Source organism: Taudactylus pleione, unplaced genomic scaffold (assembly GCF_031769625.1).
Source record: "Taudactylus pleione unplaced genomic scaffold, aTauple2 ptg000080l, whole genome shotgun sequence".
Classification (NCBI taxonomy): Eukaryota; Metazoa; Chordata; class Amphibia; order Anura; family Myobatrachidae; genus Taudactylus; species Taudactylus pleione.
The window spans coordinates 6,350,325-6,494,503 of record NW_028284482.1 but is presented as its reverse complement, the minus strand read 5'-3'; the positions used below and the strand labels follow the sequence as shown (position 1 = coordinate 6,494,503).

The 144,179-nt window shown below is 42.8% G+C and overlaps 1 protein-coding gene across 6 annotated transcripts; it reads left to right on the top strand.

Annotated features, from left to right (window-relative positions):
• Positions 1–65,686: 65,686 nt before the first annotated feature.
• On the top strand, positions 65,687–143,161 carry ATF7IP (activating transcription factor 7 interacting protein). Of its 6 annotated transcripts, none has more exons than XM_088468041.1 (16): positions 65,687–65,769; positions 107,022–108,421; positions 109,745–109,834; positions 109,948–110,093; positions 112,058–112,192; positions 112,312–112,377; positions 117,812–117,894; positions 121,190–121,275; positions 121,494–121,631; positions 121,800–122,399; positions 123,027–123,094; positions 124,910–124,979; positions 128,206–128,376; positions 129,092–129,283; positions 131,163–131,266; positions 141,250–143,161. In XM_088468041.1, exons 2-16 carry the CDS (start codon positions 107,029–107,031, stop codon positions 141,664–141,666), a joined length of 3,759 nt encoding a protein of 1,252 aa, XP_088324167.1. In that variant the 5' UTR covers positions 65,687–65,769; positions 107,022–107,028; the 3' UTR covers positions 141,667–143,161. The 6 variants fall into 6 exon arrangements, with proteins under 6 accessions (XP_088324167.1, XP_088324171.1, XP_088324169.1 ...); XM_088468045.1 differs by lacking the exon at positions 65,687–65,769 and adding an exon at positions 65,996–66,014; XM_088468043.1 differs by lacking the exon at positions 65,687–65,769 and adding an exon at positions 66,286–66,346.
• The last annotated feature ends 1,018 nt before the right edge of the window (positions 143,162–144,179 follow it).

Sequence of the window (144,179 nt, the reverse complement as noted above, 5' to 3'; positions counted from 1 at the left end):
CCCATTCTGCAGTTATATGTTATGTTGCAATTCCATGTTGCCAGCTGCATGTGTATCCAAGTTTACTGCTATACCATCTTGCAATATATCTACTGTTTGTGATTGCCACTATTTTATGTAGTTGTGTTTATATGCAATTGTATTCTGTTATTGTTGGCAGTGCACGCTGCTCTGTCATAAATATCCTGCAATATTATTACTTAGTATTGCTGATATTCATATTACTTGTTTATTAGTGTGCATTATTTCTTTCTTGTGTCCACAGCTGCAAGCTGCTCTGTGGTTAATAATACCTTTGTACTACTACTCAAGTATTACCTTTCTTAACTCCTGCTGTTTTTATAAGCCCCTACTATCTGGAGGTTAAAACCTGGTGGCATCCTAAGTACCGGTGAGTGTGTCATATCCTATGGTAACAATGGGCTGTTGTTACATGCAGAAGCACTCCCTAGAGTGACTCTAGGGGACATATACAAATACAGGAGAGAATAATTACATTATCTCCAGCCTACCCACTGGAGTAGATTTATTATGGATCCTGCCTCGCAAAATCCTGATCAGGTGTTATACAATCAGATCCAAGCTTTGTCTTAGGTAGTGCAGGATCCGCCTGTGCATTTCAAAACACAGAAGGATAATTTTAGATCAGCTCCACCACACCAGGTGACCTTAAATAAACCTAAGATGCATTTGCCTAATCGTTTTTCTGGTGATCGTAAATTTTTCTTAAATGTTAAAGAAATTTGCACACTATATTTTTGCTTGAGGCCTCACTCCTCCAGGTCTGAGACTCAAAGGGGTATATTTGCTAATGTGAGAGTTTTTAGAAATGGCGATGTTGCCCATAGCAACCAATCAGATTCAACTTAACATTTAATTAGCACCTTTTTAGAAAAGAAAAGCTATAATCTGATTGGTTGCTATGGGCAACATCTCCACTTCTAAAAACTCTCACTTTAGTAAAAACACCCCAATGAATAGGAGTGATTATTTCCTTGCTTCAAGGAGATGCACAGACCTGGGCTATTTTTGAGTCAGAATCATGTTGGCTTGCAGTCTGTGGATGCTTTGTTTGCTGCTTTGGGACTGCTGTATGATGATCCTGACAGGGCTGCATCAGCAGAGGCACACCTGCGCACCCTGAGGCAGGATGATAACACTGCAGAGACTTATTGTGCTGGATTTAGGCGCTGGTCCACTGATTGTTCCATCTGCAATCTAGTTTCCATTCCATCTGGAGTTATCTGAACAAATTAATGACTATTTGGTGCAATTTCCAATTCCTGAGACATTGGACAAGCTAATGTAGCTTGCCATTTAAATTGATAGACGGATCAATGAACGTAGGACGGAAAAATAATGGGCTTCGTTTTTTCCCCAGACTGCCTCTCCAGTAACAATGGAGGAACCCAAAGAGGCTATGCAGCTTGGAGCATTCAGAATTCCAGCAGGAGAAAAACATAGGAGAAGGACGTTAGGCCTATGTCTCTATTGTGGCGGCAAAGGCCAAATTGCTCGTGACTGTCCTAACAAGTCTGTAAATGACAGAGCCTACATGAAGGGATGAGATTCATTTGGGCATACATCTAGTCTCTTCTAAAAATTCTGTGTTAGTACATGCTCAGTTATCATTCGAGCAACCTGCAGTGGATATCTCCGCTTTTGTGGATAGCGGAGCAGCAGGAAATTTTCTGGACATTGCGCTTGCGCAGTCTCTACAAATACTATTTCTGGAATTAACTCCTGCAATTACCAGTAGATGGTAATCTAGATGGTAATCCTCTCCTGAACGGAAAGATCATGTTTGAGACGCCTCCTCTTCATGTAGCCATTGGCTCTCTGTACACTGAAAACTTGGTCTTCTACTTTTTACATTGTCCGATGGTCCTTCTCATTTTGGGACACCCTTGGCTGAAGGACAACAATCCAGTCATTAACTGGGAGACAGAAGAGATCGAAGAGGTACTAAGTGTTCTGCCAAATGTCTGTCCTTGGCGGTCTGGGTTGTGCAACAAATGTTTGAGGGCCTACTTCCTCAATACCAAGAATTTGCAGATGTGTTCTCAAAAAAACAAAGCAGATATTTTACCTCCTCACAGGGATTGTGCTACTGAATTGATGCCAGGTACTTATCTACCGAAAGGAAGACTGTATGCTTTGTCCATTCCAGAGACCAAAGCTATGGATGAGTACATAAAGGAGAATCTGAGCAAGGAGTTTATTAGAACCTCTACATCCCCAGTAGGCACATGGTTTATCTTTGCAGGTAAATACAGAATTATGGTATAACATACCTTTGATAAGTCATTTTCTTCTAGGTCCATAGGGTCCACAGGATCTACCTTGCGGTATATAGTTGGATCAAATCCAGAGCACCAAACAGCAAAGCTTTGGCGCTCCCAGGATGCACTGGTCCTCCTCCCTATATACCCCACCCCCAGCCACAGGCATTTAGTTTGTAACCAAGCCTAATGGCAAGAGATGGAGAGTGGAGAAGGAAGAAAAATTTCACAAGAAACTCTCAACATACGCTGAGGGAATCTGTGAAAAAAGGTTGAAGAACAGATCCCAACTGAGGCCAGGTGCATCAGGGTGGGTGCCATGTGGACCCTCTGGACCTCGAAGAAAAATAATTACCCAAGGTATGTTATACCATAATTCTGTATTTCTTCTTCAGGTTCCATAGGGTCCACAGGAACTACCTTGGGGACATCCTAAAGCAGTTCCCTTAAGGGTGGGGATGCTCCTGAGCAGAGAGGAGAATCCACCACCCAAAGGAAGCATCCTGGGAGGCAAACATATCAAAAGCATAGAATTTAATAAAAATATTAACAGAAGACCAAGTGGCTACCTTGCAAAGCTGTTCAGCAGAGGCACCATGTCTTACTGCCCACGATGGTCCAACAGAGCGAGTGGAATGTGCTGTCACCTTGTTAGGAACAGGGAGACCAGCCTGTGTATAGACATGAGAAATAGTTATGCAAAGCCAGCGAGCCAGAGTCTGTTTGTTTGATGGCCAACCTCCCTTGTGAAATCCATATAGTACAAAGAGAGAATCTAATTTCCTGATGGAACTGGTCCGATCTATGTAAATACGAAGTGCTCGAACCACATCCAAGGAAGCTTTACCTGTAGACAGGTCTGAAGACTTGAAGGCTGGGACTACAATTTCCTCATTTATATGGAAACGGGAAATAACCTGTGGGAGGCAGCCCGCCTTGGTACGGAGGACTGCTCTATTTGGATGAAAGATCAAATATGGAGAACAACATGACAATGCTGCCAATTCAGAAACTCTGTAGTGAGAAGAAAAAGTGTCTTTACGGTCAGCCATCTCAAGTCCATCGTATCCAAGGGTTCAAAGGGATGCAACTGCAGTGCCCTGAGAACCAAAGACAAATCCTATAAGAATGTTCTAACATCCAGCAAAGGAGCAATCTTGCACGGGAACCAAACTGTCAAAGCCGAAACTTGGACTCTCAAGGTAGCCAGGTGAAGACCTAAGTCTAATCCAGCCTGAAGAAAAACGGTGTTCTCAATAGTTTGAAAACTTTAGAGTCATATTTTGTGTAGGAACACCAAAGAAAAAATGACCAAATTCTGTGATAGATGCGAGCAGAAACAGGCTTCCTTGCTCTTAGCATCGTCTGAACCACAGAAGCTCAGAAACCCCTGGCCTTTAAAACGGACGACTCAAGAGCCATGCCATCAAAGCCAGCTGAGGTAAGTCTTGGTAAAGACAGGGACCCTGCATTAGCTAATCCTGTCTTAGAGGCAGTGGAAGTGGACTGTCTACAGATAGACGTGTCAGATCGGAGAACCAATGCCTCCTGGGCCAGACAAGGGCTATTAGTTTCATCCTGCCTCCCTCCTGCTTGAACTTTCTGACGACTCTTGAGAGGAGGGAGATTGGAGGAAACGGGTATGCCAACCTGAAGTTCCATCTCACCACCAGAGCATCCACAAAGCTGGCTGAGGGGTCCCTTGTTCTGGATCCATACCTGGGGACCTGGTGGTTGTGACGTGATGCCATTAGATCTACGTCTAGTAACCCCCACCTGTCCACCAGAAGTTGAAACACCTCTGGATGAAGAGCCCATTCTCCAGCGTGTATATCCTGGTGACTTAGGAAGTCCGCATCCCAGTTGAGAACACCTGAGATAAATATTGCCGAGATTGCTGGAAGATGGCCCTCTGCCCATAGAAGAATCTTTGCCACTTCCCTCATGGCTGCCAGACTTCGTGTGCCTCCTTAATGATTTATGTAGGCCACTGCTGTCGCATTGTTGGACTGAACCTGGACAGGCCTGCCCTGATGAAGGTCCTGCATCAGATTGAGTGCTTTGTGCACTGCTCAAAGCTCCAATATATTTATTGGTAGGTGACTTTCCTGGTCCATCCATCTTCCCTGAAAGGTGTGATGACCCATCACTACTCCCCATCCTCACAGACTTGCATTCTGGGATCCATAATGGACAACCCTTGTCCAAATGAGTCATCTCCAGCCACCAAGCAAGGGAGAGCCGGACCTCTGGTGAGATGCGAATCATCTGATGCTTTATCTGATGACACTGACCATCCCACTGGGCCAGGATCCACAGCTGTAGAGACCTGGAGTGGAACTGGGCATAAGCCACCATGTTGAATGTGACCACTGTGGAGCCCAGTATCTGCATAGCCAAGTGAACTGACACTGTTTGCTTATAAAGTAGATTGTGCACACGAGACTGTAGTGCTACAATCTTGTCCTCTGGAAGAAGAATCCTCTGTCCCAGAGAGCCCAGCAGCACCCCCAAGTGTACCATCTGCTGACTTGGAGAAAGAAAATACTTTTTCCAATTGATTACCCAGCCGTGCTTCTGTAGGAAGACAATGGTCATGCGTAGATGACATTGTTACATCTCCTGAGATTGTGCCAATATCAGAAGGTCATCTAGATATGGCAGTATCCTGACTCCTTGTTTTCTGAGACAAGCCATCATATCTGCCATTATCTTAGTAAATACCCAAGTGGCTGTGGCCAGACCAAAGGGTAGAGCCTGGAACTGGTAATGTTGCTGATCCACCGTGAACCTGAGAAAGGTCTGGTGGGATCTTGCAATCGGGACATGCAGATACAGTATGCATCTTGTATGTCCAGTGAGACCGTGAAGTCTCCAGGCTCCATCGCCAGCATAATTGACCATAGAGTTTCCATACGGAATTTGGACATATGGATGAATCTGTTGAGGGACTTCAAATTCAGGATAGGGTGGTGAGACCCATTGGGTTTTTGAGTCAAAATAAATTTAAGTATTAATCCCTTTCCTGTTGATTCACAGGAATGGGGACTATGACTCCTGACCTCAGGAGTGCCCCAATAGACTCCCGGTAGGAAGGTTTGTAGCAACAAACCTCTGAGGGGGATGTCTTAGGAATGTGATGGCATACCCCTGAGAGATCAGCTCTCTCACCCAGGCATCTGTAGTTGTCTGCTGCCAGGCCTGGGAGAACTGTAAATGTCGGCCTCCAGCCCTGACATCCTCCAGGGGGAGGCCCGCCCCATCAGCCAGTAGGCTTACGTCTGGCTTGGCAGCTGGGCATTTAGTAGACCAAGGTTTCTTGGGCTGCGGTTTACTGTGGGAGTCTGTCTGGCCAAGGACAGTTTCTTTTTCCTACCTTGTGTAAGAAAGGACCGAGATGACGACTGCCTCCTAGAAGTAGACATAGATGGCAAGTCAGCAGACTTCGGTGTTGCCAAAGAAGTCATTATGTCATCCAAACCTGGCTCAAACAGTACCTTCCCTGCAAAAGGCAAAGATTACAGAGTCTTCTTAGACCCTGCGTCTGCCTTCCAGGTCTTTAGCCAAAGGATTCTTCAGGCTGCAATCGAGTTAGCCGAGACCCTAGATTATGTAAGCATTTTTGTGTATACATTTTATATGTCAGATTGACAGAAAAATTTTATAATAAAAATATTTTATTGTTCAAACGATTCTAATGGTTGGCCTCTGTGCCATGTTTTTGGGTGTTCTCTGGTGAGCGGGTCTTTTTTAGACAAATTGTTTCGGACATATGGAATCTACCATCAACAATATTGGATTCAAAACAGTTGAATGCACTGTGAATTGGATTATCTGTTAAAAGAACCTCCATTTTGGTGACAATTTGAATTGACTTTTAATTCTTAAAAAAAGAACTTTTGTTCAGTATTTTAATTGATGTAACAGAAGATATTGGATACATTTGCGCCCTCCAAGTTTTTGTTTTGTATGTATATATATATATTATATTTTTTTTATTATTATTTATTTTATTTTTTTGAGTTTGTTGTTTGTGGGGATTGGTAATTTTCCCTTGATAGAGGCTGCAGATTATCAGGAAATACTGGTGTATAAGTGCAGCGCCTGCCGTATATATGTTTACAATATAAATAGAATGTGACTTTGTATCAATGAGACACTCCACACACCTTCAGAGGGATGAGGAGAAACACAGTGATAGTTGTACCTGACAGTTTTGTAAAAATAGGCAGTGTACACACAGCAGCTAGCATACAATCACATACATACGCATATTTGCTAAAGCAATATGGACTCTGGATCAACTGACTAGCCCCAAAGGGGTAATGGAAGGATATAGAGTGCACTATATGCCAAACTCAAGGGAGATGTATATACAGTAGAGAGACAGACCAAACCTCTGAGATCAACCGCTTCAGTGTACGGACCAACGCTAAACTGCGAGCGCCTCACACACGAGGTGGTCAATTATAGCAAGCCAGACGCGGGAATCCGCAACTGGAAGTTGCGTCTGGAGGGAGGAGTGACCGAGGGAGAGCCCATCTACCCTAGGCTGCGATTTTGACAGCTGGGTATGCTGATCTCACAGAAACAGACAAAATCTCAGGTGCACAACTCCAAATCATCAATAATATATATAAATGCAATAAAATTTTGCAATCAATAGAGGTTTTTAGCATAATCATGGCCAAGCTTATGGGCCTACCCACCATATCCAGGTAACCTCTTCCGGGTAGGTCCCTAACATACTAAGGTTCAAATCTCACTATGCTGATCTCACGGCAGCAAGACGTTGACTAGTGCGCTCTAGTTCATCTTGTCACCCATCCCCAGCGACAGATGATTGGAACTGGCCGCCTTAGTGAGGATACGTAACACGAGGCCTTCACCCGCAGCCGCCTCTGATGCGTCTCAACACCGGAGGCAGGGAACTGCTTTGCGCACGATTCCCTGAGAGGAATCACTTACCTGCCATCTCCGTCACCCGACTGCAGTCCAAGGACTCAGCGATAGACGCTAGCCAAGCCACGCTGAGGCCTGCCGAGAACCTCAGGGCATATAGCGATGCTGGTGTTTCAACGTCGGCGGAAGTAGGAGTCGTGGTGCAAGCGTCTTTCACGGTGCCTGGTACCGCTAAACTCTGAAGTTCAAAAAACTTAAGGTAAAACATAAAAGAAAAAAGTCTAGGACTGCCTAGCAATTCCGCTGTTATAACAGGTGCGCCTTGCCACGCACAAAACAAAAAAAATTAATGCCTGTGGCTGGGGTCGGGGTATATAGGGAGGAGGACCAGTGCATGCTGGGAGCTCCATAGCTTTGCTGTTTGGTGCATTGGATGCGATCCAACTACATTCCCCAAGGTAGATCCTGTGGACCCTATGGAACCCAAAGAAGAAAAAGGATGGCAGTCAAAGACCCTGCATTGATTTTAGGGGCCTTAACAAGATCACGGTCAAGAACACTTATCCACTACCTTTGATCTTAGTGTTAATCGACCATCTCAGAGAAGCCACCATCTTCTTTAAAACTGATCCACGAGGTGCCTACAGTCTCATCCGCTTTAAGAAGATGATGAGTGGAAAACAGCATTTAATACTCAATCCGGACATTATGAGTAACTGGACATGGTATTTGGCCTTTTCGAATGCACCAACAGTTTTTCAGGGCTTAATCAATGATATTCTACATGAATTTCTGGGAGTATTCATGGTAGTTTATCTGGATGATATTCTAATTTATTCTCAGAATTTGGAGAAACATAGAAGTCATGTCAAGCAAGTCCCGTTGAAAATTTGTGAACACCAGCTGTATGCCAAACTTGAAAAATGTGAATTTGAAGTATAAGAAGTCGCTTTCCGGGGTTATGTCATCACCACAAAGGAATTTTCTATGGATCCAAGTAAACTTCAATCCATTATTAACCTTGGTATAGCCCATGAATCTGAAAGCCATCCAAAGGTTTTTAGGCTTTTCAAATTACTCTAGGAGGTTCATCTGTTCTTTCTCGGTACTGGCTGCTCCAAAATGGGAGCCGATACTGCCAAGTGGTCCCTACAAGCTATACTGTACATGCCTTTGAAACTTTAAACCTTTGTCTCAGCCCCTATTTTTCTTCTTCCAAAACCTGAAATTTCTTTCGTGGTTGAGGTAGATGCCTCAGAAGTCGGTGTGGGAGCCATTCTCATCCAAAAGGATCTTGTGGATAATAAATTACCTCTGTGTGCATTTCTGTCAAGAAAATTTTCTTCTGCAGAGATGAATTATGATGTAGGCAATTGAGAGCTGTTGGCTGTCAAATGGGCCTTTGAAGATTAAAGACACTGGCTGGAGGGGGCTAAAAATACCATCACAGTCATCACTGACCGCTAGAATATTGAATCTGCTAAGAGATTGAACTCCAGACAGTCACGTTGGGCTCTATTCTTTACTTGATTCAATTTTACAATCACCTATAGACCCGGGTCTAAAGATGTCAAAGCAGACACCTTGTCACGCAGCTTTATTCGTGAACATGAGACAGTTATATACAAGATGACAATTATTCCTGCAATGTCTGTTCATGCTCGCTTAACCCAAAATCTTTCTACTCAACCTCAAGCTATGCAATCCAAGCTCCAGCAGATACTCCAGAAAGACGTTTGTATATACCTGAATGTTTGAGGGGTGCCATTTTGTCAGAATTCCATGTCAATAATATGTCCGGGCATCCTGGTAAATCTAGGACTTTGTAGCTGTTGTGCTGTTCAGACTGGTGGCCCTCCATTACTCAGGATGTCAAAGAATTTGTTCAAGTGAGTGAAATCTGCACAAATAACAACTTATGGCTTTGGCTATTTCCACCAAACCATGGGCGCATATTTCAATGGATTTTATTGTTGAATTGCCCAGATCCTCCGGTTGTGATACCATTTGGGTGGTAGTGGACCGTTTCAGCAAGATGGCTCATTTCGTCCCACTGACTAAGCTTCCTAATGCCAAAGAACTTGCTTCATTGTTTACCAAGCATATCTTTAAGTTGCATGGCTTGCCGGTGGACATCCTGTCTGATAGGGGTATCCAGTTCATCGCCCAGTTTTGGAAATACATTTTTTCAGCACTGGGAATTAGACTGAGTTTGTCATCTGGATACCACCCACAGTTGAATGGTCAGACAGAATGAGTAAATCAGTCATTAGAACAATATTTGTGATGTTACATTTCCAAGCTTCAAAATGACTGAGTGAAGCATTTACCGCTGTCGGAGTTTACTTAACTTGTAATTGATCCACTAAAGTTTTGCTGCTTTTTTGCATCTACGGATATCATCCTAGAGCAAATTCATTTTCCTCAGTAATGTCTGGTGCAGTATCTTCCAATGCAAACATAACTCCTCTCCCTAAAGTTATCTGGAATAAAGTACATTCTGCTCTCAACAAGGCTTCATTATGCTTAAAAGTCTTTGCAGAAAGACTTTGCAGGCCGTGTACTTTTAAAGTGGGTGATAAAGAATGGTTGTCCACCCGGAATTTTAAACGTCAACAACCATCACAGAAGTTTAGTCCCAGATACTTTGGACCATTCCATATCATCAAACAAGTGAAAGCAGTGGATTTCTGTCTCAAGCTACCCAAATCCCTTAAGATCTTTAACACCTTCCATTGTTCTCTGCTGAAACCAGCCCAAGAAATTCAAGTCTGACTGGCCTAATAACCATCTCCAGTATTGATCCAAGGCCATCAAGAGTACATTATGGAAAAAATCATGAATTCCAAATATGTTTGTGGACAAGTTAATTTCTTGGCACACTGGTAAGGATATGGATCAGAGGAGAGATCATGGGTTCCCAGAACACATCTGCATGCAGACACCTTAAAGGAAGCATTCTTCGGGGAGTTCCCAGATAATTGGGGTCTAGGGGTTCTTTATCCCCTCTTCGAGGGGGAGGGTACTGTTATGAGCCATTGTGACAGCTCATATCTGCTACAGGTTCCGGTCAGAGCTGAGAGGGTTAATAGGCAAAGACAGTGAGGTTTTTGTCTAGGAAGCCTCTGTGAACATGCAGCACTCAGCTGCTCATAGTGGTAATTACCAGAGGCTGGTCTCGTTTGCTCACACGGGATTGGCTTGTGAGTCATGGTATCCCTTCTGTTTGGCATTCCTGGTTTCTGTCCTGGCTCTGGCTTGCATTGCCTGTACCTAATGCAAATATACCTGGAACATTCATTGTGCTGCAAATCCACTCTGCAAGCCATTCGTGTTGTGTACTGTTGCTATTCCAACGTGCAATATATGTACATAGCTCTTGCTGCTATTATACTCTTCAAAACACATGGTGGCTAATATATTGCTATTCCATTCTGCATTATGTTATTCTGCAATTTCATACTGCCAGCTGCATGTGTATCTGAGTTTATTGCTATACCATCTTGCAATATATCTGTTGTTTGTGATTGCCACTATTTTATGTGATTGTGTTTATATGCAATTGTATCTTGTTATTTTCTGCAATGCACGCTACTCTGTAATAATTACCTTGCAACATCATTACTTAGAGGCATATCCAATTAGCAGCGGGATTTACCCTGCGGCTAATTGTCACGCTGGTGGGGATTCAATTTGCAGGGATTCCATGCGCGGGTGACCCCGAGACCCTGCGCGCAAGTCCCCGCTGTCAAACTTTACCTCACACCTCATGTAGGTGTGAGGTAAAATCTGCGTGAGGCCATCCTATTCGGCCTCACGCGAGCAGGTAAAACACACTGATTCCGCAGTTCTCGCGGAATCAGTGTGCTCTCGCGCAGGAGTTCCGGTCTAATGACAAGGGAAAATAGCTATTTAATTGAATAGCTAATCCCCACGTCGCGGGCCTTTTGCCTGACAATTAGCCGCTGGATATGCACCTTTGTATTGCTGATATTCACGCTACCTGTTTATTAGTGTGCATTCTATCTTGCTTTTGTCCATGGCTGCAAGCTGCTTCGTGGTTAATATTACCTTTGTACTACTACTCCAGTTTTACCTTGCTTAACTCCCGCTGTTTGTATAAGCCCCTACTGTCCGGAGTTGACAGCATCCTAAGTACCAGTGAGTGTGTCGTACTCTATGGGAACAACTGGCAGTTGTTATAGACAGAAGCACTCCCTAGAGTGACTCTAGGGGACTTATACAAATGGTGAAGCTTTACACTTGGCCTGGCTTAATTAAAAAAGCGCCTGGCCTGCTTTAATTTACAAAAAAACATAGCTTGGATTAATTAAATTAAAAAAACAATTTCCTGTCTTTATTAACAATAAAAAATCACCTAGCCTGGTTTAAATAATACAAAAAAATGCCCCTGGCCTGTGTTTATACATTTAAAAAAAAAAAAAAACTTGATTAAAAATAAAAGAAGCCCATAGCTTGGCTTAATTAATTTAAAAAGCCCCTGGTCTGACTTAATTATTTATTTATTTTAAAAGCCCCTAACCTGCCTTACTTAATTAAAAAAAAACCCTGGTCTGGTTTAATTAATAAAGAACTCTCCTTTCCTGACTTGATTAAATGAAAAAAAGCATCTGGCCTTGCCTAAATTAATGAAAAAAAAAAAAACACTGGCCTTGTTTGATGAAAAAAAGCACCTGGCCTACCTTAATTAATAAATGTTGTCATCACTGAACCACTACCTTTCACATATATTTTTTTATTAACTCTTTTTCTATGGAAAGTATCCCTTTACCTTTAATACCCCAGCAATTTTTTTATCAAGAAAGCTATTTACTCAGTTGTCATCCCAACATACATACAGAAGTGGACAAAATTATTGCTACCCTCCCACAAAAATAGAAGAATTCACATTTTTTGCTCAGATGTTCAATGTGTGATTGATGTGATCAATCATTCCTCTTTTGTACGTGAGCAGAGGATGTGAGATGTCGGAGACAGGTGTCTCTGTGTAGAAGACAGCAGTACATCTGAATCAGGCCCAATGAGACTTCTGCACCTGTCAACAGGTAGTTTGGCCTAATCTTCCTGAGCAAACTGTTCCAGCTGTCTCAGATTTGTTGGGTGCCTTCTCCAGACTGCATGTTTCAGCTGTTTCCATAAATGTTCAATAGGATTTAAATCAGGGCTCATAGAAGCCACTTTCTATATAGACCAATGATTTGTTCTTAACTATTCTTGGGCCCTTTTAGTTGAGTCTTTTGGTTCATTGTACTGTTGGAAGACCTATGATCTGTGACAGAGACAGCTTTCTGATACTGGGCTGTATGTGTCACTCGAGAATGCCTTGATAGTCTTAAGATTACACTATGACCTGTACAGATTCAAGGCACCCAGTGCCAAATGAAACGTAACTGAGCCTTCTCCTTGTTTTACAGTAGGTATGGTCTTTTCATTGAAAGTTTAATTTTTCCATATGTGAATATAGAGCTAATGTAACTTGCCAAAGCTCCAGTTTTGACTCAACTGTCCAAAGGACATTCTCCCTTAAGCATTGTGGCTTGTCAATATGCATCTTAGGATATTTCAGTCTGGCTTTTTTATGTTGGGTTTTCAAATGTAGAGTACTTTTTCTATGGAGCCCAATGTCACTCATAAAGTGTTGGATTATACTATCAGACACTGAGGTACCTTGACCTTGGAGTCTAGCTTGTATCTCTTTGGTAGTTTTCCTTGGTTCTTGTTCTACCATTCTCACTTTCCTTCTTTTAATCTATCTCGATTTTCCTCTTGCAGCCACATCCATGGAGGTTGTCTATAGTCCCATGGACTTTAAAAATCAAAATAATATTTGCTACTGTAGTCACAGGAACATCAAGCTGCTTGGAGATAGTTTTATAGGCTTTACATGCTTGTCTATAATCTTCTTTCTGATCTCCTCAGACAACTCTCTATTTTGCTCTCTCTGCTCCATGTTCAGTGTGTTGCAAATGATGCTACCAAACAGCAGTGACTACTTTTCTCCATTTAAATATGTTGAATGACTCATTAGAAGATGAAGACGTGTGATTCGAAAACAAAAAAGCAATTAGTTTCAAATATCACTATACACCAATCATTTATTATATTTTCTAAGGGGCACCAACAAATCTGCCCAGGCAATTTTAGAACATTTTTGGAGAATAAGCAATAATTTAGCTCTTTTCACAGTTTTTATTTTTATTGCATTAATCTATGACATACCAAAGGCATGCAGGTATACATGATACAATAGCTTTTTTAATTTCAGCAGTTTTCAGGTGTAATGAAGCATTGTTTCAATTAGCTGTAAGGGTTCAAACACATCTGTATATCAAGAGATTAAGGTATGTTCCTAGTGCCACAACAGTCAGGAACGTAACAAGTATGTTTTGGAAGGAGAGACATCTACCCAGTTTCAAATCCGTGTGATGTCTACAATATTCTTCAGACAACACAAGAACAGGTTGGGAGAGTTGATCTACTTATTTTGGTGACAAGTGTATTTTATGTTGCTGTTACTTAATGCAGAGATAATAAAAAAAAACTGTTCACCACAGCTTGAAAATATTGTTTTGATAACAAATTTCACTACTATTAAAACCTTAAAAGAAAAAAGGTCTCATACATAAAAATGTAGTGCTATATAATATACTTAAGAATATCAAGCAAAGATTAAATTTTATCTGGGGAATGGGGTGGGGGTGGCACAGCCCTATTAATTTCTGAATGCCATGCTGTTCTAAAATTATTTACGTCACCAATAACTTATTATTTTTTTTTACACTGGTCTCCTTTTGCTAATGCTAGCCTGAAACACTTGATAAAGAGGATTTAAAATACAAAGTTCAAAGTTTAATGTTGGTGTGGTTATTGCCTGAGACAATGTGGTTATTGCTGGGGGCAAGTAAGGAGTGAAGCTAGATTTTCTGCTACTGAGGGAAAAGAGTGGCTCAGCCCCCTCCTCCCTCCACCCAGCGGATAATAGCTTTCCTCGTCTTGCTTGGATATGTGGAAAACTCATTCTTAGTCCCATTACATTACAGTGTCCGTGTCTGCTGTGTTTATTTTGTGTTTCTTCACTTTTGAATGGAGCATTCAAGCTCCACTGTCTAAATACTCAATTACTAAGCATTATTACGTGTATTACACTACCTCACCCACCACAGAGCATCGCAATGACTACCACATAATACAAAGAGCATCGCAGTGATCACCATATAATGCAGAGAGAGCATCAGTGACTGCCATATAATGCAGAGAACATTACAGTAAGTAAATAAAGGTTTAACTGTGCTTAAGAATTACCTAATTACAATGATAATCAGCAAAATGTCAAAAGTAAATGCCAATTTGGTATAATAAAAAAATGATAAATAAAAAGCAAAAATATTTTAATAAAAAATGGTGTATATCGCATTAATTACATACAAATACAACACAATATCACATTTGACAGTAGAGAAATTTCTTGTTTAAAGCGCATGTGAACTCGTGAACAATAATAAAATAGCAAAAAGTTTCTTACTTTAATATAGTACAGCCGCGTCCGGCTGGTAAGAAACAACAAAACAATATTAATATAAAAAATGAGTTGTTATTATTTTCCCTCAATAAAGCTTCATTGCTGTAACAACAAAATAATAAACTGATAAATCCAACCATTCAAGATGTTGTTATATTGATTTGTATCCAGTGATGTAGTTAGTTTTGAATTAAAATGTAGCAAGTTTCCTTATAAGGAGATACCACTGGTAGTTATCGTATATAATCAGCAGCTTCTATTATAATGTCCGCCACCTATAAATGTCTCTGTATTAGAAACAGTCCATAGTCTATTGCGACAATGATATATATATATCTCAAGAAAAAGACATTTAAATATGTCTAGCACTGTGTAATAAGCAGTAGCTATTTCTCCCACTCAGCATGAGACCAAACCGTCAATACAACTCACTGTTTAGTTGTTAGTCCTTTTATCCATAAGCTTAGCCTTGCAAATAGCCTTGCAGGTGTAGGGGACACAGCAGTAATGGGGGACTCTGCAAAGTGTAGCTGTACGCCGTGTCTGGATGATCTTCTGCTTGGAGGTGTGATCTCCAATAAGGATAATAGCGGCTATTGCACCTGGACGTCCCGTCTCTCAAAGGTGCAGAAGCTGAGGGCTCTCCCGACTACTTTAGCTATTTTATTCACCCCATTTAGGCTCTAAATCCCGACCGCCGGCTTCCTGAATTTCTAATCCTGGCGTGGTACTAATGACAGGTGTCAAAATCCCAACATCATTAGACCTACGCCAGGAGCCCGACGCCCGGCAAACTGATCGAAGTTAAGCTGGGCGCCCGGCGCAGACAGCCGCAGAGGGGAGGGTTAGGTTATGGGGTTCCCGGGGAGGACTTAGGGTTACGCATCCCCCCGGGAGGTGAGGGTTAGGCTAGAGGAAGGGGGAGTTAGGGTTAGGCACCCCCGGGGGGAGGCTAGGGTTAGGCAACCCCCCTGGGAGACTTAGGTTTAGGCAGCGGGGAAGGGGGGGTTAGGTTTAGGCACTTAGAGGAGGGTTAGGGTTAGGCAATTGGGGGTGAGGTTAGGGTTAGGCACCCCTATGGGAGGGTTAGGGAGTAGAATAGGGTTAGTTAATACTTACCTATTGACATTCGGGATCTTCAACCCTGCCGGTCTTCTGTTGTCGGGATTTGCGGCTGGTGATAATACCTACTACACCCCTGCCAGATTATGCAGAGAACATCACAGTGATTGCCAAATAATGCAGAGACGATCAGTGTGACCAACATGAAACCAACTGCATCAGTGATCCCCATACAATGCAGAGAGCATCACAGTGATCACCACAGTAATCACCAGATAATGGAGAAAATATCTCAGTGATGGCTATTTAATGCACAGAGCATCAATGACTGCCATATATAATACAAAGAACATCAGTGAATATCAGTAATTGCCATATAAGATTATCAGTGACGCCATATAAAAACAGAGGGCTTCAGTTACTGCCATATTATATAGAAAACATCACAGTGACCACCCTACAATACAGAAACAGAAAGCATATAGACCAACAGTGACCTTCATATAATAGAACATCAGTAACCACCATGTAATACAGAGAGCATCAGTGACCGCAATATAACAGAGAAAATAATACACCCCCACACGTTAATACACCCCCCCATCCACAGTCAATATTAATACACCATTCCCATCCACAGACAAGAATACACACCATTGCCCAGACAAAACAACTACACCCCTCCTCATAACATAAATACAACACCACCCTAGATAACATAAAACATCCCCACACCTCCACTGACCTGGAAGGAGTATCTCTCTGGTATCTGTGAAGCTCAGGAGTACAGGAACAGATATAATAGAGCATGTGCCTCACCTTCCCTGGGGCAACCTCTTAAATATAGTGTAAAATAAAAGTAAGTTTTATCACCAGCAAAACATGTTATTTGTGCCAGACATAGAGCTTTTCACTTAAATAAAACAGACCCTAAAGCACATTGCAAAAATACTCATAAAATTAATCCCAAGAAATTATGAATAAATCTATGGATATTAATAGCAATGGCCACAAATTAGAGATGAGTGGATTTGGTTTTCTGAAAACCGAACTCACCTGAATTTTGCATAAGGGAGTAATTCCGAGCTTGGAGTGAGGTTTTCCCGCCAGCCTTGGAATACAAAACAATGAAGAATGCCATCTTCCCTGTGTCAGATCTTGATCACAGGAGTTTTTTCACACGGATGCCAGAGGTCAGTGTCAGAGAAGGGCTGTGGTGTACAATTAAGCACTGCTGTGGTAGATTGTGAAGGGCTGTGGGCTGCGGGCTGCCTGCAGCATTAAGAAGACTGTGTCAGTGAAGGGCTGTGAGGTGCAAGCATTACTGTGGCACTGCTGCTGTGACTGTGGCAGACTGTGAAGGGCTGTGGGGTGCAGCACTGAGAGACACTGAGTTCAGTGCAGGCGCTGTGTTAAAAAACAAAATAAAACTGTTAAATAATAACATTCATTAGGTACCAGTGTGCCACCATTACTATAAGCGCAGTGAGTCACAACACTGAGTAAATAAAAGATAAAAACTTGTGAGTGTTGTTCAGGATGTGTTGAGTATGGAAGACCGTCAGTCGGGATGCCAGCTGTCAAAATACCGACAGTGCATTCCCGATGCTCAGAATCTCGACAGGGGCTCGGTAAGTATCCTAACCCCCCCCTTCACCTCCTAACCCTCCCTTCTTGCATCTTAACCCTTCCTACCCCGCATCCTTAGCCTTCCCGGTTAGTGCCTAAACCTAACCCTCCCTCCTTAGTGCCTAACCCCTCCAGTGGTGCCTAACCATAACCCACCCCGGGGGTTCCTAACCCTAACCTCCCACCCCCTGCAGCCTAACCCTAACCCCCCCATGGTGCCTAAAGCAAACCTTCTCCCCTGTGGCTAACAGCTAACCTGGCCCCACTATACTTACAATTGGGATTCCAGCTCTTGGGATTCCAGCTTCAGCAATTCAACTGATGTTGGGATTCCAGCACCGGTGTTCTGGCCACGGGTCGGGATTCCAGTACCAGGATTTCAAGAGCCAGCATTCCGATCGTAGGTAAATTCACTGCATCCTGTTCTAATAATGTTCAGTAGGTGCCATGCCATCGTTAATATAAGCGATGTGAACCGCAGTGTGAACTTGTCATTCGTAAAAAAACAAAACTTTTTTGTTTTAAAACTTGTAGTTGTTCAGGCAATGCACTGTGTTATAAAATAATGTTCAGTAGGTGTTGTGTCACTGTTATTATAAGTGCTGTGAATTGCAGCAAGAACTTGTAATTTGTTAAAAAAAAATAGTTTTTTGTTTTAGTTGTGTGTTCTGGCAGTGCATGATCTTAAACAATAACATTCAGGGGAGCGCTACCATTACTAGAAGCGCTGTGAGCCAATATGGATCACGGTCAATCGATAAAAGAGCAGGAGCAGCAACAATCCACAGACAAGACTAGTGCTGCAGCTGCTGCCAGTCATGATACTAGTACTTCAATATCTACTAAAGCTGATGCTCAAGAGCATAGAGGGTTTAATACAGGGTACCTGAAATCAAAACCATATTTCACAATGTTAAAGAAAAAAAAAACATCACCTGAAATAATAAAGTGAAACATTACTGGCAAAAAACAAAACTGACAACATGCCATACACCATACACAGTGGCATAGAAAGGCTCAGGTCTTGACCTTGATTTGCGAGTGGTGGTTCTAGAACTGTTGTCATCTTCTTCTGTAACCTCACAAGATGATGCAACACCTTCTCACTCAGAGTCTAGGAGAGTTGTCAAATGTAAAACAGACAAATAAGTGCAGAAAAAAATACTAACGCTGAAGAACAAACTGTGTGTACAGAAATATCACAAATCCCTGAGGAGAGTCTAAGGGTGTCCACAAGTGCTATGTGTGCATCTGACATTTCTGATACTGTATTCGTAGAGAAGCCTCCTTCCACCATTCTGCACCTTCTGCAAATATGGGGATGAGCAGCAGAGTAAAGATGGTGACTTAATAGAAATTGTGGATGATAGTGTGGAAGTGCAACAGGAGGATGAGAGGGATATTTGTGTACTATCTGACACTAATGAGGATGTTGTTTATATAAGTCAGCCACCAGTGGCAACAGTTCTTTCTCATGATAAAATGAAAGCCAATGCCATGCCTGGCCATAAGACCAGAAAAGCCACCTCTTGGGCGTGGAATTATTTTTATCCAACACCTGACAACATTTGTGAAGGCATATGTACCATTTGTGAGGCCAAAGTTAGTAGAGGTAGGGACATAAACCATCTAGGCACTACCTCCCTATTACGCAATTTGCAGAAAATTCATGCAACTTATTTAACAAACTTATAATAATTTGTGAAATACTAATAACAAGCAGTCCAGTATCAGCTTCCAATTGTTTGGACCAGCACATGCAATCTCCACCACCAACACCCTCATCATCAACCTCCTCATTATTGATCAAAGCTAGTAAGTTTAAAACAAATGCCCTTGATTCACATTATTATACAAGTGAGCTTAAGACAGTAAGGAAACAACAACATTCTCCTATAACACTACACCATTTTCTAAGGTACTGACATCAGCAGCAGCAGCAGATCATTCATATAAAAGTAACTCCAGACATTATAGAGGCTGTACTTACATCAGCAGCAGTAGCAGATTGTTCATATAACAATAACTCAAGGAATTAGAGTGGAGGCTGATGTATAATTCTTGCGAACACATAGATCAGGATATATTTTGAGCCCATAACCCACAAAGTTTACTATAACAGCATAAGGGATTATATCCGGCAGTAGCCCTACCTGCTATTATATTTATTTATAACTGCAAGTAGGATCAAGAAAAACAAAACTCTTTGAAAGTATTCCTGATTGATCCAGATATTATTGTAACTCATGATCAACAACTGAAAGTGTACCACTGAGCATGGCCATGTGCACAGGCTAGTAGAGGTTATTGTAGAATAGTGGACACGTGGGCTAAACACTTTCAAACTTTAAAGTACATTTGTTGCGGGTTGTAAACATTGATAATGGTAGTGATTTTTGTTAAGTTAATAACAAATATAAGGAATCTTATAACTGTGAAAATTGTAATTTTATTGTTGCAAATGTTATTATATTGAAATGTGGTATGTTTGCACTGCAATAAAGATTGAATCTCCCATATCCAGATATTCCGAAATACAGATTTTATTTAGCATGACTGAGATAGTGAAACATTTTCTTGTTGATGGTTTAATGTACACAAACTTTGTTTAAAAGTACAAAATTACTAAAAATAAAGGCTTTGTTTATAAAGTGTATATTAAACATAAATTAATTTCATATATGTACACATACTTTGTTTGAGCCGCAAAATTATTGATAATATTGTATAAAATTGTCTGCAGGCTGTGTGTATACATGACATGGCAGTTAGGAGCTGATCGGCTGATACTTTATCTCCATACACTTAGTGTAGCTACTTTAGGTAATAGGATACCTGCTACACCAGTATGGGGGAGATAGGCATAATCAGGGGCATTTCAAGAGAGGAGAGGGCCCGTGTGCAGTCTCCATCCCGGGCCCCCTCCTCTCAATCCAGCGGCCGGCAGCGCACTGAGAGGAGCACCGTACTGATAGACTCTGGGCACTAGAGTGTGCCCAGAGTCTACAGCGCATGCGTAGGTCACCAGGAAAATGGCAGCGGCTGTCATTTTCCCTGTTCTCCATACTGTGCATGCGCAAAACGTCGAGAAAATGGCGGCGGCGGCCATTTTCCAGGGTTTTTTTTACAGCACTGACACCGGCGCCGACGTGGGACTCAGGAGTGGTAAGTATAATATAGGTGCAGGGTGTGCAGTGCGGGCACACCCTGCACCCATTATAAATACGCCCCTTTTTTGGTAGCATTGGGCGATATTGTTTGGTGATCACCAGACAATAGCTGCTTATGGGGCCACATAATTTGAAAGAGGGGACCCCTATTTTATATGTGAATGAATCCATATTTACAGGTGTAATTATGAGTGTGATAGGGCAGTGCATGTAACGCCCTCACAACCATATACGGAAATCATCTAATTTCTGTATTGCAGAGTAATATTGTCTGGTGATCACAGGTGTTCACTAGACAATAGCTACTAGTGGGCACTCAAATATGGGTGTCCACTGAGTTGCAGCTGTCACTACAGAGGTGCTCCCACCATAGATGGAAAACATATATTTTCCATAGCATATAGTAACATTGCCTGGTGGTCACAAGTAATCACTAGATAATAAGTACTAAGTGCCTGATTCAGACCCACTCGCGAGCGGCTGTCCGCTCGCAAGAGGGTCGATGTTCTGGACTGAGCATGCGCACGACGGAGGGAGCTCCGTCGTGCGCATGCGCCAGACGCGATGAGCGAAGGAAAGTCCTTCGCTCGTTGTGTCTGATCAAAGGGGGCGTGCTGTCGATGTTGATTGACAGCACGCCCCCTTTGGTAGGCATGCCGGGGGCGTGCCTCCCTGACGGGGCGTTCCCACGGGAACGCCTCCCGTCAGAAGCCGGCCCACTGACATCACTAGTGATGTCAGTGGGAGTGATTTTGGCTCTGATAGAGCCAAAATCACTCCGGAGCTTGCGGTTGAAAACCTCAACCGCAGGCTCCGGCTCACAATTTCGATGGTCGCGATGGTCAAGACCATCGCGGCCATCAAACTGCACGCTCGTATAGCCTGTGGGTGGTGACCCACAGCTATACGAGCGTCCAGGAGGACGCTCCATTTTCATGGAGGCCGGCCCTCATTCAGAGCGTGCGCTCTGCTCAGAGCGTACGGCTCTGAATGAGGGCCTAAGTGTCTTTAACATTTGAAATATGAAATCACTCTCTTTCTAAAGCGGGTGCCTTTTAATTATTTGTAGACAGGTTGAGGGAGATCTTTCACCATGGCTAAACATTATTATATTTCTGTAGTGCAGGGGATTAATGTCTGAAGTTATATAGTGTGGGAGCAGGGGAGGATTGGTAACTTAAAGTGGCCTCATGTAGGTGGGACCAAATAGAATGCAGCACTTAGTACTAGCCACAATACAATACAGAGAATATCCATGTGAAGACCATACAAAAAAAGAATCCACATGATCGTCACATAGTACAGGCAACATTCCAGTAACTGTCATATAGTACAGACAAGATCCCAGGCAACTTCAAAGCAAATGTCTTGTAGCTAAGGTCTAAAAGTAGGTTACTGGTTTAAACTAGCAAATATACAATATCACCACCTGCACATAAGCACCTTCAAAGAAAAATACCAATAGTACTTTGACTGTAACACTTTAAGGGTAGGGATACAAAAGGAAAGGCTGCCACAAGCATAGGGGAATTAATAGGAGAAACATTGAGAAGCTATCGCACAAGAAGGGGAGAAAGTGGGGAGGCTAAAACACCCATAAGGTAGCAAAGGAGAGAAAGGGGGAGACTACAACACACTGAGGAGATAGGGGAAGAACAGCTGTAGAGGTTGTCATGTGAAGAGGAGGGAGACAGAAGACTGCGAAGTGAAAGGATGGAAGAGTGCAAATTGTCACACACAGAAGGATGGGGGACAAAGAAAGAGGCTGCAACATGCTGAGGAGAGGGAGAGGATGTCACATGTGAAGGGGCAGGAGGCAGGGAATTAGGCTGTCACATGTTGAGGGTAGGGGGGATACAGAAGGGAGCTGTTTGGCAGAGGGACACAATTACTAAAGGGGTGTTAGGCAAGAGACCGGTGAGGCTGTTATATGCAGAGTAGAGGGTCTGGACAGATAGCTTTCAAACACAGAGGGGATTGGGGAGGGAGACAATTGTTACAAACAAAGGGAGGAAACAGTTCTGTCACATTAGGAGGAGACAGCAGCTGACATACTCGGGTAGCTGATGATACAATAAAGGGGAATAAGAGACAAACACTGTCACAACACAGAGGGAGGGTGTCACGAATTGTGGTCTTAGCCGCCCATGCAGGGTTACATATTAATTGATTGCTGTGTCTAAAATCTCCAACAGACTATGCCAGTAATTACCACTCACCTGGCTGCTCACCTGGTCAGGCTGACCAATTACCTGTTACCACTCCCTATATATTTAAAGGCCTAGGAAAGACTCATTGCCTGAACAACCTCTTTTCCTTCCTGAGTATCATTCCAGGCTGTGTCTCCTGTGTTTCCAGAGCTTTCTCCTGTGGATACTCTCCTTCCTGAAACTCAACCATTACCCACTTGTATCATCGCTGTGGCTTCCATACCGCATACAGATAACCACCGGGACTGTTTACCATCTCCGTTGTATACTATATCAGCGCCGCAGCTTCCACGCCGCACCAGACTGCTTGCTGTTGTCTGCATTCCATCTACCGCTATATATCATCTCAGCGACGCGGCTTCCATGCCGCACACAGACTGTTCATCGTTGTCTGCATTCCATCTACCGCTGTGTACCATCTATTAGCGCTGTGTGTGAATCTATTCATGGGATGTGTGTGTGAGACTGTGTGTGTGACTGTGTTTATGAGACTGTGTGTATGAGACTGTGTGGGAATCTATTCATGGTATGTGTGTGTGAGACTGTGTGTGTGTGACTGTGTGTATGAATCTATTCAAGGGATGTGTGTGTGAGACTGTGTGTGTGTGACTGTGTGTGTGAATCTATTCATGGGATGTGTGTGTGCGACTATGTGTGTGTGTGAGACTGTGTGTGTGACTGTGTATGAATTTATTCATGGGATGTGTGTGTGAGACTGTGTGTGTGAATCTATTCATGGGATGTGTGTGACTGTGTATGAATCTATTCATGGGATGTGTGTGTGAAACTGTGTGTGTGTGACTGTGTATGAATCTATTCATAAAGATGTGTGTGTGAGACTGTGTGTGTGTGTGACTGTGTGTATGAATCTATTCATGGGATGTGTGTGTGTGAATCTATTCATATAAATGTGTGTGTGTGTGTTGGGGGGGGGGAATCTATTAATGTCAATATGGCAGGGTAGAGATGTAATAATGTCAGTGGGGGAGTTAGGGCGTCTGCTTATAGGAATATATATACGCCCATAGATGGAGTTAGACACGCCCTTTGGGTGGAGCAGACCACACCCCCACAAGGGCACACCACGCGCGACGCATTCTGCAGCCATCTGCAATGTACTTCAAAGTCATTTTCAAAAGTAGGCAAGTATGAGTGTCATGCGCATGAAACCTGTAGCAGGCAGCGATAGGCTGTCAGCAATAGCGCAGAAGATGCCACTGAGGAGGGGGATCTTCGCTGGACCTCGCTGAAGAGCTGAGTAATTCTGAATACCAGTGGCATATTCGCTAGTATCACTGCAATACTAAACTAAATATACCACTGGTAATAAGGTATGTTCGTAAATGGAGCCCTAAATTTGGGAACCACCAGTGTAAACAATTCTTACTGCTGCATTCCTGTCTTTCTCCATGACATTTACCTGTACCAGACAATACTTATTGAAATCCTGTATTTGACCCCTCCCCAACTTCGGTCCCATGTAACCTTTCACCTAATTCTCTCACAAGATACAGCTGTATGACAGGCTGATATGCTAAATGTATTCTGAGACGTGGCAGGAAAAATGTGAGGAATTTTTAATTTTTTTTACTCTGCTATTTCTTTGCTATAAGAAGGGCCCTGGAAAGATGGATATTTGGTCAAATACAGATGTAATGGCCATAGTTGTGGGATATATATATATATATATATATATATATATATATATACAGTCAGGTGCATAAATATTGGGACATTGACAGAATTTTCATATTTTGGCCTCTATTCACCACCACAATGGCTTTGAAATGAAACAAACACGATGTGCTTTAACTGCAGACTTTCAGATTTAATTTGAGGGTAATTACATCCAAATCAGGTGAACGGTGTAGTAATTACAACGGTTTCTATATGTGCCTCCCACTTTTTAAGGGGCCAAAAGTAATGGGACAAACTAAACAATCCTAAATCTAACTTTCACTTTTTAATACTTTGTTGCAATTCCTTTGCAGGCAATTACAGCCTGAAGTCTGGAACGCATAGACATCACCAGACGCTGGGTTTCATCCCTGGTGATGCTCTGCCAGGCCTCTACTGCAAATGTCTTTAGTTCCTGCTTGTTCTTGGGGCATTTTCCCTTCAGTTTTGTCTTCATCAAGTGAAATGCATGCTCAATCGGATTCAGGTCAGGGGATTGACTTGGCCATTGCATAACATTCCAATTTTTAGCCTTAAAAAACTCTTTGGTTGCTTTTGCAGTATGCTTCAGGTCATTGTCCATCTGCACTGTGAAGCGCTGTTCAATGAGTTCTGAAGCATTTGACTGAATATGAGCATATAATATTGCCTGAAACACTTCAGAATTAATTCTGTTGCTTTTGTCAGCAGTCACATCATCAATAAATACAAGGGAACCAGTTCCACTGGCAGCCATACATTCCCACGCCATGACACTACCACCACCATGCTTCACTGATGAGGTGGTATGTTTTGGATCATGAGCAGTTCCTTTCCTTCTCCATACTCTTTTCTTCCCATCACTCTGGTACAAGTTGATCTTTGTCTCATCTGTCCATAGGATGTTGTTCCAGAACTGTAATGGCTTTTTTAGATGTTTGGCAAACTCTAATCTGGTCTTCCTGTTTTTGTGGATCACCAATGGTTTACATCTTGTGGTGAACCCTCTATATTCACTCTTGTGAAGTCTTCTCTTGATTGTTGACTTTGACACATATACACCTACCTCCTGGAGAGTGTTCTTGATTTGGCCAACTGTTGTGAAGGGGTTTTCTTCACCAGGGAAATAATTCTTCTGTTATCCACCACAGTTGTTTTCCATGGTCTTCCGGGTCTTTTGGTGTTGCTGAGCTCTCCGGTGCGTTCTATCTTTTTAAGAATGTTCCAAACAGTTGATTTGGCCACACCTAATGTCTTTGCTATCTCTCTGATGGGTTTGTTTTGATTTTTTAGCCTAATGATGGCTTGCTTCACTGATAGTGACAGCTCTTTGGATCTCATATTGAGAGTCGACAGCAACTGATTCCAAATGCAAATGTCACACCTAGAATCAACTCCAGACCTTTTACCTGCTTAATTGATAATGAAATAATGAGGGAATAGCCCACACCTGTTGATGAAATAGCTTTTGAGTTGATAGTCCCATTACTTTTGGCCCCTTAAAAAGTGGGAGGCACATATAGAAACCGTTGTAATTCCTACACCGTTCACCTGATTTGGATGTAATTACCCTCAAATTAAATCTGAAAGTCTGCAGTTAAAGCACATCTTGTTTGTTTCATTTCAAAGCCATTGTGGTGGTGAATAGAGGCCAAAATATGAAAATTCTGTCAATGTCCCAATATTTATGCACCTGACTGTATGTATATATATATATATATATATGTATATATATATATATATATATATATATATATATATCTTGCCACATCGGGCTGCACACAGAGCGAATAGAATGAGCAGATACTGTAGCCGGCATAGAAAGGCCCGCCTGCATGCAAAAGGAAAGGGGGGAATTGACTGCGAGCGACAATTCTGCTTGGTAAGTGCAAAATTACAATATTGTGCAAATAATTGCATGTAAAGTGCTAATCAGTTAAAGTGCATAGCTGTGCTAAATAAAGACTTGTGTAAATGAATACAATTGTCAAATAAATAATATTGGGCCTATCTGCAACTTATATTGAAATTGGTATTTCTTATTTCACAATTTAGCTTGATACTGGCGTCTAATCCACAATAATTTTTTGTATTACCGTCTGCATATAAGCCTGTGAGATAGTCATGTGAAGCAATCTGGCCAGATTTTGTTTGATAGCTGGCCATCCCTTCTTGTGGAATCCATATAGGACAAAGAAGGATACCAATTTCCTGATGGAACTAGTATGGTCCATGTAGATCTTAAAAGCACGGACCACATTCAGAGGCCCACCTGCAGAGAGGCCTGGTGATTGAAAAGCTGGAATCACAATTTCCTCATTAAGGTGGAAACGGGAGACCACCTTGGGAAGGAAGCCAGGACGTGTTCGGAGAACAGTCCTGTCCGGATGAAAGATTAGGAATGTGAAGCGTCAGGAGAGCACCCCTAAATCCGAAGATGCTATAGCCAGTAGAAACAGAGGACTACGCCACCGATGTTCACTATACTGCGCATGCGTAAAGTTCGCAATGCGCGTGCGCAAACTAGCAGCTACGATCAGAAGTTTCTCTCTCCTTGAACACAGCCAGGTCGGTAGTTTGAGTGACAGATTGAGGCATTTGTGGGTGGTAACAGGGGAAGGTGCTTGAAAACGGGGAAGTGGAGATCTGAACGCAGGCGTGCCTAATTATGCGAACAACGGTTTATGGGAGTGCATACGGTTTATGGGAGTGCATAATTAACAAAGTAGCGTCATGGCACATGTGACATGGGAGGTTTTTACACTGACATGATCGTAGAGCTAAAGAGAGGGTATGGTCAACCTTAAGCTCTACGACCAGTTCCGATGGTCTCGATTAATCCTTATATGCCCGGAGATGACATGCAATGCGTACGAGAAGGGGGCGTATTTTTTTAGAATTCTGGCTGCTTCCTCCCCTTGGTCGGCCAGCTACCGATCCGAACTTAGGGACGCAACTTGCGAGGGAATCATTTGAATATCCGGCCGCTTTTCCCGTACGACCGTGCGGCCGCTTCGACCGACTCTGAATGAGGTCCAGAGTCTTCCCAGTGAGCCATTTGACATCTACTGATTCCAGGGGTTCGAATAGAGATTCCTGAAGTGCGTGGAGAACCACTGACAAATCCCATGGAGCCACAGGAGGGACAAAGGGAAGTTGTATATGTAGAACACCTTTGCAGGAAGGTGTGGACATCCAGTAGAGCAGCAATCCAGATGGACAGAGCAGAGACATGCACTTTTAAGGAGGTTAGGTGGAGTCCAAGACCCAATCCAGCTTAAAGAAAGGCAAGGACTCCAGAAACCCTAAAAACCTGAGGGTCATAGTTTCTAGTAGCACACCTCTGGAAATATGTATGCCACACTCGGTGATAAATCCTGTCAGAGGCCGGTTTACGTGCTCTGAGCATGGTCTGGACCATAGAGTTAGAGAACCCTTTAAACCTTAGGAGGGATGTCTCGAGCCAAGCCATTAAAGACAGATGGGCCAGGTCCGGATGTAGACAGGGACCCTGAGACAACAGGTCTGGTTGCAGAGGATGTTGGAGGAACATCTACGGAGAGACTTTGAAGGTTGGAGTACCAATGGTATCTGGGCCAAGCCGGAGCCACCAAGAGGACCATTCCCACTTCCTGTTTGAACTTCCAAAGAAACCGGGGCAGAAGGAAGACTGGAGGAAAGAGATATGCCAAATGGAAGGTCCACCTAATAGATAATGCGTCCAAGAAGACCGCTTCGGGTCTCTCGTCCTGGCCCCATATACCGGGAGCTTGTGGTTGTGATGTGAGGCCATGAGGTCTATGTCCGGTAGACCCTATTTGTCCACCAGGAGCTGAAAGACTTCTGGATGTAGAGACCACTCCCCTGCATGCATGTCATGACGGCTGAGGAAATCTGCTTCCCAATTGAGAATCCCCTGGATGAACACTATGGAGATGGCGTTTGGCCCATGTGAGAGTGCGGGACACTTCTGCCATTGCTAACCGACTTCAAATGCCTCCTTGATGATTGAGGTAGGCCACTGTCGTGGCATTGTCAGATTGTACTTGTACCAGTCTGCCCTGAAGATCTTGAGTGAGAGCTTTGTAAATGACTCAGAGCCTCGGTTGGAGTCCAGCCTCCCAGGAAGGAGTGCTGGCCGGTCACTGTGCCCCACCTGTGGAGGCTTGCGTCCATCTCAAAGAGAGCCCAGTCCAGGATCCAAAAGGGATGACCCCTGTTTAAGTGGGACCACCAGGAGAGGGATAGACAAATCTCCAGAGGCCCATTGTCTGGGATCTGAGCTGATGGGGCAGCCCGTTCCACCTGGATAGGATCAGGTGTTATAGGGACCTGGAGTGAAACTGAGCGAACTCCACAATGTCAAAGGTGGATACCATGGATTCCGAGGACTGCATTGCAGAGTGAATTGACACTCGGAGACAGTGGAGTAGCCTGCACACTGGGTGTTGTAGTGCAGAGATTTTGTCTGCTGTCAGTAAGATTCTCTGAGCATGAGAGTCCAGGAGGGCTCTCAGATGTACAATACTTTGAGAAGGAATAAGGGAAGACATTTTCCAGTTGATCAGCCAACCATGCGTTTGTAGAAAGGCAATGGTTACCTGTAGATAGCGGTGAAGAATTTCTGGAGAGCTTGCTAAGAGAAAGAGATTGTCCAAGTATAGGAAGCAGTCTGATCCCTTGACGACGAAGATAGGCCGCCATAACTGCCATGGTAAAGACCCGAGGAGCTGTGGAAAGCCCAAAAGGCAGAGCTTGAAATTGGTAATGTTGCCATAGTATAGCAAACCGGAGATACCGCTAATGAAAAGGCGCTATAGGTACAGGAAAGTAAGCATCTTAAATGTCCAGAGACACCATAAAGTCCACAGGCTCCATAGCCAGGACAATAGATTGTTGGGTTTCCATATGAAACCTGGGCACCCTGATAAACTTGTTCAGAGACTTGAAGTGTAGGATGGGCCGATGAGACCCATTGGGCTTCTGAACCAAGAAAAGGGTAAAATAATAGCCCTTCCCTTGCTGTGAGGAGGGAACCAGAATTATTACCCCAGAGAGCAGTAAGGACTGAATGGCCTTATGGAGCGGCAGGCTTTGCTTGGATCCGATGGAGGTCCTGTGCAAAAGAACTGCTGGGGTGGCCGCCTCAGGAATGAGGGCATTTCCATGGGAGACCACTTCTTTTACCCAGGCGTCTGAGGTAGTCTGACGTCAGAACTGGGCAAACTGAAGAAGTTGGCCTCCCACCCTGGGAGCCCCAGGTAGAGGCCCACCCTGTCAGGCTGAAGGCTTGTCCTCAGATTTGGTAGGGGGAAGTCTAGTAGCCCAGGTCTGTTTGGTCCTAGGCTTGGAGGCCTTAGTTGATGCCGACTGCCTTGGAAAGGACTGACCTTTAGCTTTTCATTGAGGATGAAAGGACCGAATGGATGACATCCGAGGCTTTGCAATAGGTGCAGAAGGCAAGAACACCGTCTTGGAAGCTGCCAATGTAGTCACAATCTTGTCCAATTCTGGGCTAAACAGGATCTCCCAAGAATAAGGTACACTCCAATGCCTTTTTGGAGTCCGTTTCTGCTTTCCATGAGCGAAGCCAAACAATACTGCGGGCTACCACGGAAGTAGATACCTTAGAAGCGGGGCCAGTATCCAAAGCTGCTTCACCTAAATAGGACGCTGCATCTATAATGTGAGATATATAGGACAGCTGTTCCCTTGACGCATCAGAGGGAATGTATCTTCTAGGGCCTCTGCCCAACTCTCAATGGCTTTTGCCACCCAAGCGATAGCCCTGGCAGAATGAGTAATAACTCATGTAAGAGAGTATATTGATTTCAGGCAAGCTTCAATCCTTCTATGGAGGTTGCAGTATGGATAGGTAAGGTAGCGTTCTTAAGTAGGCGTGTTACATGGGAATCCACTGCAAAAGGATCTTCCCATTTAGTGCAATGAGTAGCTGTAAAGGGATAAAAGGAAATTAAGTGATTAGGCAGCTGAAACCCTTTACATGGCGTATTCCATGCCTCACTCATATGATCAGATAGCTGATCAGAGTTAGGAAACTCTGGCAAAACTACCTTTTGTTGTTTAAATAGTGACTCTTTTGCCTTAGGAGTGGGTTCTGCCTCTTCTATTTGAAGAATAGATTTTACAGCTCTCACAAGAGCAGATATATTCAATTTAGATGGGGCGACTTCGTCTCCTGAGGGGGAGTCAGTGTGAGAGAGGTCTGAGTCTTCTGCCTCCCAAGATGATAAATCAGAATCTGATAGTTGGGTGACCAGGGAAGATAACACAGCATGCTTAGGGGTAAATTTACTAAAGTGAGAGTTTTAGAAGTGAGTTTTAAGAGTGATGTTGCCCATTGCAACCAATCAGATTCTACTTAACATTTAACTAGTACCTTCTAGAAGATAAGAGCTAGAATCTGATTGGTTGCTATTGGCAACATCACTTTTAAAATTCACTTCTAAAAACTCACTTTAGTAAATTTACCCCTTAGTAGGTTTACTAGGTAAGGGTCTCTCCTTTTGCAGCATTTGTTAAAAGGCTGTAGAGGTATTTATGCCTGGACAATCCACAGCAGTGAACATTAGACGTCTTTATACCCATATTCAGGCCTCCCATGGAGCAGAGTCCTCCTCAGCTATTGTGTCTTTAGACGCAGCTAAAGCTTTTGACTCCGTGGAGTGGCCTTTTCTGTGGGAGGTCATGAAAAGTTTTGGAATAGGTCCGGTGTTCATAAAATGGGTGAAGTTACTGTATTTTGCTCCTCATGCCAGAATATCTATTAATGGATATATCTCTCCTTCTTTTGCCCTAGCCAGAGGCACGAGACAGGGATGCCCTTTGTCTCCAGCCTTATTCGCCCTCACTATAGAACCTCTGGCGTATTACGCACCCATCCAGGCATTAGTGGACATAAGCTTGGGGGTAGAGAAGATAAAGTGGCTTTATATGCTGACGACCTGTTGCTTTTTTTGTCTGATTATTCTACATCTATGCCAGTTGTCCTTCAGCTGATGTCCACATTTGCTAGTTTTTTTGGCCTCACCACAAAGTGGGAGAAATGAAATATCCTTTCCCTTCGAGGGTCCTGCCCAGATAGTATTTTAATAACTCTGCCTCTACGTTGGATGGATAAATTTAAGTAATAGGAGTTTGGATTAGCAACTCCTCATCGGATTATATTGCCCTAAATGTCCAGCCACAGTTGACATACCTATAGGCCAAAGCCCGATCTTGGAGAAAATTACCACTTACACTAACTGGTAGAGTCAACCTGGTTAAGGTGGTGATCCAGCCTAAGCTTCTATATATTTTCCTCCAATATCATTATTCCGCAAAGTGGAGGGCTTGAATTCCTCTCCGGTCTGGGTGGATAAACGAGCTCGAATTAGTTACAATACCCTTACTAGAGCTAAATCTGATGGAGGTCTAGCATTGCCGCATTTTCAGTTTTACTACTATCACAGCACAACTATCACACTTGAGGCTTTGGCTGCAAGATACCTCAGTACAGTAAATGCCCTTCACACTTTGCTGGTAGCTCAGGAAACACTGAGACATACACCCTTGCAGGCCCTATAAGGAATATAGGCTTGGCCCCAAGCTACTTTTACAAGCTGTTAAAATATGGGTGTTGGTTAATAAACTCCTGAGTTTCACAGAAATTGACCTTGACAACTACTTATGGAATGCTAAAGCGTTGCCAGAACTATCATCCTTAGAGGCAGAAGCAGTATGAGGTAGCAGAGGAATAACTGTGTTGAGACAGGTCTATTGCGATAATGTTCTAAAATCATTTACCCAATTACATAGTGAATTCAATCTTCCCCATACACTATTCTTCATATATTTACTACTTAGACACGCTTTAAATACACAATTTACGGGTGCACCTCTGATGTTAAAGGATTCTGTGCTCAAGTTGTTCCTATTGTACCTAAACGTCATAAAGTTCTCTCATATCTTTACTCCTTAATTATGAATGCTCACCATTCATCTAACCTTCCAAGTCTTAAACAAAAGTGAAGTGGAAGTAGGCCCAATGTGTGATGAATACTGGTCTCTGGCCCTTGGTAGTCCAAGAGAATACACGGCAGCTATTAGATTCCAGCAAATTCAATTATTTATACTACACAAGACTTACCTCACCCCTGTACGTCTCCTTCAATTTGGGGGGCGTGCTGAAGATATTTGTCCTAAATGTGGGTGTTCCCAAGGGACCTTTTGGCATCTCCTTTGGTCCTGCCCAAAGGTGCACAGTTCCTGGGGCAAGGTAATTGGAGTGATTGCATCATCAAATATACCACAATCTGCTTTGACTCCGGCAGTTTGTACTCTTGGTACTTTGGCCGAGGATGTTTTTGATAGGTACACTAGACAATACATTCTTAATTTATGTACCTTGGCCAAAGTTTGTATAGCGAGAGCGTGGATGGCTACTACGGGTCCTGAGTGTCACGCATGGGTTGCTCTAGTTAATATCACAATATCTCATGAGCGGTATTTATATTCTACTCGTAAAGCTGAATCCAAGTTTGACCAATTTTGGCAGAGATGGTTACAATCTACATATGCTAAGTTGCTGCCGGATCAGCATACTTTACCTAGATTCTAAATTTTATGTTATGTTTATTGATTGGGAGTCAGACTATTGTTGGCTCTTGTTTGATGCTGCGTATATATGATTATTTAATGCAGATTGGGAATTGAGGTTTCTACATTATGTGCCCTATCATTTAAGTGTTAGTGCTCTAGCGTAATATATATTGTATATTCTGTACTAGATGATGTTGATACTATTATACACTGAGTCTATTATTCTCTTTTTCATATACTTATATAATATGTTTATATATGCAGTAATTTTTTTTTTCTTTATGCTCTGCAGTTTGCGAATGTGATATTTCTATTAGGTGTTCTATATATTTGCAATTAATATGTTTTACACTTTTGATTTGTGATAATTATTGTTTTTTTTTGTTTGCTGTTTATTTTTATATTCTATTGTTTAATTGGAAAACATTTTCAATAAAAAATACTTAATTTAAAAAAAAAAAAAAAAGGCTGTAGAGGTATCCGCCAAACTCTGCACTGAGGTAGAAAGTACGTCTACCCATGGGGGAGGCAAAGGATTTGCAGGGAGTACCTGCTGTGGCCAATCCATAGGGGGAGCTACCACAGGGACCACTAGGTGGTCCACAATTTTTGCCAACACCTGTGAAAAAGAAGCCATGGGGGGTCCTGAGGAGAGGAAACAGGGGCTGATGGACCAGGTGCCATATAACAAGATGCACAAAGGCCATCTTGAATGAGACCCTCAGCCTGCTAAGCAGGATATACAAGACACCAGAGTAAGAGCAGCAGGTTGCTTGTTATTCTTGCCTTTGCCAGACATAGCTGCAAGAATACTGTAGCACATGATGTGGCACAGTGCAGTGAGCAACCCAGATATATGTCTTATGTGGCACAGTGTAGTGCGCAACACTGATATATAGTCTGTGATAGCCCTCACAAATATAAGGAGATGTGAGGTACAATAAACCCCCTATACTACAGTATTCCAGGGTTATAATGAAAGCAAGGGAAAGGTATAAGCTGACAGTTGTGAAAAATTAAGGTATAACATACCTTTGTTAACTCTTTTTCTTCGAGGCTCATAGGGTCCACAGAAGTTACCTTGGGGTATGTGGTTGGAGTGAACCAGGTACAAACAGTTAAAAGCTTTAGCTCCCAGGATGCACTGGGTTCCCTTAAGGGTGGGGATGCTCCTGTTTAGTAGAAAGGAGAATCCGATGCCCAAAGGAATCATCCTGAGAGGCAAATGTATCAAATGCGTAAAATTTGACAAAAGTGTGGACGGAAGACCATGTGGCTGCCTTGCACAATTGTTCAGCAGAGGCACCACGACGAAACACCCACGATGGTCCTATGAATCGAGTAGAATGTGCTGTAACTGTGTTTGGAACAGGGAGATCAGCTTGTGCGTAAGCTTGAGAAATTGTTATACAAAGCCATCTAGCCAGTCTGTTAGCTGGCCAACCTCACTTATGACAGCCATACAACATCCAGAGAAGCTTCACCTACAGAGAGGCCTGAAGACTGTAAGGCTGGAACCACAATTTCTTCATTTACATGAAAGCGGGATACAACCTTAGGAAGGTAACCCGCCCTGGTACGAAGAACAGCTCAAAAAAATCAAAAAGGGCTGCCAAATCAGAGACACTGCAGGCAGAGGAGATAGCAAGAAGAAACATTGTCTTTGCTGTCAACCACTTAAGGTCTACTGATTTCATTTGTTCGAAAGGGGGAGCCTGTAGAGTCATGAGCAGTGTCGGACTGGGGCATCAAGGGCCCACCGGGAAAATGTAGTGGTAGGCTGCCCATGCGTAAGGATTGTGGCCATCCATCAGAGAGGTAGTTTCTATAGAAGTGAACCAAGCCCCCATGTTGATCAGTGGTTCTTCTCCTCTAAGTATTTGAACGTCTAATAGAGTGACAATCTATAATTTGAGATCTGGAACCTGACACATAGAAGAGGAGGGTGGGCCCACAGGCAGTGGGGCCCACCGGGGATTTCCCCTGTACCCCTGTGGGCCAGTCCAACCCTGGTCCTGAGAACCAAAGACAAATCACCCGGAGCTACCGGAGGGACAAAGGGAGGCTGAACCCTCAGAACACCCTGAAAAAATGTTCTAACATCAGGCAGCGGGGCGATCCTTCGCTGAAACCAAACTGCAGAAACCTGAACGCTCAGGGTGGCCAGGCAGAGACGCCGGTCTAAACCAGCCTGGAGAATAGCAAGCACTCGGGAGACCCTAAAAACGTCCGGATCATATTTTCTATGCTTACACCGTTGAAAATACGAGTGCCAAATCCTGTAATAGATGCGGGCAGAGGAAGGCTTCCGTGCCTTAACCATTGTCTGAATTACAGAATTAGTAAAACCCTAGGCTTCTAAGATGGAAGATTGAAGAGCCACGTCGTCAAAGACAGACGAGTAAGGTCCGGATGCAGGCAGGGACCCTGTGTTAACAGGTCCGGCCTTAGAGAAAGAGGCCATGGAGTGTCTATGGAGAGACTCTGATAGTCGGTAAACCAATGACATCTTCAGCAAGCAGGGGCTATCAGTATTACTGTGCTGTCCTCCTGCTTGAATTTCCTGATGATCCTTGGGAGGAGGGAGATCAGAGGAAAGAGATACGCTAGCTCGAAATCCTACTTCACTGCTAGAGCATCCCCACAATTGGATGAGGGATCCACCTAAAAGGTGTAACGACCCATCACTGCGCCCCATACGCGGAGCCTGGCATTGGTAGTGAGGAGCACCCAATCTGGAATCCAGAAGGGGCGACCCCTGTTCTGATGGTCTGTCTGCAGTCACCATGAGAGGGAAAGCAGAACTTCTGGCGAGATGAGGATCCTTCGAGACCTAACCAGGTGATACTGACCATCCCACCGAGACAGATTATATCGCAGGGGCCTGAAATTAAACTGGACATATACCACCATATTCAAAGGTGGATACCATGGACCTCAAGATCTGAATTGCTGAGTGAGCTGACACTCTTGATTGGGGAGTAATTTGCGCACCCGCAATTGTAATGCAGCAATCTTGTCCCCCGGTAGAAAGATCCTTTGTACCAGGGAATCCTAGTAGTGCCCCAGGATGTACCATCTGTTGCAATTGAGAAAGAAAAGACCTTTTCCAATTGACTATACAGCCGTGCTCCTGTAGGCAGACAATGGTCAGCTGGAGATGACGTTGTAAAATCTCCGGAGACTGCGCCAATATCCGGAGGTCACCAGGTATGGAAATATCCTGACTCCTTCTGAGAATAGCCATGACTGCCATTATCTTGGCAAACCCCCAAGGGGCTTGTGGATAGACCAAAGGGCAATGGTAATGTTGCTGACGAACAGCAAAACTCAGAAACCCCTGGCAATAGGTACATGCAGATATGCATCCTGTATGCCCAGGGCCATGAAATCCCCAGGTTCCATTGCCCAGGGGCGTCGAGAGGGGGGGAAGCAGGTACAAATTTGGGTCCAGCACCACTCCCCCTCCCTCTTAAGTCACAGCAGCCTAGCACATGCTGCTGTGTGCTGGGCTGCACTGGGAGACTGCTTGTAGCTGCTAAAGCAGCTGCTGGAGTAGTCTCCTATGCCTATGGGGGGAGCAAGCATGCTGGTCTTGCCCCGCATTGGCTGTGCGCTGAGCTGAGGGGCACACAGCGCCCCCCCTCCCCAGCACGCAGCGCCGCTTATATCAATTTTTTACTTTATTTTCTAAGGGGGCATGGCCACACTTCCTAGGATTAGGCCACACCCCCTGTCACCTGGGCCCGCTGTGGCTCTTGTCAACCCTGCCATTGCCAGCATAATTGACCATAGGGTGTACAAACAGAACTTGGGCACTTGGACCAAGCTGTTGAGAGATTTCCGATTCAGAATAGAGCGATGAGACTCCTCTAGCTTCTGAATCAAACATTTATCTGAGTAATATACTTCCTTGTTAACTAAAGGAACCGGGATTATCACCCCTGAATTTAGAAGCCTAAATGGTCTACTAGAGAGCAAGGGCCTAGATAGAATCTGATGGGGGAGTTGTGTAAACAACCTTCTGGGAAGTAACCAAGGTGTCACATAAAAATGCCCAGTAGGTAGGGGGATTTCCCATCTAATGCACTCTCCATGCGGGAGAGGGTAAACAGACACTAATCTCCTTGGAATCTGGAACAGTTTATCTAGAATGTTCCACCATAAACTCAGTGAGCTGTATAGATTGTGGTAATCCAGCCTAAATCACCTTCTGGTGACTAATTTGAGCACTTCCCTTAGTCATATAAAGGCAACATGTAATGTGACCACCTTCACAAATATCTAGTAAATGTTATAACTGACAGTTTTTCAGAAAAATAAAGGCAGTATAACACACAGCAAAACTTAATGCATTTTAGCAATATATTTGCAATAGGCTCTTAATCAACTACAAAAAGCACAAACAGCGTAGTAGGATATTGAGCTCTGTATAACCTGGCCACCAAAGGAGAGGTATACAGGGCCATGATCTGGGAAAAGGAAGTCCAAGGGGGTTCCTGCCCAGGAGCTGGTAGATTTGACTGATGTGGTGACTCCTTGAAACAGTGACAGTTTATTCTATATGAAATCCTGAGGGGACAAGCCTGACAGGCCATACATGAAACCATCACAGGGGCTTTTGCCTCCTGCTTTTCACTCTCTTTGGACATAACAATATCCCTAATGTTATGCAAAGTAATATAATACAACGTGACAGTGTTTCACACCCAAAATAACCCACACACCTGTAGCAGAGGGCTTATGAGGAGAAAAAGCAGTGATAGTTATAACTGACTGTTATTCAGGAATACAAAAGGCAGTATAACACAAAGCAGATTTAAACAAGTCACATGTAATGTGTCGAAGCCGGATAATTGGCTGAGAGAATCTGTTGAGATTAAAATCTGCACGACGCCATTTTGCGAATGGCAACAAGAAGCCATTTTACGAATGGCTGCCCAACGCCATTTTAGCGAATCTCACACAATATCAGTACATACGGCGATGCTATTATTTAGCGTTGTGCGATTCCCACGCAATAGAACAATGTTAAAAGTCCTCATTATATAAATACATACATTTACTAAAACATATAATATGAACAACCCTGCAAAACACATACCACGGTGTACTCCACAAACACATAGTCGCACAACGCTAACTAGCGTCTTTTCTTAATATCCTTCACTTACACATTGCACACTTACATAGGAAGGTTCCCTAGCATTTAAGGTTAATATCCAAGGTTTTATTCATTATTAATTATGTAATAAAGTGACTGTATTTAAGATCTCAGGTTAAGTACATGATAAGCAGACTGTGTTTGGTGCCATTCTGAACCACTGTTTATTTGCAGATTTCCGGATCCATCAGCGAGGAGGAAATCGCAACATGCATCTGCAAATTATGGATCATAGAGAGATAGGCATTGAAATGTACTCTGTAAATGAAATTAGCCAGTTTAGACTTGTTCTTCAGCGGAAAACGGACACAAAGAAGCTGTTGGAGGCTGAACTATTACAATATAAACTGACCTATGAACTGCATCGTAACAGAAGAACCAGGAAGAAGAACCAATGCGATTATGCCAACTTGATCTATTGTATTGCCTATCTCTGTAAGAGTACATAAGCAGGCTCTCTGAATCTGTTAGCTAGTCATAATTTTCTTGCTATTGACGGAGGCTTCACTTTTGATGCCGGAAATCTGGATCCAGAGCACATGCGTATGTATTCGACTGTACCTAGTGATTGTATAAGCTGTTTGCTCTAATTGTATTTAGATCACCGAATGTAAATATCTTTTTGTGCTTTGGAACCACAATCAAAGTCTGGAAAGCAATTATTTCTTGTGCGACTTATAACGCTAAATAGCGACATTTAGGGTGTATAGATAGGTAGGAATCCACAGTTGGGGGCTCGTAGAGTGAAATCATGCTACCACTCACACGGTAACACATGGTTATTGATCTCTCAGCAAAGGGTGGAGGCGCCATACGCAGGAAAGAACGCATTGTGTCTTTGAATACCTGCTACCACTTTGTTGCTGAGAGACCGCTATCCGTTATTGTGTGAGTTCGAGGAGCGCTGATTAGAATCCAGGGACAAGGAAGGAAAAAGTTTGTTTTCCTTCGTTGATAAAATTTCATGTTAAAAGGGGAGTCGCACAATAGCATTTCCTGTATTACTGCCACGTGTTTAAACAAAGCCGTTGAGATTGCATTGTGATATTGATAGCGCGATAGCATTGTTTTAAATATCTTAGTCGGTGCTGGCATATCAGGGAAAATTTTTATTTTTCTGCACAGAAAGAGGTCTGTAACAGTGAACGTGTTCCCTAGCTAGGGGTATCGTAGGAGCCTTAGGGGCTAGGTGCCTGGTGTCGGCCTAGTTTTTCGGGTAGTAGATACTGGAGTCTATACACACAGTAGGTTTAGTTGTTGTTGTTTGTGTTAGGTATCGGCTTTCAGTGTGATCGCAGCATCCACTGATCAGTTAGGGTTATAGGGCATTATGATTGAACCGCACGGTTGTGGCATATTGTGATTGTGAACTGAGTTGTGGTGGACGAAATCACTGAAAAGGGTAAGTGTTATTGGAATGCTTAAATTCTAGCAGTGCAAAGTACTCAAAAAGGGCTTAGGTGCGTGGATGCAACCTGGTTATTCTTCCATGTGTGTGTGGGCGCGACAGGTAAGTGAAACTACACAGCCCTGACAAAGCCCACATTCGATTGGACGGGCGAAATGCGTTGGCCACGCCCCCTGTATGGAACGCTACCCGGAAGAAGGGATCCGGCGGTGACACAGGCTTGCACGCTCACTGCCGGCTACCCCTCACTCCTAACAGCCGAAGAGAGTGACGATCCAACTGCCAGCACGGGACTCACCTAGGACGGGTCTCCTATTTTACCACCAAGACCCAGGAAGCAGCCTGACGGAGGCAATAACATACCCAGCAGATGGCAACACTGAACACGGAGGTAGGACGTACGCACACCAACTCACGTTTTCTACAGACTTTTCTGCAAGTTCACATTGCATCTATGCAGAGGGAGAACGAGATAAAGACTCAAGCCACATATCACCACACTTTCCTCTATTTACAACTTATCATTCAAACTTTCATTTATTCCAAGACTTGACCACCTGTTATGCTGTACAGCAACTTTTTCACTGCAATTTTAACAACATAAGTTTACATTCTGCATAACAATTGTTTTTTAATGTTTGTCTACATCATTTGAATGCATTTATGAAATTGAATATTATTGTCATGTATGAAGGCACCTGTTTATGACAGCAGTCTATTTTATTCCAATTAGTTTATTCAGTGTTGCATTATTTTATTGCTGAACATATATTACCTTATACTTTTACTATTTTTATTTATTAATAAATATTTATTCCTATTTGCGCCTCACACGCATAATATTTATCAGTTGAGTCTATAGTGGCAAAGGGAAGCCACAAGCATTTGAGACGGCATTAGGACGTTTAAATGTATTTTTATATTTTTATTAACATGACTTTTATACTCTGAATAGCTTCCTGTTAAAGACCGCGCCGAACCAAAATCTTTATACTACATCTAAGTGAAAGTAGCCTTGACATTCTTTCACCAATTTAAATCTCTATTGAAAAGTTTAGTGTTTTTTTTCCCCAGGATGGGAGCCAAACAAACGGTAGAGATGTTAGATGATGTGCTGCTCTTGGAAGTGCCGATCGTTTCGGCACGGCATATAATGCATACTAAGTATGGTGCGTATGCAACTATGTACTGTGATGTATGGGTTAAGATGACAAGAATGAGTGTTAAATCTTTCCCAGAGTTGGCAGCTTTGATAAGGAGGTATTGAACAATGTCCGAGATAGCATCTGTATGGTGAACTCTCAAAAGAAAAGGATAAAGTATAATGATTGTTTAAAGTTGTGGCAGCATGAGGGGGATACGTGGCTTAGGGGTGTGCACGCGACGCAAACCAACGTCGCGCACACGAAGCAGGGGAATGTGCACGCAGCGCTAAACAGTGTTGCGTGCGCACCATGTAGTAGCGCGCACACACAGCAAGGTAGCGCACCACCACCGCCCTATGCGGATGGGGGTGAAGGTACAGTCAATGTAAAAACTCATAAAAATGTAACATGTAACATGTAACCTGTACCCTCTCTTGAGTAATTATAAGGAATGTGTTGATGATGTAGATGATGAACCTGTCCGCTCTCTCCCATGTTGCACAAATGTTAAATGTACCACCACAGATAGCACAGGTAGCTGCCTCACTAGTACCAGAAATGGAGGTAGCCCCACCCGTACAGGAAATATTAACCCCTGCTTTAACAGTAGCGGAGATTACTAATACCATACGTAGTAGCAGTAGGCTGAACCCTCAACTAGGTAATTTGGCCAAAGGTAGCATTATGGCAGGCATCCATACCGTCCGGACAATAACTGTTCCCAATGGGAATCCGAATGCAAATGGTGTGGTGCCCACAAGGAATGTAGTGATGCATTGTCCTTGGACAAGAGCTGAGCTAAATTCCATAATGACAGACTTCCCTGACCCTAAGAAGGAATTATCAAAATGCCAAAGATTTGTGAAAAACTTGGGTAATGCTCACGAGCCAACCAATAAAGATTGGCGAGTGGTGTTAAGGGCGTGTCTTCCACACAATACCGACATGAAAAAGTTTATCACAGATTGGAGATGATCCCTTAACAGACGAGGATAACCAAATTAACATTACCCGTATAATAACTCAATTGGGTGTATATTTCCCAGTAGTAGTTAACTGGAGTAAAATTTTCACCATAAAACAAAAAGAGAGTGAATCTGCAGAAGATTACTGTACCCGAGCTCTGCAGGCTATCACCCAGTACACTGGGATAGAAGATATTAAAAATAGTACTCATCACAGAGAAATGGTTATCACGGTACTTATGGATGGTCTTAAAGACAATCTAAAAACCCAAGTCCAGACCTCTCTGCCTGGCTGGAGGGGAGTCACTGTAAATGCACTCAGGGAGTCCGCTATTAAGCATGATAAAAACATCCTCAAGAAGAGAGAAACCTAGAGCGAGAAGCTAATGGCTGTTAGCATTCAAGCTCTAGAAGGAATGAATATACCATCACAGCCACCAGACACATGTGCACCTGCACAGCTACATGCCCTCACCAATCCTGCACAGCCACAAATACAGTCCTACCCCATTTATCACACACAGCCACAAAACCCATTTTACCCGCAGCCACCATATTACCCTCAAAATTCATACCCACACTCACAAACTTTCTCTACCACCCAACCCACATATGGGATATATGCAGAATGCAGGGAATTTTTCGCAGTCACCTGTTCCAGTTGTGGCCTTAAATGCTGTATTGGAGAGTGAGAGTCAATGCTAGGGGGCAGGTCATACCTGTAGTCTACAGCCAGTCAGGTTTACTGGGGATGTTAGAGAAGAACCTGTAATGTTAATTGATGTAGCTGGTACTAAACATTCTTTTCTTGTAGACATGGGGGCGACCAGAAAAGTGATAAAATCTCCATCTAATTTACAGGTGACCAGGAAAACAGTACCAGCAATGGCTGTAATGGGTAAAGTGCAACATTATCCTTTAACTAAATCCGCAGAGGTTACTATCGGTCCATTGCATACCAGGCACGCCTTTCTCCTGGCAGCAGCGGCCCCTACTAACTTACTGGGAAGGGATTTGTTATGTAAGATGGGATGTGTCATATATTGTACCCCTGATGGTATATTCTTAGATATCCCAGAGAGAGTTGCGCGCGAGGTGAGGGATATATTGGACACTCCCCAAAGGTTAATGTTTCACTCTACTGTTTCAGGTAAAAATCCATCTCAAGTAGACCAAATGTTATCTCAGATACTGGGGTCCCTCTGGACCAAAGATGGACAGGACACTGGATTGATGGCAAACGTAGCTCCCAGTACCCGTTAAAACAGGAGGTAGAGATAGGGGTTTGTCCCATAATTGAGCGGTTATTACAACAGAGAATTTTAGTCCGAACAGCAAGTGTAGCCAACAGTCCCACCTTTCCTTTAAAGAAGAGTAGTGGGAGGGGTTATAAGCTGGTACAGGACCTTAGAGGGATATATATAATAAGGTAGTAGAAAGCCAATTCCCCATAGTGCCAAATCCAGCTGTCATTCTTATGCAGATCCCACCCAATGCAACCCATTTCACTGTCATTGACCTCTGTTCTGCTTTCTTCTCTGTACCTCTTCATCCTGACTGTCAGTACCTACTCGCCTTTACATACAGGGGGGTACAATACACATGGACACGATTGCCCAAGAGCTTCATAGACAGCTCCAGTATCTTCTCCCAGGCCTTACATGACTGTTTACAATCTTTTCAACCTGCAAATGGATCTGTTCAAATACAATATGTGGACGATTAATTGTTGTGTTCTGATTAATTTATGTCATGTTTAAATGATACTAAACTTTTATTGCTTCATCTCTCGCAAACAGAACACAAGGTTGCTAAGGACAAACTACAGCCATGCCAGTCCAGGGTTAAATACTTGGGACATTGCCTAACCCAGGGGTTAAGACATCGGACCACTGACAGAATCCAGGCCATACAGACCATGACACTGCCACGTAACCAACAGCAAATCCGTACCTTCTTGGGAATGTGTGGATACTGCAGAATGTGGATCCCAGGTTTTTCTATTTTGGCCTTGCCATTACAGGACTTAGGCCCTCATTCAGAGCCACTCGCAAACAGCAGTACGCTCGTTGCGTTCCGATGTTGAATAACCGCGCATGCGTCGGTGTAACACTGCGCATGTGCGTACGGCAGATTGCGAGTTTTTTGGGTCTCGTTCGTCAAATACCGTACAGGAAGTGACATGTCAAATGTGATTGACAGAACAGGGCGTTTTTGGGTGTTGACGGGGGTGGAGATGGAAAAACGCAGGCGTGGCGAGGCGTTTTTGGGGCGTACATACATTAGCAAATGCGAGCGTAAAATGTGTTCGGACCGACTCATACGTCACTGGATGATCCTCTTTCCCTTCAAAATGCTCGCACAGCTTAGGGTCTGGATTACTCGACCACATTGGCGATGGCCTTCTCCTCCGTCCCGGGACTCCACGATGTTGTTGCGATTAATCGCGGGAGGGCTGAAAAGCAATTAGTGTTGGATTGAAAACCGGCTTGGTATGTGTTTTGAAATCAGTTTTTTGGGATAGCACAAAACCGTACGCAGGTGGAACTCAGAGCTGCTAATGTCAGGATGACACAATCAATTTGCGTACATTTGTGGGGGTTTATTTTGCCCTCAATTTGGTGGTTAGGGCCTATTGTAACAATAATGTCATCATGTTTTAATTTTCGCACCATTTTATTTTTACCTCTTGAATTTGCCTCGTTATATGATTTTTTAAACGTTCCTTAAAGAGCCCATTTCTTTTTTTTTAATTTTTCTTGTTTTTTGCCAGTTTTTGCCTTTTGGTCCAGGATTAAATGTAACCCATTTGTACAATAATTTCACAATCCAATGTCAGATTTTTTGTTTCAATTTATTGCTCAAACAAAAAAATAAAAAATTAAGCTAATTGATATATTGATTGGCATGATACGATTGAGGGAGGTAGGCCGAAAAAACGAGCAGGTAATCGGAATCTGACAGTCCCACTTCCGGTTTGTACTTGAGCGTGCGTTCCCTTCAAGCCATTTCGGGGATGTACGCTCGCTATTTGGCACGCTCGTTAGTCAGAGGAGGGGTCGCCTGAGTTTGGGGCGGATTTTTAGCTGCGTAAGAAAAAATGAGCGAGTGCTTGAATTTAAATATTTTTTTACGTACGGCGAACGTGCGTACGCCCACTTGCGAGTGGATCTGAATCAGGGCCTTAGTCTCTTCCTCAAAGCCCGATCGTGTCATACACACAGAGGAAACAAAGCAGGATTTCCTTAATCTTAAGGATAGTCAGACAAGAGCACCTGCATTGGGAATACCTGATTATGAAAAACCTTTTGATTTGTATTGTACAGAAGCTGACGGTTGCGCAGCAGGTGTCCTCACACAAAAACATGGTGATGCCAGTAGGCCTGTAGCATATAACGATACTGCCTTAGAACCTCCATACACTCCTTCCTATACCTTCTAATATCCTGCCTATACCTTCTAAGGATGATGCTAATTTGCATACGCAGTCACACAGTAAATAAAGACTTCAGACCTGGAATCTGTGATTCCAAAGCACAAAGTATTATTCAAGTAAAAGTAAAGTCAGTTACACGCTACTGATCCAGACACATTTCGGCGCAAAGGAATTATACAGACCCAAGTACAGTATACATACGCAGCGCTTCCAGACCAGATGTTAGGCATCAGCAAGAAACCCCTCATCAATCAGCATTCAGCACGAAGACTAAGACCCAGTGTTGGAGCACATATTTATACCCCCAGGAATAGACAAAACAATAGAGAAGTTTGTTGCTGATGCCATTGGTTCCCAAGGGGGATGCATCTGTTACAGAGCATTTAACAGGCTGATTCAAATAGACCCAATCCAGCCTCCAACAACTGGGGGTCTCTGGTTTCCCGCCTCATGCAACATCCTAACAGTTGTTCATATCATATACATTTTGTTGCTTGAAGTCTCTACGGTCCATAAGTTGAGAATGCATGATGCGATCTTCACACCGTTGATACCGGGAAGCTGTGGATAAAGTGCGGATCAGTATATCAAACACAGCTTACTTATCATGTATTAAACCTTAGATACAAAAATAGTCTTTATTTCACAGAATTTGTAATAAATGAATAAAACTTTAATCTTTTACTTTATAGCTATGGAACCTTTTGTGTAAGTGTGCATTATGTAAGTATCTGATTTGGGGCAGATGTGCATGCATGCAGCTAATAAACAGCGTTCGCATGCAGGATATTGTGCATTCACTACTGAGCGTCATGTTAGCAGCTCAACTGTACATAATGTGCGGTGTTCATGTATGAGATTCCATATATATATATTTATATATATATACACAACAGGCTCAATCCACGGCACTCGACCATCTGGGGTGCCCTTGGTATGTGACCACACCATCTACATAAAAAATATCATACAAACTCGGCACTCACATGCTTTTCAAACTGCAACTCCTTTGAACATAGGGAATGTTGGTTCCAAAATATTGCAATAATTTGTTAAGCTGGCCACCGCTTCACGGTCATTCCCATCTAGCCAGTCCCTACACTGATTCTCAGATAAATGAACTTGATCTGCCATCTTGGCCTCAAGCTTGCATACATTTTAAACATAAAACTGGGTCCTGCCTTAAAGAGACAGGACCACACCCAGGGCTATCAGTTAATAAGCACCTGGAAAAAGAAAAAAGTTTGTCTTACATTTGAAAAACAGGGTGCCCTAGCAAGTGTGACCATAAAATTTAAATAAACGACAGGCTCAATCCACGGCACTCGACCATCTGGGGTGCCCTTGGTATGTGACCACACCATCTACATAAAAAATATCATACAAACTCGGCACTCACATGCTTTTCAAACTGCAACTCCTTTGAACATAGGGAATGTTGGTTCCAAAATATTGCAATAATTTGTTAAGCTGGCCACCGCTTCACGGTCATTCCCATCTAGCCAGTCCCTACACTGATTCTCAGATAAATGAACTTGATCTGCCATCTTGGCCTCAAGCTTGCATACATTTTAAACATAAAACTGGGTCCTGCCTTAAAGAGACAGGACCACACCCAGTTTTAAAATACTGTTTGGTAGACAACCTCATTTGATTATAAGTCCGCAGGAAGATTTGAAAAGTAACAACGAGGTTTCTGTAAGGTATCTTATAACAATGAATAAACAGTGAAAGCAGCAACAGCAGAAACTGAAATTGTTGTCACATGATATGCCTGAAACAAACTGTCATGATGTTGAACCTGGAGAATTTGTTATGATCAGAAATTTCTTGTGTTCAGGTTGTTTGACAGATCAATGGGAAGGTCCGTATCAGGTGTTGCTGACGAGTACAACCTCATTGAAAGTGGCAGAGAGAGACACCTGGGTCCATTCCACTCACTGTAAGAGGGTCAACCAACCGGTGGAGAGACAAGGCGGAATCGAGGCAGATAACGTAGACCTGTCAATTGTGAGACTGTTCGGGAAGGTTAAAGGTTACAGTGAGATAACTGAGCTAAAGAAATTTGTAGATCATTGTTTTCACCAATGGATTGGTCTGCTGTGGTTATCTTTATGTTTTCTCGCAGAGTTTTCATTATCCTGGGTTGTTTCGGGATCTCTGGTTTCTGTGACGGAGGACAGAGGACGGAGAGGGGAGCTGATGGTGATATCGATGAAGTGGAGTTGGGAGAAGGAGCAATACAGTTACAGGGGCGGTATCTGACCAAACCCAGTACAGTAATTGTTAAGAGATCTGCTATGTTGGAAACTCGGAGACAGTGTGAAGGTCTATCGTCTGAGGATTATTGTATTTGTGAGTTTTGTGGGTCCTTAGTTGATGAGAATTGCATCCAGCAGTGCCAACCTAGTATAACCAGTATTGGGGTGGGTATCCTTTAGAGGATTATCATACTATGGTGGGCAAAGTTTTAAACCAGAGTGACTGTTGGGTGTGTTCTCATGTGCCTCAGGGACAGCATAATGTAGGGTTAGTGTCGTTTCCATTAAATGTCTTTGGGGGTCTTAGAACTACAACAAGGGAAGACGCTGGATGGAAAATTTCTTAACACCAAACAACGTCATTTTAAACACCACCAGTACCAAGTAGATAAATCACTTTTAACATCACCAACTCCAATAAACCAGGAAGTTGGGAGGTGACTGGGAATAACCAGACGATGACCTTCTCACTAAGAGCTAATTATGAGCCTATAAATTTTGAACTGCTACGCACAATTAAGTTAAATGGGAGACACTTCTGGTATCGGTATACATTAAGTGACATCAAAGAAATGGTTGGCAGAGTACCAGAAGGGTACTGTGCCAGGGTTATACAACCAGAAACGTGTATTAGCCAGATGGAAGAACCTGAGATAGGATCATTTGTTAGGGAAATGTGTTGGATGATTATGATGCATTCTATTCTTATGTTCTCCCCGATGATGTATATTTTATATGTGGAAGGAAAGCGTAGAAATAGCTCTCTCCGAGTTCCAAAGGTTTGTGTTATCTGGGAAGAGTACTCCCAGAGGTTATGACCCTTACACATGGTGAAATGCTGGGTATTCATAAAAACACACCATCACCATATCTTCACACACAGTATGAACACAGAGACAAAAGAAATATGATACCTGGTGATCACCGAGATGTATGATGACACATTTAGGTACACAGGTAAGGAGTTACAGGCCTACAAGAAAGAACTGGTGCAACATAGGCTAGTGTTAAATTATTAACAGCTGTCACTGGAGGGTACTGTGTGATCTTAACCACCCAATTTGGTGTAAAGTGTTGCACATACATTACAAATAATACTAGTGACCCCAAGGCGGTGATAGACTGGAAGATGGACGAAATTCTGCAGTTAAAATGGGAATTTCGGAAGAACCATAATGCTTCAGTGGCTGAAGTAGAGGAGAAGGTAGAGGAATGGGTTTATTGGTTGAACCCAGTGAAATGGTTCTCCGATCAAGGAGAGTGGGTCCAGGAAATAGTTGCTAGCATAGGTAAACGCCTGATCCTCCTGTTGGTTGTCATCATAGTAATTGGCTTATGTGTCAAATGTGTTCCTACTGTGTTGAAGTGTGTAAAATGTAAAGATAAGGTAAATCGAAGGAATGAAATTATGATGGTGGTCAGTAGTAGCAATATGAATACTGAGGTAAATGAAGGACTGCATTACAACCCTGAACTAGAATGTACCATCAGATGATGTATAGATGTAGACATGCATAAAATGTATTATGAAATGTTATTTTAAACATCCTAAATAATGTAAGTCCATATCCAAGTCAAGATTCCCTTTATGTTAGATGCATCCCCACATCTCTCCCATGATCTTCCAAGATCTGCGGTGTGCGTATAAGGGTAGTTTTATGTCCCTCCCAGAGACTCATTATTGATGGTTTAAGAACCACCTAGTGCCATCCCATAATATAACATTAAATAATATTACATAGTTATGGATTCCTACCTATCTATACCTTCTAACAATTGATTCCTGCCTATACCTTCTAAACAATAAAATTGTCGCTATTCAGCGTAATGAGTCGCACAAGAAATAAATGCTTTCAGACTTTGAATGTGGTTCCAAAGCACAAAAAGATATTATTCAATAAAAACAGATGGTTACACGCTGTGATGTAAATACAATTAGCGCAAATAAATCATACAGACCCAAGGTACAGTTGTTACATACGCACGCGCTCTGGGCCCAGATACCGGCATCAGCATTAGAAACCTCCATCAACAGCACAGCAAGAAGACTCAAGACTAGGGTCAGAGAGCGCACATATATACTCTTGCAGGGATAAGCAATACAATAGACAAGTTTGACATGATTCCATTGGTTCTTCTTAAAGGTGCTTTTGTTACAGGATAGTTCCTAGGTCAATTCAAATAGACACAAACAGCCTCCAACCGCCCTTTGTGTCCTTTTTCCCGCTGCATGCTATTCTAAGCTGCTAACATTACAGAGTACATTTTAATGTTTTAACTCTCTATAGTCCATAGTTTGCAGATGCATGTTCCGATCTCCTCACCGATGATACCGGAAATCTGTTGAGACACGGCGGATCAGTACAACACCAAACACGGTCTGCTTACCATGTACTAAACCTTAGATATCAAATAATCTTTATTTCACAACATTAATAATTACTGAATAAACCTTGAATATTACACTTCAATACTAGTGAACCTTTTATGTAAGTGTGCAGTGTGTGATTATTGGGGAATTGGGAAAAGACACTAGTTAGCGCTGTGCGACTGTGTTTTGTGGAGTCCATGGAACGTGTTTTGCAGGGTTAATCACTTTATATGTTTTAATGACTGTATTTACATAGTGAGGACTTTTAATTTCTTTCTATTGAGTGGGAATTGCACAATGCTAAATAATAGCATCGCCCTATGTACTTATAATGGAGTGATTCTCTAAAATGGCGTTGGGCAGCCAGTCGCAAAATGGCATCTCGTTGCCATTCGCAAAATGACGTCGCCCAGATCTATTTTTAAACCGATCCTGTCTCAGCCAATTATCCGGCTTAGACAGTCCACCCTTTGATAGCAAACAACATGCTATCATACTCTGATTTTAAAATTAATTTAGGCTTACATTATGACATATTATTTAATGTTATATTATGGGATGGCACAAGGTGTTTTCTTAATCCATCAGTAATGTGTCTCTAGGAGGGGACATAAAACTACCCCTATACGCACAATGCAGATCTTGGGAGATCATGGGAAAGATGTGGGGATGCATCAGTCCTATAAAGAAAGTATTGAGGGGGAATAGGGACTTACATTATTTAAAATAACATTTTAATAACACATTTTATGCATGTCTAAATATAATACATTATACGATGGTGTTTCCTAGCTCAGGGTTGTAATGCAGTCCTACATTTACCTCAGTATTCATATTGTTACCACTGACCACCATCATGATTTCATTCCTTTGATTCACCTTATTTTTTAATTTTCCACACTTCAACACAGTAGGAACACACCTGACACAGAAGCCAATTACTATGATGACAACCAGTATGAGGATCAGGAGTTTACCTATACTCGCAATCATTTCCTGGACCCACTCTCCTAGACCTGAGAACCATTTCACTGGGTTCAACCATGAAACCCATTCCTCTACCTTCTCCTCTTCAGCCACTGAAGCTTTATGGTTCTTTCGAAATTTCCATTTTAACTGCAGAATTTCATCCATCTTCTGGTCTATCACCTCCTTGGGGTTGCTAGTATCATTTGTAATGTAAGTGCAACACTTTACTCCAAATTGGGTGGCCAAAGTTATGCAATACCCTCCAGTGACAGCTGTTAAATAATTTAAGACTAGTCTGTGTTGCACCAATTCTTTCTTGTATGCTTGCAATTCCCTACCTGTATACCTGAATGTGTCATCATACATCTCGGTGATATTATCTATTAATTTAGCAAGGTCTTGGATATATTTAAAATTTAGTGTACCCCGAGCGATCCTGGTGGGATTCAATACAACCAAAACTTGAAAGCCAGTTGTCTCACTAATTAACTGAGTGGCTTTATGCACGTCACCAGGTATAATATTTCTTTTGTCACTGTGTTCATACTGGGTGTGAAGATATGGTGATGGTGTCTCTTTATGAATACCAAGCATTTCAACATGTGTGAGGGTCATAACTTCAAGAACTACTCTTCCTAAATAACACAAACCTTCGGAACTCGGAGAGAGCCACTTATACGCTTTCCTTCCACATATAAAATATACATCATCGGGGAGAACATAAGGAATAGAATGCATCATAATCATCCAACACATTTCCCTAACAAATGATCCTATCTCAAGTTCTCCCATCTGGCTACTACACGTTTCTGGTTGTATAACCCTGGCACAGCACCCTTCTGATACTCAGCCAACCATTTCTTTGGTGTTACTCAGTGTATATTTATACCGGAAATGTCTTCCACCTGACCTAATTGTGCATAAGAGTTCATAATTCATATGCTCACGGTCAGCTCTTTGTGAGAAGTTCATCGTCTGGTTATTCCCAGTCACCTCCCAACTTCCTGGGTCATTGGAGTTGGTGATGTTTAAACATAAAAGTTTTTTATCTGCCTGGTACTGGTGGAGCTAAAATGGGGTGGTTTGGTATTAAGAAATTTTCCGTCCAGTGTCTTCCCTTTTTGCAATTCTAAAGTTTCAGAGATATTTAATGGGAATGGCACTAATCCTACATTATGCTGTCCTTGGGGTATGTGAGAACACACCCAACAATCGGTTTGGTTTAAAATTTTGCCCACCATGGTGTGATAGTCCTCTAAAGGATACCTACCCCAACATTGATTATACTTAGGTTGACACCGTTGGATGCAATTCTCATCATTACGGACCCACAGATCTCACACATACAATAATCCTCAGATGATAGACCTTCACACTGTCTCAGAGTATCCAAAATAGCAGATCTCTTAACAATTACAGTACTAAGATTGGTCAGACACTCCCCTGATTGGCATAGCATTCCTCCTCTCGACTCCACTCCATCAATACTGCCATTAGCTCCCATCTCCTCTATCGGTCCCCCATCACAGAAACCAGGGATCCCCGAACAAACAAGGATGATGGAAACTCTGGAAGAGAATACAAAAATTAACACAGCAGACCAGTCCATTGCCATAGCAAGGACCTGCAAATTTCTTTAGTTCAGATATCTCACTGCAACCTTTTAACCCTCCCGGAACAAGCTCGCGATCGACAGGTCTACGTTATCTGCCTCGTCACCACCTTGTTTCTCCACCAGTTGGTTGACTTTCTTGCAGTGAGTGGAATGGACCCAGGTATCTCTCTCGGCCACCTTCAAAAATGTGGTACTCATCAGCAACACCTGATACGGACGTTCCCAACGATCAGTCAAACAACCTGAACGCAACAAATTTCTGATCATAACATATTCTCCAGGTTCAACATCATGACAGTTTGTTTCAGGCATATCATGGGACAATTTCAGTTTCTGCTGTTGCTGTTTTAATTGTTTACTCATTGATTTAAGATACCTTACAGTTACCTCATTGTTACCTTTCAAGTCTTCCTGTGGACTTATAATCAAATGAGGTTGTCTACCAAACAGTATTTCAAAGGGGGAAAGATTTAGAGGGGGTCTAGGAGTGGTCATTATGCTATGTAGGACCAACAGTAATGCTTCTACCCATCCTAGTCCAGTTTCTGCCATGATCTTACATAATTTATTTTTAATAGTACCGTTCATCCTCTCCACCTTGGCACTGGCTTGCTTACCCATCAGTTTACACATATTTTGAAAAACATCACCTGTGAAATGAGTACCCCTATCACTCTCGATAATTTTAGGGATACCGTATCTGCACACAAACTCCTGAGCAATTTTCTTGGCAGTAAACGCAGCAGTATTAGTGCCAGCTGGGTATGCCTCAACCCAATTAGAAAATACATCAGTGCACACTAATACAGTCGTGAGATTCCTGCAGGGTGGTAATTGGATTAAATCAATTTTGTATTACCTGGAAAGGTCCATCAGTCGGAGGAATGTGGGATGGTTCGGTAGGGATTGTTTTCCCAATGTTTTTTCTCAAGCAGGTCAGACAGGACATTGCTCTCTTTTCCGCTTGAGAAGAAAAACAAGGTGCGCACCAGTATGCCCTCACCAATTTGCACATACCTTTTTTCCCAATTGAGTCAGACTGTGCACTGCCTCAGCAAGGCTTGGGTACTATGCCTTGAGAGCCACTGGCTTACCTTGTCCATCTCTCCAGAGTCCAGAGGACTCCTGCCCACATCCCTTGGACCTCCAGACTGACTTTTCCTGGATAGAACACAAATTTTGCATCTCAATTAATTTCAGCATATCAATTGTTTGAAAAGTCATGATTTGTTCAGCTGGTACATTCATTTTTAACCCTGCTGCCCATTTTGCAGCTTCATCTGCCCTGTTGTTGCCCAGTGACACCGGATCATCCTCACATGTATGGGCTTTACACTTAATTACTGCCACTGCCTTTGGTAATTGGATTGCTGTTAGTAGTCCTTTTATATGTTTGGAATGTGCAATTGGTGTGCCTGCTGCTGTCATAAATTTTCTCAAACACCATAAGGAACCGAAATCGTGTACTACCCCAAAGGCGTACCTAGAGTCAGTGTAGATATTAGCAGATTTACCTTCTGCTAATTCACACGCTCTTTAGTGCCACCAGTTCCGCCACTTTCGCCGAGTGTGGTGGTCCTAAAGGTTCAGCTTCTATAACGTCCTTGTCATTTACCACAGCATAACCTGTACATAAATCTCCAGTGTCAGTTTGTCTATGACAACTCCCATCCGTCTAAAATGTCACATCTACATTTTCTAAAGGTGTATCCCGTATGTCAGGTGTTGCAGTAAAGGTTTGATTCAGATATTCCATACAATCATGTACATCAATATACCTGCAGAACTCACCTGTTGCCAGCGGCTCACCTCTCTCCACCCTTTGTGCATCATGTTGCACATATGGTAAATACGTAGCTGGATTTAACATACTGCACCTTTTGATGGTGATGTTTGCAGGTGCTATCAAGGCTAGTTACCATTTTGTGAAGCTAGCTGAGGAGACATGTCTGGTTTGGGCAGAGTTTAGCAAAGCAGATACAGCATGGGGAGTATAGACAATCATATCATGGCCTAGTACCACATCCTCACTCTTACTGACCAATAGAGCAATTGCTGCTACACATCTTAAACACGTTGGGAGTGATCTTGCCACAGTGTCCAATTGTGCAATGTAGTATGCTACGGGCCTACTGGCATCACCATGTTCTTGTGGGAGGATACCTGCTGCACAACCATCGGCTTCCGTACAATACAAATCAAAAGGTTTTTCATAATCCGGTATTGCCAATGCAGGTGCTCTTGTCAGACTATCCTTAAGATTAAGGAAAGCTTGCTCTGATTCCTCTGTGTGTACAACACGATCGGGCTTTGAGGAAGAGACTAAGGGCTTCATTCAGAGGCGGCCGTGTTGGCTCGTGAGCACTACCCAAATTTTTCAAAAATCTTTGGCATTTGGCTAATTCCTTTTTAGGGTCAGGGAAATCATTCATTATGGAGTTTAGCTCCGCTCTTGTCCAAGGACAGTGCATTGCTACCTCCCTTGAGGCACTACACCGTTTGCATCTGCATTCCCATTCGGAACAGTTATTGTTCAGATGGGATGCAGACCGGCCGCACTGCTACTTTTGACCTTGTTACCTGGCTGGGGATTTAGTCTACTACTGCTACGTATGTGGTTAACAACTTCCTCTACGGGTGCAGTGGATGTTAACACTTCCTGTACTATCACTGATGAAGACGGCGGCACCACTTGTGCTTGTTGTGGTGGAGCATCTAACATGTGCATAGCATGGGAAATGGCAGACATAACAATAGGCTCATCATCCGCATCATAAACATTTTCCTTATGATTACTTAAGAGAGGGTACAGGTTACTTGTTACATTTTTATGGGTTTTTTCAACAACTGTACCTGCACCCCCATCCGCATAGGGCGGCAGTGGTGCGCGTGAACCACTGGCAATACCTTCCACAACACTACCTTGCAGCACGTGCATGCCATTTCGCAAGCCATGTGCGTCACTTGCACACCTTTAAGCCACGCATCCCCCTCACGCTGCCATAATTTAGAAAATTTGTTATATTTTACCTTTTTCATTCGAGAACGCACCATACAGATGCTATCTCGGACATTGTTCAATACCTCCTTATCAAAGCTGCCAATTCTGGGAAACGGTCTAACACTCTTCATCGTCATTTTAAACCATACATCACAGTACCTAATTTCATAAGCACCGTACTTAGTATGCATAATATGGCATGCCTACCCAAGCGGCGCTTCCAACAGCAGCACATCATCTAAAATCTCTATCGTTTGCTTGGCCCCCATCTGGGAGGGAATCTATATGAAATACCACCGGCCACATGGTTCGATTCCCGGCAGCACCTGGCCAACAAAAGCAGAGTTCCCAGCAGCGGAAGCCCGACAGCGCTGGAAATCCCGATCGTCGCTAAGGTAAGTATAAACTATCCTAACTCCCTAACCCTAATCCCCCCTCTAAGTGCCTAACCCTAACCCCCTGTCAGGGTTCAGCCTAGGATCGGCCTCTCTCACCTCCTTGCCGGCTTCCCCTGACTTCCTTGCGGTCAGACGTCTGGTGTAGTGATGGATGTGGGGCTGAGTATTCTGCCTTAGGTGCTTTTTGCGAGCTTCCATGGTCGGCTGTGTGTGCTGGGGATCGGAGTTCCCATCATGGGTGCCGCCATAACAGTTCCTCTCATGTGACAGTACTCCTAACCTATGGTAGCATGATTCAGTCAGCTGATGCTGTGCTCCAGTAATCTGCTACCCCTCGGTATAAATCTGCCTCCAGAACTCCAGGAAGTTGCTGTTCAACTTCTTCTCTGTTCCAGTGATCCCAGCGTTGCTCTGTGCTAATCTTTCAGAGAGTTACTTCAGCCTATTCACAGTTCTCCAGTTTCCAGTATTAGCTTCCAAGCTATTCTTAGTCTGAGAGTAATTCTCTCCTAGTATCCAGACTGTTTTGTTTTCTATGTCTGTGTGTCTTTGTATATGTGCTGCTAGTATTGCAGCTTCCTTGTGTCACTGAGGTGTCAGATTACCTGCTGGTATTAATTAGCTCACAGCTGGACTTCCCAGCACATATCTGTGTCAATCTGCCCTGTGTTTTGTCAGTGCAAATCTGCACTTGCATTTAGCATTATCCTAGTGTATGGCTGACTTCTCTTTGTGTCTTGTCTCTGCCAATCATTTCCAGCATTCCCATATATTCCCTGAGTCCACACTGCTCTTGTCTGTGCAATCTCCAGTATATGTCTATGTTCTTTGCTCAGTGTCTTGTCTCTGGTAATCAGCTTCAATCATTTCTAGCATTCCCATATATTCTCTGAGTCCACTCTGCTCTTGCCTTAGTAATCCCCAGTATATGTCTGTGTTTTTCTGCATACTTAACTGTTTCCAGTCCATGCCTGTGTTATAGCATTCAGTTCTATTTCCAGAGTTCATTCATTCCATTCACCTCCAGTGCTATTGCATTCTTTATAGTTTCCATTCTTCTGCCATTCCCAGGTACCTGTCCAGAGGGCCGCGACCTGCTCACTTGGTGCAGCTGAAAACCAAATCCCAATTGGAGGGGTCACTGGAGAAAACCACCAAGTGAGTTAGACTCAGCGCCTCTGGGCAGGTCTAGCCAAACCTGGGTTTGGCCGCAACTAGGAGACCTAGTCTAGTCACTCCCCTAGTCACCCGAATCCCTCGGCTCACCGTCCTCCACAGAGGAATTCTTGCACTGGATCATGACACCCCCCCTTCCCCGTTGCCTAAACCTAAGTCCCCCGGGGGGGTGCCTAACCCTAAGTCCCCCCTGGGGTGCCTAGCCCTAACCCTCCCTCCCCCTAGCCTAACCCTCCTGGAGGCTGCCTAACCCTAAGTCCCCCCGGGTGCCCTAAACCTAATGCTCCCCCCGCGGCTGTCCATTCACGGTGCCCGGCATCCCTTCGATTGGGATGCTGGGCGTCTGTCTCCCGGTATCTGGGAATTGACAGGCATCTAGATATAGACACCCGGCATTTCACCCTTGCCGGGATATGACAGTCGGGAAGCCGGCTGTCGGGATACCAGCAGCCGGCTTCCCGATTGTATAACTCTGGGAGAACCCAAAGCTTTTCAATAGAGATTTAAACTGGTGAAAGACAGTCAAGATACTTTCAGTTACCTGCGTACTATATTAACAGGATGCGCCAACACACACCTATGGAATATCCAGGCTGCTTCCATGCACCTAATCCCTTTTTGACTACCTTTCAACTGCTAGCATGTAGGCATTCCAATAACACCTACCCTTTTCAGTGATTTCGTCCACCCTCTACCCAGTTCACAATCACAATTTAGCCAAAACTGTGTGGTTCAATTACAATGCTCAAATAACCCTAACTGATCACTGAATCCTGTAATCACAGTGGGAGCCGAACCTACAACAAAGACAACAACTACACCTTTTTCCTCCCTCGTCCCTGGATTCTCAATCAGCACTCCTAAAGCCACAATAACAGGTAGCGGACTCTCAGCAACAAAGTGATAGCAGATTTCGAAGGCACAATGCGTTCTCCTGCTAGGCACCTCCACCCTTTTGCTGAGAGATCGCTACCGAGTGTTGCCTAGTGACTGGTAGCGTGATTTCACACTGCGAGCCCCCAACTATCGATTCCTACCTATCTATACCTTCTAACAATCGATTCCTGCCTATACCTTCTAACCAATAAAATTGTCACTATTCAGCGTAATGAGTCGCACAAGAAATAAATGCCTTCAGACTTTGAATGTGGTTCCAAAGCACAAAAAGATGTTATTCAATAAAAACAGATGGTTACATGCTGTGATCTAAATACAATTAGCGCAAATAAATAATACAGACCCAATGTACACTTGTTACATACGCACGCGCTCTGGGCCCAGATACCAGCATCAGCATTAGAAACCTCCGTCAACAGCACAGCAAGAAGACTCAAGACTGGGGTCAGAGAGCGCACATATATACTCTTGCAGGGATAGGAAATACAATAGACAAGTTTGACATGATTCCATTGGTTCTTCTTAAAGGTGCTTTTGTTACAGGATAGTTCCTAGGTCAATTCAAATAGACACAAACAGCCTCTAACCGCCCTTTGTATCCTTTTTCCCGCTGCATGCTAATCTAAGCTGCTAACATTACAGAGTACATTTTAATGTTTTAACTCTCTATAGTCCATAGTTTGCAGATGCATATTCCGATCTTCTCACCGATGATACCGGAAATCTGTTGAGAAACAGTGGATCAGTACACCAAACATGGGCCCTGATTCAGACCCACTCGCGAGCGGCTGTCCGCTCGCAAGTGGGTCGATGGTCTGCAATGCGCATGCACACGACGGAGGGAGCTCCGTCGTGCGCATGCGCGAGACGCGACGAGCGAAGGACTTTCCTTCGCTCGTAGTGTCTGATCAAAGGGGGCGTGCTGTCGATGTTGATTGACAGCACGCCCCCTTTGGTGGGCGTGCCGGGGGCGTGCCTGCCAGACGGAGGCGTTCCCAAGGGAACGCCTACCATCAGAAGCCGGCCCCATTGACATCACTAGTGATGTCAGTGGGAGTGATTTTGGCTCTGATAGAGCCAAAATCACTCCTGGCCTTGCGGTTGAGAAACTCAACCGCAGGCTTCTGCTCGCAGTGGCGATGGTCAAGACCATCGCGACCATCATCCTGCACGCTCGTATATGCTGTGGGTGGTGACCCACAGCTATACGAGCGTCCAGGAGGACGCTCCATTTTAATGAAGGTGGGCCCTGATTCAGAGCGAGCGCTCTGGTCAGAGCGTCCGGCTCTGAATCAGGGCCACGGTCTGCTTACCATGTACTAAACCTTAGATATCAAATAATCTTTATTTTACAACATTAATAATTACTGAATAAACCTTGAATATTACACTTTGATACTAGGGAACCTTTTATGTAAGTGTGCAGTGTGTGAATATTGGGGAATTGGGAAAAGATGCTAGTTACGCTGTGCGACTATGTGTTTTGTGGAGTACACCGTAGAACGTGTTTTGCAGGATTAATCATTTTATGTTTTAATGGCTGTCTATATTTACATGGTGAGGACTTTTAATTTCTTTCTATTGCGTGGGAAGTGTACGACGCTAAATAATAGCATCGCCGTATGTACTTATAATGGCGTGATTCTCTAAAATGGCACTGGGTGGCCAGTAGCAAAATGGTGTCGCCCCGATCTAATTTTAAATCGATCCGTCTCAGCCAATTATCCGGCTTCGACATAGTGTAAGCCTAAATTAAATTTTTAAAATCAGAGTGTAATAGCATGTTGTTGGCTATGAAAGGGTGGACTGTCGAAGCCAGATAATTGGCTGAGACAGAATCTGTTAAAATTAAAATCTGCACGACGCCATTTTGCGAATGGCAACAAGATGCCATTTTAGCGAATCTCACACAATATCAGTACATACAGCGATGCTATTATTTAGCGTCATGCGATTCCCACGCAATAGAACAATGTTAAAAGTCCTCATTATATAAATACATACATTTACTAAAGCATATAATATGAACCCTGCAAAACACGTACCACGGTGTACTCCACAAACACGTAGTCGCACAACGCTAACTAGTTTATTTTCTTAATATCTTTACGCTTACACATTGCACACTTACATAGGAAGGTTCCCTAGCATTTAAGGTTAATATCCAAGGTTTTATTCATTATTATGTAATAAAGCAACTGTATTTAAGATCTCAGGTTTAGTACATGATAAGCAGACCGTGTTTGGTGCCATTCTGAACCACTGTTTATTTGCAGATTTCCGGTTCCATCGGCGAGGAGGATATCGCAACACGCGTCTGCAAATTATGGATCATAGAGAGATAGGCATTGAAATATACTCTGTAAATGTAATGTAATTAGCCAGTTTAGACTTGTTCTTCGGCGGGAAAACGGACACAAAGAAGCTGTACTATTACAATATAAACTGACCTATGAACTGCATCGTAACAGAAGAACCAGGAAGAACCACCAATGGGATTATGCCAACTTGATCTATTGTATTGCCTACCTCTGTAAGAGTACATAAGCAGGCTCTCTGAATCTGTTAGCTAGTCATCATTTTCTTGCTATTGACAGAGGCTTCACCTTTGATGCCGGAAATCTGGATCCAGAGCGCATGCGTATGTATTCAACTGTACCTAGTGATTGTATAATCTGTTTGCGCTAATTGTATTTAGATCACAGCGTGTAACTATCTGCTTTTTGGTGAATAATATCTTTTTGTGCTTTGGAACCACAATCAAAGTCTGGAAAGAAATTATTTTTTGTGCGACTTATAACACTAAATAGCGACATTTAGGGTGTATAGATAGGTAGGAATCCATAAATGCAAAAATATAATATATACATGCAATAAGCTCTTAGTCAACTATGAACAGCACACAAGGCTGAGTAGGATATTGATCTCTGTATAACCTGGCCATCCAAGGAGAGGTATACAGGGAGACTGACCAAACCTCCTGAGATTGCAGCCACCGAGAGCACCTGAGTGGTTTCTGGACGTCTCATATACAGGGAGGCAGGTAGAAGCAACCCAGACGCGGGAAACCTCGCCTCTGGACCAGCGTCTGGGTTGGGGGAGGGGCTGCCGGGGAGAACGTACCTTCGCTGTGCTGAATGGATCCTCCGGGCACTTAGATATCATGGCCACCGCTGTTATCACCCCCGGCTGTCAGGATCCCTCATGTCCCGGTGGTCTGGTGGGGAAGGCAGTTCACCTGGCTCCTTACTACAGCGTCCTCCGGCAGGTTCTCCACCGCCGGGAGGTGCGGACTGCCACATGGTTCCCCATCATCAGCGGCCGTGGAGAACCACCTTACCTGCATCCCCGATGTTTCCAGTTGCAGTCACAAGATCAGTGTCACTCTGCTGACCCCTGTCGAAATCACCAGTTCCCGCACTGGTGTTGCAACACCGACAGGGGTAGACGGAGCAGCAGCACGGGCGTCCATCCGGATGCCTAGTGCTGCTTACTCATAATGGAAAAAAATCTAAAAACTTGCTTGGGACTGCTGAGGTAGTCCCCTGTTCAGTACGGTGCAGTCCTGCACACCAAACAAAAAAACAAAATGCCTGTAGCCAGGGGCTTTATATGGAGGAGGACCCAGTGTATCCTGGGAGCTAAAGTTTTTCACTGTTTGGTGCCTGGATCACTCCAACCACATATCCCAAGGTAACTTCTGTGGACCCTATGGACCTTGAAGAAGAAAGAAAATAAACAGACAGCAGCACTAGCACAAGTCACATACAATGCAGATAAAATATAAAAAATACTCTCTGCGCTAAAGTACAGGTGCAGCTAAATCCCACAGGATATCACAATTTCCACAAGGAACATAAGAAAGTAGGCGAGTCAGCGCTCCCACTATTGGGGTGAAAAGTCTAAAAGACACTACACAAATCCTTTTATCTTGTTTCAAGATAGTCTTCAATCCTCTCGGGGAATCTCTCTGATTCCTCTGATTTAAGGTTCCAGCGTTGTTTAAACCTCAAAGAAAATCAAAGAGATGCTTCCCATAGTGTAAAACTATTATTTATTTATAGCACATATAAAACATTTAAAAGCTTATAAGTTCCACCAATAGAAATGACTGCGTCCCAGAAAGAGCCTTAAGTAAAGGCATATGAAAAGCGTGAAGGGTGAAATCCCGGGTACAGCACCTCCAGGCTCCAGATGGAAAAACAGCCTTCCAGGGTCCCCTTAAGGTAGCAGTTGACCTGTCCCATCAACGCGTTTCAACTGTGGTTAGTCTGTTACGCAGTCATTTCTATTGGTGGAACTTTTTTAAGCTTTTAAAAAAAAGCAAGAAGCACTACATTTGAGATGTATGAACATCTTATCTGCGGGAGTGTTTTTTTATTTGTGTATTTTTTTACACATTTCATGAAGTTCTTGTGTAATTACAACCCCATAATTTTAAGAGGAAGATTGATACATTATCTATTTTCTGAACAAAAATAACCACAATAAATTATTATTTTTGAAAAACTACCTGTGACATTTAGTTTCATTTGGTGAGTGCGGAGTACAGGTAAGGGACTGAGGGCCTGATTCAGACTCGGTCGCAAGCGCTGAGCGGTCGCAAGCGCTGAGCGCTCGCAACCAGGTCGATGTTTGCCCACTGGGCATGCGCACGATGGAGCCGGCTCCACCGTTCGCATGCGCGAGACCTAGCTAGCGATGGGTGCTCCGTCGCTCCGGGTCTCGCACCAAAGGGGGCGAGCTGTCGATGGTGAATGACAACTCTCCCCATTTGTGAGGCAGGCAGAGGGGTTGGCTGGCCAAACGGAGGCGTTCCCGAAGGAACGCCTGCCATTTGGGGGCGGCCCCACTGACATCACCAGTGATGTCAGTGGGAGAGCTTCCAGCTCTATTAAAGCCAGAAGCTCTCTGGGGCTTGCGGCCACGAAACCCTACCACAAGGGTCTCGTCGCAATGGCCTTGACAATCGCGACCATCAACCTGGCCGCTCGCAATAGCTGTGGGTGGTCACCGACAGCTATGCGAGCGGCCAGGATGCCAAACAAAAAAAAAATAATATGCCCTGATTCAGAGCGTCCGTCTCTGAATCTGGCCCTGACTGCTCAGCACAGATCTGCAGCTGCCTGCATCACATAATTTAAAAAAAATGTTTTTCCCCCGAAATAAAATCCTGCATTTACTCCTGACATACATCTTGGGCAAGCACATTATACCAATTTAATTATTGTCTGGAGGACTACTGCTCTCAGCAGAATCCACTTGCACATTATAGTGACAGTCTACTCTGCTAGGTCATACCCAGTCTGCTGTCACCCCGATACCCTGCCTGTAACACTTGCCTGCAGAGTGTTCCCTTTCCAAATTCCTCTAAACATGGGCTCTGTGGCTGTGGATCTGCATTTGGGAATGCAGCCGTGTTAACTGACACGCCCATGAGACAGCCTTTTTTTGCAAACACTTCGGGCCACCTCCCAGTCACTGCTCAGCAACACCCATGGTTGTATGCCGCAAGCTCTATTGCAGGCCTGGGCAACCTGTGGCTCTCTAGCTGTTGTGAAATTACAAGCAGAGGTGCAGAGATGGGGGGAACGGGTACTAATTACCTGGATCCAGGCTTGCTGGAGGGGCCCGGCAGGGGGCCTGGGTCCAGCGCCGGCCCCCCCTTACATCAAAGCAGCACAGCACACGCTGCTGTGCTGGGCTGCACTGGGAGACTGCTGTGGCTGCTACTTAGCAGCAGCGAGCAGTCTCCTATGCCTGTGGGGAGAGCGATCACACTGATCGCGCCCCCCACTGGCTATGAGCCAGGGTAAGGGTCTCAGAGCTCCCCCCTCCCCAGCTAGCAGCACCGCGAAAACAATGTTGTTTTTTTCCCTTTGAAGGGGGCGTGGCCATGCCTTCCTCGATTAGGCCACGTCCCTTCTGCCCCCGGGCCCAGTGCAGCTGTCGGCGCCCCTGATTACAAGTCCCAGCATACCCTCCCACAGATCAGCTGGTAAAGCATGCTGGGACATGTAGTTTCACAACAGCCGGAGAGCCACAGATTGGCCAGGTCTCCTCTTCATGTGTTCACTTACAACTTTATTTACTGTCTAGAATTATATTTCCCAAATAGCATATCCCATTAAAATATGGAAATTGATTGTCTGTAGTTCATGCAAAGCAATTATATTGCATGCCTGACGGAGATCATCGCACCAGAAAAGGATTAAATAGCTTGCATTATAGAGCACATGAAAAAGCGATCAGTTATGAGATTATTCTGTTACTATAGATTGCCCATTTAGCCTGGCACTTACGGTTCATACACACCAGACGATGTGCTGTATGAATGATATTGGTGAAAGATTTCCCTTGAACTTTCTGTAGTGCAGGACAAACGATATTGGGTGTACACACTGATATCTATGATAGATTGGGCAGCACAGATGGTGTAATGGTTAGCATTACTGCCTCACAGCACTGAGGTCATGGGTTTGATTCCCACCACGGCCCTACCTGTGCAGAGTTTGGGTTTCCTCCCACACTCCAAAAATATACTGGTAGGTTAATTGGCTCCCATTACAAATTAATACATGTGATAGGGAATATAGATTGTAAACTCCACTGGGGTAGGGACTGTTGTGAATGGCCAAATATTCTCTGTAAAGCGCTGCGGAATATGTGTGTGCTATATAAATAACTGGCAATAATAATATATATCTTTCAGTGAAGTCATCCTGCCACATCTCTGAACAGGCAGTTCTTGACGATATCATCAGATTGGCCTGCATCAGAGCCAGCCCTAGCCAAACTAATGCCCTAGGCAAGATATTGGGAGGTGTCCCCTTAAAAAAGGGGTGTGCCCTCACAGAAGGGGCATGGTCTCACTTGCTGTGGCCCTTCCACCATTGTGCTAAGCTCCTAGCACACGTCACCCAGCACAGCACACATCAATCAGCACACTACCCCTCTCCCTTCACAGTACCCCTCACCCAGCACCCCTGTCCCATCACAGCACCCCTCTCCCAACACAGCAACCCACTAGCCGCTGTCCAGGTGCCCTGCCCTCGCAAATCACCACCGGCTGTTCCGCCGCTGCCAGGCTTAATCAGAACTGTCACTTAAACTTAGATTGTGAACGCTGCACAGCAGCAGTAACAGCTATCAGTGTCTTTGCCCAGCCGGCAACAGCTGCCCCAAACCTCTGCCGGCCCTAGGTGGGCTTGGGTGCTCCTAGGCATTTGCTGAATTTGCCTATGCCTGGCTCTGGCCTGCATGTACAGACATCGTTAAAGATACGCTGGGCCGTGCATCGTTGGTTGTTCACTGCATACACACTGAATGATATTAACGATGAGCGATATCGTCCATAAAAATCGTCTAGTGTGCACGCAGCTTCACACTTTGTTAAGGAATAACCTCCACTAATACATAGGTCTCCATAGTCTTGTCTAACATGTAACAAAAAAAAAAAAAGTTAAGCAAATTGCATTATTGCCATTTGAGGAGCATTTAAACAGACGACCAGTTATTTTGAAACTAGTAGTGAAAATGTCATAAGCATAACTTTTAGATTCCCCCAGTGAGATGAAAGGGAGTGACTCACAGGCTATATATGCACGTTGTGATTACTGTTTGCTATTCAAACTTAACTGTGTTGGAACTTGCAAGTGTTGCAAAAAGATACAGTGTGCCTACAGTAACATTTCTACCAACTGTCTGCCGATTGCCGAATAACTTTCTAGAGTACTACTGCAGGCAAGAACTACTGCAGACCCCCGCCCTCTTTTCCTGGGGGAGGCGGGGCTTAGCGGCCCGCGATCGGCGTGGTGAATGCCCAGCAAGCATGTTCTGACTCAGGAAGAAAGAACAGGACGGCGCCACACTCGCTAACACATATGAGAGGCAGTCTCACTCTCACAGCAGGTGAGCGGGCGTCCGGGCGGCTTATAACCATGCGTTCACCTCACTGCCCACGACCAGTCTGCTTTCAGCCAATGTGTGCACGCACTGTACCGTGGGGCATGCTGGTAGTGTCCCTAGTGACGGTTGCTAATGAGCTGACGGTTAGGTCTAGAAAGAGGTGCTGTAACGGTGCACTGCCGGGAACGTGGTGATAACAGACCACCCGGAGCTACGTCTGGGTGGAACTCAGTAGGAGGCAGGCTGGGGTGAGAGCACGAGGGTTATAATGGGCGGCATAGGTGAAAGTACTGGCGGAATAACACAGGGGTGCGAACAATGGCTGATTGGTCCACCGCAGCACGGGACAGTTCCCGCGCTCTCCTCAGTCCTCCTCCCACCGGGCCGATTCATTACTGCAGCGATCGGAGCCCAGCTCAGCTCCGATCGGGCAGCGTTTGGAGCTTCTGCGCATGCTCATTGAAAATGAATGAAATGGCGGGGAGGGGCCACTGCGCATGCCTAGCCGCTGCAGCTCCTCCCATGGTTCTTTGCGGAGCTCTGTGAGTCATTCTTTTCACGGCTCCCGACAACACGGGAGGTAAGGGACTGGGGCTACTGGTTGTATCTAGCAGGCGTGGTCTGTGCTGGGGGGTTGTTACGTTGCTTTCCTTGTGTAATGTATGTTCTGCTGCACGTTTATAGTGAAAACTATTAGAAGCTGTCCTGTATGTGATTTGTAACCGAGAGCTATAGCATAGTGTAGATATTTGTTACAATGTTGCTATAATACTGTGCTCTGCACATGCAGGGCTGTGTTCAACATAATGTGGAAAGTTAATGAATGTGATACTATGTAGCCAGATGAGCTTCCCAAAATGCCTCAGTTGTAGATATAGGAGATTTTCAGATAAGGCTGTTATCCTTTTAAAGGGCATGGACTAAAGGTGCGCATGCACTAAGCGAGATTTGCAGGCAATTGTACGATAACTATGTAGTTTTTGTTCAATCGCGTGCAAATCGTGCATGCATTGGGCACATTTATGTCGGAAACACCAGCGATGCGCACAATTGCTGGTCGTTTCCGACATCGATCATCACCCGTACATGCTGGTCAACCTGACGATCACGGCAGGTTCAGCATGTACGGTGATGGTGGATGTGCCTACACTGAACGTTCAGTGTAGGCACATCACAGACTTAAGCTGGCCACACATCTAAAGATTATCTGTTCAACCAGCCAACTAGTTGATTGGTTGGACTGAAAACCTGGTAAGGAATAGGAGTAAATGACAATCAGCAATTTGTCCCTAAATGCCAGAAAACAGATGAAAAGGGTAGTCAGACAAGTTTGTTAAATGTTTGATCTAACCAATTTGTTCAAACAAGTTTATGTCCATTTTCCGGCGTTTGGGAGCAAATTGCTGATTGTCATTTGCTTTCATACCTTACCAGGTTTTCATTCCAACCAATCAACTAGTTGGCTGGTTGGACAGATAATCTTTAGATGTGTGGCCAGCTTTAGAAACGGCAACACGATTACAATGTCTTAATCGTGCTCTCGTTTCTATGTCTGTTAGTGGATACACGCCTTAAGAAGCTCTTTAACTTTGCACATGTGCTTTTCAGAATAAATATACCTTGTTACCTTGTATTTGCACCAATTCCAACCATTTCCACTCTCACTCTGAACAGCAGCGCAGGCATGGGGCTCTTCTGTCAGGGTTCAGCCTAGTTCCCCTTCAGCTAAAGGACCCAGATGTGACGTCGTGTGAGGGCGGAAGTGTGGTTCCATGCCCTGACAGCGCTATTATTTTGTCTCAACTGTGGTATTTGGCCAACAATTGTAGAAATTTGTACCCTCGCAGGCTTGCCACGCTTCGGGTACGGTGGCTTGCTATAGGTTACTATTCCTGCTCTATGTCCACATGGGTAGTAACTGATGACATCAGGGTCCCATAGCTGAAGGGGATCTAGCTGCTACTCTATCAGTGCTCCAGATAGAGCTATCAACTGTGTCTGGTCATTAGGTGATACTGGTGGCTACTTCCCTGCTTCCAGTGGCTTAGACCAGGAGTCCTAACTGACTTCTAGAAGAGCGCTGGAGCTGCAATCTAGGCTGTATAACAGTATGTTGTGTCCGGGTCACTTGGAGACTATATACCGTTATTCACCACATTGACCACACCATATATTGAGCACATGCTTATGTACTCTGTTGGGGCAGGGAGGGACGACAAGTGGCTAGAGTGCTAAACTATTTTACTATATACTATAGCACAGGTTCCCAAACAGTGCATGTTTTCCAGGTCTCATCATAGAGTCACAAGTGAAATAATTATCTCCACCTGTGGATCTTTTAAAGTGTCAGCGAGTAATGAGTGCACCTGTTGGGTGACCTGGACAACGTGACCTGTGTGGGGTCCTGAGGACAGAGTTTGAGAACCACTGCACTATAGGAAAGGCTATTGATAACCATCCCCTAAGCCAGTGCTTCTCAAACTCTGTCATCAACACACTAAGCAATCCTGGTTTTAAGGATGAAATTAGTATCTCAGTCATTTTGATTTAACCATCTGTGCTCAATTATGGATATCTTTAAACCTAGATTGTTGGTGTCTCTTAAAGACTGTTTTCAAAGCAGTGCTCGAAGCGACTTTCTACTTATGTGCAGGTGAAAAACAGAGCCAATTAATTTGTATGTGTGTGTGTACATATACGGTAGTTACACCTTTCCTCCGGTTCTTACCAGGGCATTATTATAATTTTTGTGTGTATGCTTTTGCTTTATACTGTGACTTTATAATCGAACATAGTTATTGTGTTCTTTTAATGTGCACTTTTGTTTATGATACTTTACATTTCACAAATTCTAAACCGTTCATAATACTGTGGTTCACCTGGGTAAGACTGTTGAGGGGTTCATAATGGGGTACGCAAGGTTTGGGATACCGGAGGCATAATACTGGGGTACACATGGGTGAGCATACATTGGGAATAATACTGGGTTGGCACATAGTGCTGTTGTGATTATGGTATTTATTAGATATATTGATGTTTGGGACTTGACCTCTTTCATTTAAAACTTCAGCTATTTTGCTGTACTCCATACATGACCCAATTTATAATTTTCTTTTTAATTGAAATTAGAATGAACAATTTGTGTGGTTATGCTTTATTCAACCTAACATTTAATTTTGCTTATGGAATTTACACATCTCTAATCTGACCACCAGCCTGGACATGCTGAAAATATCCCCACTATGTACAAAGGGGAACTTACAGGGACAGCGGTTGCAGTAACCACTGTCCCTGCGAGTTATATCCTCGGCATACTGTAGAAGTCTTTCACAGAAGTGAAAGACTTCTCTCCTGTGGAAGCTTCCACTGCGCATGCACATGGTGACAGCTTCTACTGCCGGCCCGAGGTTGCATGGAGAGAGATCGAAAGCTCTATCTCCTGCTCGCAAGCCTCCATAGGCTTAAAGCATCAGAATATGTTGTAAACTACAGGGGAGTTTAGTACATAGGAGTTAGATCGTAGTCCACATTGATAATAATGGGGAATTCGATCTGCAGTGCTAATTAGCACTTTGTTTGAGACTTCTGTGAAATATCCTGCATTGTGCCATTACTACATAACAACAGTTCATTAAATGATGCAGAAACTGCAGTTTGTACATAATTTTATGTTAAATAAAAAAAAAACCTCTATACATAGGAGAGAGCTGGGACATCCAGAAGGAAATGGTAGAGACACAGTTGAAGATATAAGTGAGGACAGAAGGAAAAAGGTCGGGACAATAGGTAGATCAGAGTGTCATCCGCATAGATATGATATTGGAGGTCAAAAGAGCTGATGAGCATCCCTAAGGAAGATGTATAAAGGGAGAATGAGAGGTCCAAGAACAGAATCTTGCGGGACACTTACTGGGAAGTGGGGGAGAAATGGAATCATGAGAGGAGATGGAGATAGCTGTCAGGGAGGTAGGAGGACAGACTGGACAAAGCAGTATCGCACAAACCAAGGGAGTGAAGGATTTGCAGGAGGGTGGTCTACAGTGTGAAAAGCAGGAGACAGGTTAATGAAAATGAGGGGAGAATAGTGGCCCTTGCATTTGGTAGTAATGAGGTAATTGCTGACTTTATTGAGGGTAGTTTCTGTGCAGTGGACAGGATGAAAGCCAGACTAAAATGGGTCAAGCAGGAAGTGGGAGGAAAGAAAAGTGGTAAGGCGGTTGTAGACAATGCGCTCAAGGAGTTTGGAGGCAAAGGGGAGGATAGCGATGGGGTGTTAGAGTGACAGGATCAAGGGTGGCTTTTTTAAGAATGGGTGAGATAAGGGCATGCTTGAATGCAGAGGGGACAGATCCTGATGACAGGGAGAGATTTAAGAGATGGAAACGGGCAACAGGAGAGAGGGAGTGGAGAAGTCTGGAAGAGATAGGGTCATGGAAGGGAGGAAGGGCCATGACCTAATCTCCAGATACTGGGGAGAATGAAGTCAGAGTTGGTAAAATGGATATAAGGAGGATGGGAGAAGGCAGGCTGGAAAAGATGGGGATGGGGTGAAGAAGGGCATAGGGTTAATACTCAGTCCCAGTTATTACATATTTTCAGTAGTTAAAGTTAAAAGCTGGATTGGCATTTCTATAAACACATTATTTTTATTTTGTGGGTTATTTATGTATCAATCAGGACAACCCTTTTCTCTGGCTTTTTTATGCTGTCTACTGCTAGTAAACTTTCTTCATCTTTTTTGGGTGAAGCCAGACTCTCGATTAAGCAGGCAGATGTTCAGATTATCTCTGCAGACTCGGCAGTCATTTCAGTGGTGGCTACAGGATGCAAATCTAAACTGGGGTTGCCAATTGTCAGTGATAAATTTGACCATTGTCACCACAGATGCCAGCCTAACAGGCTGGGTGCCGGTGGTTCTAGACAGGTAACTACAGGGTCATTGGTCTGTCCAAGAAGCCTCTCCTTCCATCAATATACTGGAATTAGGGTCAATTCGATATGCATTGGTTCAAACTCTGTGCCATCTAAGGAGCCTACCTGTGCGAATCAAATCAGACAATGCCACAGCAGTTGTTTATATAAACAAGCAGGGTGGCACACGCAGCTGGCAAGCAATGAGGGAGGTTTCGCATATCCTTCATTGGGTATAAAATTGGGTTCCAGGTATTTTGCCAATTTTAAATTCCAGGGGTGGACAACTAGGAGGTGGATGTATCACACTTGCAAACAAGAAAAATAATCCCCTAACGAGTGCACAATGTTTCACCGTAATCAACATAAAATAAAACTTTTTATTATTAGCTTGAGTGGCACCCCTGTATATAATGCACTATAGAGACATTCAATTACTATAAGCAGGGTAGTTTCGCAGTTATTAGTCGGTGTGAGCCATTACTCAACTCCCTGTTCCCTGATCTACAAGTAGGAGGTGGACGTCTTAAGTCGTCACAGTGTGCATCCAGGGGAATGGGAATTACACCTGGAGGTGTTTACGGAAATTCTTGCCAGATGGGGATCTCCAGAAATAGATCTAATGGCTTCTCATCTCAACGAGAAGCTTCCAAGGTGCAGATCTTGGTCCCGGGATCCTCCGGCATCTCTGGTGGATGCCATGACAGCACCTTGGGTGTTCCACCTCCTCCTGGTAATGTTACCAAAGGTAAATCAGCGGATTCGATCAGTGGCACGGCCGGTCATTCTGTGGCTCCAGATTGGCCATGTTTATTATTATCCTTTATTTATATGGCACCACAAGTGTCACACAGTGCCTTACAGAGTACATAAACTAATAAGTGAACAAGAAACGGGTGACTTACAGTACAGGACAAGGACATGGTTTATATACATTGCTGCTATAGCGATTAAAACACTCACAATAAGCAGCAGGGAGTCAGCAGTAAAGTGTTAGGTGCCCTTGTGGGGAGTAAGGAGAAGCATGAGGGAAGAGGTCCCTGCTCATGAGAGCTTATATTCTAAAGGGGAGGAGTAGACAGGTGTGACACAGAAGGGGTAGATAGGGAGGAAAGAGCATGAAGTGGGTTAGGATGAGAGCTGGAAGGCCTTGATGAACTAGTAGGTCTTGAGAGCCCGTTAGAAGACTTGTAAAGAGGGAGAGCGTTCCAAAGGAAGGGAGCAGCACAGGCAAAATCTTGGAGACTGGAGTGGGAGGAAGTAATCAGTTGTCGAGAGAGACTGAATGCATTTGTTGAGTGAAGTGGATGGGTGGGAGTGTGAAGGGAGATGAGGTAAGAGATGTAAGTGGGAGAGGATTGGCTGAGGGCATTGTAGGCGAGTGTAGGAACCTGGAATGGCATCTGAAGGGAAAGGGTGGCCAGTTTAGGGCTTGAAGGAGAAAGTAGAAGATCCGGAGAGGAAGATGAGCCGAGCAGCAGCATCGAGGACCAATTGTAGTGGAAAGAGGTGTGGATACTGGGAGACCAGCTAGGAGGTTACAGTAGTCCAATCTTGAGATGACCAGCGAGTGGATAAGGGTTTTAGTAGCATCCAGGGTGAGGAAGGGTCTAATCCTGGATATATTTCTGAGATGGAAACGGCAGGACTGCGTGAGGTGTTGAATTAGTGGTTTAAAGGAGAGGGAGGAGTATAGGATAACTCCAAGACAGCGCACTTTGGGGCTAGAGGAGATGGTTGTGCCATCAATAGATAATGTAATTGTGGGAAGTGAGGTAATGGAAGAGGGTGGGAAGATGATCAGCTCAGTCTTAGACATGTTATGTTTAAGAAAGCGCTGGGACATCCAGGAAGAGATGGCAGAGAGACAGTTGGAGATACGGGTGAGGAGCGAGGGGGAGAGGTCAGGGGTGGAAAGGTAGATTTGAATATCATCAGCATAGAGATGATATTGGAGGTCAAAAGAGTTGACAAGTTTACCTAAAGAGGACGTTTATAGGGAAAATAGGATTTGTCCAAGAACAGAACCTTGGGGAACTCCTACTGTTGGTGGAAGAGGGGGGGGGGGAGGTGTCATGAGAGGAGACAGAGAAGGAACGGTCAGAGAGGTAGGAGGACAGCAAGGAGAGGGCAGTATCATGCAGATGATTGGGAGAGATAGGAGGTGAGCAAGATGGGAACAGGCAGGAGACGGGTAACAGAGGAGATGGGAAGGGATAGGGTCAAGAAGGAGGGGAGGACCGGATGTGAGTCATGACTTCCTCTCCAGAAACGGTGGAGAAGGATGTCAGAGTTGATAAAACAGATGGGGAGGGGTGGTCAGGGAAAGGAGGGGCAGGAGTGTTGAGAGTTTGATGGGATATGATGTCATCACGTATGGAGTAAATTTTAGATGTAAAGTAGGTGGCAAAGTCAAGGGCAGAGAGGAGGGGAAGCGCAGAGGAGGGAGTTGAAAGAGGCAAAGAGACGCCGGGGGTATGAGGACTGGGAGGAGATGGTGTTCTTGAAATATGATTGGAGAGTGACAGGGCACTGCGGGATGAGAGAATAAATTTGAAATGGAGGAAGTCTGCCCTAGAGCGTGATTTTCTCCACTGATGCTCGGCAATTCATGAACACTATTGCAGGTATCTGGTGTATTGAATGCCAGGGTTGTGGTGTGGATTTGCGAGGGTGAGTACTTATAGCCTAAGTAAGGGAGGCATTGTACAGGGAAGTGGCATGTTCAGGACAGGAGAGAGAAAGGATCAGGGAAAGAAGCGTATCCAGCAGGGAGGAAAAAGCAATAGTGTCAATAGCCTCAATGTTATACTTAGTAATGGTAGCCTTAGGAGGTAGAGGAGGGGAAGGAGAGAGGGAAAAGTTAAACAAGAGAAGGTGATGGTCAGAGAGGGGGGGGAATAGGGAATTGGAAATATCACAATGGTGAATAAAGACCAGGTCAAGTGAGTGCCCACTCATGTGGGAAGGTGGGGAGGTCCTTTGGGAGAAACCAAATGAAGAGGTGAGGGTAAGGAGTTTAGAGGCAGAGGATTCTGTGGGAATGTAAATTGGAATAGTAAAATCACCTAGGATAATGGAGGGAAGATCTGAGGAGAGAAAGTGAGGGAGCCAGGAAGCGAAGTTGTCAAGGAATTTGGAGGGAGGGTCAGGGGGATGGTAAATGACAGCTACTCTGAGGTGTACTGGTTGGAAGAGGCGTATACCATGAACCTCAAATGTGGGGAATGTAAGGGATGGTTTAGAGGGTATTAACTGGTAAGAATAACTAGCGGATAGAAGGACCCCAACACCACCACCATGGCGACCCCCAGGCCGGGGTGTGTGGGAGAAGGTGAGGCCCCCAGAGGAGAGAGCAGCAGGAGAAGTGGTGTCAAAGGGTGAAATCCAGGTTTCAGTAATGGCTAGGAGATGTAGGGAGTTGGAGATGAAAAGGTCATGGGTGGGGAAGATGTTTATTACAGACTAACCTAGCATCCATTGGGCACAGGATAGAGGGATGGCGTTTGTGGGGGATATGTGAAAATTATCAGGGTTGCTGTAGCGTGGAGGTGAGATTCATTTGGGGGACCGATATGAATAGAGTGCAGCGATGGTGCAGGCACCTGAGCTAGAAAGTGAACCTGCAGGAGGTTCCGTATTGTCTGCCCCTGCGTCCAGATCTGTTACTTCAGGGTCCATGCCGTCACCCCGATTGGCCTCGCTTGGCTTTGACAGCATGGTTCTTGAATCCAATATCCAAAGGGTTTTCAGAATCTGTGGTGAAAACCATGATACAGGCTCGCAAATCGGTTACTTACCAGATTTATCTTCAGATATGGAAGATATATATTTCTTGGTGTGAACAACACAAGTTCAATCTTGAAAGGTTCCCAGTATCTTGTCTCCTGTCTTTTCTGCAAGAGGGGTTTATTAAGTGTCTTAGATTGTCCTTTCTTAAGGGACAAATTTCGGCCCTATCGATCCTGTTTAAGAGGAAATTGGCCTCCATTCCTGCAGTTCACACCTTTTTTCAGGGGGTTCTCCGTATACAGCCTCCTTATGTCCTGCCGGTTTCTTCTTGGGACTTGAATTTAGTTTTGGAGGCACTTTAAAAGGCACCGTTTGAACCTTTGGAATCTGTAGAATTGTGATATCTCACTTTGAAGGTTGTTTTCCTTTTGCCCATTGCCTCGGCCAGAAAGGTATGTGAGTTTGCGTCTCTTTCTTGTAAATCTCCACTTCTCCATTTTTTCATGAGTATAGGGTAGTGTTGCGCACTAAACCTTCCTTTCTTCCGAAGCGGGTATGTTTTCCACATTAACCAGGATCAGTGATTGCAAAATATGCGCTATAGCGTGTTTTTAAGTGATACAGGAGTCCCACAGGACGCGCTGTTTGCGCTCACACAGCGGCCGCAGCAGCCAGTCACTGCCGGAGGCGTCTTGTCCAATCAATGCCAGCAGCATTCACCAACCAATTACCACCGGCGGCTGTGCGTTCCAATATCCAGACTAGGCTGTGACTTCCACGCAATTAGATCTGCGCCAGGCAGTTAGTGGATCTCTGTGTCTTGAGTGAGGGGTGTTCCAGGGGCCCATTCCCCACTGTACTCTGAATCCTCAGCAGGAGAGACGGGTGCGGAGGGGACTTGCCAGTAAATTGTAGATGGGGTCTCTCGTACACAGCACTTGCCTGGAACAGTATTACCCTCACTTCCTATCTGTGAGACTCCAGAATCTGACAGGGCACCACCTGCTGTTCACCACCATGGTCAGATGTTCCCCACAGCGCAAGGAGAGGAGAGTTGAGCTGAAGGGTCCTGCCTAGAAGCACTGAGGGGCACAGCGCCAGGCTTTAGAGACACTAAGGCACCTATTATTCACAGAGTGATGCACGTTTCAGGGTATAACTATGGAGTGCCGGCAGATACACTTACGGTACTAAAACAATTTGGAGTGACCTGTTTACTGTTTCTCATTGATAAACCCATTGGTCTGTACTGTTTTATACATAGATTATGACCCTTATTAAATCCTACTCTGCCCTCCTGCTCCTATTCCCCGTTAGCCATGTCTGTACCCCTTCTGCTCTGCTGGGTACTCCTGCCCTCCCACCTCTGTACCCCGTTCCCCTCTCCCCATCTATGTACCGCTTCTGCTCTCCTGTGTACTCTGCCCTCCCACCTGTGCTCCCTGTTCTTCTCTCTCCCAAGTACCCCTAATGCTCTCCCGTGTACTCTGCCCTCACACATTTGTGCCCCCTGTTCCCCTCTCCCCAAGTTTGTACCACTTCTGCTTTCTTGTGCCCCCTCTTGCCCTCTCTCCATCTCTTTACCCCTTCTGCTCTACTGTGCCCTTCTCGGCATGTAATTCTCAGTGCAAAATATGCGCTATAGTGTGTTTACATGCTACAGGCAGTGGGGCATAAATTGTGATGGGACCCAAAAACTGTGTAGTAGGACCCCTATTTTTTTAAAGCGAGGAGTCCCTGGGATTCAATGACTAATGAAGCTTTTTCCTTAGCACTGTTGGATGTGTTACGTGCAATAAGCATTTACTTGGACCGTACTGTGGGCCTGATTCAGAGCTGAACGCTCTGACCAGAGCGCTAGCTCTGAATCAGGGCCCTCCTCCCTGAAAATGGAGCGGCCTCCTGGCCGCTCGTATAGCTGTGGGTGACCACCCACAGCATATGCGAGCGGCCAAAAAGATGGTCGCGATGGTCTTGACCATCGCGACCATCGGACTTGCGACGGAGACCCTGCGGTAGGGTCTCCCTGCCACAAGCCCTGGAGTGATTTTGGCTCTATCAGAGCCAAAATCACTCCCACTGACATCACTAGTGATGTCAGTGGGGCCGGCATCAGACGGTAGGCGTTCCCATGTCAATCAACATCGAGAGCACGCCCCCTTTGGTGCGAGACCTGGAGCAATGGAAAGCCCGTTGCTCCCCGGGTCTCGCGCATGCGCACGACGGAGCTCCCTCCGTCGTGCGCATGCGCAGTGGGGAACATCGACCCGCTTGTGAGCGTCTTGACGCTCACGAGCGGGTCTGAATGACCCCCTGTGTCTTTGATGCGTACTGATTCCCTGTTTGTGTTGATACACCAAAAAGAGGCTGGCCAGCCTCGAAAGGATCTGTCGCTAGATGGGTCACTTCTGCCACTTGGCAGGCATATTTGTCCTCAAATGTGACGGTTCCGGCTTCAATTTGGGCTTACTCGACTCGTGCTGTTGGGGCTACTGTATGGCTTGGTGCCTTGGTTGAGCAGCTGTGACACCTGGTAATCCTTACACACTTTTACAAAATTTTACTGCTTCCATACATTTTGGTGCTAGGGATGCCAGTGTTGGGTGGAACATTACCCCCCCCACCCCTTAGTTGGCTTGCTTTGGTATATCACAGCAATAATGTCATCCCCCAGATTGATGAAAAAGGAAATTAGATTTTTACTTACCGGAAAGTCTCTTCCTTGGGTCCATCTTGGGGAAGACGGGATCCCTCCCTTGTTTGATTTCATACTAGATACCTGTTGGTCTCTGGTTTCTCAGTTCTTACATGGGTCTTTCTTAAACCATAGACTGAGCTTATGGTGGAAGGGGAGGGGTTATATAGACGGTGAGAGCCAGTTTCAATTAGTTAGTGTCCAACAACACACCTCACTACGCATAACCCAGAAATAATGGCATCCCCCAGATGGACTCTAAGGAAGAGATGAGTAAAAATCTAATTTTTTTTGTGGAAAACAGGCCAGTGGGACAGAAGTTCACATAATATTCAAGTGGGCTACATTGAAACCATAGTGCAGGTGTCACTAATGAATGCCAGGGTAAAATCATACAAATAGGAAGAAAACAAACCTCTAATTTTTTAGATTGTGATCCATGTTTCAAAAAATACAATTTCATTGAATTGTTGCCATATCAGTACAACTTTAAGCTGATAAGGTGCCCCAGTAAGTCTATGCACTGTAGTGCATAAATTAAAAATAAAGTTTTTCCTCTCACTGTTAATAAAAATTGCCAGTTTTGAACAAAGGACTGAAGTGCACAACTTGTATTTAATTTTGCTTGACTAAATGTATTTATTGAGTCGAAGGAGTAGAGAAGGGGGTGCTTTGTGTGGAATGGAAAAAGTAATTGTCTTCCCAAAAACAAATATGAATTTTCTGGTGCCAGCAATATCCGGGAGACAGTGCATTTCAAACTTTAAACATTAACTTTCCCTAAATGGACACCTGTGATAAAGACTACCAATGTCCCTTCATTCTCAATTAATGTAAATCCTTAATGTGACTAAACCAATAGGTACTAAAGAATAAAAAGTTGAAACATTTTAAACGAGTAGAGAGGAAGGGTTCCTAAAGTGGTGGTAGGTTTGACTCACTCCCACAACTACTTTGCCAAATGTAATTTAGCAGGTGTAGGATGCATCAACTCTGGCATAGAACTGTGTAAATCACATGTTTAGTCAAATGAAACCAGTATGTTTTATTAACACAATATTTAAGATTCATTAAATTAAGCAAAGTTTGTTCATTAGCTTAAGTACTGTATTGAGTCTCAGATGCAATTTATTAAATACTATATTTAATATGAGGTAATGTCACAGTTATTGTATATGTAAAAAATTCAATATTTCCAAGACTGAAATGAAATAAAATGGGATTAAAATTGAAAACACTAGTCAACCTACCGATAGGCTTAATTAAAGTTTGGAGAATTAAATCTGGTATCTTAAAACAAAGAATGTTGTCTTGTTTACAAATTAAAATTCCCTTTAAAAAATATAGTGGTTTGGGGCACCAGTGCTGAATTGTATTTGTAGCCTGCAGTTACTGGTTGTTTCTGTTGATGTGGTTTTTTTTGGTTTTTTTTTTTGTTTGTTTTTCATATTCTTACAAATCTTTTTGAGTTTATCTCTTCAGTAGGATGATTTAATTGGGCCATTAACCTTATTAGGATAAATGTTTTTAAACAGGCCAAGAATAAAATGAACACACCTTTTCCCATTTTAGTGTTTTGTGCACATTATTTCAAAGTATCAATATATGAAGATTTGAGGAACCCCCAAGACTCTGATTCCTCCAGTTATTTTATAGCTGGGCATCTGTAAGGATGCAGAAAAAAAATCAAATGTTTGTTATAGGAGGTGCAGCATTGCATACAGCATAGGTTCTCATCTTGATCCTCAGGACCCCAAACAGTTCATGTTTTCTAGGTCTCCTCACAGAATGACAAGTGAAAGAATTGGCTCCACCAGCGGATCTTTTAAAAAGTGCCAGTGAATAATGAATACACCTGCTAGGTGACCTCAAAAACGTGAACTGTTTGGAGTTCTGAGGGCTGAGTTTGAGAACCACTGGCATACAGTGCTTTTAGGACCACTATCCAAACAGGTGCTACCTGTACTGATGCTACTGCAAACACCTGCTGAATTTAAAGCAGCTCATGGAAGGTCTTCCCTATCCTATGTTGTGCAGAGAATTAATAAGAAACCATGTAACACCATAGATACAGGGAACCCATATTTGTCTGGTTACCAGAGTGCTTCTACTCTCAATGACTTAAAATATCCAATTCTCTTCAGGTTTTTAAATCGGAAATGTGTCAGTAAGGAAGTATGGTGCTGCAGGATTTCTTTGAGTCTTTCAGTGATGCATCCTCCATGTGGTAATCACTAGACATTCATATGACCCTATGTAATAGCACTGGCATCATCCATTTTGGTGAGTGTGTGGAATACACTTAATATCGTTATGATGCATTTTGAGTGTCTGAGTAGCCCATTCTCTGTAACATTTATCTTTAGCTTGTTTTGGATATACTAGTTTTGAAGTCGGTCGGCATATGTGAGGTACTGAGGTAATGTTTAACTCTCTACAACCTACCAACCAAAAGGTCGGCATATAGATGAGCTTTATGCAGTGACTCTGACCTTCCTGGTACCTCAATGTAGGTTAAATGACCTTGGCAAATAGTGGTTGAAAGAGTGGTTTTATTGTACAAGCTTCACAAGAAAACTTTCAAAATAATACCAAGCGGATTTATTCCTATACCTCATCAGCAACTAGACCTATTTTGGGCCAGACTGTATGTTGTTCTATTCTATGTGTTAAGTACAGATGTCTTTTTGATATAAAATTGTGGAGTTATTATCTTTTAGTGGCAAACTATTAAAAGCTAAGTTTTAATTGAGTAGGTTGAGTGCCCCATAAAAAGAGAGTACTTTTTCTTTGCTTTCGTACTCTATACCTCACCAACATTTTTGTACAAGTCACTTTAATGTGCAATCCCGACTGCTTTAGCATGTACATACAATTTATACCTTATCTACTTGCTGCCAAACCTTCAGTGCACAGGGACTGGTACAATCGGAGCCATAACCCTATATCTTCACTGCACAGAAGAGCGACATCCTGGATCTTTTTAAACCCCACTCACATTGCCACTTAATGCTGCCTGTGGATGTCCCTCGTTCCTCAGCTTATTTGGACTTTGAAGGGTGTGAGTCCAGTATGCCTGCTAAAGCAGGATGTGACAATCCCCAACAGATGCAGATACATATATAGTGATTCAACCACTGTTGAGAGGGTTTGTTGATCAGCTGAACAGACAGAGGACATGGCAGGACATGGGTCCTGACATGCCGCCAATACATCGCACCTAGTTGTCTCTATTGTGTGAAAAAATGCTGGAGTTGGCCAACTCATGATGCTGCTTCCCATGTGGCTAGCCAGGGCAAGTGCGGAAGGATTGCCCCAGGAATTTGAAAGCACCTCTGACATTCCCAGACAGAACCACTGACTGTGGCCTGTTTTCCACATGGACCATTTACGTGATAGATGGAGGAATGCAGCACAGATTCGCCAGAGGCTGAGGTGTGTTTGGTCATGGGTGGGGAAAATGGTAGGTCCACAAATTTGTGGCCATATATGCAGCTGATGAAAAGGGGAAATTGAGATGTGTGCTTAAGGCTGTGTGTTTCCCTGCTGTGCCCTAGTTCTCGGCCATTGAGTCAATGAACAAATAAGTTTCTAGGCTGGACAGCAATGACAAATGCTAGTGGTGAGGGTGCCCTTCAACAGTGACTGAGATGGCGGAAGTGGGAGTGCCAAATGGACGTTCGAGGATGAATGTTTTGTTGAGGATTGAATTGGTGCATGTACTGTTCAGTTTTGTGCAGGTGAATTTCTGCAGATCATAGACTAGATGCAGCGTACTTTGGCATTTCCACCTGGCCTGTTTTGCGTGAGCTAGAAGGCCGGAAGTAACTTGCACCTATAGGTTGCAGCTTGGTCTTACTCCTAGGGACACCACACCTAAAATCTAATAATAAAAACGTATGGCGTTATCCCAGAGTACAATCCTTTCTAATATGATGGGGAATAATGTTCAATCAATGTTCACAGATTTCCTCTTTTTGCAAGAAGACAGCTTGAGCTTTATCTTCCTACTGGGTAGTTGGTTCCTTCATACACATGGTGAGTGTATGCATTTAGGGCCTGATTCAGACCCGCTCGCAAGCGGGTCCATGTTGCCCAAGTGCGCATGCGCACGACGGACCCGGGTCCGTCGTGCGCATGCGCGAGACCCGAATAACGACGGCCAAGCCGTCGTTAAGGGTCTTGCACCAAAGGGGGTGTGCTGTCGATGGTAATTGAGAGCACGCCCCCTTTGGTGGGCATGCCAGGGGCGTGGCTGCCCAGATGGAGGCGTTCCCATGGGAATGCCTACCATCTGGGGCCGGTCCCACGGACATCACTAGTGATGTCAGTGGGAGTGCTTTTGGCTCTGATAGTCTTGACCATCGCGACCTTCATTTTGGCCGCTCGCTATAGCTGTGGGTGGTCACCCACAGCTTTGCGAGCGGCCAGGAGGCCGCTCCAAAAAGGAGGAGGGACGGCCCTGATTGAGAGCGAGCGCTCTGTCAGAGCGTCCGGCTCTGAATCAGGGCCTTAGTCCCATGCACGCAATGCTGGTGCAATTACAGCTAACTTGTGTTCAACAATGTATCAGCCCCAGGTTATCTTTCTGAGCATGCACATTTTACTTCTGGAGCTTTGTTCACTGCCGTTTTAACAGGGACCATTCTTCCCTATGCGCACACAGTAGTATATTCAAGCATTCATGGTATGCTGGGTAACCCATGAATGCTGCATGTCCTGTTTTGTGTCAATGATCCAGCCAGTGTTCGCTGAGAATACACATTTTGGGTGTGTGCATGAGGACATTTCCAAATATCTGCATGTACGTGCACAATATGATTAATGGACCCAAGTGTAACATGCCACGTGTCCTAAAAATAAGCGAGTAGTTAAGCACACAACTCTGCTCTAGCTGCATATAGTATGAACAAGCTTTTACAGTTTGTTCATGCGGAAGTGTATGTTTCTGTTGATTTGGCAAAGCTCCCAGATTCGAGTTGAAGTTTTACTATGGGAGATAAGCCGAACCAAATGAAAGCTGCACACAATGAAAGCATTGAATACACAGGGCCGTAGCTAGGGTAGTGCGGCCGGCGCCATCGCGCAGGGCACCACAGGTTAGAGGGCGCTGTTTGGGCCTGTCAAATTTCTGTTTATTATCATTCTTGCTTGTAGCTTCCTCTTATTTCATCCCCATCATCTCCTGGCCTCTCCTATCTCTTCCCTGGCTCTTCCTCATGAAGCCATGGCCCTTTTTTGGGTGCATTATGTCCCTTTGAAAAATGAGGGGGGCGCCAATGCTCTTTCTGGCACAGGGCACCAAAAAGTCTAGTTACGGCTCTGTGAATACAAACTACGAAATGGACGGATTGGCTAGAGAACGTCTCTTGGTACCATGCATGATCAGCGTTAAGATTCTACACTACAGATATGATGACCAAACACTCACTGATTTATTATTTATTTATTTTTTAAACTTCTGGTATTGCTTTTTGAGTAGTGATCAACCATTTTGTAGCTCTACAGAGCTAAAAGATGTGCGAAGCTCAGTCTGTAGCAAAAGTTTAAATTGGCAATTAATAAAACAAAGCTTGTGTATATAGGCTGATAATCGCCTCATGTCAATGTGGTATCTAAAATATGCCTGGACTTTTAGGAATTATTGCTAATAACCTTTCTGTGAGTTATTTAGTCCCATGGGGCATATTCAGTTCTTTTGCACTGCCCCTGTCTAAAGTGACTGGGCGCTATTTAGTCGTTTGTGTTGCTGGGCGCCCCTTATTTCTGCTCGCACCCTCCTGAGATGTTGAGCAGAAATCCATCCAAAGACTGGTTGGGCAGCGTGCCCAGTAGTTTGCATGGGTTCGCAGCTAATCCCAGTGCATTTGGGCGCAATGTGTGATAAGTAATGGGCAAGAGAAAACAATTGAATTCCCTCTATAAATTTCTTAAAGAACGGCAATGTCGTGTATAGCCAGCTCATCTGTAAAGAAAATGGGCATTATGGAGTGACTGAGATGAGCTACATGGGAACCAAATGTGTGCTCTGACGATGCTTGATGATGTGTGTGGCAAAAATACAACTGTGGTGCCAGATATTAACCTGAATATTATTGCACGTATAATTGTGGTTTACAGGTAACTGCGGATGACCACTATTTGATTGTGAGCTGCAGCATCTACAGTATTCTAATCTGTCCATATACCTGCGTGGCCAAAATGTCAACTGATTCTGGCGTTTAGCTCTCTAGGCCTTTATGTTCAGCTTTATTTTTATGTGTTTGTTGAATTCATTAGGCAAAATAAGAATTTATTTGTGCAAAAAAGTCTTAAACTTAAATTTTGAACATGTGTATAATTTATTTCCCCCCTTAATATTGTCTTTCTGAATTTGAATCATGTATTTCCTACAGAATTGAACATATTAAAATCAACCTCACTTATAAATAGGTGTTTTATACATGTTCAGACTAGTCTACCTAAGCAATATATTTATAAACAACAATATTTATTGGAAACCTTGTTTAAATATTGTTTTGTGGATAATCCATACTTTGTGCTGTCAGACTAAGCTGTATTACATCTCCAGTCATTCGCCTTCAAGTATATATTTCAAATAGAAATGTACTATCACTTATAACTTCCTGTCTTTGCTGTGACCTTGATATAAACCTTGTTAGTTTGAAGCTGCAGATATGCATCCCTGTGCATGCAGTTAGAGCTGATGCAGGAACAGCACTGCAAGGGTGTTTTTACATCCTGATCTCTGCGCACACAAAAAAAGCTTGTGCTAATGAAAAACATTGGGGGAAGGGTGGATGGAATGCAGGAGGTGGAGCTGTATTTTTCCAATGAGTCATCTCCTAAGGCACAAAAGAGCTGCTGTTAGCAAGCAGCAGATCTTCAGTCATAACGAGTAGAGCTCTGCTGCTATAGATTGGCTTAGAATGTTTGTTATTTCCCCTGTGGTGCAAATTGCCAAGGTTATAGTGCATACACGTTGCTTACTTTGTGCCAAGACTCACTTGTGACAAGATCTTTTTTATTTTTTAGTCCATACTGCATGCATTAATGAATATTATCCTTTCTCCTAACTTATCTTCGTTTTTCATTAAAGTGTGTACTGTGAACAGAACATATCTGCAGTCAAATCCCGAAGGAACAGTTACAACATACAGATGACAACTATTTAGCACCCTCTATCTATTATTTTTCAACTAGTTGTCATAGACATGGAAAAGGTCTCACTGAATGTGCTGCCCAAAGAACTTTATTATGGCTGACATCAGGATTTTAACTTTAATACCACATGTCCTCTACTATTGGTTTGACTTCATCAATGGCAACATTCATTTCTCTACTACTTGCTTTAAAATAAGATAGGTACTGATGCATTTGGTTTTATGCATATCTCCTCCCCAGTATGAAGTTGTCATTGTTTTTTCTGTTAAACTTTTATTTGGTTGTCAGAATTGGTTACAAAGGCACAGGGCATACAGACGGTCTCTTATTGTGTGGACCTGATCCATGATCATCTGCATGTTTTAGTGCAATGGGTTAGTTGGTCTTTCTACAAACCTAGCATAGCTAACTACACACTATATTAGATTATTTGTGTAATCTGGCTGTTTGGAACGAAAATCTGCTAATGTATGGGAGGAAATAACTACTTATTGCTCCCAAATGCCAGAAAATGAACAAAAACTGTCATTTGGACAAACACCTGGATTTAATCAATTTGTTAGAACTACCATTTTTGTCTTTTTTACAGTGTTTGGGAACAAATGGTTGATTATTTGCCCCATACATTACCAGATCTTCGTTCCAGCCATTTTGGACAGATAATCTTATAGTGCGTACATAGCTTTAGACAAGTTACCTAAATAATTGCCTCTTCCACATTATCTACCCATGTAACTATGCCTTCTACTACAGCAGACATGTATCATGAATGGAAAAATGTGTACTGCAAGCAGAGCATGCATTCCAGGAAACCGTCACCAGTCCGTGTTTGTCCAAGCATCCCAACCTATTTGTCTGTGCCATTATGCTTCATCATGAAAATAATAGCTATTTTGAGAAGTGATTTTTGGTTTCTGTTTGTTATGATCCTCTGTCATTTAGTTAGTAATCCTAAAATGCACTTTTTGCTTATTAAAACCATTACTAGTTTTGTCACTGTATAATGAGCAAAAAATGACCCCCCTCACTACAGTATTCTTGATTGTAGTTAGTGGTTTTAATCTAGGGTAGGGCTAATATTAAAGGAGTGCCAAAGGAAGCAAAATAAGTCTTCTAAAAAGCAATATTATGCTGCAGTTTACTTCCAGAAGTCATGCCTGCTTCCATGCATTGTTTACTGGTGCTAGATTCATTTAACTTCAGCTTTATCTTGCCATCATGTAACGCAGGTCTTGGATTCTTCTTCTGCCTGGAACACTGAATGTTCTTTTTTAATTGATTTTTGCAGCTGAAAGGTCATGCTTCACATCCTTTTTAGTCTGCATTGGGGCCCATAAAGGAGCAATGCTGCCTGCTGTTATTATCAACTCAAGTCCTGTTTTTTATCTGTGAAGGATTAGTTTTGTCTGTTGGTGCTGCTATGTGATGGGGGAGGTGCCTCACTGCACACATTTGCTGCAGTACTCTTAGTTGGCAAGCACAGAAAGCAGTACAAAGAGTTCAGACCATAGTAACTACACGATCAGTCGAACTGTACAGCTTTTACTTGATTTCTTTTTGCTATTTGTTATCGCAGTTTATGTAGCAAAAAATTAGTGTGCCAATGTGTTTTGAATTTTCTTTTTGCTAGTATTCCCTAATAGCACATGTTGGCTTTTTTTTTTTTTTTTAAGTAATTTATAATATAGTAATTATATTTAATACATGTTGTTTTTGGTGCTGGCGGTGTGTCCAAAAGGGGAAGATTGCCACGTGGGCACTGTTTTGCGAGGTAAGAGACAATTGTTTTGCCCTTACGTTATGCATTTATCTATCAGTATGTATTGTGAGCTGCTAATGCTAAAACTTATGACACTGTTTCTTAAAGCTGTTTGGTTGGTGTTCAGTGAGGTTGTGAAGATAATTAATATAGCTGGGGGAGTGGCAAACAGTATCACTGAGCAGTGAGTCTGCCAAAGGCACCACATACAGGGGACTTTTTGCAACTGTAATTTTTTTATATTTGTTTTTATAAATGCTAGAAAACTGTGTATTTAGTATTCAACCCTTTAACATATAAATGCTTTTAAAGACCTTTTATAGGATTGTAATCTTCAAATTATACTGCTGCTTACTTGGTTGCACATTGTGGGGGTGTTTCAAAGCTGGCGCAGTTGCAGTAGCTTCTGCGTCATTTCTCTCAGCCGTACTGCGTTATGGTATTGCTGTGGTCGATGGGCATCCTATTGCGACACCCAAAGACTGGCGTGAATCTGCCAAAGTGCATTTTTCTACGCAAATTCAGCCACACTATGTGGACATTGGACTTGCCTATGGCAGGCGCACAATGGCCGACTTAACCATGGCCACCGGTGGCAGTGCAACTGTGTCTAGACACAATTGCTGACACGCCCACGACTGGTAGCCACCCCTCTAGTTACCACCCAGAAACGCCCATCAAAATTACATGGATCTCCATGCAATTTCGATCTTCATCTGTGCGGTAACAATCGCAACCAATGCGCAGTGCGGTTTGGATGCATGCGCAGAGGGAAAACCTCGGCCACTTGCGCTAGATGCTTTCCCTGTGTCCACCTCTAAATCAACCCCAGTGTGTTTCTGGGGGTTTAGATTGTGTGTTTTTCTTTCCATTTTATTTTCTGTTTTTTTTTTTGTTGGATGATCCATTTGTATAGTTAATTTCAGTACCATTTATTAATAATCAACGTTTTTTGTTTTTTTTTCAAAGGAATATTGAAGCCTTTATGATTTAGTTGGCAACCTAACTGTGTGGAGTTTGTATATTCTCCCTGTGTTTGCAAAGGTTTCTTCCCACAATCCAAAAAGATACTGGTAGGTTAATTGGTTCCTGACAGAAATTAACCCTAGTGTTAGTAGGTAGGGAATATAGATTGTAAGCTCCACTGGAGCAGAGATTGAATGACCAAATATTCTCTGTAAAGTGCTGCAGAACATGTATGCGCTAAATAAGTAACTGGTAATGATAATAAATAAGGATGTTTCTGTTTGATACTAAATTGTCTAAAGATTGGATAGGTTTAAAGCACATATTTTAATTCTATGTACAGTGCTATAACTACAGGCAGCGAGAATTTACAGAACCGTACATTTTGTTTGTTGTTTATTCATAATGTTTCATTACTTTTTGTCAGCTGTTACAGCACACTCTGCTGTTTAGACTGTATATTGGCAAGTCAATTGAAAGGGTTCTTTTTTTTTTTTTTCGTTCTATAGTTTTCGTGAAGTAGTAATTGTAGTGTGGTCTATATTTGACACTATTTGATGATTTGAGAAACTATTTTTGGTAGATTCCATAAAATAGCAGCCACTCTACATTTGCATCTATTGTAAATTGTTGATATATGTACATTTTTATTTATACATACACAAGACTGAATCTCTTCTTATTGGAAGGCAGATATGCATTTTAGAATCATACAATTTCTGTCCTGAATTGTGCAGGGTAGTAATCTCTAATAATGTGCTAATTTGTAAAATAACTTTAAATGTTTACATCAGCGCTTGCAAATTTTATAAAAGATAACTTATCCTTTACCATAGTATACATTGTAAGGGGGAATTCAATTGTTTCTCATGCCCGTAGCTCCCGTCTAAAGTGACTGTGAGCTATTAATTTGTTTGGGGCGCATCACTTATTGCAGATTTCTGATTTGCACCCTCCTGTTGTGCGAGCAGAAATCCAATGAAAGTCTGGCTTTTGGGCTGTAGCACGCCCAGAACTTAGCACCAGCAAAGCTGCTTTATGCGCCTGATTCCTTTGCTCTTGGGCGCAAGAATGAGGCCATCTGACCAGCGCTGGCTTGGTTGCCCAAGCAATTGAATATCTCTCGCTCACTTTAGACTGGTCCTACGGTTGCGAGAAGCAATTAAATTTCCCCTAAGACTGCTTATGTAGATACATTTCCCTGGTGACTTCCAAAGCGTGAGGTAATATACAGCAAGGGGGTGACTGTTAGCACTCAGGTCCTCATTCAGAGTCAATCGCAAGTCTGCTAATGGAGAAAGATTTAGTGGAAGGGAATTGTGCTTAGGCATTTATCAAAAGTAACAAAAAAACTACATTGTGGTGGCCGGTTATTGGTGATGTCACCGATGTGTCAGGTATTCCTTAAAATGTTACTAATAACTGGTATGCCCCATATATGCTGACTTATTTAGGGCGTGTTGTTGAATAGCCCCTGGGAAGGCGTTCTCGGAGCTATTCAATTGACCGCAAGTCCGACTAGAACCAGTTAAGTCGGAGAATGCCAGTTACCACGCCTCCCGACGTGACCAAAGTGCTGGTCGGGAGGCTGTTAGCAGCTAGCAGCATGAAACCTGCATCGCGGCTGGCACTTAAGTTTGATTTCTGCTCGCACCTTAGGAGGGTGTGAGCAGAAATCCTGTAGTTGGACTTAGCAGCGCGATCAATTAATTTGTCCCCATAGTGCAAAATGTAGAAAAAATATTTCTGGAGACCATATGAAAGCCAAACAGAGATGGTAACCTTTTGAGGGGGAAAATTATACAAATTTCCCTTGACGCATCCTCAATTTCTCAAAGTATGTAAATAATAATAAATAATTTAATAATAATAATAATAATAGTAAATAATCCCATCCCCTCTGGGTAAAGGCCATAAAATAAAAGCATGCTTCACTAGATTACCATAAGAAAACTCTCTCTACCACATGCAAATCTATATACAGGTTGAGTCTCCCATATTCAAAATGCTTGGGACCAGGGGTATTTTGGATATCGCAATATTCCCTATTTTGGAATATTTGCATACCATAATGAAATATCTTGGAGATGGGACCCAAATATAAACACAGAATGCATTTATGTTTTATATACGCCTTATACACAAAGCCTGCAAGTAATTTTATACAATATTTTTAATAATTTTGTGCATCAAAAAAAGTTTGTATACATACATGAAATTCATTTGTTTCATACACACAGCCTGAAGGTAATTTTATATTATATTTTTAATAATTTTGTGCCTTCAGAAAGCAAAGGTTTCACTATCTCAGTCATGCTAAAAATATTCCATATTTCTGAATATTTGGATATGGGAGACTCAACCTGTATTGCTCTTCCTTGTGTAGATTAAAATGTTAAATAGTAATTCCAAAAGAGTGAAAATTAGGGCCTGATTTAATAACGAGTGATATGCTTGTTATCACTTGTAACTAAACTTTTCAAAACAGTCTGTAAAATGACAGGAGCTGATTGGTTGGAGCACCATTTAAGATTAGTAACGAGTGATAACAAGCATATCACTCGAAATTAAATCGGCCCCTTATGCTGCGTACACACGGGACAACTTGCTCGATCATCGATTATCGTTGAATGATTTTTCCTATTTTAAAATTTAACGATTTCATCATTGAACGATTTTATGAACGATGAACGATTTCTGACAGAAAATAAATTATGAAGAATTCATAGATCTCTAGCAAGTTGGCCAGTCTGGATGGTCTACCTCAGATATCGTTATCGTCCATACGGCCTCGTTGGTAGTTCAAATCAAAAGAAAGTCAAGGATCTAACTATAAACTATATCGTTATCGTTCATACCGTTGACAAGTCAGACTGCGTGTACGCACCTTCAGTGTGATCATAGAGGTGTAAGCCACTTTCAGCCTTTCAACTCCTTAAACCAGGGGAGGCCAGACTTTTGGAGTCTGATCTACTCTATAGACCGAAAAGCCTTTGCGATCTACTAAATAGGGACATTTGCGCATGTCTTCATTGAGTCCGAAAAAGGGGCGTGGTACGGTACGTCTCAAGAAGGGGCATGACCTCACAGCAAGGGGAGTGGGGACTGTCCTGCCAAAATCGGGATGGTTGGGTATGCAGGGAATGGGTTCCAGCCACATAGCCAGGGAAAGCATGAGAGGGAAAGGGTGCCAGCCACCCAGCTAGGGAATGGTTGCTAGCCGCCCTGCCAGTGCAGTCAGGGAATATGTTTTTTTTACCACCCAGTCAGGGCAGAAAGAGAAGAAGCCAGACATGAACAGTTACATTAAGATGCACTATAAGAGGCATCCAGAATGACGTGGCAGTGGGCACACACCACCGGGACCAACACTGAGCTGTGGGGCAGGAAGGTAACAGGGAGCCGGGAACAGTTGTAAACATACATGCACTCACTCTCACCTGGAACTCTGTGTACTGATGTCTCTTCTGCCCAGACCAGTCTCTGTAATGCAACATATACAAGATGCGGCTTCACTGCATAGCAAACCATGAAGAATCAGGCTGATTCTTGTTGACTGAGGATGTCACAAATAACAGCCGACTGAGACATGATGGCTGCGCCTCTGGCACACCTAGCCAATTAGAATTGACCTCTTTCTTATTTCTGCTGCTGGATGTCCACTGCGATCAAGTGTCCATGGTCGACCGCAATCGACACTTTGGCCACCCCTGCCTATTTTGGCAGGGCAGTCCTGATTCACTAACCTTGTAAGGGATGGAGGTTTGGCCAACAGTAGGGTTTATCAGGGAGGTTTGGGTGGGTTGAGGGAAGGTTTTTTTTTTTTTTTTTTCCTCCAGAATTCACATGTGAAAATGGTGGAAGGTATATTAAAGGGTGATGAATTAGGTGTTTCATTAGAGCATGTTACTTTAAAAACCGATCACTGAGCATCTCCATGAATTCTAATATCACAACTAAGGTTGTAGGGCCATGGGGAAGCCTGGATACTAATGCATTCGTGTTATTGAGACAGATCAGGATGAGTGAGTTTGCTTTATTTCAACAGTATCAAATGGGACAAACTTTATAGCACTTTCTGACAAACATTGCATGACTACTTGTAAACCAGGTTAGTAGCTTAACTTACAAGATGTCTCCAGCTAAAGATCAAAACAGTGCCTATAATTTAAGTATGGTGGGTGTGTGTGGGGGGGGGAGGGGGGGGGTTTAGCTATCAAAAAGTATGTACTTCCATGCTTTGACTCTTGGCCAAATGCCTCTAAATGGGCACTATTCAATGCAAACTGAATAGCGCCGGGAATGAGCACCCGGAGCTATTCAATTCAGCGCGCTATTATGTTGGAGAATGCTTGTTCTCGCGCCTTAAACATGGTATTTGATCGCGAGAACCGATATTCTCCGACTAAACTGCCCGGCGCGATGCTATTTCCGTGGTGCTACTGTCAGAAAACCGCATCGTGCCAGGGGTCAGATTTCTGCTTGCACCCCAGGAGGGATGTGAGAAGAAATCCTTAGTCAGGCTTAACAGTGCGCTGAACTGAATAGCTCCAGGAGCTACTTCCCAGCGCTATTCAATTCGCATTGAATTGAATCTAGCCCAATGATTGTTGTCTAGCTCAACATCCAAGGAGTCCTCTGGATTGTAGGCATTCAATTTATGCAGAATTTAATGATTACTACTCAAGATTTCAGGGTTCACAACATTCTATACAAATTGTATGAAATAAACTTCTACCTGATGACATAAAATATCTTTGTCATGTCCCAGTCCCTATCCTTTGCCTGTACAGGGATGTGGCAGGATGACTTCACTGAAAGATATCTTTGAAGTTGTTGGTGGTACAGATCGTACCATGTATGCACCATTAGGTATCATTGTGGGGAGTTAGCAGTAAATGATAGTATAAGTAAGGTAAAGGGAAGCATGTGAGGGAAGAGGGCCCTGCTCGTGAGAGCATACATTTAAAAAGGGAGGGACACACAAACTGGGAGACACAGATGGGGTAAATAGTGAGGAAGTAGCATGGAGCAGTGGGAATGAGAGCTGGAAAGCTTTGAGGAAGAAATCTGTCTTGAGGGCCCATTTGAAGATTAGGAGCCAGGAAGCAAAGTTATCATTGAATTTGGAGCTAGGGCCCGGAGAACGATAAATGACAGCTATTCGACGGTGAACAGGTTGGAAGAAGCGAAATTCATGAACCTCGAATGGAAAGAATGAAAAGTAGGGTTCAGAAGGTTGGTAGGAGTTACCAGAGGGTAGAAGGACTCCAACACCACCACCACCATGGCGACCCCCAGGCCGTGGTCTGTAAGAGAATGTGTAGCTCCCAAAGGAAATGGCTGCAGTAGAAGTGGTGTCAGAGGGGGAAATCCAGGATTTTGTGATGGCTAGGAGATTCAGGTAGTTGGAGATGAAACGCTCATGGTTGGGGACCAGTTTATTATAGACAGAATCCATAGGGCACAGTAGAGAGAGACAGCGTTAAGAGGAGAGATGAGAATGAGATTATTAGGGTTGCTGTAGCATGGAGGCGAGACTGATTTAGAGCAGGGGGTTGAGGAGAGTGTTTGGATGGGGCGGGCTTCTGAATGAGGAAGGGTGACAGGTGGTGGGCAAGATAGAGGCTTAGTGTTGTGTGGGTGGAGAAGAGTAGAGGTGACTTGGAGAGAAGGGAGGGTGCAGGGCTTAGTGATGGTGGAAGAGAAGTGATTGATAATTGTATAATGGGAGATGCGGTGGAGAATATTAGATGGGATGAAGGGAGACAGAGAAGGAGACTATAGAGGGAGGAAAGAGTTGGGGACTGGTGGTAGGAGAGATAATTATCTAGATGATTGAAGGGGGAAGTTGAAGAAAATAGGGACTTTATTAACCGTTTCTTATATAGCGCAGCATATTCCGTTGCGCTTTACAATTGGAAACATGAATAGAACTAAACTGGGTAATAACAGACAGATATAAAGGTAGGAAGTCCCTGCTCGCAAGCTTACAATCTATAGGGAAATAGGCATTGATACACAAGGATAGGTACTATATATTGCATTTTGGTCCAGCCAGAATGCAGAGTTTCTTGTTGGGCTGCAATATCCAGTCACACAGGAATGTCGGCCAAATATCAGGAGGATGTGAAAGAAAGACAATGTGTGAGGTTATGTGTGGACTGTGAAAGGGGATGTAATTAGCTATGGAAGCTATGAAGGTAATGTGGGCGGTTCTGGAATCTGATAAGCTTGCCTGAAGAGGTGCATTTTCAGGGAACGCTTTAAAGATTGGAGACTAGAGGAAAGTCTTATTGTACGTGGTAAGGCATTCCATACTGTGGGTACAGCCCGAAGAAAGTCCTGTAACTGTGAATGGGAGCAAGTAATGCGTGGGAATGAGAGACACATATATTGTGCTGAGCGGAGAGGTCAGGTTGGGAGATATTTTGAGATGAGTAAAGAGATGTATGTTGGTGTGGTTCGGTTAATAGCCTTATGTGTAAGTAAAAATATTTTATATTGAATACGGTAAAAAAACGGCAACCAATGGAGGGACTGACAGAGCGGGGCATCAGGCGATGAACGTTTGGCAAGGAAGATAAGCATCGCACCTGCATTCATAATGGATTGTAATGGCGATAGCCTGTTTCTGGGAAGACCAGTAAGGAAACTATTGCAATAGTCAATGCTGGAAATAATAAGTGCATGGATTAGAGTTTTTGCAGTGTCTTGTGTGACATATGTTCGAATTTTGGATATGTTTTTTTAGATGTATGTAACATGATTTTGAGACAGATTGAATGTGGGAAACAAAGGGCAGTTTAGAGTAAAGTATGACACCTAGACATTGTGTAGATCAGGGCTTTACAAATTTTTCTAAATTCTAGGAGCCAGGATGAAATTGTAGGAGCCAGACCACCGCCCTCCCAAAAAAATTAGTGAGTAAGGAGCACAGCTCTGTGTTATGCAACCTTTATACACACTATACTAGTCCACACAATGGTCACAGTTGAATGGATACAGTAAAATGGAGGCTCCCTCACTGCTTTCCACAGCTCCCCTGCTCCACCCTCCAGTAATAAATGACCACATTTCACATAAAACAATGGTGCCAGAAAGTACAACAAAACCTCCTTCCCCTCATGGTCACACCACTATCCCTCTGAAGCCGCTCCGCAATCCCTGGCCACGCATAGACCCTACTACCTGAGAGCTCTATGCAGCCAGAGATAGACAGTAGACAGCCAGGACGTACAGGAGGATCAGCGTAGACTGGGACAGACAACGGGGATCAGAGCAGGATGGAGAGGAGTAGTCAGCGCAGGCCGGGACGGACACAGGCACAGCAGTCACCGCAGGCGACAGCACATGCAATCCTGTGCATGATATGAATACCGCAGTACTATAGGCACGAACCTCTGCCAGAGCTGGTGAGGATCTGCTTCCTCCCTCACTGCAAAATCTGGTAGCCAGGCAGCAAAATCTGGTAGCCATGGCGACCTGGCCCCTGGGATTTGTCGAGCCCTGGTGTAGATGAGGGAATTGGGCGAGGAAATGGCAGTAGTAGTGACGAGCGTAAGATACAGGAACAGTATAGTTAAAATGTCTAAAATACAGGTAAAAGAACATTGTTGGTAGATGTAGAGGCACAACTACAATAGTGCATTATAAACAAAAGGGGTTTGGATCTGTTAACATTGCAGAGCCATGAATTAGGATAAAATATTCCTAAAAATGTATTGGTGTATAACAATGGTAGATATTACAGTGGTATAAAGCTAAAATGACAGTGATACAGGAAAGATTTAAACAGCGCAGAGTAGAAAAACTGGTTGGGTACGGCATGCCACCACTCGAGATCTCGGCGGTTAGATTCCCGATGTCTGAATGCCGACGCCCCCAGGTAATTAATCCTAACCTAACTCCTTACCATAACCCTTCCCCTAGCCCCAGTACTTACCTTCGGGATTCTAGCGGTCGGGATTCCGGCGTCTGCATTCTGACCGCATCCCTAGAAAGAAGCAGGGTGTTGCGACAGGTGTGTCCAGGTTATAATGAAAGCTGGTGGCTGGGATGTGGGGTGTCCAAAAGCTCAGATCCTGTTTAAGACCCTCCCCCTAGCCTTACGCCTTCCCCCCCCCCCCCGCGGCTGTCCGCTGCGGCACTCGGCATCCGCTCGATCGGGGCGCCGGTCTCCCGACGTCGGGCAAATTACAGGTGTCATTCGTCCCTAGTCGGGATTAAGCAGTATGGAAGCCGGCGGTCGGCATTTAGACCGTCTGGTTCCAGACTACGTCCCGTGCACGTATCCGGATGACGTTCTTGTGACTGGAAAGTATGAGCATATCACTCAGGACAAAACTGCTCCGGTTCCTAGAGGAACATAGAAGGGTCATCAACCTAGGAAAAACCCAGCTGTTGCCTTCTCAACAGCTGCAGTTTTTGGGAGTACAGATAAATACAACACACAAGAATTTGCCTTTTATAGAAGATAGTTTTGCCAGATGCAGTATCTAGCTTATCAGTTTTTGTCTCAGCAATTTGTCTTAATCCAGTACTCCATTTCCTGGGAACGTTGTCCTCAACTATTGACATTCTACCATGGGCAAAGGTGTATATGTGGGACTGTTAACTGGATCTGCTGGGATTGCAGTTAAATGTCTGTAGATTGCGTACTTCAGTTTATGGCAAAATCCAAACTCAATTCTGCTTACAAGATTGGTACAGCTCAAAAATGGTTGCTGCACCTAAACATTCTTGATGGCAATATGTCATGCATTTCGGCACGTCCAATTTTTTCTAAGACACGGAAATCTTTTGATCTTTTCCAATAACTAAATCCTCAAAGCTCAGTCTGTATCAAATCCATCTAGTAGAATGTGTCTTGCACCTCTCTAGAGGTTTTTCAGTTACCAATGTAGAAGCTTGGACTTGCTCATAGATGTGTTGGGGACCATTTCGAACATATATGTGTAGTTTGATTCTCTTCACAGGGACATCAAGACAGAAGGAGTAAGTGCTCTCTCAATGTCATAGCATTTTCAGCTGGGGTATGTTTTCCCTCTGTTTCCTTTCATTGCCTGCATCCTATTAAAAATTAAGATAGAAGTCATAGAAATTCCTCCATTTTGACCTCATGGTCTGGTTTGCAGTGGCTTGGGGACTGGTTATTGAACAGCATTGATCTTCGTCTCGGTCATATCTGTTGAACCAGAAAGAGATTCTTCATCAAAACCTGGGTGCCCTCTCTTTGAGGGCATCTACATGTAAAGAGTCTCTGATAAGGTGATTTGAAATTCTTCAAGCTGGGAAACCAAATGCTTCTGTTTACTGTAGCATTTGGATGAGTTTTAACCTGGGTTGCAGACTTAACCTGGAAGTTCTTGCTTCTGCTGTTATTCCACAGATTCTTTATTATCTTTAGAAACTATTTAGACCAGGACCTTACACTCATTATTGTGAAATCCCAGGTGTCATTGCTTAATGGAGTTTTTCTGTACACCAGGTTGTCATCTGATCTTATTCCTGCCCCCTCCCCCCAAGCATTTAGGTCTCATATTGTTAAGATCCCAAGTACTACAAAAGTAATGAGGTTCACAATACTCTAATGTATGCAACCTTTTAAGGTTTAGCAAGAGTGGCACCTCCTTGTGGAGGAATTCAATTGTTATAGCGTGCCCGATCTCCCGTCTAAAGTGACGGGAGATCGCTGGTGGTCTGGTTTAGCCGCGTAAAACGGCTACACCCGACCAAAGTGCAGTTGCGAAAAGTGCCATTTGGGAACCCAAACTGGTCACTTTTCACGCATTTCAGCTCGTCACACGCCCGACAGGTGCAATAATTGAATAGCTCAGTCGGACGCGAAGGGGGGCGCAAACCATTGAATCTTGCCCTTAGAGTGCTGTGTTTGGTAGCAATTATGTTTGCTGTTCAAGTGGGAGAATTACATGCCTTTTATATTTTAAGGAACAGTTTTGAACATGAATGTTTATAAAATTATATTGGATACTAACCCAGCTTTACTACCTAAAGAAATATTTGCTGTTTTCAGATTGATCAGAAAATTATACTTCCGTCTGTTTCCAACAACCAGCCAACTAACGATAAGGAAGAACAATTACATACTCAGGATCTGGTCAGGGTGGTTTCAGTGTACCTCTCCAGTACAAAGCAAGTCAGGGAGACTGATTAATTTGTATCCAATAGGACATCATCCATGGCATGCAACATACAAATTTAATCTTGCAAGATGGATCAGTGATGTCATTGCACAGGCTATCAAAGGTAACAAACGCAGAGAACTGGAAGTCCTGAGGTCACATTTTACATTGGCAGTAGCAACCTCACGGGCTTGCAAGCCTCTATGCAAAGCAGCAGGTGATCTTTTACCAGACATATGGGGTCTATGTACTAAGCCTTGGAGAGAGATAAAGTACCAACCAATCAGCTCCTGTCATTTTTTTTTTTCCAAACACTGTAATAAATAGGAAAATATCCAGATAGCAAATACATTAACATTTGCTTAAAAAGTTAATGATGGCTGGTTTGCAGGTTACTTGTTGGGTCTAGCCACTCACGGGGGATTGTTAAGGAAAATGGGCATTGGGCTATTTCCTGCCACGGCTGATGTGAGGGCTACAGACCCCCCCCATTTCCCACAGGAGCCAAAACTTCCTGGATCACCTGCTTCTGGCGTTAGGCCAGGTGCAACAGTTAGCACAGTTTTACCTTGGTCCTCAGGACTCCACACAGTTCCCGTTTTTCCAAGTCATCTGGCAGGTGCACAGGTGTATTCATTACTCACTGATGCGTTTTAAAAGTTCCACAGGTGGAGCTAATTATTTCACTTGTTCTGTGAGGAGATCTGGAAAACATGTACTGTTTGGGGTCCTGAGAACAGTATTTGAGAACCTGTAGGTTAGCGAAATCTAACAAGTTAATGGGAGGTGGGGTGTCGCTGGCCTGTGGTTAGTGGAGTGCCAGGGCACATCCAAAAGGGCAGTGAGTGTTTTGCCTGTTTAAAATTGGGCAGGGTGCTAAAACAGCCTGACGAAAACCCTAGGGGACTGTAGCTTATATAGAGCAATACTTATGTTGAGAACATTAATTTACAAGACAAATTATAGTGTTATAAATAAATGTAATCTCTTTTAGAGGAAATTCAATTGTTTTTGGGTACCCGTAAGTAAAGGCGTGCCGGATGGGTGAAATTCAATTGTTTTGCCGTTCTCCCATTACTTACTGCGCATTTACTGGGTAAAGCGTAAAGTGGGTAAATCCAAACAAGCTACTGGGCACGCTGAATTTGAGCCTATAAACAGCCCCAACTTTGTCTGTAGTTCAGCTTGCCACCTCAGGAGGTCGCAAACAATTGAATGGAGTCTAAAGTAAACACTATTCTTTCCGTGCTGCATACAGAAAGAGAGGTGACTCTAAAGTTGGTCATCATTCAATATTAGATTATTGGCTTAGTATTAACATGAATGTGCTCTGTGTCCTATGTTGGTTAGATCAACTTCAGTCGTGCACATTTGGAAATTGGGTCAAACTGTGGCTATTGGCTTTTTTTTTTCATGTGCAGAATTTCTTCCAACTGCACTACTTTTGACTTTAAGCCAAAAGTAATAAGGACACTTGGCCAAAATGCTGTATGCTTGGGTAGTCTTCAATTCACCAAACCCACAAGCGTGGCCAAAATGGACAGGGATTCTGCCATGGTGCTGATTGAGGCCTGCATGAAACTTGAATTTTCACCTATACGGTGCTGTTGGCCATTATGTGGACTCCTGAGATTGTATCTGTATAATTTAGGAGGAGTATGCCTTGTGAGTACTGTCTTTGTAGCTAGGTTTAGCACACTAAATGGGTGTATTTGTGTATGTGACTGGTTGGTTGAATTTAAATTTCTGTCTTTATATGTTCTAACTTAACAGTTTGCATCATTTCCATAACGTATAGGAAAAAAATAATGTAGGATTAGGTATCAAGACTGCAAGAAAATTTGTATTGGTATATAGGCCAAAATTTGTCACTTTGCCATGCACAAAAAATGGGCACATGCATATCTGTCATTACTCAGTTTTGTTTTATTACTTTTTTGTTTCCAATTGTAAGGTGAAACGGAAATGTGGTGCTATATAAATAATTGTTAATAAATAAATCAATGAGTCTGTTTTTGTACCTTTTTTCTTTGTATGTAGTTTGTGTAAGTTTGACTACACACTAGGCTATTTATTATTTTTTTGGGGGGGCGACCTGACAATTAGGCACAGTTTTTCTGTCAGTGGAAGGTCCCAATATGTGCAGTAAACACTATTCAATTTAAATAAAAAGGCTGCCGTTTTTCAGTCTCATGGATCGATAATTTGAGAATGAGGTAAGCAGGAAATTTAGTAAGAAATATGGTCTGCTTATCGTGAATGCCCACACTACACAATATCGGGATCTTTGGGCGGTATGTTCTGGAAAGTGTAATCGATTCAATAATCCAAGGAGAGTGTTTGTCTTCCTTCTTTTTACCGTTTTAGCACCAAAACCCTTATGCCTACACACAAGACAGGCCGTTCACTATATATATATATATATATATATATATATATATATATATATATATAATATAATACTGTCTTAAGTACAAAAGCATCGGGTATAGCTAGCTAAGCCCTTCTAAAGACCTGGTTAAGGTGCCTAAACCATGGGCTTTTCGCACATTACCGCTCGCTACCTCAGGAGGCTGCGAGTAAAAATGTGTGCGCCTTTGTCTCTCGTGCCATTATGGAGTAACAGTTGAAATGCTCTGTCGGGAGCAGAAATAATTAAAGCCATGTTAATAACAATTAAATTCTCCCCTAATAGTTTTAAAATATATATTATGAAAAAAATTTCCATTGCCTTGTAATTTTCATTTGTATACCATTTCTAAAATCTAATTTAGCAAGCTTCAAATTTTGCCTGCAGCCTGCTTCCATTTTCACACCCATGTCAGATCTCCTGACATAATTTCTTTTTTTTCCCAGTCTTATTGTTGTTACTAGGCAGTTTTCTCCATCCCCTCCTCCTCTGTGCAGTCAACTGTCTGCTGTGTTTCCTGATTGGTTTGCATAATGTGAGGCTCAAAAACCAATGGCAGGTTCTATGCAAATTGCACACTCATTCAGTTGACATCAGGCTGGTATAGTTATTTGCCGGCAGAGCTGATCTTTGACGGCACCATGGCTGCAGGGGGCTCTCTTTCTGGTATGTGGTTTATTTGTTTGGGAAGTTTCTTTTTTTTTTTTTTTTTTTTGAGGGTTTTTTTTCTTTTTGTTATATAGATTTTATTTTTTTTTAATCTACATTTTAATCCTTTCATTTTTTTTTTTTTTGCAGGGGACCTAAACATTAATGGCATCTAACTACTGCTTTTATTTTTAGCAAATGCTAAGGCCTATATAGACGTTCGCTTAAAGAAGCAGCACCACAAGTGTGTACACACAAATAAATAATAGTTTGTATGAGTCAAAACTGGTCTAATTAGACTGGCGGAAATGTAGTCATTAGTTGCTAACTGGGGCTACCTCCCTTTTTTTTCTTTTTTTTTTTTTAACTATAAAGATACATTTCTACATATATTAATGTTCTGGCACCATCACGCCACATTTATAGCATAGCGATTGAAACTTACATTTAGTTTGTATTCCATTATACAAGGATTTGGTATGAATTTTAAAATGGTTTGTTATAGATTATACACTATGTGCAGTGTTACTTGAAACTTAATTTATCTGTGTGCCCTAAACATTTTTGTGTTTGTTGCAGTTTTTGCTGTTTCGGTTATAGGACCAAAATGTACCTCTCAGACACACCTTCACACTAAGTCTCAGAAATTCAAGTGCTGTTGATGCAAGAGAACACCAATAGGATTGCTCAGCACTTAGAACACCAATACGATTGAGCAAATGACTGGCAACAGGAGTAACAGGACACACAAACTATTCAGCACAAATCCCTGTCTGTTCCTGCCAGCAATTTCTGGCTACAAACTCTTCATTCTCTTACCTTTTCATATTTAAATCCAATTATGGGAGTCATTGTTAATTTACCTAATTGTGGTCATTGCCAAACAAACTTTTATGCCAGTTATTCTGTTTAATGGCTATATATATATTTTTTTATTTATCTACACATGTAGAGTAAGGTTGGGACTGCAGTTATCATCCAAACATGCTTTCAGTTCTCTAAAATGTTTGTGGAAATGTGATCATTTTGAGACCACACAAGTGCCAATGTCACAAATGACTGAACTGACTGACTAAAATGATATTGTTTCAAAGCTCCAGTCCTCACTGTGTTTTATTGGCATACACTATGTGCATGTTTAGTTGATGCAAGTGAATGCAAATGTGAAATTAATTTGGAAAGCATTGAGATTTTTTGAACAAGACTGAAATAATTAAATGACTGAAGTGTGACTGAAATATTGGTGTCACTGGATTACAAGAAACTCTTTGGCCGTAACACAAAAAAAGCAGGGTCTAGCACTATGCACACACTTCTGGTAATCTTATGAATACCATCCTTTGCTTTTTTTTTTCTGCAATACAGTGTTTTGCTGTAAATCGCTGACATTTACCACCTAAATGGGGTGAATGAAATGGATGAAAGTATTTGTCCAAATAGATCCATATATCCGATCATAAAGGATGGTAAAATCCATAAGGTGATTTGAGTTCAACATAGGACTGTTGGGAGATTTGAAATTGCGCTCTTTAAAAGGGACTACAAATTAATTCTAGATCGGGCTACTGAATCTTTCCTCTCTTACACAAACTCAACTGTTTGAGAACTCATGCGGCTCAGTTTAGTTGTTGATTGAGGGGAGTGGTTAACTGAAGGTAAAATAGTTAGCTCAGCTGCTGACTCGTTGGAACTTATTGCATTAGGAGAACTTTGTAAAATTAACAGAATCTGACCCAATTGCAAATGGCTATGGAAATGTTTGGTTCAGTTACTCTGTACTGAAAACGACCAATAAAAGCTCTGAACGGATTAAATTTATTCTGCGATTGAAATATATATATACATGCATCATGTAGTGCTAGACAAGTCCTACAGTCATATCGCAGACATTTTTTACTGTATTGACATTGGATGTGTTTTATTTTAAACCTTGTCAGAAGTGCTAAACCAAAACTTTTTTTAAATAAGCGGCTACAAATGTAGTTTTGAAAAAAAATTTACAGGTAAAATCAATGTCTCACTCTACTTAATACGTTTTTGGCATCAAATGTACTGCTATTTCACGGCACATAAGAGGAGTTTACTTATCTACCAAAATTTAATAAATACAATTTGTTATATTGTAGGACACATTTTTTTTATGGCAGTAGTTATTTAGCAGTTGTCACTGTGTGGCCTGAAAAGGAAAGACGCCTGATCATTAATCAATCTATTAGACATATTGGCCAATGGTTACTGCTATTCGTCTGTATGCGCGTTCGTCTACCGACAAAGTCCTGAAGAGAAATGTCTGCCAGGCGAAACTACCAGCATCCAATTACTTTTACATTTGTGGCCAAATTGACGTTGGTTGTGTCACGCGGCATTTGCTTTGCAGCAGCAGAATTATGCAGGAAATATTTTTTGTTATGGCATAGGCAAATAACAACATGTTTTTACAGTCCATTTAATACACTGTCAGAAGTGTGTCAGACTGACCGACATCTCATCTGGCAGCCTGACACCCAATTGATATCATGGCCATACACTGGGATATATCAGTGTATTAGCCATGATATCTGGCTTCCTCCCCTGTGAAAAAACGGGAAACAGTCGGTCAGACCCGGCAGAGTGTTTACTGCCCATTGCGTCTGACTTGTCTTTTCAAAATATCACATCGGCTGGTCATACTGGATGATCCGGCATGCCGGGCCGATTTGATATTTTCGTGCCGGTCGTGCACGTACACCGTGCAATTATCTGGGCGATACACCTGTAATAGGTGGATCGCCAAGAAAAGTATATAATGTATGTCAAGCGCAAGTCACATACTAAAATGCTTATTTCAATAGAGGGCTCCATTTTCATTTACAAAAAAAAAACACCTGGATTGAAAATTAACTAGGAACATTTACATTTTTCCATAACCTTTTGCCTTAAAAGGTTGTGTAGTTTACAAAAGTGCCATCTAGTGGTCATGTTTATAAATGGCTAGCTTTTTGACAGCTTGAGTGTCAAAACCTGCTGAGCAACAACAAAAGCTGCAAACTGGGTTGGTTATTTGCAGCAAATTATACTTTTTATACCGTTAAAAGATAAATTGGTACATGCCAAAAAAAAATTTCTAAGTATCTTTGTAATTACTCATGACTGTTCTTCAAACTGCCTGTGCAAATATGTTTCAAAGCCTTTTCTCAATGTGGCAAAACTTTACATACAGCAGAATTATGATGTTATACAGAATTACATTTTAATACAACTGTGATCTCAATGCTCCAGAAAATTCTGATACTATAGCAATATTGCAACCAATTATGGCAGCTTGCAGTTATACTAAGGGACATAAAATGCACCGTTATGTATGCCCAGGTATTTAGTGCAATTTTCCAAATGCTATAATACAAGAATTATACTCTTATTCTATTATATGTAAATAGGCAAATTAATTGGGGGCAGAGCATGTATGCTGTGTTTATTCTGGAGGTGAAGCAACCGTTTTAAGGTGGTTCTGGCCACCATAATTCTAGTTTTGTCGGTTTAACAGCCAGATTTCGTCAAGTTAACCTAATTCTGTTTTTTTTTATTTCTTGTTAAATAATTGTTCACTTTTTATTCAGTATGAATACTATACATTGGAAAGGTGCTATAATTGTATCTCTTAAAAGTACACTTCAGTGACTGTTGGTTGTATTGCTTGTGTCTGTCTTGAGTCAGTAAATCTAGTGTTAAAAGGCTGCTTAAACTCCAGCAAAAATGGATTTGTCATCGAAACAGAATGGTAGGAAATTGATGAATGGATTGGAAACTTAAAACGCCTGAAACTGATAAACGATTGATTTACAAATATGTATTTGCCCAGGAATAAAAAGGATACGTAAAGAGACTTAGCAGCTGGTGGTGTACTGGTTGATTCTTCAAAAGACTTCTAGGTGGGAAGAACTACAACTATCTTTAGGACTCGGCTTTGTGTGTTTTATCAGAGAAGATAAATGGGAAGGAAGTCTAAGGAAGAACTTGTGCTCAGCCATTCACAGTATCTGTTTTAATCAGAAATTGGGATGCCCATGCTCCGTAAAATAATACCAAAATCAGATGTAGATGTTAAATGTAACTGGATAGAAGTCGTGACAACTTGCATTACTATTCCATTTTATCCAAACCTGAAAGGTATCTTTATTAAGAAATATATCTGTAGAAATTCCTATTACATGATGAAAGTTAAGATGTCTTGCTCGCATGGCCGGCGGTTCAAATCACGAAAGCGGCAGCCCAACCAGAATGAAAATTCCGATAGTCCCAAGGTGAGTATTAACTAACCTATTCTACTCCCTAGCCCTCCCTTAGGGGTGCCTAACCCTAATGCCCCCTCTAATGCCTAACCCTAACCTCCCTCCAGTGGTGCCTAACCCCCCCTTCCCCTAGCCTAAACCTAACGTCCCGGGGGGGGGGGTGCCTAACCCTGAGTCCCACCCCCCTCCCCGGGAACTCTAAACCTAACCCTCTCCCCCCACCCCACTTCGCGGCTGCCCGTCGCCCGCCTTACCTTCGATCGGTAAGCCGGATGTTGGTCTCCTGGCGTAGGGAAAATGACAGGCGTTGGGGTCTCGACGCCTGTCATTTAACACTTGCCGGGATTATACAGGCAGGAAGCCGGCGGTCGGGATTCCGTCCCGACTGTTTCCCCTCTGATATAATGTTTGTATATTACTGGTCTCTTAATCAAATTGGCCTTTTGAAGGTGGTCAATCATTGAAGCTGGTAAAGCCTTCACAGCTGGCATAATGGTTGGCTGTATTACTCAGCAGCCTATAAGAACAGACATTGTTCAACCTATTGCAGACCTGTATGCTAATATTAACTCCTCCCTTTTTGCTAGAGCACCATAGTTACAAAATTAACAAAAAGTGTTAAAAGGGGACATGGAAGCCCATGAATCTCACTTCTTAGAATTGTAAAATACTGTCACTTGATTCGTAATATAGCATGTTACTAGATTTAATGCGGAAGGCTTTTCAATGACTATTGGATTTTACAGTATGTCTTTCAATGTATAGATTGGATTCTGCTATCACCTAATTAATGCAAGCAGCACATTAAGTGTTAGAGGGTCCCTATCAGTCATGCGATCATTACAGTAAACCAAATTTCTGGCTACTTTTAATAAACATTATTTGTGAGGATTTATAATAAAGTAGATTTGTGCAGACAAGGGCCTTACTAGTGAGAATGCAAGCGGTGTTAACAAAGTGTTAACAAGAATGTACGTTAACATTATTGCAGCATACTATCGTTCTATAAGGACATACACTGACTGCCCTCTGCTATATTCCATGGTATCATATTTTTCCTTTTTTTTTGCTATATCTTATAGTATTGCAGACAATAATGACACAAGTGTTCACAATTTTGTTTAGAACAAAGATGACTGCATTTTGTTGGCTTGCACAGTTGTGAACACTCCTCCTTTGCAAGGAAGCCTGCTGCCTGCCTTCGGTTGTGTCTCTTTAATGCATCCTTAATCAGTTTTTGCTACAGGGAGCTCTCTTGTGGATATGTCTGGAAATATTTCCCGTTTTGTTCAGACATGGGCCATATTTGAGCAATATGCCACAGAATTATTTTCATTGCAAGGTTTGTATACACATAATAAGTGGCTTGCTTTTAGTGTGGTGTTTTTTTTAATCTTTTTATTAGTGCAATTTCTGTTTAATATATTTTGGTCTTATTGGACAATATACTTTTGATGCATTGACCGTCTTATTCTATGCTATTTTTTTAAGAGCAAGCATGTAATACTAGATCATTATGAATTAAATAATGGATAAGGAACAGGAGCTTCTATATTTTTGCTATTGATTTATCAGTTCTGCTCAGTCTGTGCTGACGTTTATGCCTGAATCCGCCACTTGTTCATTTTTCCTTTACTATTGTTAGTATGCACTACTTCTATTATGTTTGTTTCAACCATTACTGTATTGATGAACTTAAATAACCTTATATTGATAACATTCACGTTGCTAAATTAATGGTTGCATGTAATCAAGCAATTCAAGTTTGTGTGTGTATATGTGTGCATGTATGTACTGTATATGTATGTATATATATATATATATATATATATATATAAATAAAAATTATCCATGTACGGTGCATAACTAGCACTGCCTAGTAGTAGTGTTTTTTGTTTTTTTTATTTGTTTTTTTAGGTGTGTTTTGGTTTTTACAGATTTGAAGTGGTTATCTATCCTTTTCTTTAGTATCTGTCGTAGCCTTTAAGATGCTTCTTGTTCAGACTTGTAGTGTGTGTGATTCTAATATAATAAGAAATCCCTTTAAATATCTAAACGGATTGTGTATTCATTGGTTATTGGGAAAACTTGAATATTATCAGAAATGTCCCCTCTACTGTAAATTACTATGCATAATGAAAGTCAAACATCTGTTAATTAAAGCACCTTGTGCCCTCATGCAGCACCTTTATCACTTACATCTGTAAATTATAAAGACATTTTAAGGTAGATTATTCCATGCATTAAAGCACTTTTTTACCTTTTTTTATTTTGTTTCCATGTTTAACTTCATAACTTCAAGCTTTGGGAATTAGTCACTAGTTTTGTTCTGTGATTTATATCTAATTTGAGCTTCCTAATTGGCAAACCGCTACAATTGTATTTATTTTTTATTTAATTATACTGTATTAATTGTATTAATCCATGTATGGGCTATGTTTTTAGCACAGGTTTTTTTGTGTGTTTGGGGGTGGTGATGTGGGGTTGGAGGTTTTGTTTCTCTCTGTCCTCTTTTGGCTTGTTATATTAATTGTATAATTAATTACTTTATTTAAAGGTTTAAGATGGACATTGCAGAACCTCAAAAAAAAATATTTAAAGCACGCAAAACAATGAAAGCAAGTGACCGTCAACAGTTAGAAGCTGTGCACAAGGCTAAAGAGGATCTGTTGAAACCTACAGAAATAAAGTTGGTTAATGGAAACCATGAAAATGGTGATTCAGATATGAATTTTGTGCACAATAATACCGACTCTATGGAGGAGAGAGATAATCTAAATGACATAGATATCAACAGTGACTCTCATGATTCTGCTGTGAAACTGTCTGATATAAAGGAAGGTTTAATAAATGATGACCAAACAAATGATTTGAAGTTGCCACTTGATTCTGAACTTCCAGAGACTAATACATGTCAAGACGATGTAAGCAAAATTATGATTAGTGGGACTGCTATCCAGGTCTGCTCAACGGATAGTGAACAACAACTTGATGAAAAGACGACTGCTGTTGATAGAATAGACCAAAGAGAGCAAGAAGCACTGTCCTTAGCAGATAATCTCTCTTGTGATATTGAATTTCCAGAGCAACAGACTCTATCCAACATTCTGGAGGAAGACAAAAGTCACGATGTTCTAGAGGTTATACAAAAGATGGAAGATGAAAATCCTGTGGAAGCTACCATTGAGAGAGAGTTGGAACATGAAGACATGGACACTTTTTCAGAGAGTCCTATTGCTAAAGCAGAAAATGAAACAGAAGAGCATATTTTAAAAGAGCCTTTTGATGCAGAACTTGTAGATTCTGATACTAATGCAGAAAAGGACGAGATTTTGAGTGAAGAACATAATCAAAATGAAGCGGATGACAAAAAGTTACCTGACCATGAAATGCAAAGTGTTGAGGATGCTGAAGAAATTAATGTACCGCAGGAAAACCTAGAGTTGGTGAATGAACCACATGAACCAAATGTTTTACCTGATTTGGCTGTGTCAGAAGCTGTGTCAGAAGCTGAGGAAAAAAGGGAAACCACAGAGACTCTGTCACCACAACAGGATGATGGGGAAGAAGCCATATCAAGTAGTATGGAGGTTGACCAAAATTTGAAAACAGAGGAGCAAAATTCTTCTCCTGGAGAAGCTCCTACTGACAGCCATGTTTCAGATCTTCAGGCAGTTATTGGGTTAGAAAGTCTGGATACAATGGAAACTGATGAAATTATACCTATTCTTGAAAAGTTGGCGCCAGTGGAGGATGAGCTTGAGTATTTTTCAAAACCTGATTTGTTCTCTGAAAGTGTTGCTGATATAGAGGAAGAGAAAACTGAAAACAATGTAACTTCTCCAAGCAAGAATGATGTCAGCGAGACTCTACCAAGCGAAGCATTTTTAGTTCTCTCTGATGAGGAAGAACTGTGCGGTGATACAACAATGAAAGAAAACGCTTCAAAGGAACAAGGTACATTTATATAGGGGAAGGGATATATATTTAGAGTGGGTGTATTATGTTTCCCTATGGAAATAATGAGAAAGGTACATAGAATGGTTGCTTAATTCAGTTTGCAAGCTGAGAGCGGTGCTTCAAAGGGAGGGGTTCTCTAGATAGGATAAATGCACACCATCCCCCCAAGCACACTGCATAAGCCAGTAAGAAGCTGGCTTCTGTGGGGGCGGATTAATGGTTTTTTAAGTCGTTCTAATTAATGGGCAATTCAGTTGTTTGTGGGTGCCCATTAATTATCGCAGTTGTCGCGTCCGATTTAGACTGGGTTTAGCGTTAAACTGCCCAAACCACTGACTTTATTTTTATTCTTTATATAGCGCCACAAGGGGTCTAAAGCACCTTACAGTACAAAACCAGGAACTAAAGTGACACATAATACAGAACATTGCAGAACATGGACATTATTTATAAATATTGCTGCATAAGCAGTCATAGGGGCCATTTTAATTGTTTTAGCCGCTGCTATTTCTTTTCTAGTTTCTCTACTGCACGTTTGCTAGAAGTATCTCAGATCTTATAAACTACATTACAGTAAGTTGTATACAATCGCAAAAGTGGTGAGCTTAAGTAAAGTTTGCAGTTAAAAAGTAAAAAAAAAAACTTTTGGCATTCTGGTCTTGAGAAAATGTATTCTAAGATTGCAGTACACAATACACCATTCTTCTAATTGTGGCGCAAGGTTTTTTTTTTTTTGCTCTTTAGGCGAACACATTACTCCTTTTAAAACATAAAAAATTGTATAGCAACAGGTGCACATAGAAACATAGTTTGTATTTATGTGCATCAGAAATGTAATGGGGTAGTTCTTTCAGTTTGAAAGGAAAGTACACAATGAAATTTCAGTTTTCGGTTATCATTGCCGTGTTTTCTGTATGCCAACATGTTGGATAATTAATGGACAGTCCTTTTAATTACCTTTTTTGTGGCCTTCAATTGAGGGTCAAGAGATAGCACTCAGCAACTTTTGGATACAAGGTTTTGTCAGTAAATAAGTTTTCCAGGTTCTGTGAGGCAGCACGGCCTACGGGCGTCCTGTGAGGCAGCACGGCCTACGGGCGTCCTGTGAGGCAGCACGGCCTACGGGCGTCCTGTGAGGCAGCACGGCCTACGGGCGTCCTGTGAGGCAGCACGGCCTACGGGCGTCCTGTGAGGCAGCACGGCCTACGGGCGTCCTGTGAGGCAGCACGGCCTACGGGCGTCCTGTGAGGCAGCACGGCCTAGTGATGTGAATCAGGTTAGAAGTGAAGGGTAATTCTGTTTCCTTTATCCTTGTTGTAGATACATCTGAAGTTATTACAGAAGAACTAGAAGAAAAAGTTAAAGAACAGAAAAATCAGGAAAATGCAGATGAGCCTCAAGCAGAGAAAAGTAAGGTTACTTAAAATCACTTGTTTTCCTAATATCTCAAGTTTTCTTTATCTATATTAAACAGAATATTCTAAATTGCATTCATATTCACTGCTGCATGTTGGTCTCTGCAGGTGAGACTTCCCGACGGAAGCGTTCTAAATCTGAGGACTTAGACAGCCAGAGCTCCAAACGGAGGCGGTTTGAGGGTGAAGAGTATGAAGCAGAGTTACAGGTTAAGATCACAGCTGGAGATGATCTAAACAAGAAACTGCAGAAAGTAAGTTTTGTTAAGCTCAGAAAAAATGTATGATATTTCACCGTATTGTTTTTATTTTTTTTTTTTTTACACTCTTAAATCAAATGTTAACAAGAAGTTAAAACAGGTTCATTGTTTTATTAAGCTGTATAGTTACATGACCCTTCTTGGAAAACTTAGTTGTTCAATTATGGTCTTTTCTGTATTACTCTGCTTAGCGTGTTAGAAGAGCCAGATTTAAATCTTTTGTATCCCACTCATATTTACCTGCACTTTGTTGCAAATAGGTTAGGTCCCTCACTCTAGAACAGGGGTGGGCAATAAGCGTCCCTCCAGCTGTGGTTGAACTACAAATCCCAGCATACATTGCAACATTTTTAGCATTGCCAAATGGCAAAACTGTGGCAGGATGTGCTGGGATGTGTAGTTGTACCACATTTGGGGGGCCGCTTATTGCCCACCCCTACTCTAGAACCTTCTTTTAGTCCATGATTTCCTGTAGCATGCAGACTTACGCCGAGTACCCACTAGACAATGTGTGTACCCAATGATGGCACGTTATATCGGGCGTTCCGTACACACTGCACGATCTGGTGCACGACTGCTTGATATATATCGTTCCGCCGCCACATTCAGAAGCATGGTGTCGGCCACCGAATCTTGAGATCTGCCTGCACTGCAACTGCAGGCAGATCGGAAGATGCGATGAACAACGCACGGGAGCGCGCAATAGTGCATACACACTAGACAATGTGGATGATTTGTCGTTACAATTCTCCTCAATATGAGACATCTTCCAATATATCGTCTAGTGTGTACCCAGCTTTAGGACATCATGCAGTGCTGCCGCTCAGACTGGGAGGACCAAATTTGTGTAGTACACTTCAAAAGAGCTGATCTGTAGTGTGTTACTTAGTTGTGTGCCGAAGAGTGCTGGATATATTCAGTGCGAATTCCTTGCAAGCTTCAGCGCCCAGTAGTTGGTGACTACAAAATGAGAAGGGTTTATAAAAAGTGGTCAATGGGCTCGATTCAATTTAGCGTGATGCTGAATAGCCCCGGGAGGGAGCTCCCAGAGCTATTCAATTCACTGCACTGTTCAGTCCGATAGTTGCCTTGCTAAGTCTGAGAATGCCGGTTCTCACGACTTAACATGGGTGTTTAGTCGGAGAATGCCGGTTCTCGCAACTAAAGTGTTGGCCGCGAGGCAGTTAGCACTGCGCTAAGCAAGGAAACAGCCTCGGTGCCGGCACTTTTATCAGATTTCACCTCGCACCCTCAGTGTTCTACCAATACTGTAATTCTGATGAGCAGGGCCCTCCTTCAACCTTCTGCACCTCTGTCATCAACCTTTTATGTGTTATCTTGTTATTATTTTGTATGAATTATCATTCTCACTGGCATTAAAGACTTTTGCTCACGTTTCCATATTAACGACTTAGTGTTCCCACTAGACCGCGGGCAGGGCAGGGCGCTGACGGTGTGGGCAGGGAGTTGGTGCGTGCCTTCCTGAAAGGGGGCGTGGTCATCAAGAGGGGTGTGCCCAGCACTTACCGAGGTGCTGGGCTTCCCCCAAGCTCTCCCCTCACGATGAAAAGATGCCATGTGCACGGCATCTATTCACCAGGCGAAGATCGATCACCGCAACTTTTTCCACCCGCAGGGAAGGCACGGGGCAGGCTGTTTGAGCGGGGCGCTACTAAAAGGACAGGGCACATTTTGCCCCTTCAAAATAGGGCAGAGTGCCACGCCCCACTAAAACAGACTAGTGGGAACACTAACCATTATTGTGGTGATGACAAAGATAAGACCTTCATGAAACAACTTGAAGGAGAAACTACCGTGCAGCCCTAGTAGTAACATAATTTCATACATATATATCAGCATGCAAATTATCAAGATATATATGTATGTATGTGTGTGTGTGTGAGAATTACTGCAAATGTATTTATTGTAATAACACGAAGGCTAATTCTTCTCTTCAGGTGATCCAGAAACTGTTTGAGGAAAAACTTAGTGCCTTGCAGTGTTTAGACTTTGACAAAGCAATTGGTGACCTGAAAACACGAGTGGAGAAAATAGAGTGTAAAAAACACGAGTCTGTTCTGCATTCTATGCAGGTAATGTCCACTGTAACTGTACAGCATCAGTGTGTACTCTGTGCAATGTTATGTATGTGTTGCATGGATGCATTATTTATTTATTTTGTATGCAAGTTACATATATTTTTTCAATTTAGGCTAAAATAACCCGGCTGACAAGACGCTTTGGGGCAGCAAAGGAAGACCTAAAGAAGAGACCTGAGGTAATGGCTAGTTCTTAGTTAACTTTTTTGACATTTGTTTATTATTATTTTTTTTTATGTAATCTGTTTTTATTGAAAACGAACACAGCACAGTACATATATGGCCTACAACGGCCTACATAAACATCAAATAAGTACAAATAACAACATAAGTTCAATGGACAAATATAATCATAAAGCATGAAATAAAAGGGCAAGAAAGAATAAGTCTCAGATCACTTAGTTTTGAACGTGCTTTCAAATATTACTAGCTAAAATAAAAGAAAATACAAGAGCAGAAACCAAAATAACTAATAAAATAAGATGCATAAACATTTAAGAAAGAAAATAATATATAAAGATAGAAAAATAATGGGGAAAGTAAGAGAGGATGTCGCCATATCCTAAGAGGCATTTAAGTATTTATTTTGTACTCAGTAGTCTCTTTAAAATTCAGCCAGCAATGCCAAATGTCTGTAAAATCTAGGGAAGATGATTTAGACAATGAGAGGTCTTCCATACACATATACTGATCTATTCTCTGGAACCATCGAGATACAGTAGGTCAAGTCGAAGACCTCCAATAACATGGCACAGTAGCCCTCGCAGCATTCACCAGATGACGCAACACGGATTTTTTATATATGTATATCGGAAGGTCAGATAAATTTAGTAACCAAAATTCAGGTTTATCAGATAAAGGAAGACCGGTGATCAATTCCGATAATTGTCGAACCTTCCTACAGAAATAAGCTATCACTGGGCATTGCCACCAAATGTGGAAAGGAGTGGCCACCGCCTGTTGACAACGCCAGCATAAATCAGATAAATTTGGAAACATCCGATGGATGTGAACAGGGCACGTATACCACCTAGCCAAAATCTTATATTGTGTTTCTAGAACTTGGAGTGCAGAGGAACTAGCAAAAGTAAAATCAAATATTTGTGACCACTGATCCTCAGTTAGTTCCCTTCCTAGTTCACTATGCCAAGCAGAGACATAAGAAGGTAAAGATGGGTTAGAGCACTCAAGACATATTCGATATATGGAAGAAATAAGGTGTCTTGGTGGGTCTACTGTCATACATAAAACTTCAAACTTAGTTGGAGTCCAGTGAGGATTACTAGCCTTAAGAGAATTAACATAGTGTCTTAATTGGAGATATACCCAAAATGAACGTTGTTTATTATTTTTAAGTAAAAAATTCTGTATTGCACTTAAACTAGAGGAAACTCTGGTGGCGGTCCGCAGCGGTCCTAACGTGCAAATCGGTCGTCCGACCTGGGTATAGGGGCGAAAGACTAATCGAACCATTAGTAGCTGGTTCCCTCCGAAGTTTCCCTCAGGATAGCTGCTTGGGAATAAAAATCAAATGGGGGAAAGAAAAAAGGACAACTTACTGTGTGTGTATGTTATAGTATTGCCTGCAAATAAAAGTTCAGATGAAAAATAAAGGTGGAATTCCCAAGTGAGAATCTTCCACTTGCGTAGTTGTTTTATATCTTTCTATCAGTCAGGGGAATAAGGGGTTAGAGCTGGCACTTAGTGGTTAACAGAGGCTGTAGCTCCTCTCCTCTCTAACTACTACTTTCTAAATATCCTGTTTTAACTCTGAGCCCAAGAAGTTTTGGCGATTTTTCAATAGCCTGCCTGTGCCAGAAAGGTTAGGGCTTATTTTATTTATAGAGCAAGCTGTAGGGTTGCCTTAACTCCCAGTGTGCTTGCTCTATGGGAACAGTGGAGAAAGTTTCATGCCAGATCGCCAGGGTTTCCTTTATAAAAGGGACTGATTCCTCGGCTTGAGTGGAGGGGTATACTGCCGCCTCAATAGGTGAAATGTAGTGAAGGAGGCCCCCCACTATACTGGCGCCATTTCTTATTTATCCATGCATCCTCCTACTCTTCCAGTTTCATGGAGAGACCTTTTATTTGTGGCTCCCTCAGCTTGTTTTTAACAGCTGGGGTTTAATGGTTTAGATAGCCCGCCTTCTTAGAATACCAAGGTAGTCTGACCTAGATTCCAATTGACTGTACCACTGCAGTTGGAACCTCCTCCTTGATGGACTTTGGGGTCTATGTACTAAGCCTTGGAGAGAGATGAAGTACCAACCAATCGGCTCCTAACTTTCATTTTACAGACTGTGTTTCAAAGATGACAGGAGGTTATTGGTTGGTACTTCATCTCCATCCACTTTTGCTCTCTCCAAGGCTTAGTACATAGATCCCATTATCTCAGAGAGGCATAGATAACCAGAATTCTTCACTAAAAATCCTATCAGGCTGTGAGAAATGTCTCCAATGTTTTGGTTGTTCTGTGTGGATGATACTTTGCTGAAGCTCTAGTCCCATTTTGCCTAAAAAAAAGACTCCACTCTTATAATGTTTGAATTTTTTTGTGGCTGAGCCCCTTTATGTTCTGTGCATTTCTTGTGAAAAGATTATGCTGTTTGTTTGAAAAAATGTTTGTATTTGCCGATGTTTTAGATCTGTACAAGAAAATTTTGATTAAAGGTGGTTACACACCTGACAGATATATCTGCAGATGATGGTCGATCATACACACTGAATGGCCATCATCTGCTTGTGCCCTCGGGTCCCGGCGGGTCGAGGGCGTGTCCCGCCCCCCTCCTCGCGACTGCCGCTGCGTGTGTACGGGCAGTCTGCTGACCGTCCGTGTACACCTGCTGATGAACAGATATGTCTGCAGACATATCTGTCCATCGGCTGTGCAGCACAGCCGATGCGATATGTCGGTGAACAACGACGTTCACCGACATATCACGGGTACAGACTGGCCGACGTACAGCAGATATATTGGCCGATCAATTGATTGGCCAATGCATCTGTCAGTGTGTACCCAGCGTAACTCTAGTGTCCGTTTTTCCTCACGTGTGGTAAAGTTTTTCACTCTGTATCCCTTCCATGTTGGATAAAGGGACTAGTTTAAACGTGGAGGAGGAAAATCTGTTATATTACCATTTCCATGTACTAGACAGAAATGAATTCTTCCAGGAGATTTGGATCTAGAGGTGTTGTTTGGCTTACTGGTGAAAAAGTTGGGTTAACTGGAGGTGGACAGATGACTTCTTGACTCAACCAGAAAGTGGACAGGTTCTGTTCGAGAACCAGAGACCCGTGTGTGCTATGACCGTGAATGCAAATTATTTTACACTTTGCAGTCTTGACAGTGGCCTCAGATTTAGTTTTCTAAAGGTACAGGTCTTGGCCCAGAAGAAGCTGGTTGTCTTCTTCTGAGGTTTAAGTGTTGTTACAGGATGTGTTACATGTTTTAACTTCCCGATGTTTCACCAACAGCGCAATGAGACCTTAATTGGTTCTTTCAGCATTAGAGCTGCTTCAGTTTGTGCCTTTAGAAACCCTCAAAGTCAAGTTTTTTTCAATTGGAAAAAGTTTTTTTTTATCTTTGCTATATCTTTGGCGTCATGAGGGCGACTTAATTATTTTTACCTTTGCTATTTCCTTGGGGCGTTGATGGTGCAGTTAAATTGTTGCTCTGGTCGGGCACAAATAGCCGCGGCTACACACCATTTTGCTTGCAGCCTCACTTTGAGCGCCCAAAGCAGTACTTAGACATGTTTAGCTGCTTTGTGCAGCTAAACCCAGTGCTTCTTGATGCGCACACGCAGGACTCGCAACCCCTAGCTCAGGAAATTGAATTGCCCTGATGAGCGCCCATTACGTTTGGGCACCCAAAAAAAACGAATGAATCGCCCAGTAAGAGTCTGAATTTCAAGCACTTTCCTGTAGTTCTCCATTCCTAATATATCGTGAGGACAAGCTGGTCTTACGCACCATGTCTTCTTTCTAGCCTAAGGTGGTGTCCAAGTTTCATCTTACCCAGGATAAAATTATCCATTTTCAGAAGAGGTCTGGATCTTTTGATGAGCAAGACCAGCTTCTTGTGGTGGATCTGCTCAGGTCTCTAAATGCTTATTTGGATAGGTGTTTGAATGTATGGAAGACTGATACCTTATACTTCTGTACATTGTGCAGACCAGCACTAAGCACGCTGAGCGCTCGCAAGCGGGTCGATGGTGCCCTGGTGCGCATGCGCGAGACCCAGATAGCGACAGCCGAGCTGTCGCTCCGGATCTCGCACCAAAGGGGGCGTGCTGTCGATGTTGAGTGACGGAGGCGTCCCATGGGAACGCCTACCGTCTGGGTCCGGCCCCACTGACATCACTAGTGATGTTAGTGGGAGTGATTTTGGCTCTGATAGAGCCAAAATCACTCCAGGGCTTGCGGTCACCGAGACCCTACCTCTCGTCGCACATCATCATGGACGCTCGCATAAGCTATGCGAGCGTCCAGGAGGACGGTCCAAAATAAAACAAAACGCCCTGATTCAGAGCGGGCGCTCGTTCAGAGCGTCCGGCTCTGAATCAGGCCCACTGTTCCCAGGTGGATAAAATCTACTATCCCGCAAGCTTATTCTAGTTCTAGACTACCAGTTCCTGAAAATATCTCCTGCTATCTCAAAATCACAATGAGCTTATATTTTATCCTCTATAGTACCCAATTTTGGTATTACGTGTAAACGCCAATGATATGCAATAAGAAACAAAGAATAGTATCCAATTAGCAGTGCTAATTGGATACTATTGTTTTTGCAAGATATATCCTATTATTTAGTTCGAAATAATAGGATAGGGTGGAAAAAAAACATCGACGAAAAACGGGGTAATCAGCAAAAATTTAATGTTCAGGGGCTAATTGGATACCGCCCTTAGTGGCAGTTAAAATATGCCCCGTCACATATTTATCCCCAGAAGAAATATTGCCATAATAGACATGGAATAATGCTAAAAGAGGAACTGAATGTATAGAGATCCTAGTCACCTTGGAGATTAACATAAATACCTGACTCCACAATATATGCAATTTTGGGCATGCCCTGATAAATATCCCCAATTTGGCCGCATTTGCGACAACTTTGGTTAGAAAGAGCAGGCCAAATTTTATGGAGCCTATAAAACATATTCACATGGGATATGCATTTAGAAATACGGAAGCACGATTTTAAAATAGAGCCCATATTCTATTCATAAGAGATCTAGTAATATCAGATTACCATTTCAAGAGAGCCAGAAAAATTACAGGTTTGGAGGCACCTACCAATAATCTATACCACCAAGAAATACTTTTCTTACAATTCCCTGAAGTAAGTCTCTCAAAAATATATATTTGGGTAGCTTGCAATGGCTGAGAGCTCGAATGTAAACTGAACCAGTGTTGGACAGGGATTTTAATGGTAATTAGCATGTTCAGTCTAGTAAAAATTTAATGGCTACTGCGCTGGATTGCTAAGAAAGAAAGTCATGAACAATAAGTCATTAGAATAATTTACATTTTTGTGAAGGTATATTTGTACTAGTACCGATATATCACCAGAACTATCTAGTCGTAACTTTTGTGTCTTCTGTATTTAAAAAGCAAACCACAGTAACCCAGCCAGCATCACCAGGGAAGTCTGCACCTGGAGCAGAATCACTTTCTGCGAACTCCATGGCCTACAGGTGAGCTGGAATACAACTCTGCAGCTTTCAATCATTTTCTACTCTGTAAAACCAAATGTGGTTTGCTGTAAAGTGTACCTGAAGTTGGTTTACTAGAATTCTTACTTATGCACCCACTTGTCACTTTTTTTATCTGACAATTTGGGCATCAAAACATTTTGTTTGTTTATGATTTTGCTGTAATTTATTTTTTCTACATTTTAGCCTGTTTAATGCCCAGATCTGTGTTCAAGCATTTTCACAAATTAAAAATGTTGTGTTGACCAACTTGAGTTCTCTCAGATCTGGGCTGTTCCCCTGGAATACCAGAATTCAGGACACAATTTTTAAAATGGGGTATAAGCTTCTCTCAATGGACATGTGAAGGCAAACATGTTGGTTCAATCCTTCTACTCTCCTCTGTAATAACTTGAATTCCTTTTCATATATTTATTAGTAGCAATACCATGGTGCCCATCCCTTGTTCCACACCCAACCTCCTCCACAGCATGTTTGTGGTTCAGTAGACAGTATTAAGTTGACAAAAGGTTTTTGTTCATTGCATGGACGTGAACCAGTGCCGGAGTATAAGCAGGGCGACCGGAGTAGTCACCCATGGGCCCCCACACTTGGGAGGTCTGCATCCTATTATGGGCACTTAAAGAGGCCCTCTGTTCCCGGCAGTGTCACAGATGTATTTACACTGCGATGCTGCCGTCAGTGGGTACTGAAAAGAGGAGTTCCGGAGCAAGAGGATGGACTGCTGTGGGGACTCCAGAGCAAGAGAGTGAAGGGCTCCCCACAGGGGGGTTTACTTGAAAGCATGATTCTTACTTTTGGGGGGCCGCACAAGTATATTGCCCACTTGCCCCCATACATCTTAATCCGGCTCTGACATCAACGATAATACCTCACAGCCTTAAAATGTCTAGAAAATGGTCTGGATTGTTTGATTATCAAATCTGTCTGATCCTCCCAGCTATCATTCAGCCAGTTCCATGCTGGTAAATGAAGATCGCATGCATACAGATATGTCCATATACACCAATGCTCAAACCACAACAAATGGCTTTATGGCGCCACAGTCTTTGCAACTGAGCTGTCCCCGTGTCGTGCTACACAGTTTTGTTCCGAATTTGCATTTTATTTGCAGTACTAATGCCACAAAATTACATTGCACGGGTTCCCCTAACACTAGTTCTGGCATTGCATGCAGTAACTATGCACCTCCGATGCCAACTTGCAAAAGTCTGAGGACCTTTACGTGCGAGTCCCGCCATGCATCGCTCCACTCAGCTTCTTGCTTAATCTGTGACTTTATACTACCTCCATTGCATTAGAAGTACTACTTCTAAGTGCCCGGGACTCTAACTTTGGATGCAAAGATGCTAAATTCAGAAATGGGTATAAAAGTCCCGGACTCGCTACCCGTGGCAGAGCGTCTGAGTTGTGCCATGCATCTAGGGCCATATGCAGAAAGGCTTGGTGTTTGAGGACACCACTGTACATCTTACAGTGAATGGAGGCCCGCTAATAAATGTGCCACCACTCCACCAGTTGTGCATTCTGCTAAATTGTCTGCATTATCGTGGTAGTTAATTTTGACACACTAATTAGAGATGCAAAAGAAGTCCAACCATGAGAATAAAGCATATCATTTGTAATTTTAAAGTGTTCTGTTTACTGTAGGAACTGCCCAGGTCAGCATTAATGATGTTGGAATACTACCGTAATGATGTTTAAAACTAGCAATATCACTTGAATGCAAGAGTTGTAATTTTAAACATTGATTTGTCAAACGTTGCTAATGGTGAATGTTTTTGCAAACAATTTGTTTTTAAGAAACCTCCTACCACAAAAATATCTGATAAGCAGCCAAATTAACATGAAGCTATATGGTAATTTTATAAGTTGATGAGGTTATTCTGAGGATAGTTTTTCTTGTCTGTAGACAAGATCCTTTCATTAGAGGGACTGATAATGGCTATGAACTTCCAGATGGAATCTGTCTTGTTTTTTATGAAGGTCTTAAGGTAGAAGCGATGAAGCTGAACAATGGAATCATGCCATCACTTCACCAACCAGAATCCTTAGATTGTCTCAAAGAGTGTATAAGCCTCATGGTTGACGACTGATAATATCAATAAATATAGCTGTGGATAATTGTAACGACAAACTTCAGCCATTTAGGCTGGGAGATGTTACTTTTCAGTGTCTCCTCCAGGGCCTTTGGACAAAGGTGCAGTCAGTGCTCCCAATAAATGTATTAGAACTGGGAATGGTTTAAGTTTCTAGTAAGAGGACATCCTCTAGAAAAGGCTATAAAACTTCACAGTTCCACACAAGTGACATACATCAACCACCATAGAGGCACCAAGAAATCACTTGTGCTGAAGAAAGTAGAAAAATCATGCTTTAGGATAAGAAAAATGTCCCAGCAATTATATTGCGATATTCGTTCCAGTTGAGAATTGGGTAGCAGAAGTTCTTATCAGACATGCCCTCTACTCCTGAGAATGGTCTATACATGCGGGAGTGTTCCTACAGACGTTAAAGAGATGTCTGCTTGATTGAACAACTTAGTAGAGTGGTTCAGCACATGAACAATGGATCTGGATGCATCTCTAGTGCACCCTTTTTTTGTCTGTCTCTTTGGAATATAGTTTTTCTACTTTCCTTCCAACAGCTATACTAAAGATGGTGAGAAGAGAGAGGAATCGGGCGATTTTTGTTGGATCCAAATTGACCAATAGGGTTTGGGCACATGAACATTCTTTGAATGACATGAGGATCATTTGTAACCTTCTTTGTTGAAAGGACCTGTTAAGTCAGGAATGTTTTAAAAGTTTAATACAGTTGACTTTATTGTCAAAGGGCTTCTCTGACTGTGTAGTCAGGTCCATGTTCATGGATAGGAAGCAGGTTTTTGTCAAAAATGAACATACAATATTTGAGTCCTACCTCCTGGAGTAAGAATAAATAGTTTCCTACCTCTTCATTTTAGTTGACCTGTTTTAATATTATTCCTGCAGGGAGTATAGAGGTGGGATGTTAGGCTGTGTACAAATTTAAATTGCCTGCACTCTTGTCAGAGCCTTTACACCCCAAGAGTGTCCCCGAGTGGACTCAATAATAGGATTTAACGTAAATCTAAAAATCCTTTTTTTTTTTTTTTTCTTTTCATTTAATTGTAAAATGCTTGTTTATGCCAAAGGATGAAATTCACACTTTGTCCCTATGTTAGGACTATTGCAACTTTTGTTAATATTTTATATACCAATACCTGCTAACATGATATCCCTGCACTCTTCCACAGGCCTGCTGGTACTGTGAGACAAATGTTAGAATCAAAACGAAATGTAGGAGAAACTACTACAACTAATGTGCAGCCCTCACCAGCTGGTAAGACATTGCATGTGACTGTAAATGGTTTTATGAGGACACTTATTTCTTAAAAATTGTATTTGGAATAGTTTGAATATTGTTATTTTTGTTTTCTTTAACATTCAGATGTATATGTGCGAATCAAAACTCTGCATTACCCTTATCTGCACTTTTGCTACATTGTGACCCTCATCTGCATATTGGTAACACCTGGTCTTTTTCTTTTAATATTGTAGCTCCACCTCCTGTCCCAAGCTCTTCTAATTTACCTCTTCGCACATCAAACACCACCCAGCTGCCTGTAAACCAATCCCCTGTTAATACCACTCTTCAAACCAGGGCAACGCCTGACTGGAAGCTAATTCAGCAAAAAAGTGAGTTAGACTTATTGATAAGTACAGTTTTGAATATTGTAACTGTCAAAAAACCTACATACTTTACATTTAAATGTATAAAATGTTTATAGGCTGTACCATATTGTTTGCATTCACTCTGATATTAAGCTGTATTTTACGAAAATATAATTTTTTTTATTTATACAGTTAACGCTTCAACTATTGGAACATCTCAAAATACTTTAAGCAGTCAAACCAAGCTTATGACACCGGTTACTTCTGCTCCAATTATGACTTCAGTTCTACCTGCATCTAGTACTGCAACAGTTGTTGGAAACAGCCAGGTGCCTACCAGCAGCACCCAGCCAACTCTTTCATCCCTACCTTTCATTCTACATGTTCCAGTTGCAATGCCCTCCCAGCCACAGCTTCTGCAAGGCACAACCGGGACACTGGTGACGAATAAGCAATCTGGCAGTGTTGAGTTCATCCCAGTACAAAATCAGTCCACGATTGGCAGTCTCTCAAAGACACCTGTGTCAGTACCTGTAACCAAAGCAATCAATAGTCCTTCAATGCCCAGCCCAGGTATCCAGCGGAATTCCCCTGCCAGCTCGATTGCTTCCACACTGACTGTACAGGCTATTCCCACAACCCATTCAGTTACTTTATCGTCCAGACCCTCACTGCCAACTGTTGGAACCTCGGGTACATACAGTCAAGCAAGTAATCGGAACACAGCACAGTTAAAATCACCAGTATCTGTATTTAACAATTCATCTGAATCCCCTTCTGGAGGTAGATCAGGTAGGTAGATTTATTTTTCAGTATTATTGGAGTCTTGACTCAAAGTGTTACAGATTTTTTTTTTTAGCTGTTGCCAGGGTGTAACCAGAGGCATGTCCAGCACACCTCTCCATCTCTCCTCACTGAAGCAGGGAGGAGGTGTGGCTGTGGTCCAGGGATGTCATGATAGTCACACCTCCTCCCAGCTTCTGCTGGTCCGTGAGTTCCTATTGGCTTGCGATTAAAAAAAGACATCAGCACTGGCTGTACTTGGCAGGGTGCAGGGGGGTTGCTTGCTGGGCCCCATAGCAAGTGCACCCCTTGTACCCTCTAGTTACGCCAATGGCTGTTGCATAGCAGCAATATGTTATTAATTATTGTACGGGTGGTAATTATGGGACTTTATATCTATGTGGCAGTCTTCTTAATCTGTATCTTACTTAGAATACAGTAGGTAAAATACTAACTAGTCCTTGAGGAAACAAAAAAAAAAAGCCACTCTGCAACCAACAGTCACTGTATTACAAATACCTATATTGGAGTTTCTTATTTCCCACAGTCATGTTTTCTATTGAAATACACAATAATTATTCTTACCTGGATTATTATGTCTGTATTCCAATGTAACATATTTTACCTAATTTGCAGAACTACAAACCAACCGGACACAGACAGCTGAGACTGCTGCAAGCAAGCGCTCTGAGAGCAATGCATCGGTAAGATGAATTTATAATATTCTAAGTGTCTATTTCCCTAACCTCTATTGGAGGACACTAGCCCTGACGCCATTGCCATTCTAGATGCTGTCTCACACTCGCAAAACTACCTTAAAATATTATTTTCAGGGTGGCTGGGTCCTCCCTTAAATTCATTATGGCTTGAGTCTGGGTTAATAGAGCATTATAAAGTCGCCCAAACCGCTTTCTGAAGGCCTCAACTCTGGCAGACCAGGGACAGAATTAATGCCCTTGAATGAATCTGTCAAAATACTTAGGTGATACGGCCACTGTGGTCCGGATAATCCGCCTATCTTTAGCCCGAAGATGACATTCCGACAGCCAGCAACCCGAACGAAGGTAAGCAGGGAAAAGGTTAGCGTTCGCTTCGTGGGGAGGGGGGGTTTAGGGTTACAGACCCCCAGGGGAGATTAGGGTTAGCCACTCCCCGGGGAGGGTTAGGCTAGGGGAAGTGGGGGGAGGGAGGGGTTTATGCACTCCCAGGGGGAGGTTGGGGTCAGCCACCCCCGGGAGGGTTAGGTTTAGGGTGCAGGATGGGGGGATTAGGCACTCCTGGGGGGAGGTTAGGGTTAGGCACCACTAAGAGAGAGTTAGGGAGGGGTAGTGTTAGGAAACTTACCTCCCCTGTTGGGATATGAACTATTCAGCCACCTGGACTTCATACTCATTCCTTCAATAAGGCCACAAAGGGAGGGCGTTCTGTCCTCCCTGTTAATGCTCCTAAATTGAAGGGTTCTAGGCTTTGGTCCTCTTAGCCTTCAGGAAGAGCAATATGGGCTTATTCTATAGAACAATGACCCAAGTCTGTGGTACACTATGTAATAAGTATGTGTCCCTATGGTTTGTAACAGCCTTAATGTAGAGAACAAAATAAATACAATTTACAGTTACTGTGTGAAGAAAGTTTCCAGAGCACTTCTGTTTAACAGCCATTCACCTGTGAAATATGCCAAATCCATTATATCAATGCCACTGCTACTAAAGAGATTCTCACAAGTCATTAGAATATCTCCTGCCAAGACCTGGTGAAAACGTCTGTGTTGACATCAATATAAACACAATGGTAGAGTCCACTAATGAAAATGTTGGCCACACTGTATTTAAAGTACCAGTAAACTTTATAATATTTTTATTAAATGTCACATTATCTCAGAGGCCATTGTTCTCTCAGTCAGCCGCCCCACTTTGTCTGATATAATGGTTGTCACAGAAACACTTTTCACTGTCTAGAGGAGACAGAATAAAGCAATTCTTGACATTCACTAATGCTGGTATTTAATTTTTAATTATTAAACTTTGTTTAGAGTATGGTTGGTGATTTTCACTAGGAATTGAACTGAGCATTGTGGTGGTGGTGGTATAAAGCATGGGAATGTATATGTTCACAGTTCACATTTGCTAAATAGATGAGTATTATGGCCAATATGCTTTCCAAACTTTTCACGATTTCAGTTCTAACCATTATCTAGATTACAGGTTCTCAAACTCTGTCCTCAGGACCCCACACAGTGCATGTTTTCCAGGTCTCCTCACAGAATCACAAGTGAAATAATTAGCTCCACCTGTGAATCTTTTAAAATGTGTCAGTGAGTAATGACTACACCTGAGGACCGAGTTTGTGAACCACTGAACCAGATTGTATATGTTACTTGTAGAGAAGGCAGCTGAGGATAAATGTCATTCTCCTTGGATGCCAGTTTATTTCAGAAATATTTCAACGGAAATGCTTTTTAACATCTTGCATTACACATACACCCTTTATTTACCTGTTACCTTTACTTGTTTTATTTTAAGGGTGGAAAACCTGCAGCTGGAGTCATCGATCTTACACTGGACGATGAAGTTGTGGAGGTGTCTCCTCAAGGTGAGCAATAATGTTTTATAGTTGTATATAAAAATCCAAGTGGACCTGGCACTCGCACTACGGGTAGATATGGCTCCGGTGCCTTTCCCATATGCAATAAGCAAAGATATCCAAGAAAAAACGGGAGGCACTCAAAGAGACTTCACAGCTTCAATGAAATCACAGCAAGACTGTTGCTAGTTGCCAACGTTTCAGTGACATACACTTTTATCAAGACATGCAAGGTAGAAATTGCACTTGTAATAGTCTTGATAAAAGTGTATGTCACTGAAACGTTGGCAACTAGCAACAGTCAACAGTCTTGCTGTGATTTCATTGAAACTGTGAAGTCTCTTTGAGTGCCTCCCGTTTTGTGTGTGTGTGTGTGTGTGTGTGTGTGTGTGTGTGTGTGTGTGTGTGTGTGTGTGTGTGTGTGTGTGTGTGTGTGTGTGTGTGTGTGTGTGTGTGTGTAAAATATATAGTAATATTTCAAAATCCTACAAAACTATAGTTCTCTAACATCCTACCTGGGGGACACTGCTGCATCGAGGAGTAGAGGGCACATCTCAATCTCAAAGTGTTTGTGGTGTTGGCTCCTCCCTTCCTCTGTCAGTTTTAAATTTTTCTTCTGACTAGAAGCTGCTACAGCTTAATTTTATTTTACTATATTTTCATTTGTTTTATTTTATATTTTACTTTTAATTGAAAATATTGTTATTATTTGGAATTCTCTGGACTGGTGGCAGCTAGTGGCGCTGTGGAGTGCTTTTAGCTGCAGCTGTCACCTAGGACTGCTGGCATGGAGTCCTGGTTTTTAGTGTTTGTTTTTCTAACCAGGACCCATACCAGGTGCCACCATCTTTTATACCAGTCCAGGTTTCCCTGCAAGTGCTTGTTGAAATGACCAAATCTTCCCCATATCTCTCAGAATCCTTATCAAAATTTGAGGATTCATCAACTTCTGATTTTGAAGCCTACTCCCTTGTCTCTTCTTAAACCAGGGCAGAACACTTCTTTTTCTGTGACTCAGAAGGGGAGGTGTTCTCTGAGCTTGACCATCGAAACCAATTCCACTAACGGACCTAAGATGTATTTATTAACTCACTGAAGATTTGGTGAAAGGACATATATTTTCACTTGCAACCAGGGGACATGTGGCGAGCTGTGTGGGCTCAGAAACCAGAAATACTGGTTCTGTCATATCAGTGGCATCCCGACAGATGCATGGAACTGTCCACATTGCAAGCTGAACACAAAGCATCCACACCAGACTTAGCATCACAATTTACACTTGTGTAAAATGTCAAAGATGAAGACCCACTAATGTTACTCTAGGAATAGTTCCCTTTATCCATCATGATTGGTAAAAAGAAGAAACTAGGATTCTGAGTAACCGTGGTACACAGAATCCAGCAGAAAGTGCTGAAGCTCTCCATAAACAAACCCTAAGCAACAGGGGTGTATCTAGGGATCCAAGCGCCCCTGGCAATGTAATGAACTTGTGCCCCCCTACCCCCCTTATGCAGTGCCCCCAGTAGTAATCCTCCAGTAGTAATCCCCCCCCCTATGCTGCCATGCCCCCAGTAGTAGTCCCCCCTATACAGTGCCCGCAGTAGTAATCCCCTCCCCTATGCTGCATTGCCACCAGTAGTAGCCCCCCCTATACAGTGCCCCCAGTAGTAATCCCCCCCCTATGCTGCATTGCCCCCAGTAGTAGTCCCCCCTATATAATACCAACAGTAGTAGTCCCCTATACAGTGCCCCCAGTAATAGTACCCAGTAGTAGTCCCCCCCTATACAGTGCCCCCAGTAGTAGTCCCTCCTATACAGTGCCCCCAGTAATAGTACCCAGTAGTAGTCCCCCCTATACATTGCCCCCAGTAGTAGCCCCCCCTATACAGTGCCCCCAGTAGTGGCCACCCCTATACAGTGCCCCCAGTAGTGGCCACCCCCCATAAATTGCCCCCAGTAGTGGCCACCCCCCATAAATTGCCCCAGTTGCGGACACCCCCTATTTCCGTGCCCCACTCCCTGTAGTGCCAGGCTTACACACACACACAAAGAACAAAAAAAAAATTCAACTTACCTGGTCCCCGCTCCTGACGCGACCGCCGCTGTCCGAGTCCTTGCCCGCTCTTCTCCTGCATGGGAGAGATGTCATGACGTATAACATCTCTCCCGTCACATGCTGCAGGGGGAGCAGGAACACGGAGCTCATGAGTGAGCTCCAGCCGGCTCCCTCCGCGGACGACGCAGCAGCTGATGAGTCTATCTGACTCTCATTGGCTGGCTGCTATTACAAACACACAGCCGCTGCTGGCGGCTGTGTGTTTGTAAACTGTGTGAGGCAGACCGCTCTCACTGCGGTCTGCCCTACACTTGTGGGGCCAGGGGACTTGTCCACCCCTTGGCTACTTTTGGCACTGCCGGGCGGCGCCCCCCCTTTGGTCGGCACCCCTGGCAAGTGCTATCCTGGCCAATGGGTAGATACGTCCCTGCTAAGTAATTCTTCCCCAGGTAAATTTAATTCCCAGCTTGGGTCACAGAAAACACCAGAGCTGATGGCAGTGCATGCATAGAGTAAAATGGACAGAAGTGGTCACAGTTTCACAATATAAAGTTGGAGGCATGGTCAAGCTTGGGGAAGATTAATATTGAGGGTATCCTCACATTGTGTGGTGCAAAATGTCAGCAGCATAATGGGAGGTGGTCCGAGACCGGCAGTCGGATGCCAGCGGTCAAAAGTCCGACCGCAGCATCCCGATGCGAAGAATCCCGACATGGGCTCAGTAAGTGCCTAAATCTAATCCTATTGGTGCCTAAACCTAACCCCCTTCCAGCCCGCAGCCTAACCCTATCTTTAGACTCCAGTACTCCGGTGCCGGGATATCGACAGCCGGCATCTTACGTACATCCTGTCCCAAACAACATTATTTTCTCAGTACAGTGCAGTAAAATAAAGCATAGTGATTCACCTGTACAAGATTATATGTAATAAATAAAATACATTTGAAGTTAGGGTCTTTAAATAACGGCAAAGATTAGAAGTTGAAACATTAACTTCTGTAGCTTTAAAAATGTTTAGATTTATATAGATAACTTTTTACTGCAAATCGTCCGCTGTTACCACAGGGTTTATTACTGAAGCTAGTTTATTTACATGCAAGCTAGAAATTGGACTTGTAAGCTAAAAAAATATTATTCTGTTTTGCTTTTATTACTCTAATTAATATGTTTTGCAATTTAGAGTCGAGAAGGACTAACTCTGCAGCTGTATCTGGAACGGTTCAGTCATCACAACCAGTAGCTCGTCAAGTGCAGTCATTACAGCCTGCGCAGCCTTCACAGGCAAATACTCTGCAGACATCGGCCCCCGCAGGACTTCCTTCTCAGGCCACAATACATGTTTTACCAACAGGTAACAAGATATCCTCTACATTCAGGCAGTATAGAACGTTTTAGAGGAATAAAATAAATTTATAAAAATTTAGAATTATATACTATACAAATGGAATTAATTAAAAATGTTCTGAAATGTAATTAATGTACCTTAATAAGGTGACAATGTTGCTGTAGATGGGCATTGTGTGTAAAATGTGCAGACAGCCTCAAGCTTATTTTAGATATGACTAGCAGTATTAGGGCTTGATACACTAGTGTGTGTACTGGCTTTGGAAAATGGATGTTTGACTTTCCATGATAAGTAGTACAAAGAACACATGTAATGGACTATTGAGTGGTGAATGAAAGTGATAGTCATATGAATCACATCACCATGTTCTCAACAGATGTATTAGTGCATTATTGGCGACATCATGAAGAAGTCTACAGGCATGAGCTCTTGTTTCCAGCAGTGAAAGGGTCTTGTGGTACCGTAGTGTTGAGGCATATATTCCGGGTATCTTTTTAGGTGCAACCATTCTTTGTGAAGACAAGTTCAGTGAACATCTAGTACTGAAGTGTACAGTGTTGTGATGCTTTTACTCATTGCAGTATATGGCCATGTGAGCTCAGGTTCTTAGCAAAACATTCAAATGGCACTTACCGTAAGTAATATATTTGTTCATATACTGAATTTTAAAAAAGAGCACGGCAAAACCATAATGTCCAATATTTCACTGACTTTATTTCAGCTCAGACAACTGTTAATATAACGCAGCGCCCAGGGACTCAAACAACACCAAGGGCTTCAGCTCCCCGAGCACCAAACAACCCACACATGGTTTACACATCAACAACCCTCCCCACTGTACCTGTGCAGACACCTGTTCGCAACACTGTCATGCAAAGTCAGAATCTACGGCAGATCAGTCCACAAACTGGAGGTAAGGCTATACAAGCAACTTCACGTGCAATGGGGAATACTTACTAGTATAATATAAATATGTTGTTTAAAAGTTGTGTTCTAAATTATATACAGTACTTACAATAGTCTTTCATTGTAGTTTAATTATGGGTGTAGTAACTGTGTCAAGCTGTAGTAAATGTAACTTTACATGCACAAAATATAATTAAGAAGCTTAAGTATGATAAGTGACCAGTTATCTAAACCAATGATGGAGCCAACATTTTTAAAAGGATTTGTAATGCTCAAGGTTACCATCTCCTCCCATATGACTGAAAAGTGCCATCCATAGACATGGATAGTGGCAGCATATATCTAGAAGGTACACCAACTATATACTTGCGGAGCACAGTCTATAGTAGAAGCATTCTGTAATAATTAATTTAATGTAGAGAATCAGCCCATGGCTGCAGTATTACAATGTTGAGGCTACATCTCTATTATTTGTGAGTCACAGGTTTAAGCCAACATATTCCTAATGTTTTTTTAGTCCTCTTTCCTACTCTGGGTAGGCTACTATTGGGCATAATACTTTCATGGCTATGACCATGTCTGGATGCTTTAACACAATCATGGCATTTGGGGCTTATAGTGATTATTAGTGTCCCCGCTAGGCTGTTTTAGCAAGGTGCGGTGTCCTGCCTGATTTTAAAACTCTTAATTGAACCCTGCTGTAATGGCGGCGCCCCGCTGAAACAGGTTGCTGGATGCTGTTCTGCAGCCGTGGGCTGCAGTGCCCTGCTGAAGAGGGGGAAGTTGCAGTGAAGCAATCACCGACTGGTGAATAAATGCCACACGCATCTATAGTGATGAAAAGGCTTAAGGACATCCTCTTTTTCCGATTGGCTACATTCCCTTTTTGTACACACACAAAAGTGCCCTGCTCTTTGGCAAGCACTCTGAACCCTGCCTGCGCTAGCGTGAACACTAGATTATGGTAATATGAAAGGCAACATGTCACTGTATCTGCCTCTGTGACCTGAAGACTACAGCAACCACTAAAAATGTACCAGCTACATATCTGTACTTCTCTATGGGGCCTTTATTAAGCCTCCCTGGGTTTTCTCATCCACTCTGTGTCTATCCCAGAATAGCTTTAATTGTGCATACACATGTAAAGATTTTCTGTCCAACCATCCAACTAGTTGATTGGTTGGAATGAAAATCTGGTAAGGTATGACAATATTTGCTCCCAAACGCCGGAAAATGGACAAAAACTGTTGTTTGAACAAATTGTTAAGATCGAACATTTAACAAACTTGTCTGGCGACCATTTTCATCTGTTTTCTGGCATTTAGGAGCAAATTGCTGATCATCAGTTACTCCCATACCTTACCAGGTTTTCATTCCAACCAATAAACTAGTTGGATGGTTGGACAGAAAATCTTTACGTGTGTACCCAGTTTAAGAGCTACTTATTTAAAGACAAAGTAAGCATGAAACTGAGACAGAATAATAGCTGGTCTTCACCCAGTAAGTCACCATAAGCCCCAGGTATTTTGGCTACTCCTAAAGTAACTACTTTGGAGATCATTCTCCCATCTTTTCATTAGCTGTTAGTCTTTGCAAACTTTCCAATATTTTTTTTTGTATTTTTTTTTTTTTTTTATAAACAAACTTTCACTTTGAGATATTTGTTCAAATTTTGACATTCTGTTCTGGGAGGTGCTGCAAAGACAAGCTCATTAATACATAGGTTGTCTCTCTTATGCCTTATTGGCACAAAACTTACTGGTTCAGGTAGGCCTAGTGCACTATAAAAATTAAGTAGCTGCTGAACTTAGTGAGATACATTTCTTCCAGTAATAAAGTTAAGTTTTCATATTGATTTAGTTTTCTGCTGTCTTTGAAATATTTAGGAGTACCTGTAAGAATGCCGCAAACCACTGCTTATGTTGTAAATAATGGGATCCCTACAAGTTCTACTGGACCACAACTCACAGTTCATCATCGACCACCTCAAGTAAGTGCATATATAAAGTTCTTTCTTTTACAGACATGTTTTGTTAGGGAGCTGATATAAAAGCACTTGTGCAGTATTCTACTTTATTTTTATTCCATTATATTGGGGACACTATACCTTGGAGGTTATAGAGATTTACCCAGGATTTGGTGCTTAAGTTGAATCCTGAAAGCTGCTTCTCCTGATGAAACTCCAGTTTCAACTATATAGCACTTCTATACTAGGGTTGCCTCTGCCAAATCGAATTATACGTTATTTTTATTTAATTGATTTATTTCTATATTTCATTACCTCTGCTCACAAGGAGTGGACTTTGGAAGGTGAAATCAGCCGCTGTCACAGTAGGTAGTGATCGGGGACCCCTGTGCTGCTGTGTGTGTGCATAAGGCACGTTACAGCAGATTCCAGTCAAAGCTCTGTATGGCATTAGTGACTCCCCTAGGTAGCAGCAACCAACGTCTGCATGGAGCAGATGATCGAGGGCCTCCAGTGCACAAGAGGTGGGTCTTTAGGTCATGCAGCCTTACACTTGAAATGTAACCGCTTTTGAGGTGACCTGTCGTCCTGGGCCGTGGCCATATCTGTTACCACCAGAAGGAGACTGCCAGGCAGAGACCTGGTCTGATCCAAATCTAATAGAATCGTAGCTTTTGCTCTATACACACAGTTTAAGCAGAGGACCTGTCTGTCTTTTATAGGTACACTTTATCTCTTGTGTAGATAAGGGGGAGGCAACCTGTGGCACTCCATCTGCTGTGTAACCATGCCATATTCCAGTTTTGATGTTAGAGCTTGCTAAAACTGTAGCAGGCCGTGCTGAGATGGGTCGTTCCACAGCAGCTGGAGTACAACAGGTTGCCTACCCCTGGTCTAGTTTATGCACTACAGAGGTTTCATGTTTTATGGTCATGTCTAGAATTGAGCATGCTTGAGGAAAGTTATTTCTCAGTTGCTTCACAGTATTGCCCTTTTTATCAGAGGGTGCTTAGTCCAGCAAGTGTCAGTGTACCGCTGTGGTTCTGGGAGGAATCTGATTTCAAACTTACCTCTCAGCGGTATAGAGGACGTTTCATCTAAATGGCATGGTGTAGGTGACTGAGCCAAGCTGCAGGTTCCTGACATTTCATGGTTTGAAAGGAAGAAGGAAATAGTTCAGTTATTGTCTCTCCAGTTGGAAGTTTGACTTAGTGAAGCTTCGACCAAAGTTCAAAGACAGTATGGAAAACCTGGTAGACTACAGGCTCTAGCGATTTGGAAAAATGGGAGTCACTGTCACAGATAAATGCCCACATGGAGGGGGGGCTGGACAGGCATATAGACTAATGGTGCATACACACGGTCAGATTTTCTGTCAGATCTGAACGATAACTATTTTAAAAATCATTCATATCTGAAAGAAAATCTGACATGTGAGCCTGCAATAATGAATGATGTGCGTTCCCGTTTGTCAGATAAAGATATCTGACATCTGATGTGTTTGCAGTCAGATTTGGATGATTTTGTTCATTTTAATACTGTCTGAAATCGTTTGTAAAATCGTTCAATTGTTCATCTGACAGATCTGACCGTGTGTATGCACCATAATACAGACAGTGTTCTACAGCTAATATATACTGTGTGCATATCCTGCTGCCTTTTAGGGACTCCTATTACCTCTCCCCCAAGCCAATGGGTCGCCTGCTACTTTGAGGGGCACTGAAAGTCCTTGTGGCTGCGTGCCTGCATCTGCAGCCCTGTTCAGCTCTGCTCCCCTTGTGCTGAAAACATTTTGCAGTCATCTTGGATTTTGTCCGTACTCATGGCTGCTGCTTTGGAGGCTGTCACTACCTGGGACTGCTCCTAACGCCTATGCAGCAGTTTCCTGACCCTGCTGCACATTACAGGTGCCCTCTTCACTATACTTACCTGGAGTCTCCCCTATGCTGCTTTGGGACATAAGAAACTGCAGTGTTATACTCGCTGGTCACCACAGCCTCATCGCTGCGGTTCAGTGCAACCCTCTGACTCCTACTGCATGCTATTGAGGATACCTGTCCTATGATAGTCTGCTGCTGGTGGCTTTGATTCTGAATGCTTGGCCCTGTACCTGCTTTCACCTTATACTTAATGTTTCGGAATTGCAGGAATCGGCGGCAACTGGGGTAAAAGAATTACACAAGATTTTCCAGTTTCTGCTGCTGTGCGGGATGCACCTATCCTAGATTTTGTGCCACCCTCTAATGGCATGGCGAAACCTGCCATGGTTACCTGTTGGTAAAACATGTATTGTGGCCTGAGAAGGAAGTCCTGCAGGGGCAGATGCCGTCTGCAGAATATTATTTTTTTATATTTATTTTTATAAGGTTTAGGGTGTTCATAAATCTCCAGGGTTCCCCCAGAGCGCATATATATATATATATATATATATATATATGATATGCATGCACCTAACAAACAAGTAAGTCAACAAAGTAACTCTTATCCGAGCGCTCTCTAATAAAACCAGTATATTTTGGTCAAGCCTCCTTGTACATTTAAATGTCAAACTCTGCTCCCCAATAAGTAACTCTGAATTTTACTCAATTACAATAAACAAAAAAACATAGGTAGGGTAATAACCAACCTAAAGGGAGTGCGTATAAAAGTTAGTATAAGAAAACATTAAAAAATAACTTTAATTATCCAAAGAGAAAACACTCCTCAGTAAATAGTAACAAAACCTATATTAAAAACTGTACAGACTGATAACAACGATTCTAAAGAATGATGTTAATTAAATCAAAGGTTCATAATCTTGAGTCCGCAGACTTGATGTTTAAGTACACTTAACACCTCCAAGATTTGATACAAGTGTATTTTAAGAAGTATAGAGATTATCTGTTGAGCATAGTCTGGGTGCTGAAATATATTGAGATTTGTGTTCCAAATAAAGGTGTAGATAAAATGCCAAATGATCTTACTCTCAATAGGGAATTAAAGCGCTGGTCCGGCTTATTGATCTGGATACACTATATTCTCTTAAATGTATAATGTAGTGACTTTCCGCTGAAGATAATAGGAGCAGTTGCGATGAATGTAACCGCTCTGTCCTTTGTTATAACTTTATATATGCTGTTCTTGTTTTTCTGTTTTTTTTTTTGTTTTTCTTTTCTTTTTCGTTTGTATTGCAAGCATTTACGTTTTCTGTGTTGAGGCTGGCAGAGTGCTGGTTTTTCCCTCCACTGTGCTGAAAATTATGTTATGGAATGTAAGGAGCCTGACCAATCAGATCAAGCATTCCTTAAGCTGGCCACACACGCTACAATTATCTGGACGATCCGCCCGATATCTGCGGATCGCCTCGATAATTGTAGCGTGTGTGGGCGACCGAGGGTTAAATATTGCTCGGTCGGGCATGCCGGATTGTCCAGCATGCCCGTCTGATGTGATATTTCATGGGTAAACTGCCAACTGCATCGGGCAGTGTATGCCCAGCCGCGGCCGACAGACAGACATTTCCTGTGTTCCTTCCCATGGAAGGAACAGGGAAATGTCTCCTCCCACGGGGGTGGAGTGCAGATGTCGGGCTAATATACTGTGAGAAATTTCACAGTGTATGCTGTGGACATCTGCAGCTGGCAGGCTGCCAGATAAAATGTCCGCATTTCATCTGGACGTGTGTGCCCTGCTATAGCTTTACGACAGGTTAAAGTGCAGTCTCCAGGTATAGTTTGGTTGCTAGAAACACGGTTTGTGGGTTTGGTGCTTCACATCACCTTCAACTCTAGTTCGAGAGGGGTTTATGTGTTAATACACAAATCAATGTGTTTTGTCTGTCATAGGGTGCAAGTGGATCCACTGGCCCTATTTTGTTTTTCTTGCAGCTACCATCCTTGTCTTCCCCTCTGTTCTACTGGCAATATATATTCCCTCTTCGTCTAGTTCTGCTGTCCTTTACAAAGCTGTTGAATTCCTTCTGAGTTCTCCAAATGTTCCTATTGTATGTATCAGGGAAGTTTAATAATGTGATGGATGAATCTCTGGATAGATGCGATGGCCCCCTGCCCTCGAGAGGTTGTTCTACTCCTTTGTCATGCTCCGTTCAGGATTTGGGTTTGATTGATGTGTGGTGGCAGAAATTTCCGCAAGCTCGTTGCTACTGTTTTTTTGGGTTCCGTAATGTTTTCTCTCAGATTGATATGACCTTGCTTTCCTGTTTTCTGCTCCCTGCAATTACTGAGGTGGAATATTTGTCGCAAGGGGTCTTGGACCACTCCCCTCTGTTGTTAAACTTGAACCTTAACTTTCCTAGGGGTGTCTCCTTTTGGTGACTTAACCCTTTCTGGTTGATGCAGATGGGGGAGGCCTTTGAGCTCCTTGTGGCCTGGGTGTAGTTGTGTTTTTTTTTTTAAATAAAAATCTTCTTGTAACTGTCCTTCTGGTCTGGGATACTTTTCAAGGCATTCTTGAGGGGCTCTCTGATATCTAGGGCAGGGCTTGACAAATTTTTCTAAAATCTAGGATCCAGGATGAAAGTATTAGGAGCCAGACCACCGTCCCCCCAAAAAAAATTACAGGAGTGAGGAGCACAGGTCTGTGTGTTATACAACTGTTATACACACTATTCTAGTCCACAAAATGGTCACAGTTGAATGAATACAGTAAAATTGAGGCCCCTTCACTACTCTGCACAGCTCCCCTGCTCCACTTCCCACCCTCCAGTAATAACAGACCACATTTCACATAAAATAATCGTGCCAGAAAGTACAAGAAAACCCCCCTCCCCTCGTGGTCACACCACTATCCCTCTGAAGCCTCTCTGCAATCCCTGGCCATGCATAGACCCTATTACCGGAGAGCTCTATGCAGCCTGAGATAGGAGACTGTAGACAGCTGGGACTTACAGGAGGATCAGCGTAGACTGGGACAGACAACAGGGATCAGAGCAGGCCAGGATGGAGAGGAGTCGTCAGTGCAGGCCGGGACGGACAGAGGCACAGCAGTCACCGCAGGTGACACTCCACACAAGCACTCCTGTGCATGATATGAACACCGCAATACTATAGGCACAAATCTCCGCCGGAGCTGATGAGGATCTGCTTCCTCCCTCACTGCAAAATCTAGTAGCCAGGCAGCCAAATCTGGTAGCCATGGCGACCTGACCCCTGGGATTTGTCGAGCCCTGATCTAGGGTAACACAGCTCAAGGTCTTTAATAAAATGTGGGAGGTAAAGCTGAAGGCTGAAAGCAGGGCCCATCAGGTGTATGTTGCTAGTGGGATTTTGATGGATAATATAGAATGGCTCATTGTCCATAAGCAATGGACTGATTTTAGTGTTCACTTTAGCTCCGGCGGCAGGCAGGGCACCGGAGCCAGAGAGGGCACCTTTGTGTGCGTGCCCGAAAAGGGGGAGTAGCCATTGAAAAGGGGGCATGTCTATAAGACGCGTCCCCTTTTCGTCACTCTTGGGGGTGTGACCGGCACTTACGGACACGGGCAGCCCCCAAGCGCTGCAGACAGGGAGAATAGATGCCGGGCGCATGCGCCCGGCGTCTATTTTCCGGCGTTGACCAGGTTACCACACATTTCTCTACCCACGGGACTCTGCGACCCGCGGGTGAAGACGGCACCCGCAGGCTGTGAGGGCAGGGCGCTTCTTGCCCTCCTTGAGGACAGGGTGCTTTTTGCCCTCCAGAAGGAGGGCAGGGCACCGCGTCCCGCTAAAACAACCTAGCGGGAACGCTACTGATTTCATGCTCGACAAATTAAAGCTTTGCTTTCTCTTTGCAGCCCATGATTATTATATGTGGGTGGATTATACTGATAGATTTATGGCATATTTTCATAGGGCTGAGGTCTCTCCTACTACTGTGCACAGGCTGCTAAATGCAACTGGGTTGGCTCATGAGGATACCCCTTGATTGCATCTACATTTCTTGCTCATTTTGTAGATTTATAGCTGTCCAGAACCCATTATTCTCACTCTTAGGGGTATATTTACTAAAGTGCGGGTGTTTAGAAGTGGAGTTGTTGCCCATAGCAACCAATCAGATTCTACTTACCATTTAACTAGAAGATGATAGCTAGAATATACCTCCTTAGTGTCCTATTTAGATCAGATCATTCTGCCTACCCTGTAAGACTCCCATGATTAATATTTAGAGTCTCCAATCTCAACAGAAGAGATTGAGGATGCTATTAAATACTTTCCAAATAACAAGGCCCTAGGGGTGCACAGGCTCCCTATTGAATTGTATAAGGCCCACTTGGGTTTCTTTGTCCCTAAGTTATTGGAGATATTTGAAGCCCTGATGGAGGTGGATTCCTACCCCCTTTCATGGCCGAGGCCCTTATTGTGGTTATCCCGAAGCCAGACAAGAACCTGCTGTACCCTGACTCCTACTGTCCCTTGTCATTATTGTTCCCAGATTTTAAAATCTTGGCAAAAATGTAGCATTTTGAATGAGGTTGTGCTTGAAATTGACTATCCTGACCAAACAGGCATTATACCTGGTAGATCCAGGGCTATTAATGTTAGATGTCTCTATACCTACCTGCAGGTGGTTACTGACAAGATGGATGATGCTGTGGTTGTGTCTCTTGACGCAGCTAAGACATTCGATTTGGTGGAATGGTTATTACTTTAGAAGGTCCTCTTCAGGTTTTGGGTGGGCCTTAACTTTCTAGTTATGATCAAATTGCTCTACTCCTGCCCGACTTCCAGGGTAGATGTGAACTGTTTTGTTTCCGAGTCCTTCTAATTGGAAATGTGTATTAAACAGGGATGCCCATTGTCCCCTCTGTTAGTTGCTCTGGCCATTGAGTCTCTGACTTCAGCATCCTCAATGATGATGGGAGGAGAATATTGGCCTATATGCTGATAACCTGATTTTGTGTTTAAAACGCATGGAGAGTTCCCTACCTGCCTTGCTCGATCTGGATAGTTTTGGTGTCTATTCCGGGATCCAGTTTAACTGGGATAAGTCTTATTTTCCCCCTCATTCCCACTGTTTCTAAACCTCCTACCTATAATCACCCCCTGTGATGGTGTACACAATTTAAATATCTCGTTATATTGGTTCCACACTGCCCAACTGAGTGTCTCTTTAAATATTTGCCCACAAATTAAATACTTGAAGACTAAGGGGGGTATTTATGAAAGCTTGGAGAGAGATAAAATTGTGAGAGATAAAGTACTAACCAATCTGCTAACTTACATTTTACAGGCTGATTGGCTGGCACTTTATCTCTCACAATTTTTAATCTCTCTTCAAGCTTTTTTAGAGCGGCATCCTGGCCGCTCGCATAGCTGTGGTTGTCCACCCACAGCTATAGCGAGCGGCCAAAAAGATGGTCGCTATGGTCAAGACTATCGCAACCATCGGGCTTGCGACGAGACCCTTGTGGTAGGGTCTCGTCTCCGCAAGTCCTGGAGTGCTTTTGGCTCTATCAGGGCCAAAAGCACTCCCACTGACATTTGTGAGACGGTAGGCGTTCCCATGGGAACGCCTCCGTCTGGGCAGCAACGCCCCCGGCACGCCCACCAAAGGGGGCATGCTGTCACTCAACATCAACAGCACGCCCCCTTTGTAGCGAGACCCATAGCGACGGCTTGCCCGTCGCTATGCGGGTCTCGCGCATGCGCACGACGGAGCCGGCTCCCTCGTGTGCATGCGCACTTGGCCAACATCGACCTGCTTGCGAGCGGGTCTGAATCAGGCCCTCTGTTCATATCTCTACTTGGTCCAAAAATCAGATTGATCAACTTTTGAGTGGGCAGACTGAAAATTGAGTCATTAAGGTCTGTCCTAAATGGCAGGGAGCAGAATGAGTTGGTTGTCTCTATGCATATCAGGAATGCATACTTTATTTAATGCCCTGGGAAGGTCATCCGTCAATGCTGTTTTAGATTTACAGTCTGGGAGGACCATTATTTGTTTCTTGCTCTACCCATAGGAGTTATGGCCACTCTTCTGAGGTCCAGGGGGTGACTTTCATTCCTTACCTGGATGATGTGTTCATAACAGTGGGATCCTCGATATTATGCTAGGTATCCATGTGCGAGTGATGGCCCAGACCCTTGATACCCATGGGGATTGTCATTTGCAATATATAAAACCTTCTTCCTACCCAGCAAATTATTTTTGTAGTGATGCCTTTCTATTTCAGACAGCAGAGGGTATTATTGCCAACCGACCAGATCCTCTAATTACAGACACTATTCTAGTTTCTTAAATACTTGTTTTGCATAGGAGCGAAACATGATTTGCAATACAGGGTATTTGAGATTGAAATTGGATAGCTACACTATCAGTTCAGCATGTCCCAAAGGACGTATAAGTTGAACCTTTGGTGTCTCAAGGTACACGACCTCAACAGGGCTCGGTTCTTCACTATCCAGTTCAAGGACATTGGATTCCTGAAGTCAAAGCTCTCCCTTTCTGGACTGAGAGCCGATGTTACACGCTCTAGTCAAAGGGACAGTCTCTATTATGAGGATAAGCCATACAAAGTCAGTCAGGTAATGCCACTTTATTGGCATAATCAGGTAGTCAACAAGAGCTTCCTTTCAATTAAGTAAACCACCATTTTAATGTTCTGGATGCAACAAAATGGTCCAGCAATCATTGGGGGAAGATTTAGGGGTCAGCCTACCCTTAAGCACAATATCGGTAGCCATCCTCAAATTTAATTTTCATTATTAGATTACAACCCTAATTTGAGGATTTGCCAATATGATCTAATAATAGTACAAGCCTTTTTAGTTTTAATTTTTTTTCTACATATTTACTAAGACCACTTACAGCTGCTTCTTTAAATAAGGTCCTCAATCAAAACTGCTAAATAGTTCAGATTCAATGTTAAGCAACGATAAAGACGGGGGGGTATCGCAAGCTATAGGCCTGTTTATGACCACAGATTTTGGGACCAGCATAAGTAAATGGCCCTTCAAACGGCAGTACTGGCAGATCATTTCAGAAAAGACAGGCCAGCAACAAGCAGATGGCGACTGCACTATGGCCCTGGCTGTGTGGTGCAAAGACAAATGTGCACTAGATGTCCTGTGCCGTATGTCGTCCCCAAGAATACTGTATGATCTGTGCGACACTTGCTTGGGGGCAGCAATTGAAGACTGCGAAATCGAAAAAAAATTTCTGTTGAAATGCTGTAGTTAAATTAGGGGTACACTAAAATGGATGTAAGTATATTTTTGTGTCATTTTAGAGCATTTTTAAAAATGCACCCTTCGCTGCCTCCTGCAATGTTCAGAAAACCTGTTCCATCCATACAGCCCCCAAATAAACCTATCCCACTACTTTAAACCCCTTTTTCTTCACTTTTTCATCCTTAAAATTAAATGTAATTATTTACCAAATTAGCCCAAAATAATTTTTTAATTCGCATAATTAGTCGTTAACGAGGGTGTCAGAGGTTCTGCACCAACTACTGACATTTTTTGCGAAAAATAGGGATTTTGCACAACTTACCACGAGCTCCAGGGTAATGAAACAGGAATTGTAATAACTGCAATACAAGAATTTGCACCCACGAAAATGCTGTCGAATAGGATGGGCCGATGCCCATTTTTCCTGAAAGTTTTCACTGGTGAAAGCTTTTCATGGAAAAACAATTTATGGCGGATAATAGGATACCCGCTTCATGTAGATTTCAAAAGAAGTTTTAAACTCCTGGATGAGGCTCTGTGTTACAGTGTGCCACAATACAAACAGAGAACTTAATTCAATGGAAGTATAAAAATCTTGTGTTTATAAATATTTCAATGGACATTAAGGGGTTTATTTACTAAACAGTACTTTTACAAATTTCCTGTAGTTTTGCTTTGGGATTGAAAGCATTTTTTTTCTTTTGCAATAAAGCTTAACGAAAAGAGGTAACCAAAGACTGCAAAATGCTAAGGAATCATATTACGTTGAATGTAAACTCTGCTACATAATGTGATGCAGAAATCTGAAACAAAAAGAAAAAAATATATAATGCTTATCAAATGTTTCTTCTGTCACAGGAACCAGCAAGACCAATCCACCCAGCACCACTTCCTGAGGCTCCTCAACCTCAGCGCCTTCCTCCTGAAGCTGCTTCAACTTCTGCTCCTCAAAAACCTCACCTGAAACTGGCCAGAGTACAAAGTCAAAATGGAATTGTTCTCTCTTGGAGTGTAATAGAAGTAGATCGCAGCTGTGCCGTTGTAGACAGCTATCACCTGTATGCTTATCACGAAGATCCAACTGCAACATCTCCTTCACAGTGGAAAAAGATTGGGGAAGTGAAAGCACTACCTCTTCCCATGGCATGTACTCTAACACAATTCGTCTCTGGTAGTAAATACTATTTTGCTGTTCGAGCAAAAGACATTTACGGACGCTTTGGACCTTTTTGTGACCCACAATCAACAGATGTTATTTCTACTCAGAGCAGTTAGGAAAGTTGACAAGAGGCTTGCTACTACTTCCTGTCTTGGTTCCCTTGCCAAGACCTTATGCATGTAATCTAATTTAGAGAAACTACTTGGTTTCATAATGGAGACCATGTACAGCACTTGCCAGGTGTCTCTAAATAGGTTACATTTCTGCCAAGTTGTTCTTATTTTGTAAATCACTAATTTTCTGCAAAATGTGAATTAAGCTGTTTTTCCCCTTTACACTAATTTGAAAGTCTGCAAATCGGTAGATAAAGACATTTCACTGAAATGCAGATGATCGTGTAGGTGATGTAAATATTATGTAAAATTACCTACTGAAAGAGGACGTTGGGTAAACTCATTTGGAACAGGCGGAACTTCTCATCTTGATATTTGGTTATTGCAGCTTTTACAAAGGACAAGTATTACAGAGGAATCCAGTGTTTCATGGTTTGTTCATACATAAAGACAAAACGTATATTTGATCCCCACTGGCTGGGGACTATGACACCTAACAGTTATTTATGGTGTTTATTAATAATTTCCAAGTTCTTTTTTTGTGGTTTATTCTGATCCCCATCACCACCTTTTATATTTTTCTGTGAGTTATCTTCTGTATTTCTGTTGTGCCTTAACTGAATAGGGATGATTTTCAGTATTTGGTCTGTAGGCTTCCCCGTTTTGATTTAAAAATCTGCCCATACCCAGACGCCAAAGAGCAATTTTAAACTTCAGTGGTTTTAAGTTTCTATTCCTGCTGCTTTATTTGTATTTATATTTTTTCCTGTCACTTTTGATATTTTTTTTTTCTACATTACATTCTTGAATAAAAATTTAGTTCAGGAGCCTGTGCAGCCTTTTCTGTCCAGCACAGTAATCATCTACTTACAGTTTACATTGTTACGGTGTTTGAATATATTTTTAAAAGATAAATTAAATATTTAGTTGTATTTGTTGCATATCTATCAATTTTAACACTTGACTGTGCCTCCATAAAAGGACATTTTATTATATTTGGATATAAATGCATGAATTACTTCATAAGTACAATATATCTTTTTTTTTTCTTTTTTTTTTTTTTGAGGATAAGTATTTTTGTATTAGTATAGATTTTCTCCAGCTGCAACATTTTCACAAACTTTCAATATAGGATGAATTGTTTTAGTTAGTTAGATAAAATAACTCAAATTATAAGTCTGTTTTTGTGTAATGCAAATCCCACTGTATATTTTGGATGTGTATATAGATTTTTTTTTTTTTTTTTTTAAAGCAAGTACACTTGTTATTGCAACTGCAGTACATAGTCAGTTAGGATTACTTTTGGGAACGGCTCTCCAGAAACTTGACCTTAGGATTTCAGTAGTTACAAATTATTCCATGATTTCTAAATTCACACTCCACCTCCTGATATAATGATCCTCAATTCAGAGCAGGTAAACGCTGGACATTGAGATGTAACACTTTGCTTGCGAGAAATATTGTTACATTGTAAATAAATATTTTTTACAAACTTGAATTTGTGGGAATTTTTTCTTAAGGAACATCTGTATAAACCAGCAGTGTTATCAGAATATGAGGGCTGATTGTAAAGTAATGAGACTGCCTCTGTTTTTTTGTCCCATAGGTAGATGTGGCAACGTTATACAGGTTATTGACAGTGAGTGGAACATTTTTTGTTTCATCATGGCGGATGAGGAAGACATGTCTGAGATTACGTCAGAGATGTGTGATTGAATTTTGTGTTTAACTTGGAAATAGTGAAAATGAAACTCATGAAATGTTTTACGGCAAACATACGGTGGAGAAACAGCCATGCTCTGCGGTGGAAGCACTCAAAAAGGGTAATACGGGAGTGACTGATGAAGCACATTCTGGGAGACCATCCACCACGGTTACAGATGTCAACATTGCCAAAGCTGCGGAGATGTTGTAAAATGACAGGTGGTTTACGTTACGCAAATTTCAAACGGGTTCAGCATATTGTGACAAAGGAACTGAAAATGCATTGCGTGTGTGCCAGGTGGGGTACCCAGAAATCTCACAGAAGAGCAAGATTCGACAAGTTGAATCGTGCAAGAACACCTTTCGAATGTCGGACAGGATACCCAATTTCCTGACATTGATTGTGACGCGTGACGAAACGTGGATCCATCCTTATGATCTAGAATCCAAATAGTCCATTGTATGGAAACACGCAAATTCACCTCCACCCAAAAAATTCTGTGTGATTCCTTCGGCGTGTAAAGTCATGCTTCTGCTATTCTTTGATGCGCATGGTATGATCCTGCAGTGCTGGGTTCCCTGTGAATTAATGGTGACTACTATGCAAACGTCCTGAAAATCCAATTGTTTGGAGCCATGAGGAAGAAAAGACCACTTTTGCTGAAGAAAGTGTTTTTTTGCTCTAAGACCTTGCTCCACCACATGTTGCTGTTGCATTGGCATTTACTGAAATTAATCGGACATCACTGGAACACCCTTCATATAGCTCGGACTTGGCGCCCTGTGATTTCTGGGTATTCCCAACCCTCAAC

Coding starts and splice junctions, on each gene's coding strand:
- ATF7IP (XM_088468041.1), top strand. CDS start 107,029: ATGGACATTGCAGAACCTCAAAAAAAAATATTTAAAGCACGCAAAACA. Junction 121,276..121,493: donor TGTGCAGCCCTCACCAGCTG/GTAAGACATTGC, acceptor TTAATATTGTAG/CTCCACCTCCTGTCCCAAGC. Junction 124,980..128,205: donor TGTGGAGGTGTCTCCTCAAG/GTGAGCAATAAT, acceptor TTTGCAATTTAG/AGTCGAGAAGGACTAACTCT.